This window comes from Hyperolius riggenbachi, chromosome 4, assembly GCF_040937935.1.
Source record: "Hyperolius riggenbachi isolate aHypRig1 chromosome 4, aHypRig1.pri, whole genome shotgun sequence".
Classification (NCBI taxonomy): domain Eukaryota; kingdom Metazoa; phylum Chordata; class Amphibia; order Anura; family Hyperoliidae; genus Hyperolius; species Hyperolius riggenbachi.
Genome location: NC_090649.1, coordinates 331,524,932 through 331,642,919, shown reverse-complemented (window position 1 = coordinate 331,642,919; position 117,988 = coordinate 331,524,932). Strand labels below are relative to the sequence as shown.

Sequence of the window (117,988 nt, the reverse complement as noted above, 5' to 3'; positions counted from 1 at the left end):
TACACACGTCGGATTTCCGCGAACGACGGGTCGTTTGAACGTCCCGTCGTTCCCCCGCTAAATCGGGCATGTGTACAGACTGTCGTTCACTTGAGAAGGGTGGGTTTGAGCGATCCGCCGGGCGGAACCCTCTAATTCACCCTTATCAAGTGAACGACAGTCTGTACACACGCCCGATTTAGCATACCTGGGGCTTCCTCCAGCCCCATCCGCTCGGATCGGTTCCCATGCCGCTGTCCTCCGCTGCCTGCAGCTTCGGAAACCGGGTCCCGTCACTGACGTCAGTCAGCTCCAGTCTAAGCAGGAGAAGTGCGCTGTTTGCATATCTCTCCAGCAGCTACAGGAGAGATAGGTAGAGGGCGCACTACTCCTACGTAGACTGGAGCCGACTGATGTCAGTGACGGGACCCGGTTTCCGAAGCTGCGGGCAGCGGAGGACGGCAGCGTAGGAGCAATCCGATGGGGCTGGAGGAAGCCCCAGGTATGTATAAATCTTTTTCCTTTTGTCAGCTCTGGTACACTTTAAGTCTTCAATGATTTTTATAACAACTTCTATGCCTCCATCTCTGTATACGCCCCACCAGTTATATATAATATCACTTTATCACAGGTTTGGAGCTTTTGACCTCAAATCCATTAGCAAAGGAGAAGCTATATTAAGCCCCATCTACACGATACGATTCTTTGTACGATTCGATTACGAATCTATTTACTATCCAATTAAATCCGACATGTCCGATCGGGATTCGATTCGATTCAATTCGATTTGTCATTGTTTTGCAATGGCAAATCAAATTGAATAGAATCGAATCAGGATCGGACATGTCGGATTTAATCGAATCATAAATAGAATCATAATTGAATCGTACAAAGAATCGTATCGTGTAGATTGGGCTTTAGTTCTGAAGAACACGAGATGGCACTAAACTCCATAAAGTTTGAGACCCTTGGATCTCTGGATCTGATGGCATACCTATAGAATATCCCTATCAGTAAATCTCATTACCTAGACTAGCGAACCTTTTCCAGCATGCATTTCATTGGGGCCAATTAACAAATATCATGCACGCAGTTCCTACAGTTTAAATCCTGAAACCAAACAAAAATGCAGAAATGGGTAGCTCATCACAGCATGTTAAACTTTTATGAATCAACCCCAATGTCTCAAAGTCAGTGAGAGGGGGAAAAGGTATAGACCCAAATAGATGGCAAACATAGGGCTTGATTCACAAAGCGGTGCTAACCTACTTAGCACGTCTAAAGTCTTTAGGCGCACTAACCAGGGTGCTAAGTAGGTTAGCACCGGTTTTCTCAATCAGATCGCGCACTAAGTACCTGCGCTCTGTGCAGTGCGCGCATAAAGTTTTGCTCACGTAAAGTTTTACGCGCGAAAAACACGTTTAGACGTGCTAAGGGGGTTTTCACAGGGGTGCTAACAGTTAGCACCGCTTTGTGACTCAAGCCCATAGGATTTAAGCTGCAGGTAGGATAAAAAGTCTCCACCCGAGTTGTAGTACCTCTGCTGGAAGGTTTGAAATTATATAATTTTCCTAGTGGTGGGGGAGCAAATCCTTATTTTTGATTTAAGAAAAATTAGACAGCATTACTGTATTACCTCGCAGAAGCAGCAACAGAGTAGCGTCCTCTAGAGGCAAGTACCCTCCAGGCAAACTTTTTTCCTTACAGATGTTCTTTAAAGAGAATCTGTACTGTCCGATTTGTACAATAAAAAACATACCAATCGAGTTACTGTGATCTCCTGGGTCACTCTGTGCCGTTTCCGCCACTCCCCGCTGCAATCCTGGCTTGTAATCACCAGTTTTAGGCAGTGTTTGCAAACCAAAAACATGGCCGCTAACCAGGAAGTGGTGTGTGTGTGTGCGCGCGTGTGGGTGTAAACAAACGCGAAAACGCCTTTACCGATTTGAACGAAAGTTGGTATACAAATCCCTTACTATCTGGGATGGTATGTTCTGGGGGTCTCGCGTCCCCACTGCACACCTGGGTGGAGCTACAAACAGCCAATCAGATTCCACCCATTCAAGTGAATGGAAAAAATGGAAAAGGCTGCCATTCTCACAGTAATTGAGCCAGAGTCCCTACACTTGGCACATTTGGTCACTTGGTGACAGAGGTTGCAAATCAAGGAAAAGTGGGCAGAGCATAAACCAGCCAATGAAATTTCAGACATTCATTTTAAATGGAAAAATGTAAACTGCAGCCATTATTACACTGTTAATCGCAGGGTTTTCAAACTTGCCAAACTTGGTCACTGGGTGAATGAGATTAATATTCAGGAAAGTGTGTGGAGCCTACAACAGCCAATCAAAAGTCACCTATTGATTTTCAAGGGGAATATTAAAACTGCTGCCATTCTTACACTGTTAATGGCAGAGGCTTCAAACTTGCTACAGTCGGTCATTGGGTGACTGGGGTCCAAATTCACTAAAGGGGCGGTGCCACAAACAGCCAATCAGATTTCTTTGCTGGATAAACTTCTTCCATTCACACATTTTTGATGCCCGGGAATCTGAAAGCTCACAAACTTGGTCATTGAGTGACTGTGGGTCAAGGTTACAAAAAGTGGGCGGAGCCAAAAACAAATTTTACTGGGAAAATATAAACTGCAGCCATTCTTACACTGTTAATGGCAGGGTTGTCAAACTTTGCACAGTTGGTCATTGGGTGAATGAGATTAAGATTTTGGAAAGTGGGTGGAGCCTACAACAGCCAATCAAAATTCAACTTTTGATTTTCAAAGGGAATATTTAAACTGCTACCATTCTTATACTGTTAATAGCAGATGCCTCAAACCTGGTACAGTTGGTCACTGGGTGACTGGGGTTCAAATTCAGAAAGGGGTAGAGCCACAAACAGCCAATCAGATATACAAAGTATTGATACCAAGGACCCCAAAGCTTATAAACTTGGTAATTGAGTGACTATTTGTCAAGGTTAGAAAAAGTGGGCGGTGCCAGAAACTAAATTTTTTACATGGCAGGGTTCCCAAACTTGACACAATTAGCCACTGGGTGCCTGGGATTATTCAGAAATGTGGGTGCAGCCTACAACAGCCAATCAAAATTCACCTATTGATTTTCATGGGGAATATTTACATTGCTACCATTCTTACACTGTTAATGGCAGAGGCCTCAAACTTGATACAGTCAGTAATTGGGTGACTGGGGACCAAATTCACTAAAGGGGGTGGAGCCACAAACAGCCACAAAATCAGATTCGTTACATTGATTTCAGTCATTCTGTTATTGGCAGGGTTCTCAAACTTGACACAGTTGGCCACTGGGTGACTAAGATTAATATTCAGAAAAGTGGGTGGAGCGTAAAGCAGCCAATCAAAATTCATCTTTTGATTTTCAAGGGAAATATTTACATTGCTGCCATTCTTGCACTGTTAATGGGCAAGCCTCAAACCTGATACAGTTGGTCATTGGGTCACTGGGGTTCAAATTCAGAAAAGGGGATAGAGCCACAAACAGCTAATCAGATGTGTTTCATTTCACTGGGAAAATACAAATGATTGATGCCAAGGACCCCAAAGCTCACAAACATGGTCATTGAGTGACTGTGTGTCCAGGTTACAAAAAATGGGCAGAGCCAAAAACAAATTTCACTGAGAAAATGTAAACTGCAGCCATTCTTCACTGTTAATGGCAGTGATCTCAAACTTTGCCCAGATGGTCACTGGGTGACTGAGATTAATATTCAGGGAAGTGGGTAGAGCCTATAATAGCCAATCAAAATTCACCTGTTGATTTTCAAGGGGAATATTTAAATTGCTGCCATTTTTACACTGGTAATAGCAGATGCCTCAAACCTGCTATAGTTGGTCATAGGGTGACTGGGGTTCAAATACTGAAGAAGGGGCGCAGCCACAAACAGCCAATCTGATTTGTTTAACTTCTATGGGAATATACAAATTATTGATGCCAAAGACCCCAAAGCTCAAAAACTTGGTCATTGAGTATTCATGCATTAAGGGTTAGAAAAAGCGGGCGGAGCCAGAACCAGTAAAATACATACGCGGGCAGTTCCGGGTCATTAGTGGGTGGCGACAAATACAAATTTCAGTGGGAAAATGTATACTGCAGCCATTCTTACACGGTTAATGGCAAGGTTCTCAAACTTTGCACAGTTGGTCACTGGGTGACTGGGTTTAATATTCCGAAAAGTGGGTGGAGCCTACAAAAGTGAACAAACTTCACCTATTGCTTCTCAAGGGGAATATTTAATTGCTGCCATTCTTGCACTATTAATGGCACAGGCCTCAAACCTGCTACAGTTGGTCATTGGGTGACTGGGGTTCAAATTAATTAAAGGGGGAGGAGCCACAAAAAGCCAATCAGATTTTTTTCATTTCAATGCAAATTACTGATGCCAAAGACCGCAAAGCTCACAAACTTGGTCATTGAGTAATTGTGTGTTAGGGTTAGAAAAAGTGGGCGGAGCCAACACTAGCCAAATACATTCCTGGGCAACGCCAGGCAATCAGCTAATATATAGATAGATAGATAGATAGATAGATAGATATACACAGTGGGTTGCAAAAGTATTCAGCCCCCTTGAAGTTTTCCACATTTTGTCATATTACTGCCACAAACATGAATCAATTTTATTGGAATTCCACATGAAAGACCAACACAAAGTGGTGTACACATGAGAAGTAGAACGAAAATCATACGATTCCAAACATTTTTTTACAAATAAATAACTGCAAAGTGGTGTGTGCATAATTATTCGGCCCCCTTTGATCTGAGTGCAGTCAGTTGCCCATAGACATTGCCTGATGAGTGCTAATGACTAAATAGAGTGCACCTGTGTGTAATCTAATGTGAGTACAAATACAGCTGCTCTATGAGGGCCTCAGAGGTTGTCTAAGAGAATATTGGGAGCAACAACACTGTGAAGTCCAAAGAACACACAAGACAGATCAGGGATAAAGTTATTGAGAAATTTAAAGCAGGCTTAGGCTACAAAGAGATTTTCAAAGCCTTGAACATCCCATGGAGCACTGTTCAAGCGATCATTCAGAAATGGAAGGAGTACGACACAACTGTAAACCTACCAAGACAAGGCCATGCACCTAAACTTACAGGCCGAACAAGGAGAGTGCTGATCAGAAATGCAGTCAATAGGCCCATGGTGACTCTGGACGGGCTGCAGAGATCTACAGCTCAGGTGGGAGACTCGGTCCATAGGACAACTATTAGTCATGCACTGTACAAGGTTGAAAAAAGTTGGGGGGAAAGGCTGTGCGTCCCTAAACACATGTTGCAATTGAATGGTTAATCGCACAGGCATACACCGCCTCTGTCAGACTGAAAAATGCATGCCCTGCATCCTAGACAAGTGCTAACATTTATTAAACTAGGAGGAACTTTAGCTTCCAATATGGTTTGCATGCAAAGTATATTATACTAGACACTTGCGCCACAATGAGGCAAACCTCCGGGCAAGTGACCTAACCTAAATTTAAAACCTTGGGAGCAGCTAAGCAAAAAAAAATGTGTAACTTACATTTTGTTAGGCACAGACTAACCAGCAAGCTCATGGTGACCCAGAACTCATTGGGGTTTGTAAGGGACTACAATGGTCCTAAAAGCCCCCTTACTAAGATGTTAAGAAAAACAAAAGTTTGCTTTCCTAAAACAGAAAGAATTTGCGATAATTCAGGTTGGAGTGAGCTCGAGATGTCTCCCAGGCACCACTGCTGAATATATGCAAATTAACCATTGTACCCTTAGAAGCTAAACACACCTCCAGAACCGCTGGAAAGCAATGATGTGTCAGCTTGTTAATATGTACAGAGCCCTAATAATCCAACATGCATACAGACTGTTTCGGATTGTTTGATCCTCATCAGTGCATGGCATGGATTAATTTGGTTCTGTGGAGTAGGGCTTGTAAATCCGAGAGGCACAGACCAACCAGCAAGCTCATGGTGACCCAGAACTCATTGGGGTGTGTAAGGGACTACAATGGTCCTAAAACCATGAGTTTGCTGGTTAGTCTGTGCCTCTCGGATTTACAAGCCCTACTCCATAGAGCCAAATTAATCCATGCCATGCACTGATGAGGATCAAACAATCCGAAACAGTCTGTATGCATGTTGGATTATTATGGCTCTGTACATATTAACAAGCTGACACATCATTGCTTTCCAGCGGTTCTGGAGGTGTGTTTAGCTTCTAAGGGTACAATGGTTAATTTGCATATATTCAGCAGTGGTGCCTAGGAGACATCTCGAGCTCACTCCAACCTGAATTATCGCAAATTCTTTCTGTTTTAGGAAAGCAAACTTTTGTTTTTCTTAACATCTTAGTAAGGGGGCTTTTAGGACCATTGTAGTCCCTTACACACCCCAATGAGTTCTGGGTCACCATGAGCTTGCTGGTTAGTGTGTGCCTCTCGGATTTACAAGCCCTACTCTATAGAGCCAAATTAATCCATGCCATGCACTGATGAGGATCAAACAATCCGAATCAGTCTGTGCATCGCTTCTCGGCCTTTTGGCTAGGACCAAGTGAGTTGGTACTTGCTTGTTTTTGGTCGGAGGGTTTAGGCTGGGGTCTCCTTTTGGGGGCCCCAGGAAAATCAGAGGAGCGAGGGCGGTCTGGTGTGCTGTGAACAATGGCAGACTTTAAGAAGCCGCTGAGGAATTCGATGAGGATTCAGGTCGGGAAGGAACATTTGAAGGTGATCGGAATGAGAGTCGTGGCTGTCGAAGTTTTGAAGGAGATCCTTGGTGTCCAGGTAATGGATATATATGCGATGCAGGATTTTGTGGATATGGGCCAATATGTTGTCTCCTTTTATTCGGAGGAACGCTGTCTGGCTGTCTTTGAAAATTGGAAAATGGTGAAAGCTGAGGGGAGGTATCCTGTTTTGGAGAAGATGGAGGTGGACTTGCTGTTTGATGCGACGGTTAAGTATCTGACAGTACATCTGTTTAACCCTTTCTTAGAGACTCATACTGTTAGATCTTACCTGAAGAGATACTGCTCTGAGATAGGAAACACTGTGAAATTGACTAATTTGTATGGGATGTATCGCAGCAAGTTAAAATTTGAGGTGAAGCTGAAACCAGATCCGGATGGCTATGGTGGCACTGTACACCCCCCGGCAATGTTTACTGTGGCGGGTGAAAAGTGCACCCTAAGCTACCAGGGGCAGCCGAAGTACTGCCGTTACTGTTATATGTATGGGCACATGAGGGAGCATTGTCCTAATAAATCTACTTGCAGGTTCTGCAGGCAGAAGGGTCATCAGGCTTACGAGTGTTCAGCCCCCCGTGTGTGTGACCTTTGCGGGTTGGCTGAACACTTAGCCAAGGACTGCCCGTTGAATAGGGGGAGGAGTCTCTTCTCCTATGCTGCTGTTGCGAAGGAGGGGAGGAGTTGGTTTGGGAAGTGGGGTGAGCATACTGTAACTGCTGCTGCTGCTACTGTAGTTACTGAGCAGAGGGTGGTGTCTGAACCGGTGGCTGATGAGAGTGTGGGTGTGGATGAGCTGGCTGCGGAGGCTCCTGTGTCGGGTGATAGTGCTGTGGAGAGTGGGGTGACTGCTGGTGCTGTGATTGATGTGATTGGGGAGGTGAGTGATGTGACTTGTGAAGGGGCGAGTGGCGTTGTGGAGGAAACTGAATTGTTTTCTGCAAGTGGCGAGGATAGGATGGCGCCGGAGGAGACTGGAGATGGCGGGGGGCGTGGCCAAGTGCCGAGTACCTTGCCGAGTGATTCTGTGGCGGTTGTGCGGGAGGAAAAACCTGTGACTGGGGAGGTGATTGGTGCGGATGGGGTGAAGGTTTCCGCTGTGAAGAAGTCTGTACAGGGGAATATGGAAATCCCTGCAAAGCCGAGCGGAGAAGGTGGGGGGCGTGGTCAAGTGCCAGTGAGTGTCCCGAGTGGAGTGACTGTTGAGAGAACGGAGGAAGTTGTGTCGGCTATGAAGGAGAAGGTGGAGTCTGGTAAGAAGGAGGCTGGGTCTGTGGCTGCAGGAAAGCAGAAGGAAGCGATCGGAGGTGCCGGAGGGCATGGTCAGGGGCCTGCTATGCAGAGCAGTGGGTGTGGCCATGCGCTGGTCCCAAAGATCGCTAAGGAAGGTTCTGCTGTGCGCAAAGAGCCTGTGAAGAGCGGGGTGACTGGTGGTTACAGTGGTGTGACTGTTGTGGAGAAAGGAGGTGCTGTTGCTGGAGGGAAAGCACTGGTGAAGGAATCGGAGGGTCGTGATGGGACCAGTAGTTCCTCCAGCAAGGTGGTGACTGGGGGGTTGCAGAGTTCTGGAGAGAAAGTGGCGGAGAGTGACAGCTCTGAGGAGGAGAGTGAGGAGGAAAGTATGGATGAGGTAGATTGGGGGTCGCAAGTGGAGAGATTGGAGGCGCTGCTGGAAAAAGAGAAGGAGGAGGAGATGGACACCAGTGATGCTGGAGGTGGATGGACGCAGGTGGGTAAGAGTCAGCTTACGCCTGCACAGAGGAAGCAGACAGTGGAGAGACAACACAGTGAGTCTGTAAGAGTGGCGAAAAAGTTAAAGCTGGAGGAGGGGAGTGCTCCAGAGGTGCTGCTGTCCCCGAGTCCCTATGAGGTTTTGAGAGGGTTGCCGGATTCAGGAGAAGTTGGGGGGGCCTCTAGTCAGGATGTTACACCACCTTTGAGTCCGTTGGGTCCTCTAAGGAAAGCTGTATCCAGAGAGTATGAGAGGAATGCTAAATGTGAAAACTGCAACAGTGTGGGGCATTTGATGTGTTACTGTCCAGCAGGGCTTAAAAAAGGGATGAAAGTGGAGGGGCGTCCAAATATGAATAGGTGGGGTTCAAACCCAACGGCAAGGGACTTGTATTTTTTTGTGAATCTTGTGGATAGGTGGTATGACTCACTATCAGCTGAGGAATATGCACAAAGGAAGGCTGATGTTTTGCAGATTGTGTTTAAGGTGGACTTCAAGGAAACTGTAAAGTTTAAAACTATGCCAGGTTGGTTATATCAGAGATTGAGAGAGTATTTCATGAAGGATTCTCAGTGGTATGCTAATGCTGAGACAATGCGTATGATCTGTTTTCATATGTTTAATTCATTTTGTTTCTAAAACTCTGTGTTTTTATTAAAAAGTAAAATACCTATGATGCTAACATTCTGGTAAAACATCAGGATTATTCATGATGTAAAATTACTGGTTAAAGTTCAGCTCGCCTTCCCTTTGGGGTTGGATGGGTTTAGGCTATGCTGAGGTAAAAAAAAAAAAAAAAAAAAAAAAATCCGAAACAGTCTGTATGCATCATGGATTATTATGGCTCTGTACATATTAACAAGCTGACACATCATTGCTTTCCAGCGGTTCTGGAGGTGTGTTTAGCTTCTAAAGGTACAATGGTTAATTTGCATATATTCAGCAGTGGTGCCTGGGAGACATCTCGAGCTCACTCCAACCTGAATTATCGCAAATTCTTTCTGTTTTAGGAAAGCAAACTTTTGTTTTTCTTTACATTTTGTTGAACAGCGAGAACGCTAGCGCATACCACTAAGGCTGCATCTGAAATGACACCCAGCTCAGTGTGAAGCACCTAAATAGATTTTCTGCACACTTTGCATTCAACTCAGATGCAAATCATATGAAAATATGCTACTACTTATTATGCAAACAGGAAACTCAGGAGGAGGGACTGGGAGCAGCTAACCTGACAGTTACATAGTTAAAAAAAAAGTTGGAGGGAAAGGCTGCACGTCCCTAAACACATGTTGCAATTGAAAGGTTAATCGCACAGGCATACACCGCCTCTGTCAGACTGAAAAATGCATGCCCTGCATCCTAGACAAGTGCTAACATTTACTGTACAAAGTTGGCCTTCATGGAAGAGTGGCAAGAAGAAAGGCATTGTTAACAGAAAGCATAAGAAGTCCCGTTTGCAGTTTGCCACAAGCCATGTGGGGGACACAGCAACCATGTGGAAGAAGGTGCTCTGGTCAGATGAGACCAAAATGAAACTTTTTGGCCAAAATGCAAAACGCTAGGTGTGGCGGAAAACTAACACTGCACATCACTCTGAACACACCATCCCCACTGTCAAATATGGTGGTGGCAGCATCATGCTCGGGGGGTGCATCTCTTCAGCAGGGACAGGGAAGCTGGTCAGAGTTGATGGGAAGATGGATAGAGCCAAATACAGGGCAAACTTGGAAGAAAACCTCTTGGAGACTGCAAAAGACTTGAGACTGGGGCGGATGTTCACCTTCTAGCAGGACACTGACCCTAAACATAAAGCCAGGGCAACAATGGAATGGTTTAAAACAAAACATATCTATGTGTTAGAATGGCCCAATCAAAGTCCTGATCTAATTCCAATCGAGAATCTGTGGCAAGATCTGAAAACTGCTGTTCACAAACGCTGTCCATTTAATCGGACTGTGCTGGAGCTGTTTTGCACAGAAGAATGGGCAAGGATTTCAGTCTCTAGATGTGCAAAGCTGGTAGAGACATACCCTAAAAGACAGGCAGCTGTAATTGCAGCAAAAGGTGGTTCTACAAAGTATTGATTCAGGGGGCTGAATAATTACACACACCCCACTTTGCAGTTATTTATTTGTAAAAAATGTTTGGAATGATGTAGGATTTTCGATCCACTTCTCACATGTACACCACTTTGTATTGGTCTGTCACGTGGAATTCCAATAAAATTGATGCATGTTTGTGGCAGTAATGTGACAAAATGTGGAAAACTTAAAGGGGGCCGAATCCTTTTGCAAAGCACACATTTATATATATATATATATATATATATATATATATATATATATATATATATATATATATATATATATATATATATTATGTTACAGTATAATACAAGTTTTTATTACATAGTGAACTCCAGTCAGGGATTCTCAGTTTTTCAGCATTGGAAGCTCCCTTCCCCCTCAGACAAGCTGAAATTGAGAGCAGAGAGCTGTCTGTGACTAATAAACAAAGCACACACACACAGAGCCTGCAGGGGGCGTGCATAACTTCTCCCTATCACAGCAAAGGCAGTGCATTCCTCCCTGGCTTGACAGAGCCTGACAAAGGAAATAAGATTCGATATGTTACAGAAGCTGTGCAACTAGAAAAGGCTGCAGTAAGCCAGACCACATTAGAACAGGTATAGGAACTTATAGGATAGAATAAATAAGGCTGAACATTTTGTTACATAGTCTGTTTAAGTCAGTCATATTCTTTCATAGGGGATTCTTTTCACTAGTCAATATATCCCTACTCACATCAGATGACTGTGGACGGATTTAGATATTTGGGGACATGGGTGTGCGCTCAGGTCAAAAGCTATACTGAGAAAAATATTGCCTTCCTCGAACAAAAGAATAAAAAAAAGTGAGGAAAGTCTTGTCTTTTGACTATATGGGGAGAACATGTTTTATTAAAATAGTCTTCACTCATAAGCTGCTATATTTATTACACATGACACTGTTTGGGGGCATTCTTGTAAAAAGGGTACTGAGTAAAATCTGGGCACCAGGTGAAGCCGATACTACCGATATTCTACCAATGTTCAGACCTCCTCCGAATAGTAATCTTCCCCTTGCTACAGTACTCCTAAAACTAGCCCTACTGTAAACCCTAACACTACTCAGCCCCTGTGTCACGGAATAGCCGTGAGAAACGCAGGTGAATCTAGAGAATTCACAGTCGCTTTCCTGATCGCTCCCTGTCAGATCTGAGCAGTCGTGCAAGGGATCCGAAAATGACATTTTTGTGTTGTTTTAAATCCAGAGATTTGTTCCCCTGTGAGCCAAAGCAGTCCCCTCACCCCTCATGAATGCTCATTCCCCCTACAGCAGATGTCCCCATGAAAAGGACCAGGAAGCTGGCTCCACAGGGGGGGCCATAGAAAGCCAGACGATCCGGCACCGAGCACGGGCCATAAGAAAAGCATGGGTGGTATGATTTCCTGTCAGCATATGAAAACCGTATGTCGCACAGCTATAAAAGTCATATCGTCTTGTTCGGTAAAATCTGGCCATCGTGCTGATATGAAATTCGTTGGGATAGACCGTCCGGTTATCGAGATATGAATCTTCTCAGGAGCCTGACCCGCTAGCTTAGCCGTGTCTGATGTCCTATTAATCTGTATTTTCCAACAAGTCTGAAGCTGCTACCCCCCTAAATATAACGTGTATGGTTCAGGAGTTACAGCATTTCATAAGTTTAGCCCTAAAATCTCACAGAGGGAATGAACTGTCATTGGTGGGTGACTCAAAGGGGCCGGCATTGCCACACCCTCAAACCAGCTTCATCAAAAGCACCTGGCCAGCAGGCGGGCTGAGAGTCCTCCCATTCCATCCATCTGAGAATATCCTGCGGCCAGCCAGAGGACATAGGGCTGGTAGCCATCTTGCTGACCCATCTGAAACAAAGGAACATGTGCTAGCGGCCAACTTGATTGGCATCTTCTGTAACCTGGAACAAAGAATTCTGCTGAACTTTGATTGAAACTGTTTTGCTTGAACTTTCTGATTTTCCCACAAAAGGACATCTTTCCAGGAACTAAGTATTTTTCTCCCTTCTTTTATTTTTTATACTGGCTATTAATGTCTTAATAATTGTGATTTTAATAATTGTCTGTATATATTAATTATTTATATTGTGTGAATAAACGACTTTCTCCAAGTCATTCACTGTCCGCTACCCTGCTTATCAGCACACACACAACTGATCCCGGGTCTCTGAAGATACGCTACTGTTTGTTTGTTGTTGGCTAGACAGAATATCGTGTGTTTAACCGTTTTATTCGCAGGACTAGTCAGTTAGTGGGCTGCACGGTCCCATGGTAACCGCGGTGGTGGCAGTTTACTCTGAACCAGTGGGTGAAGTTGTAATCACCCGTGTCTCACAGGCTCCCTTCTGAGTTGTCTGCGGCTAATTCTTAACGGTTCCTGCGCATTGACTGCGACCAGAGTTCGCACGATCTGTGCGCTGGCACCGTTTAGAAGGCTAAGTGCGGTCAGCCACTAGAGCTCCTGTGACACCCTGTAAATGTAAATCTGGGCTCTGACTATGTACAGCACCCAAATTATACCAGGCACCGCTGTAGTCACAATTCACATTCCAGTCTATGGCAGCACCTAAAATTATCTACCTTGCTTTTTGGACTGCATAAACCCTCTTTAAACAAATTGACGCCTTGATCACTGGTTTCCTTTGGGTTTATAGTTTCTCCAGGTTAGCATTGAGCCCCAAATTTACTGAACCACAGATGGTTTTGGTTCTTGCCCATTTCATTTTTTTTTTTTTTAAATTGCCTAGTTGCTCACATGACTAAAGCCTGGTACACACATTAAATTCTGATTGGCTAATTTAACTTCTACCATGAAGTATGAGAGATTACATATACAATTTGTACATAATATTTAAAATATTTTAGCTCTCATACTAAAGGGAAGTGGCAAAATTGGCCAGTCAAATTTAAATAGGTGTATTAGCCTTAACATGTAAGATGGGTGGGGGCCTACAGGGTGTCCACCTCACTAATACCAGAGGTTATCAAAGCCACTTATCAGGAATTGTGCAATGCATTCTACAGGTATCATGTTCTCTGTAAGGGAGTGCTTCTAGTCCTAGCTTGTTACTGGACCTGTATAAAAGACACCTATCCACAGAAGCAATCAGATTCCATCATGGCCAAGACTAAAGTGCTGTCCAGGGATGTCAAGGACAAGACTTTAGACCTGCACAAGGCTACAAGACCACAGGTAGTCCCCGATTTACGAACGCCTGACTTACCAACGACCCCGACGGCATGGATTCTGTGTTTCCATGGGAACAAGTCAAAACATTTTTTTCAAATTGGACTTGTAGTTTGAGAAAATCGATTTTAAAAAAATTCAAACAAAAAATGTTTTTTAAACTTGTATAAGCAGGTACAAAGGGTAGATGTGACACAGAGGGGGCCACTGGTGGCACAGAAGTACAGGGGATAGATACGGCAGTGTTCAGACTTAAGAACAGATTCAGATTAAGAATGAACTTACAGTCCCCATCTCGTCCGTTGACTGGGGACCTTCTGTATCTCCAAGCAAGTTGTTGAAAAGGTAACAACAGTTGCCACGATAATTTGCTAATGGAAGAAACACAAAATAATTGTCAATCTCCCTTGGTCTGGCGCTGCATTCAAGATCTCATCTCGTAGAGAACGGTGATGAAGCAACCCAGAATAATACGTGGGGAACTTGTCAAGGGTCTCAGGGCAGCTGGGGCCACAGTCACAAAAGTAAACAACTGGTAACAACTACACCGCAAAGGACTCAAATCTTGCAAAGCCAGCAAGGTCTCCCTGCTCAACCCAGCATATGTACAGGCCACTCTGCAGTTCGCCAATGCACATCAGAATGATCCAGAGAACTGAGTGAAAATGTTGTGATGAGACCAACATTGAACTCTTTGGCATCAACTCAAATCACTGTGTTTGATGGAGGAGGAGGAGGAGGAATGTTGCCTATGACCCCATGAACACCATTCCCTACTGTCGAGGTGGACACATTATGCTTTAGGAGTGTTTTTCAGCCAAAGAGACAGGACACCTCCATTGCATCGAGGGCCATATACTGTCAAATCTTGGGTGAGCCTCAGTCAGGGCATTGAAAATGGGTTGTGGATGACCATGACCCAAAACACACAGCCAATTTAACAAAAAAGTGGCTCAAGAAGTACATCAAGTTCCTGGAGTGGCCTAGCAAATCTAGACATGTTTCCTACAGAAAATCTGTGGACGGAGCTTAAGGATTGAGTTGTCAATCAGCTTTGAACCTTACTGACTTGATCTGCCAAGAGGAGTGGGCCAAAATCCCTCCTAGGATGTATACAAACCTGGTGGCCAACTACAAGAAATATCTGACCTCTGATTGCCAACAAGTGTTTTGCCCAGAGTACTAAATCTTCTTTTGATAGCGGATCAAGTACGTATTTCACTCATTACAGTACACTTCAAGCTCTGACTTTGGGACACTGGGTTTCTAAAGGGTTCTTTTGTGGTTATTGTCTCTCACAGCTACAATAAACCTACCATTACAATAAGACTGGTCATTTCTTGGTAAGAGGACAAACCGGCAAATCAGCAGGGGATCAAGTACTTCTTTCCCACACTGTATACTTGGAGTTGGGGGGCAAAAGACATGGTTGACTTTGAAACCTTGAGAAAGTCTTGAGTGTGCTCATAAAAGGGTGAAATGTTATTCAGCTACTCTTAGTCAATTTTATTTCAAGTATATGCAGATATGCATACATACATACAGTATATATTGCCCAAGTACTTCAGCATGGTTTTAATAAATAAATGTACCACTATATGTGAATGCACAAAAGATAAAAGAAACCACAAATAATTTAAATCAAAAAGTTATTTATTTTTTGCCTTTCCTTTTTAGTTTATTTGAATTGAATTTCCTTTTCTTCTTAATGATACTTCTAAAATCTTTGTTGTGAACCCAGTCGTCTCTTTCTGCTTCCCATCTGAGCTGTTTGACACCTACAAAAATAAATAAAAAAAATTATACAATATTTAATGACACTATATTCTTTCACAGATCATATATCAAGCAGCTATACAGTTGTACCTAAAAACGTCAGCACAAAAAATTAGAAAAGTTTTTTTTTTTTAATAAAAAAAAAAATGCCATTTTTGTTGTTGACGTCATCACAATGACATTGGGGATTCCCTGCCCTGTGCTCCCCAGACCCGTTCTTTTAAGGGCAAGCAGCAAGGGTGAGAGGAGATCGCTTATCATGGAGGTGCCCGGAGCAGGTGAGAGAACCGCTGCTGCTATTAAAAGAATGGCGCTGGGGAGCACAGGATAAGAGGGACAAAAGAGACACAAGGGGCGACACAGAGGGGGAAACAAAAGAGGCACGGGGGACAAGGGGTGACAGTGAAGGACAAAAGAGGCACAGGAGGAACAGAGGTGACACAGAGGGGCACACCTGCTAGAGGAGGCTGGTATCAGTACGAGCCACAAGAGTGCTGTGATCACCCTAGAAACTGTCAGAGGTGAGAGGATACTTACCAGCATCACTTCCTGCTGCTAATCTCTTCATGGAAGGTGGGGAGGGGATTACTTGACTACCAGGAAAGGCTATAATGGTGCCGGTGTGTGTGTTGGGGTTCTAGACAACTCGGGAATTAGAAGGAGGAACCAGTTGACTACCAGGTAAAACTTTATAGATGAGAGATGGACCACTAGGGGAAGCTATGAGGAACTACTAGACCACCAGGTGAAGCCAAGCTAAGAGAAGACAAGCACCAGAGCAAACTATAGGGGGTTTGCCATGAGTCCACCAGGGAAAACTATGAAGTTCAGGGGAACCACTAGACCACAAGGGAAACTAATCGGGCTCAGCGAAGGGCCATTGTGAGTACTAGATGGGGGATACCATCGATAAAAGGACACTTTAACGGGGACACAATACAGAAGCAGCAAAGTATAGGGAATGCCATTGGAACAAAACATTGGGTAAGTGCAATCAAATTACTATTTAGCCATCTCCTATAACCCCAGCCACTTTTGAGACCACATCCCTGTGTAATGAAGCAACTAAGCACTCTCTTTACAAACCTTTTATTCCCCATTTTTACCTTTAGAAATGCTTTTATTAGTGTGGACATGCTCAGGTTGTCTAAATTCTTCAGATCAGATCCTGAATCTTTTTAAACTTGCGCACCATGACAGGGGGCATTAGCTTACCCTTATCACCGCCTCTGCCTGCTGTACTCCATGTTGCATTTTAGCTCTCCAATAATTCCTCCTTCACAGCTGTGGATTGCAGCGGCCATGGACAGACTAGGGAGAGCTAATACCGCCTGCCGTGGTGTGCACGTGTAGAGTCTCAGAATAATTCAGAACAAGTTTTTAATGATCTTTCATAAACAGACTTCTGTCAACTCATTACTGCACTATAATAGTGTGCATAGTAGGTCCTCGAAAAGTAACATGCCCAAAAGTCAATTTCGACGTGGCTGTCATGTATGCACTAATCAATTTCATTTTCCCAAACAGGCTCGTGAACTCACACAAAGATTCAGAAACTGTGGTTACACTAGGGGTGTTAATTCAGAGGCCTATCAAAGAGCAAGGACTACATCACACACTGATCTACTGAAGCCTAGATAACGTGGTAAGACTGTACGCCTTAAAATAATCAGTGGAAAATATTATACATCCGGCATTTTGGAGGGTGACACAGAGGGAACCGAGCAGCCCAGGATGACGGCGAGGGACCAGGAAGACTTCAAGGGGCTGGACAAAGCCTCAGGTAAGCAACTGGCCAATTCTGTTGTCAAATAAAGTTTCCTTGAAGTGGTCTAATTACTATGTAAGCACATGTCTTGTGGGAAATGGACTTTACACTGAGCCAAATTAGACCTTTTTTGCCATTATGTGGCCTTTTTTTTTTTTACAAGTCAGGAGGACAGTTTTTGCTTGTTGCATTTGTTACTGGTCTGTGCAAAATGGACTATGTTGTATATGGACTGCCTACATACCATAACGTAGTGATGGACTTTTATGTGGACGCGTTTACGGCAGATAAACTTCCACTATGATGATTGTTTGGGTCAAGATATTTATACATTATTATGCATACATCGTTGCTTATACCAAGCTAATGTATATGTGTGTAATATGCATAGTTATGCATGCAGTGTTGGTAAACTGATGCCTGTTCTCTACTTTATGGCGAGTCTCCTTATCGGTCTCTCATTTGCACTCCACGACTGTTGGCCATTTCCTGTAGCTTTTAATGTGTAGTGTATGCATCGTAGTCTAGGGCCAATCTTAGAGGGAAGCCACTTAACTTATCTATATGTTTTTGGGATGTAGGAGGAAACTGGAGTGCCTGGAGAAAACCCACGCAGACATTGGGAGAACATACAAACTCCTTGCAGATGTTGACCTGGCTGGGATTCGAACCGGGAACCCAGCGCTGCAAGGTGAGCACGCTAACAATTACGACACCGTGCTGCCCATTAATATTCATAGATGTGCATGCAGCGATATTACTAAACCAATGACTGCTCTCAACTTCCTGGTGCGCCCCACTGTGGCTATATCTATTATTTTTGCATCATGGCTGTTGGCTATTCCTGCTTTTTTCTGCCACTTCTTGGTGTCTCATGCATTCCAGTGAGAGTTATTGAACAGAGATTCCTTTGTGAAATGGCACTTCCTGTCTGTGGCTCGGATAAGCACACACCCCCTCAACCTCAGCCAGCATAAATCCCGGCATTCTTCTCTGCCATGCAGTCGCTCCCTCCTCTTCAAAAAAAAAAAAAAAAAAGCAGATTCAACTCTGCCATACTAGAGCAGGTAATAGGTGTGTCTCTACCACGCTAACTCACCTCATCTTGGACTTGCTAGAAACCTTCCTGGGTGATGTAGAGCTTCCCATTTCCACTATGCACTAATAGGCTGCACCACTAGCACAGCATCTACCTCAGTGTGTACGTTTTGCACTGTTATTCATTGAATTGGTTTGCACAATATTGCAACTTAAATGTATGCATTTTTGCCTCAGTTGTTAAGCACTTAAGTACCAGCGGTCTCTGCCCCATTAAGGACCAGAAACGGCGGAATACCGATGGATAATGACGAATCGCCGCACATACCCTCCGCAAGCGCTGTCACCGCCGCACGTCGGGAACCTGGGCCACCCACTCTGCTGTCTCTGACGGCAGAATTCCTGTGAGTCGGTCAGGAGCAGATTTCATTGGCTCCTGACCCTGTCTTTCAATGTAAGTCAATGGTATTAGCTTACATTGAGGGCAGGGCCAGGAGCCAATGAAATCGGTTCCTGACCCACTCACAGGGCTCTGCCTTCAGAGACAGAGATCAGTGGGAACATTAGAGAAAACACCTACCTTGCTCTCTGTGTTTCATTTTTCACTGCTCAGTCTGCTTGTAATCAGCCCTGATAAAATCCCCGACTGAGCATTCAGTCTGGCTTTGACAGGAATCATTATAGCTGAGTCATTATAGCAGAGCCAGAAGGGGCAGGCTTGGACTTGAAGAGACATCAGAGAAGACAGACTCAGCTATAATGATTCTTGAGCAAAGCCAGACTGAATGCTTAGTCTGGGATTTTATCAGGGTAGGTGTTTTCGCTAATGTTCCCCGATATATATGGTAAAATACTTCGTCTCTGGTTAACTTTAAGCATTGGCACTTTATTACATGTGATTTATTGTTAGCACCTTCTATACTATACTGATCCCGGATTCAAATTATGAAGGGGTTCACATTCTGAACCCCAACTGATTCTATCCATGTATATGGATCTATCGGTTACTACTACCAGTTTTGGCTTTATTATTAATAAATCTTTTAATAACTCTTAACTGAAAAAAATCGCCCATTGAATGTTAGCGAAGCATGTAATAGTCCAAATACAGCTGTTTATAGCTGCAAAAGACAGAGGAAATCACTTAGAAGGATAGAAGGCATAGTAGGGCACATTGTTAACATTAAGTAAGGAGGGTCATCTTAAAGAGGTATTCGGGAAACAAAGCGAGAAAAAAAATATATACTTACTTGCATTCTCCTTATTTGACATGGTATTCAAGTCATAGCTGTCAAACTGTGAACCAGTGTTGTCATCAAGCATATCCCCAAACTGAAAAACACAAAAAGAAAGACACACCAGGTCATATTCTAATGCAATGACAACATAAATTCAGCAGAAGTTTGTAAAATAATTTTCATTCCGTATAACTGACTAAGTTGATCATCTTTGTATGTACTTAGTGCTTCACTGGCTTAAAAAAAAAAAAAAAAAAAGGCAAAGCATGTTCCTGCAATTATTCACAATTAATATCATAAACACACACATAAAGAAAAAAAAATGTGTGTGTGTGTGCGTGTCCGAGCATTTTATAAGTTGCATAGGCTCTTCTTGATTACATATTTGCAATGTGGGCCCTTCTTCAAGACCCTGCAACTCACCTTGACATGCTGCCAGTCAACTTCTGGGCCAAATCCTGGCTGATGGTAATTTATTCTTTCATAATCAATGCTTGGAGTTTGTCAGAATTTGTGGGTTCATGCTTGTCCACAAGTTCTCAATTGGATTAAGGTCTGGGGAGTGTCCTGGCCATGGACCTAAAATGTCAATGTTGTGTTCCCCAAGCCATGTAGTTACCACTCTGGCCTTATAGCACAGTGCTCCACCAAGCATACATATAAATAGGCTGTTCCTTTCTGACATCGTTAATCTTCCAGGGCTTGGAATGACAGTTTATCTCTAGTTAGACTTAATTTAGTCAATTACAGACTATAAATCTATTGCATAGCAGACTGACAATAGAGTGTGTGTGTGTGTGTGTGTGTGTGTGTTCGTGTGTGTTCGTGTGTGTGTGTGTTCGTGTGTGTGTGTGTTCGTGTGTGTGTGTGTTCGTGTGTGTGTGTGTTCGTGTGTGTGTGTGTTCGTGTGTGTGTGTGTTCGTGTGTGTGTGTGTTCGTGTGTGTGTGTGTTCGTGTGTGTGTGTGTTCGTGTGTGTGTGTGTTCGTGTGTGTGTGTGTTCGTGTGTGTGTGTGTGTGTGGTTTTTAGCAGCTATATCTCCCTCCAATTACTGGCAGAAGGAGGGTGTAATTGAGTGTGCACCATGTTTTCTCTCAGAGACTATTGCAGTACTTTTGTTCCAGTTTCTCTTGCTTCACTTGAATAAATGGCAAATTAAAACATATAAGGGCTTGATGGCGAGACACCTCCTCAACTCGGCTAAAATGGTTTTGGTACAGTGCTAGGGTATGCTTCGGTTTTCCACATCTCAGAGGATCTGATACAAGAGATAGATTCTGTACAAGAAATGGAAAATAATCTCTACTCCTTGCAAGGGAGATCTAAACATTTTTCTAAAAATTGTGTACAATTTGGATTTCATACAGAGAATCTGAGGACTTTAAAACTATATTGTCCCAGAGCTAGAATGTGAAGGATGCCCCTTACCATTGCATTGATATTTATCTTAAAGTGGATCTGAGATAAACGTTTAGGCTGCTTACACACAGGGACGTTACAGGCGCACGTTGCGTTACATGTAACGCTGCACGTTGTAGTGAAAGTGCAGCATGCTACGGCGTTAGAGCGGCTTAAGCCGCGTTAGACTGTTTGCACATGCTCAGTCGTGTTGGGGAGGTGCGGAGAGCGGCCAGGCACATGGCTAATTAATATTCACTGCACGTTGTTACATAGTTATTTTGGTTGAAAAAAGACATACGTCCATCGAGTTCAACCAGCATAAAGTACAACACCAGCCTGCTCCCTCACATATCCCTGTTGATCCAGAGGAAGGCGAAAAAACCCTTACAAGGCATGGTCCAATTAGCCCCTAAAGGGAAAAATTCCTTCCCGACTCCAGATGGCAATCAGATAAAATCCCTGGATCAACATCATTAGGCATTACCTAGTAATTGTAGCCATGGATGTCTTTCAACGCAAGGAAAGCATCTAAGCCCCCTTTAAATGCAGGTATAGAGTTTGCCATAACGACTTCCTGTGGCAATGCATTCCACATCTTAATCACTCTTACTGTAAAGAACCCTTCTCTAAATAAATGGTTAAAACGTTTTTCCTCCATGCGCAGATCATGTCCTCTAGTCCTTTGAGAAGGCCTAGGGACAAAAAGTTCATCCGCCAAGGTATTATATTGCCCTCTGATGTATTTATACATGTTAATTAGATCCCCTCTAAGGCGTCTTTTCTCTAGACTAAATAAACCCAGTTTATCTAACCTTTCTCGATAAGTGAGACCTTCCATCCCACGCATCAATTTTGTTGCTCGTCTCTGCACCTGCTCTAAAACTGCAATATCTTTTTTGTAATGTGGTGCCCAGAACTGAATTCCATATTCCAGATGTGGCCTTACTAGAGAGTTAAACAGGGGCAATATTATGCTAGCATCTTGAGTTTTTATTTCCCTTTTAATGCATCCCAAAATTTTGTTAGCTTTAGCTGCAGCTGCTTGGCATTGAGTACGATTACTCAATTGTGACAGTGTTTACTTCCTGGTGCGGCGATTGGCCGGCGGGACCACGTGATGCCGCATGCGTCCAAGAGTACGTATCACGGACGCCAGAGTGAGCTGCACAACGCGGCTCACTCTGACGTCCACATCGAAGAGCACCAGGCCTTACGTTAGGTGCACGTTATTCGACCTTAACGTAGCACCTAACGCAACGTCTTGGTGTGCAAGTAGCCTCACTCATTGCATAATTGTGTTCCTTTCATATAGTTTATAGGGCATTCCTCAAGCCAAATACTTTTGTTTTGTTTTAATATTCTAATTCCCTCTAAACTAAACAAGCCTCGCCCACAGCTCCTTTTGTGCCTTGGCACTGTAGAAAGGGCTTATGGGAGCTCAGTCTGGGCAGGAGGAGGAGGAGATTACTAGCCATTGATTTCAGAGGCAGAGGGGAGGAGGGGAGGGGACTGAATTTACACACAGGCAAGCTGATAGCATCTCCAGCCCTCAGGATGTGACAAACAGAACATGGCTGCCCTCATTGTATCACAGGAATAAATAATCAAACTTTTAAAGCGGTTTGCAGATAGATATGCTGTGTAAACTATCTGAACTTTAGATAAGATATATAGCCAAATTTACTTGTTATAGTTAGTTTTTCATCTCGGATCTGCTTTAAAGTGAACCTGAACTTAGAACTTCCTCTCTGCTCTAAACGATAAGCAACAGCATAATAACCTTTAAAGAAAATTAATTTGTTTCAGCTTATAGAACTACTGAGATTTGCAGAGTGGTTACTTCTGGGATCCTGGGAGCACAGAAAGAGTTATCCTCCTGTGTTTACATATTAGTTCAGAATTTGGCTGTCAGCTGACAGCTCAAATTCAAATAACTGATCTTAGTAACCAGTCTGATGTGTTTTTACGATAATTTCACCTAGTAGCTAGAGGCACAGCACAGGCACAACATGATAGTGTGGTAAGGGAGGATAAGGTAGGTTGCAAAGCATTTTAGATTGTAGCTCAGGAACTTATAATACAGATCTGCCTCTGTCAATAGTACAAGTGTGGTGTGCTTTGTCAGTGACACAGTGCTATAAAGAGTCTGGCTATATAACTTCAGACTGACAGAAAATAAATGGATATATTAACATTTAAGTCGCTTCTCTTTCATCCCAGCAAGAAAGTATTTAAATATAAATGTGCACAGGGTTTTCCATCCAGGATTAGGTGTATTTTTCCTATAAATTGTTCTTTTGTAGACATAAATCAGGTAATGATGCTGTGAGTTTTACCTCCTCTGCTGTAGCAAACACATCATCTTGTTTTAATGGTCTCTTCTTTCTCTTTTTTAGTTCTGTATAAAGATAAAAGCAGAAATTAAAGAATTCATCTTACATTCTTAAACCAAGCTAAGGAACTCACACTTTCTCAGAACAGCCAAAACGTTAATTTCAGTATTTGTATAGTGCTTTTCTCCTGTCGGACTCGAAGCGCTTGCAAAGGCAGCCAATAGAGCGCACTCAGCAGGCAGTAGCAGTTTTAGGGAGTCTTGCGCAAGAACTCCTGCTGAAAAGCTGCTGGCTTACTGAAATGAAAAGAGATTCCCATTTCGAGGTCTCCTATGTCCGAGGCAGAGCCCTTAACCATTACACTATCCACCCATAGTGTACACCCCAGACCGACAATAGATCATTTCCTGCTCTTGTCCTCACTCTTGGAGTTGCAACAACCCAGAGGGGATACCAATTTATATATTATAGCTTATTGGGATACAGTCTCTGACATACTAAAAAAAATTACAGATAGCTCCCTTTATAAACCTGCATTCCTCCACCTCCAACAAAATGAATGGGAAATCAGGACCTATAAGACAATTATTAGAGGCATGAAATGCAAGTAAAAGCTTGACAGCAATTTACTTAAAGAGAACCCGAGGTGTGTTTAAAGAATGTTATCTGCATACAGAGGCTGGATCTGCCTATACAGCCCAGCCTCTGTTGCTATCCCAAACCCCACTAAGGTCCCCCTGCAATCCCTCATAAATCACAGCCATGCCAGTTTACATCTGTAGTGTCAGTCTCAGCTGCTCCCCCGCCTCCTGCATAGCTCCGGTCCCTGCCCCCGTCCCTTCCCTCCAATCAGCAGGGAGGGAAGGGATGCAGGCGGGGACTGGAGTTCTGCAGGAGGCGGGGAGAGCAGCAGACTGACACTATAGAGATAAACACAGCCAGCTCTGACAAGCTGTTTGTCAGCAGCGTGGCTGTGATTTATGAGGGATTGCAGAGTGCAGGGGGACCTTAGGGGGGTTTGGGATAGCAACAGAGGCTGGGCTGTATAGGCAGATCCAGCCTCTGTATGCAGATAATATTCTTCAAACCCACCTCAGGTTCTCTTTAAAAAGCCCTCAAGCTCCCATGATAAGTGGAAAGTTAAAATGCATGACACATTCCATACAAAACAGACATGAGGAATTTGTAAAAATATGAATAAGACAAAGGAATACAAGAAATTAGTAACACAATAACCACTACTGCAGCTAGAGAGTCCTCAAAGGGCCCCTAATATTGTTTAGCATAATGCACTTATAAAATGTAAAAAGAGCCACAGGTGCAGCAGAGTGCAGAACATTCTCTCTCCTCTGTCATCCTCAGTTCTGTGGTCTGTTACCTAATACTTTAAAGGATACCCGAAGTGACATGTGACATGATGAGATAGACATGTGTATGTACAGTGCCTAGCACACAAATAACTATGCAGTGTTTCTTTTTTTCCTTTCTCTGCCTGAAAGAGTTAAATATCAGGTAAGTAAGTGGCTGACTCAGACAGAAAGGGACTACAGTGTGACTCTCACTGATAAGAAATTCCCCTTTTATCTATTTCTTGCTCTCAGAAGCCATTTTCTGCTAGGAAAGTGTTTTATAGTTGGAATTTCTTATCATCGAGGGTCACACTGTAGTCACTTCCTGTCTGTGTCAGGACTGAGTCAGCCACTTACATACCTGATATTTAACTCTTTCAGGCAGAGAAAGAAAAAAAAAGGAACACAGCCTAGTTGTTTGTTTGCTAGACACTGTACATACACAAGTCTATCTCATGTCACATATCCCTTCGTGTATCCTTGAGGGCCCATTTTCACGATAGCGAATTCGCATGCGTTTGCCGCATGCGAATTCGCATAGCCAATACAAGTGGATGGGACTGTTTCCACTTGTCAGGATTCCTTTGCGTTTTTCTGTGCAGAAAAAATCTGCACGGCAGAGCCATCAGAATTCGCATACCGCTATGCAAATCGCATACAATGTATTTAATAGGGAATTCGCATGTGGTATTGGTATGCGAATTTTCATGCGAATTCGCATACGATTTCGCTTGGAATCAATGGAAAAGCACACAGGCACTGCCATAGTTAAATTCGCATACATCGTCATCCATGCGAAATCGTATGCTAATTCGCATGAAAATTCGCATACAACCGCAAGCAAAATTCGCATCCGCATGTGAATTTTTACCGCGGCGATTCCCACCACACAAGTGGAAATGGGCCCTCAATGTGGGAGCCAATCCCTTTCCACAGAAAACAAACTGAAACCTAACCATTTCCTGTCTTTAAATAATTTATTTCCTTAGTTCCGTTGAAGGTTCTATTTCATGAAAAATTAAATTAAATTTTGCTGAAAAGAGCAGATATTCCCCAAGGATTCCTGCTACCACTAATATATGATCCAAGCTTAGAATTTAATAATGTGAAAATTATGTCATGCATTAATTTGTTATATATTTTTATGATTAATAGAATGTAACCAATAGAAGTAACGTTGATGTCAAGCAAATGGTCCTTTCTACTATAGTGTTGATACAATATTATGCAGTTTTAAATAATAATATTCAGATACTACTGCAGAGAAATAGACCAGCAGGGCTGCCAGGCAACTGGTATTGCTTAAAAAGAAATAAATATGGCAGCCTCCGTATACCTCTTACTTCAGTTCCTCTTTAATAAGAGGCAGCGGGCAGGGATGACTCAACCCTTCCGCGTTCCACTGCCATCACTTCCTGCAATGCCGTCCACTTACAATACAGTGGACGGCATTGCAGGAAGTGGCGACAGTGGAACGCACGCTAGAACGCGGAAGAGGTGAGTAATCCCAGCCCGCTGCCTCTCATCAATACGCTGCTGCTGAACTTTAAAAGCTGCAAGGGAACGCAGATCGGGGGACCCAGGTGAGGCGGGGGGGGGGGTCCGACCTGTGCCCAATACCCCCTTCCTGCCCGCTACCCCTTCCAGCTGGGGGGCCCCCACACCCACGCCCCCCAGATGGCCGCCTGAGAAAGTTGTTTCACCCCGCCTCATAGGTGAACCAGCCCTGCAAACAGTGCATATCAGTCACTACAGCTCACCGTGCACTACTATAGTTTTATTTATTTATTTTGATAGGTTACAGGATTGCCGATTCAATGGACATATCAACTTGTATCACTATTAGTATAGTTACTAGGAGGGTTACCTGGTTCCTCATCAACTGTTTCAGACGTATCCATAAAAACTCCTGCAGATTCATCATTTTCAAAGTCCTCTTCACACATACTTCCCAAAGAGACGTCGTCATCGTCCTCTGCTTCATCTTCCCAGTCAGACTCGGAATCCTCTTCCCCAGATTTTTTCTTCTTAGCAGATTTCTCAGCTGGGTTAAGGTTCCTGGGTGTTTGATGAAATTATAAAGCATAAAAAACGTGCAAGATCTATGTAGACAATTTGACTGAACAGCAAAAGGCTGTGTGATTAGGACTAGAACCAATGAGAACAGCATGTTACCAGCATGGAGAGCATATCGACAAGTGTGCAGTTTACATGGAAATCAAATTCTCTGGCAATGTGCATGCGATTTTTAAGTTGTACTTTCACTTCAAACCGGAATGCTCTTTTAAAATGCCTCAATAAATTTGAACTAGACTGACATACTTAACTCAAATGACCCCATGAAGTAGAATTTTACATTTCTTCTGCACACCAAAAGATGATTTGTCTATCTGTGCCATCACAGCAAATGCCGTACATGAAATTATACTTTGCCTGAAAACACTAACCCTGAAAACACAAACACTGCATTATTTTCTATTAATGCCAAGTCTGCCTTTCTCACTGCAAAGATGGTAATATATTGTGCACAGTAATCCTGTTTAAAATAATTTACCCATGGTTAAGTTATATGCAGCTCCACTGTGGCATAATGTAGCATAACCTATACCGTAATTACAGTTTTACCAGCAGCTCTTATTTTTCAAAGTAAGTAATTTTTGATGTCTTACCCAGCAAAATCAATGTCATCAGTCTTTCCACTATAAAAACTGTCTCCTTCAAAGGAGTCTGAAAAAAATAAAAATAAAATGATAATGTACATTCAAAGTTACAGGCACCACTTCTATAAAACAAAGCCATGCATAAAGTTGTATGAAGTCATTCTAGCATAAAAGTTCAGCATCATCTCTGTTATCAAAGACATTTTACCACCTCTATGTACAGTGAGCGTTTACCTACACAATCTGCTTATAGTATTCAAAATCTGTTGGCCCTCATAATACATGAATGTGGTAATATTAGCCAATCATAATTGAAGGTGTATACCAGGCTTTACTGCTGCTTCACAAATCTCATTATAGTTATCTTCACAATACGCTTCTCTGACTCATCAAGTCTGATAGGAAAAAGTGTTTTTTAAATTCAAAATTAGAGTGGAAAATATTCTCCCTTTCTGTGGAGAACAATACAGCAGATCAGCAATTCCCTCTAATTCCAATAAAATATTTTACTTGAAGAGCTTAGCCAACTTAAGGTAAAAGCTCTAATATAAAGAACCACAGGACACCTTCCGTAAGTCTTGTATTGACTGCACCTGATCAGTGGATATCCTGATAAATTTAACTGAAGTTTAACTGGTCTTATACACTATGATGGAATGGATTTTATCAAGGCTTGGATACTTTTGCTCACAGCATTGTGAAATTACCAATTTCCTAAAATTCAATTTCTTCAGAAAAAAATACCAAAAGATGAAGCAAATAAAAATTGATTAAGAAGTTTTTACCAATAATTTCTTCAAACTCATCATCATCTACATCTTCAATACTCTCCTGATCTTCACTCTGTTTAAACCTCTGTTTTGTTGTAGACAGCTTTTTGAAGTATCTATTATGAAGAAGCATATATAAAATCACTTTAAATAAGGTAAGCATTGACAAATTCCATGTGTAGCTAAAACATTCCCTGTCTAACATACAGAACAGTGACTGCAAACTGTCAGATCAAGTAAACACACAGAAAGCTAAAGTAGTACGGTAATTTTTTAACGGATCAAAGCAAAAAAAAAAGAAAAAACCCACAAGCTAGCAGATTGTTTGGTTTCCTCCAAAACTAGCCCAGAATTGTGATAGAAATATTTGTGCAAGTCCCTTTCACGGCTGTCAAGAATGTTACAGTGCTTCAAGGAGTTGTCAGCACCATATTAAAAACAAAACGTTTTCTGTTGATCCTAGCAGATATGCAGTACAGTGGCGTAGTGGTTAGCTCGCTCGCCTTACAGCACTGGATCCCGGTTTTCAATCCCAGCCTTCCTGTCCTCTTCACCCTCCGGTATCCAGCCCTGGCAGCCCCCAAACACTGGCAAGGTAAATATTATTGTACCAGGATTCTGCACAGGCAGAAATAGCTGAGCCCGATCGGGTTCGCTCTACTGCGGAGGCGACTCACACCTGCGCAGTAGAGCTGACGGCTGTATTTACAGGGGAGACAGCGATGGATCCCTTAGGCTTGGGAGCATGGGGGAGACTTCATAATGATCCAGAGGCTTCCCCCTCCCGAGTTAAAGCAGATCCGAGATGAAAAACTAACTATAACAAGTAACTTGTATATCTTACAAAAAGTTTAGACAGCAAATCTAGCCGCAAACAGCTTCAATAGAATATGATTTTTTCTTCCTGTGATACGACAGCAGCCATGTTTTTTGTAAACATTACACACAGGCAAGCTTATCTGCATCTTTTGTGAAAAAAACCTAATCCCACCTCCTCCTTCCTCTGAAATCTCTGGCTAGTAATACCTCCCCCTCCTCCTGCCCAGACTGAGCTCCCATGAGCCCTTGCTACTGCCAAGGCTCTCTGAAAAACTGTGGGCGAGGCTTGTTTAGTTTATAGGGAATTAGAGTATTAAAACAAAAAAGTATTTGGCTTGAGGAATACCCTATACACAATAGGAAAGGAACACAATTATGCAATGAGTAAAAGTTTATCTCGGATCCACTTTACGTATCCACCAGGAGGTGTTTTTTTCATTCCAGAGTCTCTTTAAGGACCAGATTGCTGGTACAAAAAACATGGGGCTCACTAACATCACGCCACTCGGACCCGTCGCTACCGCTCATTTGCTCTGCCATAAATATGATAGCAGAGCTCTGTGAGCCAGTCAGGAGCCTCCTTTTTTTATTTGCTCCTGACCCAGTGATCAATTTGAGCCAATGAAATTGGCTCAGTGGTCACTGGGTCAGTATTAGTTTTAGGCCCCAGTTGCTTAACTGCAAGAACAAATATCCAACATCAGGCAATCCCCACTTGTGCTGGATAAATGAAACTTGGAAATCCTGCCCTGATGCTGAATTAAAAAGACTATTCAGAAGAGTGGGCAAAAATGTCTTCACAGCAATGCCAAAAGTCTGATCTGCTGCTACAGGGAGCGTTTGACTACAGGTTGCACTACTAAAGGTGGAAAATAAATAATTTTTCATACCATTATACATGGCTAATATAAATAGTGTTTTTACCTGTGGAAGAAAACCTCATCAACTGGTACCTCATTTTCTTCTTTCCCAAGGAATGCTGCACTGTTAACTGAGAAAGAAAACAAAGTATCTGATATAGTCTGCTGTATGACTCACTTACCACACAATCAACATTAGGTTTTGCTTTATCTAGGGAAAATAGTCTTAACCCTGATTGTTGCAAACTACTATACAATCAAAAGAAAAAGTGACCCTTTTCCCAGTAGAAAGTCCTGAAATGGTCAGTAAGAAACATCACTGACAGCTCATTAGTTCAGCCTGAGGGCCATTTGACAAGCAATATGCTGCATCAACACATCAGTTGCCTTATGCTGGGAATACACGCTTAGATAGTCCTTATCAATCGAGCCGCTGATGGCTCGATTGATAAGATCCAACCTGTCCGATCACCGCGGCAGATAGATACCGCGATCGATCCCCACGGCCGGACAAGAGAAAAAAAACGAAGCGCTGCTAAGAAGCGCCCGCGGCGACGAGCGGGAATAGATCAGCGCGCACGAGCGGCGACGAGCCGGCATTGAGCCGCTGGCTCGATACCGGTGCATAAATGAACAGTGTATGCCCAGCATTAGAGACCAGATTCCATGCCTTTTTCAAGTAATGGCAATAGATCTGCTGTGCACTGAAAATGCATGCAGCAGTGCATTGTGCAGCTGCATTGCCATTACATAACGGTACCATATTTGGGCAGAAGTGGATGCTCTGACACACCAAATTCAATGTAAACCAGTACCTTAAAGGACAACTATCATTAACACTGTTCTGTTAATTGCTATGGCTTCTTCTTTAATAATGCCTACGACCACTGTAGCAGTAAACCTATAGGTCCTGGAGCAAATGTTGGGCCAAAGCATGGCAGGCTAGAAGGGGGGTCTGCTGGATACGAGTATCCTATTTACCCAGTTATCTCAAAGAGCAGATACAGAGAGGACAGCCCGCTGATCTTGCTTGCACCGCAGAGAGAAATCATGGCAATGGATTTACTAGGTAATGAAGGATACATTTGAAAAAGCTTAGCTCTTATTTATTTGGATGACCCCACATGATCTCCTATAGTGGATATAAACTGTATACATATATACATACATACATACTCCTGCATCCTGGCCATGCATTCTTTTTGCCATAAATGAAAAAGGTTATACCATTGGGCCCCGAGACCTGACTACATCTAGCGGCCAGTAATTGACAACACTTGTCTTTTTTATTTACTTTTGTCGTTATTTTTTTCCCTTTTCTTATAGCTCTTATATTTACTAGCTAAAATGTGTTTCTGTCTTGTTTGCTGTCCTATATTGCACATGAACCCCTGGAGTAGCTTTTGTTTTTTTCTTTAGGGTACTGATAGATATGAGATCACTACACGGGTCAGCAAAAAAAATTTGAGAGCTGTTTTGGCCATTCAATGTAATCTTTATGTTTTTTGGTGCACTGAATCCGAAAATGACCTCCATTTTGTCATAGTACATCACCATACCTGACAATTTATGTAACTATGTTAACTAAGGCAACACCTCAAAATAAATGGAAATACTTATAAAATGAAAGTTTTATTACATTTTTTTTCATGAAAATCCTTATTTGAACTGAAATGAGTTCACCTATACACAGTACACCAGTGTTCTCCCCAGGCCTAATTAAGTGGGCGGGCCGCCCAGCTGATTTGAATGCCCACCCACCTGCTTTCCTGCCCGTCTAAATAGAAAAAAGTGGTGCTGTAAAACTGCAGCCATAAGCACTTCATTGCCTGCTATCAGTGGCTATCTCAGACAATAGCGAAAGTCTCTGCTATACACTGCAGGAGACTTCTCTGCCTGTGTGACCTCCTCCTGGTACAGTGATTGGCTGGGTAGGTTGTAAGTAGTGGGACCATGCTCTGCATACGGGAGTGAGCTGAGATCCAAAACCTCATGGAGTGTGTCAGACTCGGCTTCTCCCTAGTGCTGTGTTTCTACAGTACTCTGCTAGTCCGCCCCACTTTGCTGGCTGCCTGTGTCTGCAATTACATTCACACGTGTTAACTCGCAGGCAGCTCAGCCAGTGGAGGCGGATGTCCGATACACATCTAGTGTGATAGAGTGTAGTGCAGGTAGGCCTACTGCTGTGTGGGGGGAGGCTGAAGCTGCTGGCAGATTGTCTCTCACACCCAGCAAATTCTGTGTTCCCTCTGTCCTGGGCTGGCTGCATGAATGTCAGCAGCCACGCAGCTCAGAGGCTGAGTCAGTGCACAGATAAGATAAGCATTGAGCTCCTCGCCCCGCCCCCTCTGTATCTCGGCTGCTTCTCTTCAACAGAAGCTGTTCTGATTTATGTAGCTCTGATACCGGGAGAACTGCACATGAACTCCTTCCACTGGTATGAGATCTTTATGTCCACTAATGAGCAGGAGCAGTTTTTATCTGATATATTTCAGTCTGAGGAGCTTTCAAGCTAGGGGACCTGGGAAAACAAACAATGATTGCAGTCAGCTGCAATTTAGATAAGCTGACTTGCTGGAGATGGAGGATGGTGCTGAATGCTGTCTGTGTCAGCCTGCCTGATTAGTGCTTATACTTTACTTGATTTACAATTGTAAAAAGTTGGCCTAGAGCAGTAAAAAGCACAAATCTGGATGTGGTAGTTGGGCAAAGTCTGTTAAAAGTTGCCCACTGATGCAAAAAAAGTAAATATGGAACATGGTTCCTGTGTTGAAGGTGTGTGCAGGTGGCTTAAAAGGGCAGTGTGTGGGTGGGGAGTGATTCTTGCAGAGTTCACATGCATGTAATTTCGTATGGATGTTATTTACTGCTGTGGTCCAGCGGTATTGCAGATAATTTAGTATAATACTGACCCCTGTACACTATCTGCAATACCCCTCGACACCAGCAGCAAATAACATCCATATGAAAAGCAAAAATCCCCCCCCCCCTCCTTTTGAAATGCAACAAACACCCTTGTATGATACGTGAAATTAACCGACATTGTAAATGCAATGATTACCCCTAGTATGAAATGCAACTATAACAGTGACCAATATTCCGTGTTCTCATCAGGCACTTTTAGAGGGGTGCTTCACCCAGCTAATTTTGGTAAGCACAGGCGGTCATTGTTTTTCCTCCTCATCCTTTGCGGTAAGCAGAGTTGCATCGGCCCTGAATTCCCCTGTCGCACCCCACCCGGCTACTTTTTCATGCCACCCGGCTGGAAAAAATTTCTGGGGAGAACACTGTACACCTGATTCTTGTTCCCGGTGAGGCTCCTCTTGGTGCATTCACGCTTGTGAGTATCATCTGGAATGTCTCTCTGAAGCATCCAGCAGTAGTCTGCCATCACTAAGGCTCCATTTTCCCTGGTATCTCCTTCCCATCTCTTTAATGTCTTGGTGGAATCGTTCACCTTGTTCCTCATCTACATCTCCCAAATTTACAAGTACATACCTCCCAACTTACTGAGATAAGAAAGAGGGACACTTCAGCAATGCCCCTGCCACACCCCTTATCACGCCCCTGGCACACCCTTAGTCATGCATACCATAAAGATTTCATTAGAAAAATATGTTGGATTGGGTTCCCAAAGAGGGACTGTCCTTCCAAAAGAGGGACAATTTGGGAGCTATGGAAATAGTCAAGGTGGGACTGTGGAGGCAATGCACTTTCAAACTTATCAGGCAACCTAAAGCTTGAAATGCTTTCTTTTTATTTCAAGTATCTTTGTTATTGCCGAAAAATTTCTGTATGACTTATTTAAATTGAATTCACCCTTCTTTTTGGAGATCCAAAAATGTTAAAAATTTGATTAGGTTTTTTTTTTCAGCACACCAAAATACATGGAAATTTGATGAAAATAACCAAACAGCTTTTTAGCCACAGACCTGTTTTATTAATGTAGTAGATTTGTAGGAAGTGCTTGCATATGACTATAGCTTCTTTTGGCATGTGTACATACAAATGTTTTCTAGATATAGTTGATCATTCCATGTGTCATACTGTATTTCTTTGTTACGATGTATGAAGGTTGATTTAAAGCCCATTTCTGTGACTGTGAAAGGTTTTCGCGATCTACATTTCTGTTCTTTTGGGGTTTTTTTACAAATAAAAAAACTCAGTGTTGAACATAAGAAGGCACCCTTTATGTGCAGAGCTGCTGAAGTGTATTAAACAGACACCACTACATTATTAACTCACTATATGGTTATGGGGACCCGAATACACAGAAACCAGAAATTATGTATAAAGTGAATTGAGTATGTAATGCTGGGAATACACGAGTCGACCTGGCGGCTCGATTAGCCGCCAGATCGACTCCCGCCACATCCCCGTGGCTGCCCGGATCGATTCCCGCTCGTCCCCGAGGGCACTTCCTCATCAGCGGTTCATTCTCTTCCATTGTCCACCCGCAGGGATCGAGCGCGGAATCTGCCGCGTGATCGGACATGTCGGAAATGATCAATCGAGCCATCAGCGGCTCGATTGATAAGGAAGAAACGCACCGTCTATTCCCAGCATTAGGTGCTAAAGCCACCTGTGAGCAACATTAAATCAAAGATATCATTCATTGAGACAGGCAATTTATAAGAGGAAGGACTCTTCTTGCTCACTTGATTAGTGAGGCACAACATACATTGTTGTGACAGATTACTAAACTAAATTTAACGCTCCATTTTTAAAGCTTTCGTTTCACTTTTTTTCCAACACATCTGATCAGACTTTTATTGAAAATCAATTGTTTCTTGACAGAAAAACAATATTTTTTGATTTCTTTTACAACATTTTTTTTTATAAAAAAATAAAAATTAAGTAGGAAAATCAATTGATTTGATTGTACTGTGTATAGCCACCTGAGCAATTATCTCAGAATGTCCACAAGAGATCAGAGGCCTCTGAATGCTTTAACCACCATAACAATGTAGCCAGCACACACAACTTAAAATTAAAGCCACAGTGGCAGTTTTTTAAAATACATTTAACAAAACTATGTACCCCCCCCCCAAAAAAAATTAACTGAAGAGGGAAATTGCCTGATACACCATTCCGTAGTTCTTCGGTGACTGAATACTGCCTGCTCCTATCAAGTCATACTGGCCACGCACCTTTAAGTTGTGGTAAACAGGCATCCCATCTAATATCTCTTTCTTCGTCACAACTGTTGTCCTACGCTTGCTGCACTGCAAAGCTATGGAGCTTCATTCTAGAGCTGCTCTTGCCTCTGAACCACTGCCCTCTGGCCCGTATGACCTCCACAGAATGGCCTCTCCCACTCAATGTTTATTTGTCATTTTATAATACAGTTTCATTACATTAAACACACACACATGCATACATACACACATACATATATATTAGTCTTGTATGTGTGCTCTCCTTTATTCACATGGGCATAAATGGGGGAGAGCGATACTGCTATCAGTTGAAGCCACGCCTTCTTTTGTGACTGAGCCTAGCATGGCTTCAAACTAACTGGAATGGAGCAAGTAGGCAGCTGAAGTACACCGTGGACAAAACATGTAGATATTACTTGGTGTGGTAAGTATGTTCCTTTTTACATATCCTGCATCAAGTTTACATGATACAAAATTGTATTGTTGGATTTTCTAATGTAAGGGATGCAAAAACTTTACTTTTGAACTATTCTTTAAAGCATTCTTTTAAGTCACAGAAAAACTACAGAGCTGCCACTGTGTCTCAGAATTCCAGTAATGCTGAGCTGCTGGCTTCAATATTTTAAAGGCCAGCACTAAAAGGTAGATGGTTCTTGACCCAGACAGCCAGTCAGGGCTATCTTATCGAGAATCTAGCATTAGTACAGGGGGGTCCCCTGAAGTCCTACATATACACACACACACACACACACACACACACACAATGCTATATATTATACACACATACATACTAACTAAATAACATCTATGCTGTAAGAATAAAGCCTGATGTGTAGCGGTCTCACTAATAGAGATGGTCAATGAGATGGAAATAATTCTGCGTTGATGCTGGTTTATGCAAATGTATGCACATTATTACACATGAAGAATGTGTAATAGAGGAAGAATAGTCTCATTCTCCTGCACAGTACCTGCACATTACTCTTACATGTACCCACAGTCACATTGCCTAGGGCCTGATAGATGTTCTTTGTTCCTGTCTTCTACAAGTACTCTTACCAAGGACTAGTTTTAGTCTATGACAAAGTATTAGAGGCAGAAGATCAGCCGGCTAGGTAACTGGTATTGTTTGAAAGGGAATAAATATGGCAGCCTCCATATCCCTCTCACTTCAGTTGTATTTTAAAATTCCTAAGCTTTGGCAGTTAGAGATGCATTTCATGTTACATACCTTCAATCAACAAAATTGTAATATGCAAATTAGAGGAGTCAGAGAAATCCTAACCTGAGGAGTCGAGGATTTTTGTACTGACTCAACAGCCCTGGTGGCCATCAACTCACTGAGTCGCCGGAACAAAAAAGTGGGTCGTTGTGGAGGAACAGAGGATCTGTTTTGGTGCGGGCACAGGGTGGCTGCAGGGGGCCGGTAGAAGTTCCAGATAAGTTAAACTGGCTTTTTTTTTTTTTTTTTTTTTTACAATGACTTTAGGTTCCCTTTAAGTCACTCGCTTGGAACAAAGCTTGTAAGATCAAGAGGTTACAGATTCTAATTTGCTTCCTTGTTCCAACGTACAGAATTCAAAACTCAACATGACTGTCAGCCAAGATGAACATGACAAAAACACTTCACATATGCTTTACAGCAGTGGTCCTCAAACTAAGGCCCACGGGCCAAATGCGGCCCCCCGAGGCTTTATCACTGGCCCCCCAAACCAAAATGTATAACTTATAGATGTGGCCCACTGCACCTTTAAATATCAGCGAACCGCATATAGAATAGCATTGCTGGCACCACCCATCCACATACTGTAGAAGTCAGCAAGCAGTCATTCCCTGGCTTCCAATCCAATTCTGCATCAGGTGACACTGCTGTCCAAATGGAAGGCAGGTTGTCACCTGGGTATGCTTCACTTGTGCACAAACACGTTCTTTGGGACACCTCATGACTGAATGGCTGCTGCTGGGAGTTCTCCTCCAGGCACGACTGGGGGGAAATCAAAACCTAGATTTAATGTAATGTTTTTCAACATATTTTTATGTATGTTCCGGGCCCCCAGCAGTCTGAGGTATGTTGACCTGGCCTTTGACCGAAAAAGTTTGGGGACCTCTGCTTTACAGGATCAGAGATGAAATCTGAAATAAAATTAAAACGTATATTGCTGTTGCATGGAAAACCAAATGTTCTCACCTGGTTCTCTATCTCCATTCATATAAACCTTCTTCTTCTTCTGATGCATTAAATAGCCCCTGTTGCCTTCTGTGTACAGATAAAAGAATGATTACTTCTCTGAATGTATTATTTATATAATAAGTTACACAATGAGATTGCAGAATGAGTTTACCATTTAGGTAAACGCTCTTAAGCACACTGCCAAACTTGCAAAAAAAGGGAACCTACACCAAGAGGTATATGAAGGCTGCCATATTTATGTCCTTTAAAACAATACCAGTTGCCTGGCATCCTGCTGATCTTTCTGGCTTCAGTAATGTCTGACTCCCACACCTGAAACAAGCATGTACCTAATCTTGTCAGATTTATGTCAGAAGCATCTGATCTGCATGCTTCTTCAGAGTCCTTGGCTAAAAGTATTAGAGGAAGATAATCAGCAGGACTGCCAGGCAACTGGTTTTGTATAAAACTAAAAAAATATGTGCGCCTCCATATTCCTCTTACTTCATGTTCCATTTCAATCCCTACCACAAGTACTATATAGGCAAAGCACAGGAATGAACTTCAACAACATGCTTATCAAGTTTTACTAAAAGCATATTATCATAAGTTCCACTCACCCTTTGTCCCACATGAATATTTACATGCATGATTTCCCTCCTAGAGGTCCAGGAATTACATCGTGCTGGGGCTTCATCAGGTGCTGGAGGATGATTATCATTACAGTGGCTCTGCTTACCTGTCATTTCTGAAACTGGTTTATGGCACATGGTACAACTCACCCTCCTTTACCACTGATTTGGGGAGGGAAGGTAGAAATAGCTGTTACATCCAATCAGGGGGTCTCCAACTTACAAACACGTAAGTGAATGCCGTCATGCCAGCGTGCACTCCCTGTACTGTACTCCCTCAGGCCAGTTTATACTGTAGTCAAGAGTATGCGCAGCAGAAGCAGCATTTCTCTCACCAGCTCCAGCGATGAGATACCACCTCTCACACTTACTCTAATGCCGGACCAGCATTCCCTTGTGTATGTCATGGGTAATTACAGGAGAAGCCGGCAATAAGGTGAGAATTCATGGGAAAAGCAGGTGGCTCATCCCTGGAGGCATCCAGAGCAGGTGAGAGACGTGCTGATTTTGCTGCGCATACTCTGCATCACTACAGTATCAACTGGCCTGGGGGAATCGAATGAGGGGGAGGGGCAGAATGAGGCACAGGTGTACAGAGGTTACAGAGAGGTGCAATGGAGGCACAGAGGAAATATAGGGACAGGGACTACCTGTATATCTGCCCTATTTTGCTAGGCAGCAGTGCCATAGCAGCTGTGGAATAACATGAAGGCACGCTACAGCATTGTTTTATTGAGCGAGGGTCTTTGGAGTATTTTAGGAAGGGTTGTGGTGTCAAAACAATGTGACCTGTACCAGTGACAAGAATGATCCAGACATGGCAGAGTCATATTACCCTTGATGTTGAGGACAACCCTCGCAAAGATTAAGAAAGGAAATGAGTTTGGGAGGGAAGAAAAATGTAAAAAAATAATAAATTCCTGGACCAGAGCCCTAATTCACCCTCTGCACAATAACTGAAGAAACCATATACTGGTAACATTTTAACCACATTGCTCTAAATACTTTCAAGCTACAATGTAAAGGGTTAAATCAAAGCTCCTGCACAGAGGCCATGGTATACATGTACAGGTTTGTTATTCAGCATGTTCATCTAATCCATAAAAATAAATCTTACAATTCAAAGGGGGCTGGCTATCTGTCGGAACTGCACATTTTCTTGTTCAATGAAAATCCCACAAGATATAACAGTATTTACTTACAGCAGCACTTCTTTCTATGAAAGAGCTTGAAAAGGAAAACCCAAAACATACCTTGAAGCTTTTGTTTAGGATTGCGATACACAAAGCGGTCCAGGAATCTCATTAATGTAAAATCTTGCAGAGGGTCTCCTGTATACTGAACAGAGTCACCCTGAAGGAAAAAAAAAAAAAAAAAAAAAAAAAAAAAAGAATCGTTGTTGAGCCTGACATATAAACTGCATCCTTTTCAGCAAGGCAGTATACTCCATCATCTGAGACTTCCACAGAGCTTCAAGGGTATAGATAAAAGTCCTCTGCCATTTCTGAGCAAAACAATAAGGGTGTATAAAACAGGGGCCATAGCATGGGGCAGGGGCCATAGCATAGAGATCATTATAATGGATATACAGCAAAGGGAGCACAACATGGGGCTCTGTAAGGGGCGCTACATATGAAGGTAGGACACTATAGGGGATAATATAAATTGGAGGCTACTGACTATGGAAGCACTAAATATATATATATATATATATATATATATATATATATATATATATATATATATATATATATATATATATATATATATATATATATATATAGAATAAAGATATTTAGCAGAGAACACACACAGAGCAGAATAATATAAATTTACCTCAAGGATTGTTTTGGCAAAGAGGGCGACTGTTGGATGAAAGTGTTCTGACAACTGCAGTAGAAAAAAAAAAAATTAATGACTAAAGGAAGTTTTCAGCAATCAACAGTTCACTTACGTTAGGCATTGACAGCTAAAATAAAAAATAAAAACAAACAAAAACACATTTACATTTTAGTTGATCAGTTGTTCTGTGCTCTTTCAGTTGCTAAGCGTTTTCATGTGCTTTTATGCGTACTGAGTCCATAATGCAAACACACACACAAAAAAAAATAAAAAAAATTTATGCAGGATGCATTATGAAAAAAAAAAAAAAAAAACTTAATTAAAAATGCATAGATACTGTATAAACTAACCTATAGGAAAACAGAGCATTTCTTAATCTTGTTACTCATAGTGTGTGTGTTGCGTTACAACTTACGGCAACTGATTCAGTGTAAGCCAGCCCTTATGAAATTACAAAAAAGATTAATGAGCAGTAAAAAGAAAAACCCAGTAAAATCTTCTCAAAAGTCGGGGGTGATCTTATATGCCGGGTTTCATCTTATAGGACGGGTGCTGAAACTTCAGAGTCAGACTGGGGAATCTGCGGCCGCATACGGTGGGGGCAGGTCAAAAACTCGCTCAGCAGCATCCCCAGTAGAAGATCCACTCACCAGGATTCCTGGAAAAAAAAGTGTCTTAGCGTGGTCCCAATGATGAGGTGAGCGGGCACCTCACAGGGAAGGTGTAAGTGAAGGGTGGAGCAAACTGCAGGCGTCCTAGACGCCCGGGGTATGGGGGAAGAAAAAAAAAAAAAAAAAAAAAAAGAGAAAAGAGACAGAAAAACACGCCTCTTTCACCCGTCTGACCTGCCCTTGTATCCTATTACCATACCTCATTCTCTGCCTCTCAGATCCTGCTCCTGAGGATTGCAGTGAAGTGGCGCAGGCGCGCATGTGCAAGATCTGAGAAGCAGAGAAGGAGGTAATAGTATACAAGGGCGGGCCAGACGGGTGAAAGAGGCATGTTTGCGCTACTGCTCTGATGGTCTTTGAGACAGGGATAGCTGACCTATCCAAGCAGGACTTGTATACAACAACCAGCTATTTACCGGTAAAGTACATTGCTTGCCGTGATTGGTTGGTTGTTGTATACTGGGTACTAGATACAGTACAGCACCAGTATCTGTACCTGTTTATACAGTGTAGCACCAATACATACAGTACAATATACAAAAGTCCAATAGTCAAGAGGGGTAGTCTTATAGGGCGAGCATATCCAAAAATGTAAATTTGACTAGAAAAGTTGGGGGTCGTCTTATACTCCGGAATATACAGGCTGATGAACAGGAAATTGCGATTCCAGCATCTATTATATTTAGGAAAATAAATACTGTATGGTAGCACACTGACCTACAGCAAAACTGAATTAATCTATGTACAGGTCATTAACAGGAGCATAACAAAAAAAAAGGTTCTACAACACACACAATAGCAGAACTACATACCTTTTTGATCTCCCAGAGGCTTGTGTTATCAGCTCCACAGAACTGAGGATTTCTACTCAGAGGGTCATAACTGTTTGGATTAGTCATACCTTTAATAAAAAAAAAAAAAAAAAAAAAAAAAAAAAGGATTTGATCATGACACAAATCTGCATAAAATGTATTGACCACTTAGCCATCACAAAAAAACACAAACAGATATTAGGCATCATTCATGCATAGGCACAAAATTATCAAGCAAATATATTTGGGTACCTGCAGAACCAAGTTCTGACAACTTTCCATTTTCCACTTTATTCTGCACATCACCATCATCATCACTTAAGTCATGGAAGTGTTCCTCCTCATCAATTTCCTAAAAACAAAAATACAGAATTCTCATACTTTTGGTATACTGCATCTCCCTTGTCAATGTAAAGCAAAAGCATAAGTATAAATAATTACAGACAACAGTCACAGATCAAAGTCCAAACGTTTGAGCTCAAAATACATATACGGTATATATTGTAGCTCAAAATATAACAATCCATATAACATATGAAGGTGTATAATGCCATATAACAAATAAGTTGATTACACAGAAATAAAGCATTTAACCAATCAAAACCGTCAGGAAATGCATTTGATTGGCTCAAAGCCCTGTTGCCTAAAATGTGTATTACTGTGGTAGCTAGAAATGTATTATTTAAAAGGCTGCGTGTGCTGATGGTTAGTTTCTTCAGGCAACAAAACACATTTGATATTTTGCCTGGAACTATGGGCTGATAGTCACATTTTCTGGTCCATACATTTTCTGGTCCATACAACTCCAGAGGAGGTTGGTACCTACCATGAAACTTGCTATTACTGTCCAGGATATGCTTGGTTTAGATGATACCTACATTACGATCTTTGTTTTTATTCTAACACTTATCTTGTGCAACAGGATGCTACATTAGCTAAATCACTACAACTGTTATACATACTTTGTCTGACCCCGAAACAGAGCCTTCAAAAAGAAGCAAGCACATTAACAGTCCTTCAAGAGAACCCGAGGTGGTTTTGAAGAATATTATCTGCATACAGAGGCTGGATCTGCCTATACAGCCCAGCCTCTGTTGCTATCCCAACCCCCCCTAAGGTCCCCCTGCACTCTGCAATCCCTCATAAATCACAGCCGTGCTGCTGACAAACAGCTTGTCAGAGCTGGCTTTGTTTATCTCTATAGTGTCAGTCTGCTGCTCTCCCCACCTCCTGCAGAACTCTAGTCCCCGCCTGCATCCCTTCCCTCCCTGCTGATTGGAGGGAAGGGACGGGGGCAGGGACCGGAGCTATGCAGGAGGTGGGGGAGCAGCTGAGACTGACACTACAGATGTAAACACAGCCTCACAGCATGGCTGTGATTTATGAGGGATTGCAGAGTGCAGGGGGACCTTAGTGGGGTTTGGGATAGCAACAGAGGCTGGGCTGTAAAGGGAAATCCAACCTCTGTATGCAGATAACATTCTTTAAACACACCTCGGGTTCTCTTTCAGTCCTTCTAATAGTTCTTCTACCATATGGCAACCATATCCATACAACGGACTACAGCATGACAGAGAGCTGTGCAGTATAAAATCAACCTTGAAGCTGCATTCCTATAGGCAACATTCTGAATCAGGATGCAGTGGGTTTTAAATGACACTAAGTCCTCCCCATGTTCACATGAATTTTGACTGAACCCCCGTCCCCCCCAACGTAATTTAGTTGCTCCATAAAATTAGGCTAGGACTATAGGACAAATAAATGGTATGACCACTTTACAAAAAAAAAAAAAAAAAACTTGGTTGATATATCTGATAATAGAAATGTTTTTTATATTGCAGGTCATTATCAAGAGACGTGGGTATCAAAAACATGCAGGTCAATGAACTGTCACAGTCAGTTACACACCTCTTGACTTTATGCTGCATATCGGGGATCGGGACCCGATCCCTAAGGCGACATCGCTGACCGGCCTTGTACAGACGCGTGTCAGCTATGTAGGGGAAGAAACAAAAGGAGCAGCGTGGGCGTGACATCATGTGGGGGTGCGGCTCATACATTGCAATTGGCTGTCGCAGGGGTGAGCCTTCAGGTGGATCACTGGCGGGTTAAGGTCAGCGGACGTTGTAGACATGCCTGACTAATGACCCAGGCAGTCGTTACCTGCTTTAGTCAGGCATGTGTAGGGGCCTTTACAGTCCAGGCTAGGTTTGTTTACAGTTAAAACAGTCAACCCCAGAGGGATATATTTTATAAAAACCTAAAGGAAACAAAAAAGGTCAAAGGTGTAGATGGGCCATTTTAAAAGGTGGCATGACAAAATAAAATGGAAGTGGTAAATTATGATAGAAAGATAACCCCAGTCCCAGGCTAGAGAAGATATTACATTGAACTCTTCACTAGTGACTAGCTCACAGTTCCCTTGAGACTTGGAGCTAGCATGTCTTAATCCAAGTTTATAGCTAAAGTCTACTGTCCAATAAAATCTTGCACAGATTACAGCTGCAGTCTATTTCTGGACACCATGAAATCCACGTATTCTAGTCTCTTCATCCCATATGAGGAGCATAACTGTCTCCAGGTTTCAAGGAAATCCTAACCTGTTTGACTATCAGAAAAGAGGCAGTACAACTTATTCTCACAACTAAACGAACAGTTAACACAACTTCTACTTGCACATGATCTTATTTCTGTGACAAATATAGTGCTACAGATATTTTCAGAAAGAAATAAATAGGCAAGTATAAAGAGAAGAAATAAGCTTATACATAAACTGTGTATTAATGTATTTTTACTTTCATCACATACCCCATTCTCTTGCAACAGTGTTTTAAGTCCTGGTTTGACTTTTATTATCTCTGAGATTAGGTACAAGGCTCCACAAATGAAAGGTGGCTTCTGGCAGCAGGTGACTTGCATCAATCTCTTCACAAATGCTTTTATTCTTTTTAATGAAACATCAGCTTTTAAAGATTTAAAGAGGAGATTCAGAAACATTGTTTGCTTGGTGCCCTGTGACAGTCCAGGATCTAGAAGTCTCCTGTTTACAGAGAAATCATTCATATTGTTACACATGTTTGTAAACACAAACATACATACATACATACATACATAGGAATGTATTTACTATTTACTGTACTGCAGTAAAATGACAGAGTAAAATGTTAATTAGAAAACAAGTTTTCCACCTAATGTTTTCATCAATACTGTACATGTACATATTTGTGAGGCACCGGGCAATCTTCCACAGCAGTATGCCTGTATGTTGTGCAACCAATGTTTTTTCATTTTCTGTGTTTTATAGAAAAAGAGAAAGGATCAGGTGTTTCATTGCTGTCCACTTTCATTTACAACTGGGCTAATGGTGTGATTTCCCACAAACTGACACTCCAATCTGGTAGCCAGTTGGTAGCATTTATGCACAAAATAAAAACAAGACCCAAGGTGAACCTTGGGTCAAACATTAAATACCTAAGGAGATGGAAGCCCCTGGATCACCCACAGGCTTCCCAGGCTGTCCCTCTGGTCCACTTCAGCTGCTCAGGACTTGATCAAGCACAAGCGCGGTGATGCTGTACCCGCACTCCTTTTCATGCACAAGCGCAGCCAGGCGGCACCATGCAAAAGCATCATTTTTGAGCGCTTTTTTCAAATCACTCATTCACTTTTATTAAAATTGCTGTAAAAATCGTGGCAATCACTTCCGCGAATAATAGCGGCGATTTTAATGAAAGTGAATGGGAGTGATTTTTAAAAAGCACTCAGAACGCACTAATTAATCACAAGCGCTCAGAAAAGTGCGTATAGTGTGGCTGAACCCTTAAAGTTTCACTTCAGTAAAAATGGTTTCCCTGGATCTGTGTAGGCACTCTGCTACTGAGACTGTTGTCTGTGCATGGGTTTCCTGACCAGCTGATATCAAATACATCACTTTTAAAAGTCCACAAAGTGGAAAATGAGTGCATCACAGACTGTCATTGCTATTGGTTGCAATGCCATCAAACAGATTCATGGTGTGCCTGCCCCCTTCAAGTCTCAGTAGCACAATGATGCAAGCCAAACAGCAGCAGCCACATAGCCTAAACTGACTCTCAAACCAGAAGTTTTAATCATGCAATCAAAATTTAAAAAAAAACAGATGCAGAACACTTATTTCAGCCAAAAATGTCAAATCTGTAGACTAGCTAACCGATGGTATCATTATATATAAGCCTTGAGATGGGCTTTTAAATATCTAAAATGCATTTTAGCGTACAAATGAGTAGGGTCTGTTAGCAATTTTTTTTAAAGTACATTTATAGTGTATCTGGCCTACAAATTTCTAAATATTTATATCATAGAGCATCATCACATGAACCTACTTCTAATCAATATCACCAGTAACGACCATGTGAGCATCTATGAGCTTTAAATATAAAACATCTAAATACCAGTATTTGCAGAGGCATATGCCATTGCTTGGGCCTGACAACAGGCTGCACAGGCATTAAACATTGCCTTGTAGGACACTGACTGCTGTATACAACAAAGAAGCAGTGTGGGTTAAGGGTATTCAGAGACTGTTAGTGCTGCTTGACACCAGGTACTATAGACTACAAGCCAAACACCATTAAAAAAAAAATGGACATTTGGCTCTACTATATGACACTCATTTCTACAGAACAAAAGGGAGAGTGAGATGAGGCACCTCAGCTGTAGGAGACAATACCAATTGACAAAAAACATTCCAACATGCCTTCATCCCAGAAGCCAAGTTCAGTTTGAATTAAAGAGACATTGAAGCGAAAAAATAAATAAATGATATAATGAATTGGTTGTGTACTATGAATGATTACTAGAAGTTTAGCAGCAAAGAAAATATTCTCATATTTTTATTTTCAGGTATATAGTGTTTTTTCTAACATTGAACAATTCTATAATATGTGCAGATTACACAACACTTAAGGTGGCCATACACTGGCCCGATTCGCGGCCGTTTCGACAGCAGATTCGATCCTGGGATCGAATCTGCTGCCAATCGTTCGCGCTAAACGCACCAGCCGATCTGATTTCCTCCCGAAATCGGATCGGTCCGTCGATCGCGCCGTGCGGGAAATTACCCTCGATCTCCTGCGGGTAGGGTGCGCGTCGCTAGCGGCGGCCGATCCGGTATACATTACCTGACGCTGGCTCCCGGGCGTCTTCTCAGCGCTGCACCGCTCTGTTCCGGCTCCATCCCGGCGCTTCCTGTGTCACTGCAGTGACCAGGAAGTTCAAATAGAGGGCGCTCTATTTGAACTTCCTGGTCACTGCAGTGACACAGGAAGCGCCGGGATGGAGCAAGAACAGAGCGGTGCGGTGCAGCGCGGAGAAGACGCCCGGGAGCCAGCGTCAGGTAATGTATAGGGGAGGGGGCACAGGCGGCAGGAGCAGCTCAACAGATTGTGATCGGTTTCAGGCTGAAACCGATCACAATCTGTTTGCAGTAAAGGCAGCCATACGATCCCTCTCTGATCAGATTCGATCAGATAGGGATCTGTCAGCTGGTCGATCTAATGGCAAATCGACCAGTGTAGGGCTACCTTTAGCATTCGAAATGATTCTTTCAGAGCAGTCTGTGAACTAATGACCTCTCCTTTGGCAGAAGAAAAGTAATTAGTTCAATAACACTTGAGATAATAAAAGTCAGATAACAGCCCTCTCCAGAACTTAATTGCTTTTTTGCATAGAGATAACAACTGGAGTTTAACTCTTCCTGTACTGGAAACAATTAGACTGATGTATCTGATCTTAATGTTTTATTTCTTAGCTGTACTACACATACAAATCATAATATCATAATTTTTTTTTCCGCTTCAGTGTCTCTTTAAAGCGAACCTGAACCCAGAAGTTCTTTCTGCTCTAAAAGATACGCAAAAGCATAATAACCTTTAAACAAACAACATTTTTTTGTTACAGCTGATACAAATTCTAAAATAAATCTGTACTTTTTTTACTTCCCGATTCATGGACACAGACATATTGTTAAAGAGAATCTGTATTGTTAAAATCGCACAAAAGTAAACATACCAGTGCGTTAGGGGACATCTCCTATTACCCTCTGTCACAATTTTGCCGCTCCCCGCCGCATTAAAAGTGGTTAAAAACTGTTTTAAAAAGTTTGTTTATAAACAAACAAAATGGCCACCAAAACAGGAAGTAGGTTGATGTACAGTATGTCCACACATAGAAAATACATCCATACACAAGCAGGCTGTATACAGCTTTCCTTTTGAATCTCGAGATCATTTGTGTGTTTCTTTCCCCATGCATCTCTCATGCACTGAAGTTTCAGGCTGCTCTTTTCTTCTTGCAAACAGCTCTGCCTGTATGTAATTCCTCAGTATGTGAAAGCCCAGCCAGCTCAGAGGAGGATTTATCCAGCTTGTAAAAGATAAGAGAGAAGAGAGAAGCTGCCCTAATCTAAATAATACACAGGCAGTGTGCATAGAGGGGCCTGGAAGGGGGAGTTCATAGCAGAACCACAACACTGAAGAACTTGGCAGCCTTCCAGACACAGGCCGACAAGTCTGACAGGGGAAAGATACATTGATTTATTACAGAGACTGTGATAGCAGAAAGTGCTGCAGTAAGCCAGAACACATTAGAATAGCTTTTGGAACTTGTAGGATGATAAAAAAACAGGATGCAATTTTTGTTACGGAGTCTCTTTAACACCCTGTGCTCTCAAATGAGCTTATCTGCCGTGGCAGTCATGTGACACGGGGGAGATACTAAATTACAGCTTGTGATTAAACATTAATGGAGGGGGGAATCAAACAGTCTAAACTCTCTAAATATGTACAGGGTGCATTTCTCTCTGTTTTCCTTCTGTCCTTTGCAAGAGTTCAGGTCCACTTTAAAACAAACTTGAACTTAGAACTTCCTCTCTGCTCTGTAAGATACGCAACAGCATAGTAACCCTTTCTTTGGGTCCTACAGGAGAAAAGCACTAATGTTTCGTTGTTTAAAAATAAACATTTCTTTGTTATAGCTGATACAAATCCTGCAATAAATCTGCAGTGTGTCTACTTCCTGCCTTCATGGAAGCAGCCATATTAACATCTTATGTTTATCAATTAACTCTCTGCCTTGGCAGGCAGCTGACACAGCTGAGGGATCAAATTACAATTTGTGATTAGGCACAGATGAGGAGGAAGTAGACCGGCTAAACTCTGTAAATACATACATTTAGAGTGAATTTCTAAAAGATTTTCCTTCTGTCCTGTACAAGTGTTCAGGTCCACTTTAAGACTGATGTCAGAGCAGACAACAAATGGTTGAATTGGGTACCAATCACCTACTACCTACATTTGAAATCTGAAGTGATTGCTTGGGCTAGTTCCTTATAGTGCTAGCTTTGAGGTATATGCATTACTTATAAATGTTTTATGTATCTTGAAACTATAAATATATGAAGGTATTTGATTATGTCAATTACTGCAGCACTACAGTCAGGAAAATAATGGTCAGAGGGGGAAAAAAAAAAAAAAAAAAAAAAAAAAAAAAAAAAAGATAACCTGTAAGCTTGTTAATGTCTTACCTGTACAGAGCCGAGTAGTATCTGTGTGACACGGTTTGTTGGGAATCTGTGACTTGAAACAGTAGCATTAGAATCTGCACACCTGTATTAAAGCTCACCGAATGAAGTATTTTAAACAGGGTGTCAAGCTGCTCTTTTACTTTCTCATTACCAATCTGAGCATAGGGATATGCCCTATTGACTCCAGTCAACAAAGCCCTCAGAAATTTGGAATCCATCTCCTTGTTTTTTATGCAAGCCCGGAAAAAACAAAAATACACTGTAATGAGTTGGTTTGCCAAGTCCGACTCTTCATGGGAGAATAGAATTTGATTCAAGAAGCAAATGCCATAATACTGGGCTTTCTTACTAACATTGGGACGATACAGCAGCCTCTCTACCTCTAGACACACAACCCCTTTCATGTTTGGATGCTTACTTAGCAGCACCTCAAGTAAATAGGAAGCCTTAGTGGCTATCCTGTACTGAGGGTCTCCCAGTTTATTAACCAACAGTGTCAGCAGTGTCTTCTCTTCTTCAGGTTTGCTGCAAAGCAACTCATGAACAACATTGAGGGCTTTTGCCTTAGTTGCCATTAAATTGTCATGGGTCAGAGTTTCCAGCACTCTGACAAATTCTGCCACCTGTTGCTTCAGCTGCTCCTCAAAATACCACAGTATCAGCCGCCGATCCCTTGCATCTCTGTTGCCACTGGAAAGTGCTTCAAGTCTGTCAAATGGATGCTGAACAAATGTATGAAGCTTGTAATTGTCGGGCAGAAGATCAGACAGAAGAAGTTCCTTAAAAGTGTCCAGCGCCATAATGTTCTGACGCTTACTGCCTTTTTTCCTGATTAAATTTATTAAATTTTCAACAAAATGCAATGTGTGTACTGGAGTATCCTGTATCAGGACAGTCATGGCAGCCATCCTGTCTGCTAAAGTGCCAGTTGACACTACAGTTTTCATCCATGTGGTATTTGCACCTTTCTGGAGTTCCTTCTTGCTTTTATACAGATTTGCCTCATGCTCATAAAGCTTCTTCGCCAAACTTTTATATTTATTAACATCCTCGTCATTCTGAGAGTCTGTGGTAAATTCTTTAGTGTATTCATGATCATACCACTTACCACCGGGTTTCAGGAGCAGCGTGGAACGTTCAGAAAATTCAAATGTATCTTTATTTTTTGATGAAGAAGAACAGTCTTTTTTCTCTCCTTTGGCTTTAACTTTTACTACATCCTTAAAATTTTGAGTCTCGTCTTTTTTCTTGGTCTTCTTCACTTTTTTCTGTTCTAAAGGCTGTTTTGTTTCCTCCTCCTCCTCCTGCTGCTCTTCATCCACCTCATCCTGCTCAATGTCTTTGAAAATCTTTTGAATTCCCAGTTTCTCGATAAATGACTTTAATTCACCTTCTTCAAGATCATCAATACCACCTTTCTTCCCTCCATCTACCAAGTCATCTGCATCTTCCAAGCCAGCAAGCATTATAAAATCTTGCTAAAAAGAATAAAAGAAAAAAAAAATAGGTGTAAATGCACTAAAATGACAACATCTCAAATGATATGAAACTGCAAATTGAGAACTCTTGATTTATAGGGCACTTCTCTGAAAGGGACCCAAATGACACGGCTATCCACTGGCCTAATCTCTGTCAGTCAGGAATCAGGCCAGTGGAAAGCCATGTAGTTCAGGTTCATTTCCAAATTACGCATCACCTGTTATCATGGCAACAGGACTCTTCAAGGAGGGGGCAGAAAGGCGTGAGCTTAAAGCAGAAGAGAGTTTACTTTTGCAGTCACCTTTCAGTATACTTGTACTAGGTACTGCATAGGTAATGTATAATTATTATTTTTTTAATGTTTACGAAGAACTATGTTTCACTAGTACTCTTTGTACCTAACAATATTTATCCCACTTTAACATACAGCTCAACAACACCATTACAGTACTCTAAAAGCAGGAACACACAACAACATGTGGTATACTAGTAAGAAGGCCTCATTCCAGACAAACACACCCTTGGAAAAACAGAGGGAAATAAAGACTTATAAGATATTAATGGCAACTAAGCAACTTTTTGACAAAATAAACAAGACAAACCTCCTCCTCCTATGGGAGGTTTGTAAATAAGTGGGCCCTAGTATTGGGGGGGGGGGGGGGGGGGGCATGACTTACCTTTGGATTTGTTATCCCAATAGCTACCAAGCTGCAACTTAGTAAAATGCTGATGGTGTAGGAGTCTACTCTATTCACCTACCATTTATTTGCTCTATTGTGCAACCTAATGGTCAGACTTGTGTCAAGTATTAACTGCATTTGTGTGGCAACATTTAAAACATGATGAAATCCAGGGCTGTGGAGTTGAAGCAATTTTTGGGTACCTGGAGTGGGAGTCAATGGTGTCATATACTGAGCAGTCGGAGTCTGATGATTTTTGTACTCACTCCATAGCCATGCAAGGGTCAGAGACGAGGAGTCGGAGTAATTTTGGGTACTTGGAGTCGGAGATTACATAAACTGAGGAGTCAGAGTTGGATGATTTATGTACCGACTCCACAGACTTGATGAAATTAGGCAGTGGCCAACGGACAATGCATGTAGCTTCTGACAGATGTAAAATGTATGCATTGTCATTTTCGACATTTTGTCATGTATGCATCCCATGGTCATGGTTCAATATATCACTTGGCGGAGCAGTGACCTAACTGTTCCCCTGTGGGGGTGGCATTCACTACAGCATGGGTTAGCCAGTTGTAAACTTTCATCCCATAATGCCCAGCATAACCTCTGAGCTGAATTCCGCTGGCCATTGGTACTTGTGAGCCAGCATGCTCCAATGGGAATCTGTGTTTGCGGACATGGCCACCATGGAGAACTCTATCCATATTCACCAGCTGACTTCAGGTGAGAGATCATGCTTGGCATTATGGGGTGAACGTTTACCACTAGCACACCCATGCTGTGTTGAACACCATCCCTACTCGCAACCATCCACGTTATCCAGCATACAACACAAGAAATGAGAGATAGATTGAGGATTTTAACTCTTCCACACCATGCAAAAAAGTATGCTTCACTGTAACTGTTAACATACGCATTATGCGGTAATGCACTGCATGTGGTGCACATCATTATACTGCAGTGCACCCACCGCACTGTGAATGTCGCACAGTTGGTGCATTGCGGCAAGTCACGTTACAAAGCGGTCATTATGCAGCAACGCACCACTGTCCGCAACTGTAACCTTACTTGTTTTCATAATTTTGCCACTGGCTGTGTGTACCAGAATCAATTAAATGTTTCACAGACAGTGGCACTGGACAGCAGTAAAATCCTTAAAAGAACCTCTGTTGCGAAAATCTTAAAATTTTAAATACATGTAAACATATACAAATAAGAAGTGTGTTTCTTCCAGAGTAAAATGAGCCATAAAATTACTTTTCTCCTTTCTTGCTGTCACTTACAGAAAAAGGTGCGTACACGCACTTAGGCCGCCAACGGCGGGTCCCTCAGACGCTCCTGAAGGCGGACTTTCAGGCAACAGTAGCGCGTGAGTATGCGCTGTCGGCAGACTGATAAGGCTGTTTATGAACGGTCAGAAAACGCCTTATCAGTCCGCTGACAGCGCGTACACACACACACACTACGGGCGCCTGAAAGTCCGCCCAGCGGGAGGGTCTGACGGACCCGTCGTTGGCGGTCATAGTGCGTGTACGCACCTTAAAGAGAACCCGAGGTGGGATTTAATGATGTTAGTGGGGCACAGTGGCTGATTGTGCACACTATCACCAGCCTCTGATGCCCTATGGTGTGCCCCCAGGACCCCCCTGCACTCTGCTATCCCCAGCGCCGTGCTAGCGACACACAGCATGTCGCCAGCAGGCTGTTTACATGTGACTGTCTGTCAGCGCCGCTCCCCCGCCTCCTCTGTATCGGCGCTACCCGCCCGCGTCCCTTCCGCTGATTGGAGGAAAGGGTCGCGGGCGGGTAGCGCCAATACAGAGGAGGCGGGGGAGCGGCGCTGACAGACAGTCACATGTAAACAGCCTTGCTAGCACGGCGCAGGGGATAGCAGAGCTCAGGGGGGTCCTGGGGACACACCATAGGGCAACAGAGGCTGGTGATAGTGTGCACAACCAGCCTCTGTGCCCCACTAACACCATTAAATCCCACCTCGGGTTCCCTTTTTATGGGAGGTTCTCAGGGTTTTCTTTATTTTTAAAAGCACTTAGTGAAAGGCAGTTGCTCCGTTCAACTGCCAAAAAAGTGTACTGTGAGGAGCTGGCCAGCATCTTTGTATAAATCTTTTTCAGGGAGTATCTTTATTAATAATAAAGGTCATGCTGAGAATCCCCCATGAAGAGATGGACTAGCCCAAAACCTGTGGGTAATGTCAGATTTCTACTACCTACTGTAAGTGCCAGCAACATAGGAGACAAGTAATCTATGGCTCATTTTACTCAGGAAGAAACATTCTTGTTATTTGTATGCGGTTTAAATGTTAAGATTTTCGCTACAGTTGCTCTTTAAGAGGTTTAATCTAACCCCTCACTACACTACTCCAAACAACTGAAGAAGTTTTGGAATTTAGTTTCACACTCATCTATGATCACTATAACCAAAGAAAGGTGAGTTTGTGCTGCCACCATCCATGGCACTGTGGGAAGCCATGCACTGCTCCTTATGCTTACCTTAGTGCCGCCTAGTCGCAGCACTTCCTCCAGCGAGAAGCCATCCTGTGTACTTTCCACCGTCTCCGAATCCTCCATAGCGTCCTCCGAAGCCTTACGCGGCTTCATCTTTCGCAGTACTCTGAGCACTGAGCTCTGGAATATTGCAGCGCAGAGCACAACGTGGGGAGAGAAGCACCGGAAGTTACCCGGGTCCTGTGCCTGCCCTGCACTGTCACACCACCTCTAACATAAAAGGAGAGAGCGCGTTTCTCCGAACACCGCCGAGATTTCAGAGTTTATTTTATTATCACTTTATTACAAAAACCGCAAAGGGACGAAATCAATCCCTAGCAAAGCTCCGATGTGTTCACTTGATCTGGCAGGACCTGTGAGCAGAGGCTGATGGGAAGTAAACACGTGCTACACACATACAGTGCATGTTACACACAGCCACTTCCGGCTCGGGGAATTTGGAAGGTTGTGTGCAGAGTAGATTGGAGTGCATCATGAACACAATCATGAGATGCAAGCACTGTAGCAGAACTCTAAAAAAATTAAAGTGTTCAGGTATGCTTCCTTATATTAATAATAATAGCTATTAGAGGTTATATCATCATACCAAAATACTAGTCACCGATGTAGTCTGTGAAATAGGACTATCCTAATTGAACTAGAGAAATGCCTGTTGGCGAAGCAGTGCTTTTCAGCAATGCTAGATTTGGGCGCAGCCATAGACTATAATGGGAATCAGTCTACAGCGGCGCTCAGTGAGTAACGTCGGCGACGGAGCCGAAGTTGCTTAAAAAACACAATAATTCGGCCTCCAGCAATCGCTGGAAGCCGAATTACATCATCCCCCCACTATCCATGGCGGCCTGGAGGGGGAATAGTAATTAACACGGTCCGGACTTGTGCAGAAGCAGCATATAATCCTGCGCCCAAGTCTACCGGCGCCGTTTTCATATGTATGCCCTGTTGGACCTCTTTCTATTTGAGAAACTCTGCTCTTCACTATCTCTAAAGGACAACTGTAGCAAGAGGGATATGGGGGCTGCCATATTTATTTATTTTTAAACAGACTTAAAACCAGAACTTCTTCTTTGCTCTAAAAGATACGCAAAAGCATAATAACCTTTAAAGAAAAACATTTCTGTTACAGCCGATACAAATCCTGTAATAAATCTGCAGTATATCTGCTTGGAAGCAGACATATTGTTAACATCCTGTGGTTTCAAATTAGCCTCTCTGCTGTGGCAGTCAGCTGAAACAGCGGAGGGATCAAATTACAACTTGTGATTAGACACAGATGAGGGGTAATTAGACAGGCTAAACTCTCTAAATACATGCAGGGTGCATTTCTTGGTTTTGTTTTTTTGTCCTGTGCAATAGTTCTTGTCCACATTAAAGGGGCACTACAGCGAAAAAATAAATAAGAAGTACATTTTTCCAGAGTAAAATGAGCCACAAATTACTTTTCTCCTATGTTGCTGTCACTTACAGTAGGTAGTAGAAATCTGACAGAAGTGACAAGTTTTGGACTAGTCCATCTCTTTATAGGGGATTCCCAGGGATATATTTATTTTTAAAAGCACTTAGTAAATGCTCTGTCCAACTGCCAAAAACTGTGTAGCGAGCAGGGAAGTTGGCCAGTATCATTGTTTAAATCCTTTTTAGGAAATATCTTTCTAAAGAATAAAAGCCTTGCTGAGAAACCCCTATGAAGAGATGGACTAGTCCAAAACCTGTCACTTCTGTCAGATTTCTACTATATACTGTAAGTGACAGCATTATAGGAGAAAAGTAATTTATGGCTCATTTCACTCTGGAAAAAAATGTACTTTTTATTTGTATATGTTTGCACATATTTTAAATTTTACAGTTTTTCGCTGTAGTGCCCCTTTAACTAATACCAGTTGCCTGGCTATCCTGCTGAGCATCTGCCTCTAATACATAGGTTCTGAACAAGTAGGTGATTCTGAAATTATTCGAAGACATACCAACAAAAGTTGTTTAGGTGATACCTTTAATGACTAACAGTACAAGATTTCTTTGCAAGCTTTCGAAACTTTAAGCTTCTTCTTCAGGCATGTTTCAGAACTGGATCAGAACCAGTTCTGAAACATGCCTGATGAATGGATGATTCTGATCCAGCTCTGAAACATGCCTGAAGAAGAAACTTAAAGAGAACCCGAGGTGCGTTTCTGCAATAAATATTAGGACACAGAGGCACATTCTGCATACAATCACCAACCTCTGTGTCCTTATAGTGTGCCCCCAGGCTCCCCCCATGCTCTGCTGTCCACCATTATAAAAACCACCAGGCTAGCGACACACAGATTGTCGCTAGTCTGCTGTTTACCTTCAGGCTGCCACTCACCGCAGCTCCCCCGCCTCCTGTATAGTGCGGCTCCCTGCCTATGTAAGCTTCCTCCAATCGGCTTACAGAGGCGGGGAGCCGCGCTATACAGGAGGCGGGGGAGCTGCGGTGAGTGGCAGCCTGAAGGTAAACCGCAGACTAGTGACAATCTGTGTGTCACTAGCCTAGCGGTTTTTATAATGGGGGACAGCAGAGCACGGGGGGGGGGGCAGCTGGAGGCAGAATAAAAGGACACAGAGGCTGGTGATTGTATGCAGAATGTGCCTCTGTGTCCTAATATTGATTGCAGAAACCCACACGGGTTCTCTTTAAAGTTTCAAAAGCTTGCTAACAAATATTGTACAGTTAGTCATTAAAGGTATCACCTAAACAACTTTTGTTGTTATGTCTTCAGATTCTCTCCATTACTAATACCTGACCACACGCATCTGAAATTATTGTCAGATCTGAAAAGATTAGCTGCATGCTTGATTCTGGTGTTGTTCAGACAATACTGCAGTCAAATAGATCGGATGGGCTGATGGGCAACTAGCATTGTTTAATAAAATAAGTATGGCAGCCTCCATATCTTTCTCATTTCATTTGTCCTTTAAAGGGAACCTAAACTAAGAAGGATATGGATTTTTCCTTTTAAAATAATACCAGTTGCCTGTCTCTTCTGCTGATCCTGTGTTTCTAATACTTTTCGCCACAGCCCCTCAACAAGCATGCAGATTAGGTGCTCTGACTGAAGTCAGACTGGATTAGCTGCATGCTTGTTTCAGATGTGTGATTCAGCCACTACTGCAGCCAAAGAGTTCAGCAGGACTGCCAGGCAACTGGTATTGTTTAAAAGGAAACATCCATATCCCTCTCAGTTAAGGTTCCCTTTAAACACAATAAATATAATACAGTGTCTCTTAAAATGTCATGTATACTTTCCAGCTTTCTGAGGTGCAAAAGAGGAACATTTTATAGCACAATTACATGGGGGCAAAAGCTGTCCCCACAACACAGAAAGAAGGTCAATAGAAGGGGACATAACAGGGATGTGCTTTAAAAACAGGGACTGTCCCTCCCCGAAAAAAGAACAGTCATGAGGTGTGCGCACTAATTGCCAACGCCTTTCTTATGGCCACCAACCTAAAGACACCTATTAATTTTGAGGTTGTAGTTACATGGTGAGTGAGCAGTTGTCAACTAGAGAAGGTAGTCCAGAAATGGCAATGAAACAGCATTTTTGTACTGCTGATATCTGGCATGTTCAAATAGTTCACATGGCAAACCATATGGGTCACCAATCAGGCAGGCTAGCCACCTACCCATGAGTACCCAGCCTTGAAGAACAGCGGCAGGCAGCAACATATGGATGGCGGGGCCCACTAAAACCACCAGGCAAGCATTCCACTTACACCACCAGAGAAACTTTTTTGGGGAAGGAGGGGGAAAATACTAGGCACCAGGGAAGTTATAATTGGGGAGGGAGGTGGCTGCTTACACCACCAAGGAAGCTATACTTGGGGAGGGAGGGGTGCCGCAAACACCACCAGGGAAGCTATATTGCAGAGGGAGGGTGAAACTACTACTACTTCTTCCACCCCGCATACCTCTCACCCACCCACCACTCACTGCCTTCACTCCTTTCATAGAGGATGAAGTCAGCTGCCTCCTAGCTACTTCTCCTGTCACCTCCAGCCCCCTAGACCCAGTTCCGTCCAACTTCCTCCTACCACACTTCCCCACCCTGGCCCCAGTCCTCACCTTTCTGTTCTCTCTGTGCCCATTACTTCGATCACAATGTACCAGTAGATCGCAAATAATTACTGTGTAGATCGTAAAGGACTTTTTGAAATAGTGTGCCCGGACGCTTACTGTGCAGCGTTGGCATACCATCTAATTGTGCTGCTCTGCTGCCCTATGCAGAGCAGCACGCAGACAGTCAGAGGAGGCTTAGGAAGAGGTGCGGCAAGAGAGCCAGGGCGGACTTTCCGCCTCTTCCTTCCCGGCCTGCCCATCTTCCTCCCCGGCTACCTCTCGGCCGCCCACCTCCACCACATTGGATCCCTCTCTCTGGTGCTGCATGCCGGGCTCGGAGACCTCATATCAGCGGTGACCCGCAGTGGAGAGGAGAGCGGTGGCCTAGCAACGGTGCATATATGCGCCATTATTAGGCCACCTCTCTCCTTTCTACATGCAGCGCCAGCGAGGGGGATCCCAGTGTGGTGGAGTAGGGCTGGTCAGGTTAACAGTGGCGGCCAGTGGAGGGGGTGGGGGGCATACCTGGCTACCTATACTGGAGCACCTATTCCTGGCTACCTATACTGGTGCACATATGCCTGACTACCTATACAGGGGGTGGGAAGGTCTGCTTGATAATGTGGTGGTAGGGGGAAGGAATCTGTATCTGCCTTTGCACAATCATAATGGGGGGGGGGGGGGGGGCATATGTAAAGTTTAGTATTTTAAATGTTGGTAGATCATTGGGGCTCGGTAATTTTTAAAGTAGCTCGCGAGTTGAAAAAGTGCGGGCGCCCCTGGTTTAACTTCTTAACCTCTCCATTGGGACCTTCCCGTCTGACTTCAAACAGGCCACAGTACTTCCCCTGCTTAAAAAACCCTCACTCGACCCCACACTTCCATCCAGCTACTGCCCTATCTCCCTCCTCCCTTTTGCATCTTAACTCCTGGAGAGTCTAGTCCACCAACACATGACCCTTTGCTTTAGCTCCAACTTCGTTTGACCCCCTACAAACGGGATTTCAGTTAGTCCACTCCAACAAGACTGCCCTCACCAAAGTCGTCAATGACCTCACATTTGCCAAGTCCGGAGGAAAATACACCATCCTCCTTCTCCTTGATCTCTTATCAGCATTTGGCACAGTTGATCATTCCCTGCTCCTCCCTGCAATCTGCATCCAAGGCCTCACCCTAGCTTGGTTCTCCTCCTACCTCTCAAATAATTCCTTAAAGAGTTCAATGGTTCCTTCTCTACCTCCACCCCCCTCTCAGCTGGGGTTCCCCAAGGCTCTGTTCTTGGCCTCCTGCTGTTCTCATTTTATACTGCCCTTATTAGTAAACTTATCTCCCCTCTTGGCTTCAACTATATGCAGACAACACCCCAATCTACCTCCACACCATGGATCTCTCCACCACCACCATGGAGAAAGTATCCTCAGCCATCTCATCCTGGATATTAGCCAGGTTCCTAAACGTAAACCTGGATAAAACACAACTCCTAATTTTCCCACTCTGTGCTCCCCCCCCCCAGACATCTAAACCGCCGCTATCCCGTGGTAAAACGAGGGGCTTATACCCCCCAAATCCCTCTCCTGTGTCCGGGGAGCGCTTCCTCATAGAGGCAGAGGCTATGGCTGTAGCTCTGCCTCTTGGCACGTCAATCCCCGCTGATCGCCGCCTCTTCCCGCCCCTCTCAATCTTCCTTTACAGAGAGGGGCAGGGGAAAGGCGGAGAGCCGCACGGCGATTGAAGCACTTGGAGGCAGAGCTGCAGCTTAAAGCTCTGCCTCCATGAGCAGCAAAATCCACGACCAAGAAAGTCGTGGATTTTGCAGGGGGGATCTGGGGGGTATAAACCCCACATTTTGCCGCGGGATGGCGGCGGTTTAGCAGGGCTTATAATGATTAAAATTGCTACAAGTTAAAAAAGTGAATTTAGACTCGCTTCAGAGTCTCTTTAAGGAGGCCTACCCTACCTCAACGCTGCCCTAACTCTCTCTGCCGAGAACCGCTTATTGCAGCTCCCTTCCTTTCGTGTCACCACCCCTCCCTCTAAGTCTTAAAGGGGAACTTCAGCCTAAACAAACATACCGTCATTAAGTTACTATAGTTATGTTAATTAGAATAGATGGGTAATATAATCTCTTACCCACCCTGTTTTAAAAGAACAGGCAAATGTTTGTGATTCATGGGGGCTGCCATCTTTGTCATGGGGGCAGCCATCTTTTTGGTTGAAAGGAGGTGACAGGGAGCAGGAGACACAGTTCCAACTGTCCTGTGTCCTGATTACCCCTCCCAGCTGCACACGCTAGGCTTCAAATGTCAAATTCAAAATGTAAACAAAAAAAAATTGCACCAAAACAGCAGAACAAGAACAACAAAATCAGAAATCCCATCATGCTTTGCACAGCATCAGGGGAAAAAAGCCCGGGCAGTTTTCTTCTGTGCAGCTAAAAATGAGGCTTAAATAAGAGAAACAAAGTTCTGATGCTGTGAAACTGTTAAAGAAACACCAAGCCTCTTCAGTGCTGCTGAGTAGATTTTTAATCCGGAGGTTCACTTTAAGATTGTAAGCAGTTGGCAGGGCCCTCTCTCCTTGTGTATCACACTTGATTATGCACTCTACCCAAAATAATGTACTTGTATTATCGGGACAATGACTCCACTGTATGATCTGGCATTGTATTATTACATGTATTGTGTTCTGTATCTTATTGCTTATTACCTGTCTTGCGTTGTATCCTATTGCTTATTACAACCCCTGTTGTTATTGTCTGTAATCTTATGTATTGTATAGCGCTGAGTAATATGTTGGCGCTATATAAATCTAATAAATAATAATAGGTAAACTATATTTTGGGAAGGGGGTCACTAACACCACCTGGAAAGCTGTATTGTGGATGGAGGGGAAAACTACTAGGCACCAGGGAAGCTATATTTTGGGAAGCGGGAGGTAGGGGGTAAGCACTAGGCACCAGGAAAACTATTTGGAGAGGTAGGGGGGAAACCAGGCACCAATAAATCTATATTTGGGGGAGGTAGGGGTTAAGTACTAGGCAGGACCACTGGGGATTACCTAGTAATTATATTCGTGGATGTCTTTCAATGCAAGGAAAGCATCTAAGCCCCCTTTAGATGCAGATATAGAATTTGCCATAACTACTTCCTGTGTCAGTGCATTCCACATTTTGATCACTCTTACTGTAAGGAACCCTTTCCTAAATAAATGTCTAAAACGGTTTTCCTCCATGCGTAGATCATGTCCTCTAGTCCTTTGAGAAAGCATAGGGACAAAAAGCTCATCCGCCAAGCTTTTATATTGCCCTCTGATGTATTTATACATGTTAATTAGATCCCCTCTAAGGCGTTTTTTTTCCAGATTAAATAAACCCAGTTTATCTAACCTTTCTTAGTAAGTGAGTCCTTCCATCCCTCGTATCAATTTTGTTGCTTGTCTCTGCACCTGCTCTAAAACTGCAATATCTTTCCTGTAATGTGGTGCCCAGAACTGAATTCCATATTCCAGATGTGGCCTTACTAGAGAGTTAAACAGGGGCAATATTATGCTAGCATCTCAAGTTTTTATTTCCCTTTTAATGCATCCCAAAATTTTATTAGCTGCAGCTGCTTGGCATTGAGTACGATTATTTAACTTGTTGTCGATGAGTACTCCTAAGTCTTCCTCCAAGTTTGATGTCCTCATCTGTATCTTGTTTATTTTGTATGGTACTGGACCATTGGTACGACCAAAATGCATGAGTACATTTTTCAACATTGAATTTTGTCTGCTATTTATGTGCCCATATAGCCATCCTATCCAGATCCTGTTGCAGTATGTCACTATTGTGATTCTGCACAATTTTGTATAATCTGCACACATAGCAACACTGCTTTCTACTGCATCTACTACATCATTAATAAATACATTGAAGAGTACTGGACCCAGTACTGACCACAGTGGGACCCCACTGCTAACAGTCACCCATTTTGAATAAGATCCATTGACCACAACTCTTTGTTTTCTGTCCATTAGCCAGTTCCCTATCCATGCAAACAGACTCTTCCACAGTCCTTGCATCCTCAACTTTTGCACCAGACTTTTGTGGGGAATAGTGTCGAAGGCCTTTGCAAAGTCCAAGTAGATCACATCTACAGCATTCCCAATATCCACATTAGCATTCACTGCCTCAGAAAAGCTGAGCATGTTAGTCAAACAGGACCTGTCTTTAGTAAACCCATGCTGATGCTGACAAATAAGATTATTTTCTACCATGAAGTCTTGTATAGTATCTCTTAGTAGCCCCTCAAATAGTTTGCACACAACTGACGTTAAGCATACAGGTCTATAATTTCCTGGATCTGATTTTTTGCCCTTCTTAAATAATGGGAAAACGTGGGCTGCACGCCAATCTACTGGAACTCTGCCAGCTGAAAGAGAGTCACAAAAGATAAGATAAAGGGGTTTATCGATAACTAAACTTAATTCCCTTAGGACCCGAGGATGCATGCCATCCAGGCCAGGTGCCTTGTCTATTTTTAATTTATTTAGTCTTGCCTTCACTACTTCATGCGGGCCTTCTGTTTATAGCCCTGTTTATAGCCTTTCTAGCAGTTGGAACGGTTTTAGATATGGTTGTTTTCACCCTGTACAACCTATGCTGAATCAAGCAACTATAAAATGTTGTTTTATGTCAGGAAGTTCAGTACAAGTCAATTACAAAAATAAGTCATGTATAACTGTATAGTCACAGGTTAGAGCTCCTTTTAAAGAACAATTGTAGTATATTTTAAGTACTTATTATATCTCTTGTAGGAGTTAAAGTGTATGTGCAGTGACATGTAGCATGATAAGTATAACAAGTATGTTTAATGCCAGTAGTGTTATGAACTTCACTGTGTTCTCTTCTTTTTCCATTGTGGGGTAACCTCTTTCAGACAGGAATTTATATTTATTTTATATTCCCTTTACTGCTGTTTTTATATGCATTATTTATATTTTTGTTTGTAATATTTATCTTAGCTTATGCAGTAGATACGGCTGGCAGACATCTAAGTAGCAAAACTGAAGACTTTCAAGAGGGAAACCCATTACTAAAATACCTCACTATGAAAATAAAGGCTACAGGTCCTATTACAGTTGCAGAATACATGAGGGAAGTTTTGACAAATCCTCTGAAGGTATATGCCTGACTTATATTAAAGATTAAACATTGTTTGCTATTATTCCCTACGTGGTACAACTTTTTCAGGAAAAATCCAGGATGTGTCTTCTTTAATATATTAATTGTTTTACAGCAAACCTGTTATTTTGAAAAACAAAAATGTAGACACCTCAGTAGAGAGATCCTTCTTGAGCCCACTGCTGGTTGTCTGGACCCTCTTCTTCAGCTTCATTGAAAGTGGTGCATAGGAGAAGAAGAAAAAAAAGTGTGTGCTCTGACCTAGTTCACCTAAATATATACTGGCAGCCTAATTGTCTACTGACTAATTTCAAATGGCATAGCATTTGCTAATAGCATCTGCTTGCCAGAATATGCAGGGTCTAAACCGACTCCCTACATCCCTGCAGGAGTTGGCCCACGCAAAATACATTGCATCTCAACAGGGGTGCTATGTGTAGGCCTCCTTGTACCCCCAAGAAATGGGGGGGCAGCGATGACACTCATCAAGCATGCGCATTGCTCAGGTGTGCCATAGCCACCCCCGGGGGGGGGGGGGGAGGGGGAAGAGCAAAGAGCCGCAGAGAGCCCTCCCCCAGGCTTGTCCAGGGCCTGGGGGGGACCATCTACATTGCACCCCAAAGGATAGACTGCTTTCACTGGATATATACTGGCTGCCTAATTGTCTACTAATTTAAAATGGCATAGCATTTGCTAATAGCATCTTTTTGCCTGAATATGCAGGGTCTAAATCTACTCCCTACATCCCTGCAGGAGTTGGCCCACGCAAAATACATTGCATGTTGCCACCTGTGATAAATTTAACAATGTAAATCAGGGAGAGGAAAGATTAAATCATTTATAAGTAATATTGTTAAAGGGAGTCGGAAGCGAAAATAATCAAAAACAAAAAACAGATACCTAAGGAGAGGGAAGGCTCCGGGTCTTATAGAACATGGGTCCCCAACCACCGGTCCACGGCCCAATACCAGGCCGCAGGACATGTTGTGCCGGAGTGCAGTCCCCTGCCTCACTGCAGTGCAGCTATGGCTGTAACTCACTTCACTCGCAGCTGTGGCTGTAACTCATATCAACTCCCCTCTTTTGGCGAACTATGAGGAGGATGGTTGGAGTAGTGAGAATAAGTGTACATACCCTAACCCTAATTCGATCCCCACTTGCCTCTGAAAGAAATCTATTAAAATGCCACCCCTGTCTAAAAATAAATATGTATCAGTTTTTTTAGAAACTGTAAATCAGGACTTATGGGCCAAAAATTGGTCCATAAAAAGTAAAAAATCTAATCTCACTATAAGTGAAAAACAGACATTAAAAGAACTACAAGAAGCAAAGGGCCTTATAATAAAACCAGGAGACAAGGGGGGCAACGTAGTCCTTCTTGATGAGGATGACTATGTTGCGGTAATTAAAAGACAACTAAGCGATGGGAATACCTATCAAAAATTGCAGAATAATTATTTCCCACTGATAGCCCGTAAAGTTAATGACCTGATTGATGAAGCCTTGTCTAAACAGGTCATCACTGATAATGAGAGGGATTATGTTAAGGTTGAGACATATAATGTCCCCACTTTTTATACAATCCCTAAAATTCACAAAAATCCAAAATAGCCTCCCGGTCGCCCCATAGTGTCCGGTATAGGAAGCCCCACTGAAAGACTAGGTAAGTATATCGATGAGCGTTTGAAACCTATTGTTAGTCAGCTCCCTTCATATGTTCTGGATACTAAAAGCCTATTGGGCATCCTGGCAGATGTCACTGTCCCCCTGGGGTCCCTCCTAGTTGGGATCCATGAGGAACATGTGGAATCACTGTACACGTCGATCCCTCAGGGGGAGGGACTCCGGGCTATAGAATTCGTTTTGAGAGGGCTATATCCGGAGGCAGAGGTACTTAATCAGTTCATCTATGACTCGGTGGATTTGATTTTGAATTTTAATTGCTTCTCCTTTGATGAAGTGTTCTACAGGCAGATCAGGGGCACGTCGATGGCGGCGGCGTGTGCACCAGCTTATGCCTGTGTCCACTTGGGACTCTGGGAGCACCAGGTGGTGTATGGAGATATTGGCTACCCGGTACACGCGGCCCTCTGGCTTCGTTACATAGACGACGTGGTCCTGGTCTAGACTGGAACAGAAGAGGAGCTCACCGAGTTTATGGAAAGACTCAATATGAATAAAAGATAAGGCGGACTTACACAGTAAGCCAATATTTCCTGAACCTTCTGGACCTAAAATTAGAGGTTAGAGAGGAGAGACTTGTTACCTCTACTTATCGAAAGCCCACTGCTAGCAATAGCCTATTACACGCATCCAGCCATCATCCTCCATCGCTCATAAAGGGGATACCCTACGGGCAATTTATAAGCTTACGCTGTAACTGCTCCACAGATGACACCTTTCGTCAAGAAGCTAGAGAAATGTACTGTAGGTTTCGAAAAAGAGGTTACTCCCATCGAACTCTACGAAAAGCCTTAAAAAAGGCCTGGAATGTAAATAGACAGAGCTTACTGCAGGAGAATAAAATTGAGAAACAAGAAAAAGGTGACAATTACCTAAGATTAATTAGCAAATATGTAGCCCATTGGGAATACTTCCGAGAAATCTTAGAAAAAAATTGGGGAATATTGACAGCGTCACCAGAAATACTAAACATTGTAGGTCCACGACCATTAATGACCGCCAAAAGAGCACAAAATCTGTGAGATAAATTGGTTCACAGTGAATATATAAGGGACAGTTCCACATGGCTAGATAGACATGTCCCTAATGGCACCTATTGGTGTGCGAAATGTAAATTATGCCCATACATAGATCGAGCAGATAACAAGCACTTAAGCAATAGCACAGGAACTAAACAATATGATATTAGGTCATGTATAAACTGTCAGACCACAAGGGTAGTGTACATGATTGAAAGCCCTTGTGGCCTGAAATATATCGTTAAGACAAAAAGGATGATGAAAGATAGAGTTTTTGAGCATTTTAGGTTGATTGAAGAAGTTGATGAGGAGAAAAGTTTCCTTGTAGTGCATTATGCTGAGTTCCATGGGAGCGACCTCACGGGTACAAAAGTGAAAGGGATCTATAGGCTAAATATATCGAGCAGAAGAGGCAACTATGATGACCTGCTGTATTGCAGGGAGGCCATGTGGATATATAAACTTAATACACTGTATCCACATGGCCTTAACAGAGAACTGGACTTGCGTGCATACCTGCGGATGAGTGCATATAGTTAGGTGTCTTGTGTGCCATCTACGTGTGGGGAATGTGTTAACGGCCAAAATATCGGGTCACTGATCCTCGAGTTCATTTGGAACTCTATCGATAGAGCAGATTAAATCATGGGACCCCCTTGGAAGTATGTTAAACCTGGGGGGGGAGGCCACTTGTATTACCTCCTCCTTTATTTGAATAAAGTGACATCTAATTGGACATGGTAAAAGCACTGACGTACCTATGGAGGAGGTGCCTGACCTCTGTATAAGTGAGCCAGACAAGGGGGAGTGTTTTACACTCTGAGGAAACGCCCACGGCGTGAAACATGTAGGTGGGCGGGGCTTAAACGCGTCTGGACGAGAACGCTGATCCAACCGCTCGCACGCAATTCCAGACTGCTGCCCAAAAAAACTGCTGGTATGAGAGCCGCTAAGGGAGGCTAAGACGGGGAGATCCTGTGAGAAGCGGGCTGGGACGCCAGCTGGTGAGAGGACCACGCAACACAACTAAAGCGTACAGCTACTTAACTGCGCAGCAACGTATATGAACTAAAAGTCACTATGTGTGACGTAAGCAAAACCGGAGCAGCCGCTACATAGACTGACCAAGGATGGTGGTGAGATCTACCCTTTACCTTATTACTTATGCTATCGCTTGCATTTCTTAATCCATTACTAACATCAAGACACTAACAGCAAAGATTAACGCTTAGGTGCATATCATATGCGTGTTTAAAATTTGCAAGATATATGGGAAGAAACGAACTAAATGCTAAGGACAAAGTGGCCAATAATACATAGAAATAAGGAGGACAGTATTAAATTTGATTCCATAATTAAGGTGGTACCACCCAATCCAGTGACTCTATTGCCTAGGCTGTGTGTATGGAGTGTATGTGAAAAGCGTGAATGATAATTTGGGTCATCCAGTTATGCGGTGTAACTAAGCCCTGCAAACTTTCCCTTGTTTTTAAATGTATTTTTTACTATGAATTTTTTGCAATCAATAAAAATTATCTTCTATTAAGAAAGAAATGCACGTTATACCAATTATCTATAATTAATTTATGCTGTAACTCATATCACTCGGCGAGCACAGCGATTGCACAAACTGGATGCCTCCAGTCCTGCCCCCTCCCATCAGCTGCAGAGCTTCTCGTTTGTGTGCGTGGAGGGCGGGCCCCCTCCATTGGCCCCTCCATTGGCTGCGACTATGGGTGCATTTTCAGAGCCTCCAGTGCTGTCCCCTCTACAAAATGCCCAGTCAGAGGCAGTGTTGGGAACCGTGGGAGGATTAATTTGTGCCTTCCCAATGAAGAGCATCTGGCCACTATTTGTGACTGAGCCTACTCGGGAGCACTGGGGAGAGCCTGGAAAACGGTTTTTATTACATCAAGCTGGGTACGTATGCAATTACCTTGTGCAATATTTTCTTTGTTTTTTTAATGCTGATTGTATTTGCTGAGGGAGATTATTGACTACCTTGGGTACAAAAGGCGGTAGGGGGGTTCCTGTTTATTGTTTTCTGCAGTGGAATTTTTTTTTTATATAATTTTTTTTTATTTCTTCTTTATCTTTTTTCCTCCTGCCTATTGTACTTTTGTTACCTTTCTGTTTGCAAACTAGCAACTGATGTAGCCCATCGGGGATCAGAAACTGATCCCCTAGGGCGACATTGCAGGGCCGGTTTGCACAGACTCATGTCAGCAGTGTAGCTGACGACGCGCTGTGTTGCTATGTGCATGCATGACATCACGTGGCAGTCTAGGGAGCAACACGAACAATGGAATCGGTGTCGCTGGGGGTGAGTAGATTCACCAGGCTGATCGCTTGTGGGTTGCCATACACATGCCTGTACACAGGCCTAGTGTAGTCATGCATGTGTACGGCGCTTAGGGCCAGTTAACGGGCTTCTTGCGATGTCTTGGCAGCTTTTTTCAAGCGTGCTTCTTGCGATATCTTGCCGGCTTTTTGCTGCATTTCTCATTTTTTATTCCCCATAGGACACAGACGCAGCACTTTATCGTGTTTTATACGTTTTATGCGCTTGATTTCTCCCCATCCCAGTCTGCCAGGCCTTCGAAAAAATGTTTTGCATCAAAGCAGTACTCTGGTCCAAAAGGGTTGGGGACCCCTGCGTAAAGAGCCTTCCCTGTTCCTCCTCCCATTCAAAACTCCTGCCACATGAGCCTTCGGAAGTCAGGCCACTTTGTACTGGGCATTCGCTAGCACGCTTTTTTGCACGCTCGCAGTACGGAAGCGCCCGTTTTCGGGGGCACTCAGGCTCCCGAAGACCTCTGAAGTTTCCTGCAGCTGCAGAGAGTAGACTTCTACCCATAAGTCGAAGACTGCTAACCGTAGCCAGCGCTGGAGCGAGGGAACCAGGAGAGGAACGAGAAGACTCCATAGGACCCAGAGCCTTCCCTTTCCTTAGGTATATATATTTTTTTCACTTCAGACTTTATTCATTAAAGAGACTCTGTAACAACAAAAACCTCCCCTGGGGGGTACTCACCTCGGGTGGGGGAAGCCTCCGGATCCTAATGAGGCTTCCCACGCCGTCCTCTGTCCCACGGGGGTCTCGCCGCAGCCCTCCGAACAGCCGGCGACTGTGCCGACTGTCAGTTCAATATTTACCTTTGCTGGCTCCAGCGGGGGCGCTGTGGCGACTTTCGGCACGGAAATAGACGGAAATACCCGATCTCCGTCGAGTCCGCTCTACTGCGCAGGCGCCGGAAACTTGCGCCTGCGCAGTAGAGCAGACCCGACGGCGATCGGGTATTTTCGCCTACTTCGGCGCCGAGAGGCATCAGAGCGCCTGCGCACGAGCCAGGAAGGTAAATATTGCGTCACGGCTGTACGTAGGGCTACAGCGAGACCTCCGAGGGACGCAGGACGGCGTGGGAAGCCTCATTAGGATCCGGAGGCTTCCCCCACCCGAGGTGAGTACCCCCCAGGGGCCGTTTTGTCGTTACAGTTCCTCTTTAAGCTTTATTCAGTAAAGTTCCTTTTTCAGTAAATTTGCATTTAACTTTATACTTGGAGCATTTATGTTACCTAATTTCATATCTGTTTTTTCTATTATGTTTTGAAACTAGGGTTATTATATGCATCAGGATATGCTGGGAGAACATGGAGATTTTGTTACATCCCCTGAAATAAGCCAGATATTTGGAGAGGTATTTGTATTCCTACACTTTTAATGCAATACAATTTATATGAAATCCATAAAATCCAGCCTTATTGCAGTCTTTCTCTTGTATGTTACCAGACTTTATAATACACTGGGGAACTGTAACAAAAAAAAATCGATGATTAGGAGTTAGTGTTACAAGTATGTTATTTTAAGGGTTGAGTGGTACAAAACATTTTTTTGTAAAATAAGACAACAGAGTAAATACAGTAAATTCCTAGTTATCCGGCATTCAGACAACCGGCACGTTTAAGCAACCAGATTACCTGTGTACCATTGGGGCGTGTGCCTCTCTGTCTTCTCCCCAGCTATGTAGAGCAGAGAGCAGTGGAGTGACTTACCAGAGAATTGGCTACCATCCTCTTCTCTGCTTCTTACAGTCGCCAACTGTTCTGCTGCATCCTAGTCTATAGGCTCCCGTTGTGTGCCATGAGACCCGATGCTTGACAGGTGACATGCATCAGGAACCTACAGAGCATGCAACAGCACAGCTGGCGGCTATAAGAAGCAGAGAAGAGTATGTCACCCGGATCTCTGATAAGTCGTTCCGCTGCTCCCTGCTCTGCATAGCTGGGAAGGGGGCCGGGATAATGGGAGGTTTTACTGTACACAGATGTCCAGCTATCCATTGCTGAAAATTGTATCAAAAACAACAATTTGATTAGGAAATACTGAAACTTTCTGTTTACAGTAATGTTGCTATTTTTGCAGATAATACAAAGTCATGCAGAATTCTCAACATGCAGGAAGGTAGTGTCATACTGTAGAAGGATGTGGATTGGATGACTATATGGGCATGAAAATGGCAGATTAAATTCAATGTCGAAAAATTATGAATTTTAATGTTTATATAGCGCTGTCATCTTACGCAGCGCTGTACAGAGTATAGGCTTGTCACTTAACTGTCCCTCAGAGGGGCTCGCAATCTATTCCCTACCATAGCCATATGCCTATATATGTTTAGTGTAGTGTAGGACCAATTTGGGGGGGCGCATGTGTGACGTCTGACATCATACGCGCACCCTTACTAGGTAACCACGTGGGGTGCGCGTGTATGGGAAGTGGAGTGCGCACAGACAAGGGGAGGCCACGGACAGGTAATGTATAACTTGCACTTGGCACCTGGGGGACATTTAACATTAACGGGGGACAGTGCCGGAGGTTTCGTTGCGTTTGTCGATCGTCCTGAAATTGTACACCATTACCGCCGAGTACCCAATCGAGCAAGTCGGCCCGCATCTTGCAACATGTGCAATTGCCTTATGCAACCAAATTCGTTCCGAAATTGGTTGCATCGTCAGTTGGGCATACACTTGGCGGCACCGATTTTCACCGGATTAAATTATAATAATCAAATCGGATGGTCGATCAGCAACAAAAAGTCGCCTGATTTATGGCTGCCTTAAAGACCAGGAGACATTGCTCTCTCGATTGTTGTTGGGGGTTGATATGAGTATTAACAGTAGAGGATACATAAATGTGCTAAACTGCTTGTGGGGCAATTATCTGACAATTTGATTTTTGGAACACTACAGACTTATCATTAGATGTTATTACCTGCCAGTATCTTATAGCTTTATTGGTTTCTTTAGTTCATGATTTTAGTGCTGTTTTAATTTTTGCTATTCTAATGATAATATTTTTTTTTTTTGATATAGCTAATTGGCATATGGTGCATTAGTGAATGGATATCTGGAGGAAAGCCAAAATCTCTTAACTTGGTGGAACTTGGTCCTGGAAGAGGATCACTAATGTCCGACATTTTAAGAGTAAGTAATAAGAGGGACGATAAGAAAACACTACTTTTTTTGTTTTGTGTATCCCAGTAGTCTCAAATTGACCAAGAACTACTTAACCTCTTGAGGACTGCAGGGCTAAACCCCCCTAGTGAACAGGACATTTTTTAGTAAAAAAGGCCACTGCAGCTTTAAGGCCAAACTGCAGGGCCGCACAACATAGCACACAAGTGATTCCCCCCCCCCTTCTCTCCCCACCAACAGAGCTCTCTGTTGGTGGGGTCTGATCGCTCCCCCATGTTTATTTTTTTTAAAATAAATATTGTTGTTCGTGTGTTTAAAGGATACTCCAACTGAAATGTGACATAATGAGATAGACATGTGTATGTACAGTGCCTAGCACACAAATAACTATGCTGTGTTCCTTTTTTTCTTTCTCTGCCTGAAAGAGTTAAATATCAGGTATGTAAGTGGCTGACTCAGTCCTGACTCAGACAGGAAGTGACTACAGTGTGACCCTCACTGATAAGAAATTCCAACTATAACACACTTTCCTAGCAGAAAATGGCTTCCGAGAGCAAGTGAGGGTCACACTGTAGTCACTTCCTGTCTTCCTGTCCTGTCTCTTTCAGGCAGAAAAATAAAAAAAGGAACACAGCATAGTTATCTGTGTGCTAGGCACTGTACATACACATGTCTATCTCATTATGTCACATTTCAGTTGGGGTATCCTTTAAATAAAAAAAAAAAATGTTCCTTTAAATCCCTTCGCTACCTCCCTCCCTCCTTCCCCCCCCCCCCCTCCTTCCCTCCTTCCCCCCAGCCAGCCAATCATGGCGATCAGCTCTCAAAGGCTTCACCCTATGAGAGCTGATCGCTCTCTTGTCCCCCAGGGGGACAGCTGTGTCACACGGCTGTCCCCAGTGCAGCGTTGCTGCTGATCGCAGCGCTGCACCATATAAATAGACGACGATCACGCCGCTATTGCCGCTCGGGAGACTGAAGGCGGGGTGGAGCTCCGCCCCCCCAAGCAGGAGATGCGCGCGATCACCTGAAAAACAGAGCCCCAGGACTTTACGCCAATCAGCGTTAGGCGGTCCTGGGGCTGCCGCCGCGGCCACGCCCGTCGGCGTGACGCGGTCAGCAAGAGGTTAAAGGACAACTGAGGTGACATGTGACATGATGAGATAGACATGTGCATGTATAGTGCCAAGCACACAAATAACTAGGCTGTGTTCCTTTTTTTCTTTCTCTGCCTGAAAGAGTTAAACCTCGGGCATGCAAGTGACAGATTCTATCTGGGTCGGACCTGGATGAACTATAGTGTAACCCTCACTGATAAGTAATTACAGCCATAAAATTATTTCTTGTCAGTAAATGGCTTCCTGGAGCAAGGGTGAGATAAAAGGGTCAATAATTCATAGATTTGAGCTCTAGCATACCTCAATGAAGGTGTTTTTGAGCAGAGACAATGAAACAGTAAAAACTTACAAACTAAAATGTTATATAAAATAAAACTGTGGTATATCTGTGGTATAACTGTGGTATATCATTTTTAGGAGGAGGAGGATTGATACAGCTGTTTTTCTCATCAGTTTATTTACCTTGGATGTCCTCTAAAGAGTACCCGAGGCGGATGTATTAAAATTAATAGGACCCAGAGGCATGTGATGTGCACAATGACATGCCTCTGTGTCTCTCTATTGCCGCTGCTAGTCCCTCCTTCACTCTGGTGTCCCCTCCTGAAAATATCGCCAGGCCGATCTTCGCCTCCCTAGCTTCCTCCAGGCGGAAACTAAGCTGCAACCCAGGACGTACTCCTGGGTCGCAGCTTAGCTTCTGATACCCTTCCCCAGCAAATCCACCCCCAGGGCCCCAAAGCTGGCTGCCAAGCCCCATCCTATCCCACCCGTCACACAATATCATCAAGTGTCCATTTTCTGTCCCCTCAAAAGCATTGTTGGGATTGTTTATTATTTTCTTCCTTCTTTCGCCCACAAATGCAGAGTGTACATATGGCGGAGTCTTACCTAATCCAGGCAGAACACAGGAGGCAGCACCACACTCTATGCCTCGGATTTTGGCTGTGTATTAACCCTGGCAGCAGGTAGTGCAAATTAGCCTCGTACCCATGGGTCGCCATAACTTGAGGGGGCTTGGGAAGAGACACCTTGGGGGCCCCTAGAAGCTCTGGGGACCTGGGGCAATTGCCCCCTATACCTCTATGGAAGCACCGGCCCTGCTGATGACAAAGTTCCTTTGGTTGTATTGTATAGGGGAGGGGCAACATAAAAATAAAAGTTTCCAAGTTTTCTAACTAAACACCATTGCTTGAGGCAACACAGCAAGGGTTCCATATGCCGTACTACATCCTCTTCGTCTAAGAAGATCTCAATGTGTATTATTTAACAAAAGCAACTCTGGGTCAGGAAAGAAGTTTCCTATGTTGGTGACATCCTCCTCTAAAACTGGATTCAGTTTTTACCATTGAAAAAGCTTCAGTTTTTAAAGAGACACTGAAGCGAAAAAAAAATATGATATTATGATTTGTATGTGTAGCACTGCTAAGAAATAAAACATTAAGATCAGATACATCAGTGTAATTGTTTCCAGTACAGGAAGAGTTAAGAAACTCCAGTTGTTATCTCTATGCAAAAAAGCCATTAATCTCTACGACTTTCAAAGTCGTGGAGAGGTACTGTCTTCTGACTTTTATTATCTCAACTGTAAGTGAACAGTTTTCTTTTTATCTGCCAGAGGAGAGGTCATTAGTTCACAGACTGCTCTGAAAGAATCATTTTGATTGCAGAGTGTTGTGTAATTATATTAGATAATGATGCAATGTTAGAAAACACACTATATACCTGAAAATAAAAATTTGAGAATATTTTCTTTGCTGCTAATCTTCTAGTAATTATTCATAGTACACAACCAATTCATTATATCATATTTTTTTTTTTTCGCTTCAGTGTCTCTTTAATGGTATTGTGATTTATTGTTGTTACTCCAACACATCTGTATATCAATACTGATCTGGAGACTTGTGGTACCCATACACGGTATAATAAAAATGTTCGATTTTCCCGTTTGTTTTTTTTACCAAAACGATCGAATCGAATGAAAGTTGAAAGGAACCCTTTTTTATTTCGAAAAATCAGATCAGACATGTTGGAAAAATCTTTATATTCGATCTAATGGAGTAATCGAACTAAATGATCTAATCGAAAAAAAATGAAAAATTGTGCCATGTATGGGCACCTTTAGGAAACATACGTGTCTAATTTAGTGTCTAATGCATGCTGCTGTTCAGGTGAAGTAAATCCTAGAAAGGTAATAGTGGCTGGATAGTGTACTGGCTAAGGTCTTTACCTCTGACATAGGAGACCAGGATTCAAATCTTGTTTCTTCCTATTCAGTAAGCCAGTACCTAACCAGTAAGGAGTCCTTGGGCAAGACTCCATAACACTGCTACTGCCTACTTAGCACATCCTTAGTGGCTGCCTCACAAGCACTTGAGACCAACAACAGAAAAGTACTATGCAAATGTTGGAATTGTTATTATTAGTTATTCAATGCATTATTCTCTTTGTTTCCAGAGTCTCATTTGGGAACACAATCTTAAGCTGGCCACTAACTGTCCAATTTCTAGCGAAAAATCGTTCGAGCGATCAGAAATTCTGATCGGAAGTGAAATATTGTAATACATCGTTAACTACACCATCAACAAACCAATCTTTGCTTCCTATCTATCACAACCAACAAGAAAATCTAAATCTTGGTTCGACGAAAATTCATTCGGACGACATTTTTTTCACTCATTCATAATCGATTGTGTCCACCAATGGAGATTATTTACAACCAATCCGATCAGAATTTCTGATCGCTCGAACAATTTTTTGCTAGAAATTGGACCGTTAGTGCCCACCTTTAAAGACACAAGTATTCTGAGAAAGTAGGATTATATCTTGTGTCTTACAGGTTGAACAACACTAAATATATGTATTGAGCTTTGTAGCAAGCTACTTACCTTGAACCCTTAATAAAGTTCCCACTTCTGTTGTTATGGGAGGCACAAGGACTGGAAATAGATGTAATGTTATGCAGGAGAATAGAGTCGCCAAGAGGATAATAGGAAGCTAAATGAGCTTAAAAACCAAATTCTTGGTAAATAGAGGAGTTAGTGGTGAACTTACCTCCTCCAAGTAGACACACAACGACTGTAGTAAAGACAGTCAATATATTTTATTTATGAACTCCAAATATGCAACGCGTTTCGCAGGTTTGATCCCGCCCCATCGGGCAATAACAACGGAGCAATAGCATATGTGGTCAGTAGAAGAGCTAGGCACCTCTGTCAAAGCACACTTATGTTTTTATCTATTTGCTACACACTTAAATATTAGACACTCTAGATATTATATATTATATCATCATTATATGGACTGTACATTTTTGGTGAAAGTGATCCATGACAATGAAATTAAATTTACAGTTACCTTTGCAGAGGTAGATTTTGACAAAGCTACATTATCTCATAGGAGAACACTTGGAATTGAATACCGAATGTCTATACCTCATGTAAACTGCTCATCCAAAGGACTGACCATTCAAAGCTGGAAGTACTCTATTCCAGGGCTTTTCAACCTTTTCACTAATTGTACCACTTTTATCGCCTGAAAATTTTTAAGTACCACCAGTGTGCTTGCACTTTTTTCTTACAGGTACACTTTAAGAAAAAAGGGCATATGGGATAATAGTAGGAGGCATTGGTGGGGGAAAAGACTACAATTAGATTGCTAGCCTACAGATTGTCAGTATTGGCAAAATGGAGGTAGATTGCCAATATAGGTAGCCTTACAAGTTCTCTCCCCCCCCCCCCCCCCACTTAATTATAGGTAGCCTGGCCCCACCACCAGAGAGCTGAGAGCTAGGCAGTGAGTCACACCTCAGATCATCGGTAAGCTAGCCGCAGTGAAGAGACAGCCAGGCAAACGGTGCACGGTGACGGCGTGTATACTTCAAATACAGGAAGTGAGCAGTGATGTCACTTTCTGTATCTGCGCCATCACTGTGCATCGGTCGTCTAGCTGTCTCTTCCCCACTGATTTGAGGTCTGAAGTATGCCGCAGAGACAGGACAGGACCAGGACAAGTGGCATGCGGGCAATAAAGTGGCATGCAAGTCTGGTGTGTACCACCTGGCCAACAGCAAAGTACACCCGTACCACAGGTGCAAAGCCCAGGTCTAGAGAGATTAGCCTGTCTAATTAGGCCTTATAAGCAAGTAAACAGCAAGTGTGAATTAGGGCTGTCAGGTGTGCCACTCTGTGCCATAGTTTGGGCTAATGTATGTGAGTTGGCTTTTGAAATACTACAAATCCCTAAGCAAGCTAATTTTTCTCTTGGATATATCATAATGGTACATGCTAGGCTGGCTTCAGCATGTAGCATTGTAGTGTGTTGTGTTGGTGGTATAATGGTTAGGATAGCAGCCTACCACACGGTAGGCCTGGGTTCAATTCCTGGCCAATGCATGTGAGTTGGCTTTTGAAATCCTACAAATCCCTAAGCAAGCTCATTTTTCTCTTGGATATATCATAATGGTACATGCTAGGCTGGCTTCAGCATGTAGTGTTGGTGGTTGTATAGTGGTGAAGAGAGCTGCCTACCAAGCACTAAGACCTGGGTTCAATTCCCGGCCAAGGTATGTGAGCTGGCTTTTGAAATCCTACAATTCCCTGGAAGACAAGACCCTCCTCCTCCGGGGGAGAAGGGAGCTGTGGTGGTGGGCAATATAAGGAATAACAATCAGCCAGGAGCAAGCTAACAAGCTTACAAGAGCCTAACTAAGCTTTTCCTAGCAGAGTCTGTCAGCAGCTGTCCCTTAACTAATTACTGTAGGCAGACGAGTGAGTAAAACGGCAGGAGAATCTTGCCTTTTATAAGGGGGGTGGGGCTTTAGGAGTGAGTGCAGTTTGATTGTGCCTGCTGACTGTGATGTAGAGGGTCAAAGTTGTTCTTAATGGAGCATTATGGGAGCGAATCGAACTTCCGCAAAAGTTCGCCGGCGAACGCAAACCACCTAAAGTTCGCCTGGAACCGTTCGCGGGCGAACCGTTCAGGCCATCTCTAGTTGGCACTCCAAAAGTAAGTGGTTGGCACTCCAAAAAATTGGTACAGAAAGATCTGTAAATTCATGCTGCAATTAATATAATCCAGCGTTTCAAAGCAACAAACTACCTCTTTATCGAGAAAAAACAGTGCATGTTCATCTGAAAAACAACTCCGCAACAATAAATCACCACGATGAATCACCATCGTGGAGGAACATGAGTTCCTGTAGAGAATGTGTGGACAAGTTTCAAAGGTGGCTAAAAGTGCTGCTAGCCTGGAAAGAGAACCACTATGAAAGTTGAAGCCAATAAATGGGTCATTAGACTTGGGAGCAAGATAGGAAGATAAAATGCCAACATAGGCTTTTTCTTCCACTCCCTCTTCACAGTTATGCCTCTGACACCTGTGACTGTTACATCTGGTTATGGACTTTTTAGCGATTGCCAGTTTTAAATTGTGCAAATCATGATGCAAATCTAGCCCCAAAACATAAAATGTGGTAGCAAATCAACATTCAACAGTCAGGACATCAAGGCTTGTGTTTGCAAAATAAATAAAATAGAAAAGGAAGAAGGAAACAGTTGGAAAAGGATAGCTGAAAAATGGAAGTTGAAAAATGACAGTTGGAAAATGACAGTTGAAAACAACAGTTGAAATTTGGCAGTTGAAAAATTACAGTTTTAAAATGCCAGTTGAAAAATGACGGTTGAAAAATGGCAGTTGGAAAATGACAGTTAAAAACAGCAGTTTGAAATTGGCAGTTGAAAAATGGCAGTTGAAATTTGACAGTTGGAAAATGGCGGTTGGATAATGGCAGTTGAAAAATGGCAGTTGGAAAATGACAGTTGAAAAATGGCAGTTGGAAAATGGCAGTTGAAAATTGACAGTTAACATTTGGCAGTTGGAGAATGACAGTTAAAAACAACAGTTGAAATTTGGCAGTTGGCAAATGACAGTTGGAAAATGGCAGTTGGAAGTTGGAAAATGGCAGTTGGAAAATTACAGTTGGAAAATGGCAGTTGACAGGCCATTTTCCAACTGCCATTTTCCAACTGTCATTTTCCAACTGCCATTTTCCAACTGCCATTTTCCAACTGTCATTTTCCAACTGCCATTTTTCAACTATAATTTTTGAATTGTCAGATTTCAACTGTCATTTTTTAACTGCCAAATTTCAACTGTTTTTCAACTGCCATTTTCTAACTGTCTTTTTTAAACTTTCATTTTCCAACTGTCAACTGTTTAAAGGACCACTACTGTGAAAAAAGTGAGCTATTAAAGGAGAATTGAAGTAAGAGGGATATGGAGGCTGCCATATTTATTTCCTTTTAAGCAATGCCTGGCTATCATGCTGATCCTCTGCCTCTAATTCTTTTAACCACAGCCCCTGAACAAGCACATGCAGATCAGGTGTTTCTGACATTATTGTTATAGTTTAAAAGGAAACAAATATGGCAGCCACCGTATTCTTCTCACATCAGTTGCCCTTTAAAGAAGACCTAAACCAAAGCACTGCAGTCAAGGAAAACAAATATAGTTTCTCAGAACGTGTGTGGTGTGTGTGACAAGAGCAGGGCTTTTCAACCTGTTCACTAATTCTACCACTTTTATCAACTAAAAAGCACAACCAGTGTGCCTGCACAGTTGATTGGACTGATTGGGCTTGGCTGCTGGAGCCTGAATGGAGAGCAGCCACTGCGCATGCACACACACTAACAAGGAGAGCTTTGGGGCTCCCAGCAGTGGATCCCATCTACTGAGGAGGAAGGGGGAAACATCTTTAGGATACAAAAGCCCCCTCCCTGAGGTAATTACCCCCCCCCCGGGGCACTTTTTTCTTACAGGTACACTTTAAGAAAAGAGGGCATATGGGAGGGGAAAAGTAGGAGGCATTGGTGGGGAAAAAAGACTACAATTAGATTGCTAGCCTACAGATTGTCAGTATTGTCAATCTGCAGGTGGATTGCCAATATAGGTAGCCTTGCAAGTTCCTTCCTCCCACCCCTGCTCAATTATAGGTAGCCTAGTCCAACCACCAGAGAGCTGAGAGCTAGGCAGTGACTCACCACAAAGCTCGGCTCCCCGCTTGCTCACTCCTTGCTGTGCTGCCCTGCGAGATATATATATATATATATATATATATATATATATATATATATATATATATATATATATATATATATATAGTTTACGCCTCAGATCATCGTAAAGCCAGCCGCAGTGAAGAGACAGCCAGGCAAGCGGTGTACGGTGATGTGTATACTTCAAATACAGGAATGAGCACTGATGTCACTTTCTGTATCTGCTCCATCACTGTGCACTGGTCGCCTGGCTGTCTCTTCCCCACTGATCTGAGGTGTGAAGTATGCCGCAGAGTAGCACAGTGAGGAGCGAGGGACGGGGAGCCAAACTTTGTGGAGGCAGGACAGGACCAGGACAAGTGGCATGAGGGCAAAACAGTGGCAGGCAAACCTGGTGTGTACTCCTGGCCAACAGCAAAGTACCACCAGTGGTACTCGTACCACAGGTTGAAAAGCCTTGCTCTTTTCTACATTGTGGGCCATTTATATGGATACACCTTAATAAAATGGGAATGGTTGGTGATATTAACTTCCTGTTTGTGGCACATTAGTATATGTGAGGGGGGGAACTTTTCAAAATGGGTGGTGATCATGGCGGCCATTTTGAAGTTGGCCATTTTGAATCCAACTTTTGTTTTTTCAATAGGAAGAGGGTCATGTGACACATCAAACTTATTGGGAATTTTACAAGAAAAACAATGGTGTGCTTGGTTTTAACGTAACTTTATTATTTCATGAATTATTTACAAGTTTCTGACCACTTGCAATTTCGCATATCCAGTGGCCTTGTTCAATGTGCTGTCCATTGTGTTGGATTGTCAATGCCACCCTCTTCTCCCACTCTTAACACACTGATGGCAACACCGCAGGAGAAATGCTAGCACAGGCTTCCAGTATCCGTAGTTTCAGGTGCTGCACATCTCGTACCCTCTTCCTATTGAAAAAAACAATGGTGTGGTATATGGGGTACAAAGATAGTGGGGCCATTCTTCATCAATGGAACGCTCAAGGCCACTGGATATGCGAAATTGCAAGTGGTCAGAAACTTGTAAATAACTCATGAAAGAATAAAGTTACGTTAAAACCAAGCACTCTATTGTTTTTCTTGTGATATTCCCAATAAGTTTGATGTGTCACATGACCCTCTTCCTATTGAAAAAAAAAAAGTTGGATTCAAAATGGCCGACTTTAAAATGGCCACCATGGTCATCACCCATCTTGAAAAGTTTCCCCCCCTCACATATACTAATGTGCCACAAACAGGAAGTTAATATCACTAACCATTCCCATTTTATTAAGGTGTATCCATATAAATGGCCCACCCTGTACTATGGGTTGCCACTAGTGATGGTCAATGAGATGCACATAATTTAGAGTTAATGCAGGATTATGCAAATATTTATGCAAATGTATGCAGCGTGAAAATGGACCAATCACAGTTTACCTCAGCAGGATTTGATTGGTTCATGTTCAAGCTACATAAATTTGCATCCAAAATTTGCATAATGCTGCATCAACTCAAAATTATTTGCATCTCACTGACCATCCCTAGTCCCCACATCACTGTAAGAGTGTGATCCTATGTCAGTGTCATGGTACATCCAAAGGAAAATGAGGCAGTTTCACTTGTTTTACTTTAGGGTAGGAACACACTAGGCAGAATCTCATATGCTTTTTCCATTGCACATAATGGAAAACACAGATGCGATTCTGCCTAGTGTGTTCCTACTCTCATGAATCGATGTACAGAGGCGCCAGTAGGATAAAAGATACTAAAAGGCTTAAAACATCTAGGTGGCGGTGGTGGACCAACCAACCCAAAACAGACACGATGCTGACATCTTAATCCTGAGTGGGGACAGGTTTATACTCCCCACCTGCCTATACAGTGGTTGCCTCAGCGGTAACCCGTGTTTGTAAGTATAATACTTACCTATCATTTCAATCCATCTGGGCTAATACCTACTACACTATATTGGGCTCTCGGTTTGTCTTTTTATATGTTCCTACTCTGTGTCGTGAGAAACATTTCATTGCTAGGTAATCAAAATTTGTAGTCGACACCATGGAGGATGCTGCTATTATTTAAATCCAAAATAATAATATCAATACTTAGAGTAGTATTAAATCTTGTCTTCTAAGACATACAAAGAAAATATCCAGTTGAAACAGGCTTCTTTTCAGTTGGATACTTGCTGACTTGAACCTGTAGCAGTGCAGATACAATCAATGTGACATGTCCAAGACTCAGGTGTATTCATAGGGACATCTCATTTGTTTTGTGGGATTTTTACAGTTACTGTATGGCACATACCTTTATCAAGCACTCATTTGGTGAGCAAGTGGTAAAGTGTGGAAGCAGATGGAAATGTTGTGCCCTTCTAAAACTCTAATATGTAGACAATTGAACTCATTTTGTGAATATAGTCAAACCGTGGTTAGTTCTGCACTAAATTCTAGATGTTTTAGTGCACTCTTCTTAGAAATGTTTTATTTTATTTATTTATTTTAATGTTGCTCATTCTTTTAGGTTTTTAGTCAGTTTCAGCATTTACTTGATAAATGTGACACCTCAATACATCTTGTGGAAGTGAGTCCTAAGCTAAGTGAGGTCCAAGCACTGAATCTAACAGGAAAGAATATTGATACAAAGCCAGAAGATTCCTCATTGGTTTATAAAAAAGGCACAACTAAATCAGGACTTCCTATTAACTGGTACTATGGAATACAAGATGTGCCTCCAGGTATGTGATGATATTGCAAAATGTTGCCACCAAATAGCAGGAGAAAAAAGCAGTCCAGGTTTATGAGATTATTTACATTCTTCACTGTGGCCATGATATCTTATTTGCATATGACAGAAGTTAAACACCCAGTAATTATTTATTTTCCCTTTGATGAGCATCCATTAGCACGTCAGATGCAAAATACAGAAAAGATTATTTTAATGGTGCTCACAGACATGGGCTGAAGGTAGCCTTATTTGCCCAAGACATCTTGGCTCTGGGAGTTGTTCAGAGTCTGCCAGCTACTGCTATCAGAGAAATAGTTATTTCACAGGATGGGAAACCTTGTCCAATCATTTTTTCCTGTTGATAAAAAGGACAAAGTCATGCCTTCCTACAGCTTCTTGTCCCACCCTCAGCTGCAGCTGTTTGGTTTGGGCTGTTATTGTCACCGCTACTATGCCTGGACCTTTGGTTCCCCGTACATAGTTACATAGTTATTTGGGTTGAAAAAAAGACATACTGTACGTCCATCGAGTTCAACCAGTTCAATACGTCCATCGAGTACATGACCATAAGAATGCACAGATAGCATTTACCTACCAAGCTGGTGAGGTAATACTCTGCCCATTATACAGTGTCTGTAGATCCAATACTTAGAACCTTTTATGTGCATTATATTACAAGCCTTTCACTTTGTTTAATTGACCTTTTTTTATGGTTTGCATTAACATCTTATCAGAACCCATCTACTAATGAGTTACATGGTTGTTTTATGTGATTCATTTTAGTAACAAGCTCAGTGTAGAGGTATTGGACAATTTCAGCATCACAGGTCATCTGTACATAGTATGCTAGTTATGGCAATATACTAGGCACATATTTAACTAATTTAATCCATTTTGTATGGTGCTTAATTGGTTTGTGTTAGTTACTGATGGCACTATTCAATTCTCTGTATGTTGGCTGAGTGGTATCTTTGTGTGCATAAATTAAAATTGCATACCCATCATCCTCTGTGTCCTTAACCTTCATTACTATGTGACCGCAGCCCCATGTCCCCTACCTGTCCCATATTCCCTTTCTTATAATATAAGCTCAGAAGGTTACTCCTCATTCTGTGAGATAGTTTGTATTTGTGAATAACACAAGCTATTGGCTAGTTTGCATAACTTAATGTACAGTATTTTGGTGCTTTATCAATAAAAGATAGCAATACTAATACAGTAAAATAAAATAGTAACAGCTAGATTAGTTAAAACAGCTAGATTAGTTACTTACCTCATTAGTGGGAAGCTTCAAAAGTACTTTGATTCTAAAAGACAGAGCCTGCCATGTCAGGCTCTGTCTTATTGCTGCCAGGATTGTGGGGTCTAGGGGTCAACACAATTAGGAATTACAGGGGGATTGCCTATAATTCATTAGACAAGTGATGCTCTGCCTCCTCTTCCCCCGTAAAAGCCGCACATGTCGCTTTTTTTTTTTTCAAAGTCTTCCAAAGCCCCGATCAGCTCCACCTGCATTGCTGCGACTTGCCCCCAGCTTGGCAGTTGAAGCATTGCAGCAAACGGAATGCAGAATCCCCGACCTGCTCCGTGCAAAGATTTCTTTAAGCATTTCAGTATATTAATTACCTTTTACTTTCTTTTATCTGTGTTAGACCAAGCTGAAACTGAATCAGGTGTTTATTAATTGAAAAAAAGAAATGTTAACAATGCATAACCCTGGTTGTCAACAGTTAGGGCCAGATCTACCATAAGGCACTGTAGGCACAGGCGCATGATGATGGAAAGGAGGCTCACTCCCCTCCCTTACTGCCTCCCTCCCTCCTTCTCTATGCAGAGTCCTGATAAGAGTGTATAAGAGGTTACTCACCCAGCTCTTAGCATTCCACTGACAAGCTCTCCCTTCAGTCAAGGGTACCTCTAGTTACTTAATACTGATGGTACCTCTGGCTACCTAATGCTAATGGACACCGGTAGCTACCTCTGACAGGCAAGGGAACTAAGGGAGAAGTGACAGCTGAGCAAGCCAGCACACTTGCCGTCGACTTTGGTGGGGGTTTGTTGGTTCTTGGAGGGCGAAGTCTAGGGTGCCAGAACATCTGTGCCTATAGTCTCCTGTGATGTAAATCCGGGTCTGTAAACATTATATTGCTGGTGTAGAATTTCATGGTCCTTATTCAATTCACATTTTCACCTTGAATTTTTCATCTTCTGTTTAAAATAACTTTTCAGCACTCAGCAACTGAAAAAGTGCCATAAAAGTAGGTGAAAAAGTATTGTCAAAATTATTCTGAGTCATTTTTTTGTTTTGCTTGATTGTGGCCTAAAAGACAGTTATTGATTAGATGTGAAAATAGCACTAAAGAGAAAAAGTTAACTAAATAGGGTCCAGTATTGCTTAATTAAATTTGTAAATTAACCACTTTATCCACCACTGCAGTATATCTACGTCCTCTATGACTTCATCTAAGCCACGAGGACATAGATTGGGCTTGCTCCTGTGCACAACTCCTGCACTATCTGCTGCAGCACTAATTGGTGAAAGGGAATATATGTTCCCTGCACCAATAAAATTGATTTTCACCTTGAGGCCTCTTGCACACTATATGCAATTCTGATTTTTTTATACGATCCGATTTTTTATTCCGATTAAAAACAGTAACACCATGCAGTACTTTTTTTAATCGGAATCAAAAATTGGATCATATAAAAAATCGGAATCACATTCAGTGTGCAAAAGGCCTTAACACTGCTGCATACCAACAAATTGCCGCACATACCCACCAGTCCCGCCACTCTCCCACTGCTGCAGGCTCCTCTCTCTGCCGTCACTATGATGGCAGAGCTCTGTGTGCTGGTCAGGAGCCGCTTTCATTGGCCCCTGATCTTGTCCGTCAAAGTAAGCCAAAGGGATTAGCTTACAGTGGTCACACAGTCAGGAGCCAATGAAATTGGCTCCTGACCTGCTCACACAGCTCTGCCGTCATATAGATGGCAGAGCGAGTGAACTGCAGTGGGAGAAAACGACGTGATCGTCATATCGCCGGGTATGTGCGGTTTCAAAACCAGTAAAATCGACATCCTGTCAAAGCCACAGCACTACCTGCAGGACGTACATTTGTACTGCTTCGGTCCGGAAGCAGTTAACCTCCCTGGTGGTATGATTTTTTCCGGATTTTAGGGTCTTTTTAAAACGTTTCAGACCCTAAAATCAGGAAAAAAATCATGCTGCCAGAGTCTCTGCAGCAGCCCCTGCTCTCACTCACCTTCCTGGGCTCCAGCGCTGCAATTTTACCCTCGTCCTCCGCGTGGCGTTGTAACTCTGTAGTGAGATCGATGATGGCCATCTCACCAGAGTGATTCAGAGCCTCGGAGTACAGGAAGGAGAATAGCAACCGACGCCTAGATCCCTCGGGAGGTGAGTAAAACACCTGCTGTGGGCTATACTCTGAATTGAGCTCCCGGTGGCTAGCCTGAGCTACACTCGGGATTACCACTAGGGAGGTTAAGGAGGATGTATATACTGTAAGCAGTGTTTTTGTCTCTGCCAGTAGCATACTGCATGGGTGGTGGCATCACTGGTCTCTTATAAACAGGCCACATTTGGGTATTGTCTCTTTTTGTCGCTTTTTATTGATAGGGTAGTTAGTAGCAGTGGAGTATTGCACCGTGTTAGCCATCAGTAAAAGGACGTTTTGAATCAGGATAATACCATTTATTGGTTAACTTAGAAGAAAAGTAGTATTAGTGTTCATAATAATGTATGCTTTGGACAGGACTTGTAAGAGGTGTTGTGGATGACTCTGTGGAGCATCTAAACATGACTTCTGAACATTGAATATACCTGAATTTTAGCACCACTCTGCAGCATGTCCAGACCTTAATCAGTCATTCCTTGCATATGCTGACAAAACCTAAAGTCTTCCATATTCATTAGGACCCTTTTACACATAATCAGTTGCTCAGTTTTATTAATAGATTGCATAGTTATTTGGGTTGAAAAAAGACATATGTCCATCGAGTTCAACCAGAAAACAAAGTACAACACCAGCCTGCCCCCTCACATATCCCTGTTGATCCAGAGGAAGGCGAAAAACCCTTACAAGGCATGGTCCAATTAGCCCCAAAAGGGAAAAAATTCCTTCCCGACTCCAGATGGCAATTAGATAAAACTGAAAGACAACTAATTCAAATTAATGTCCATGTTTCCCTATGGCTCTGTTCCCACTATACATTTTAACTGAAAGCTTTTTCACAGTGCACTGCAATAGAGAAACATGTACTAATGCACGTGTAAAAGGACCTTTAGCATGCTGCTACTCTAAACTTTTTTTTGTAAATCATAGCAACAGGGGTCTGTTGCCCCACCCACAGGGGTCTGTTCTGGGTCCAGTGCTCTTCAATTTATTTATTAATGACCTAGTGGATGCAGTAGTGAGCAATGTTGCTATTTTTGCAGATGATACAAAATTGTGCAGAATCATCAACTCTCAGGAAGATAGTGTCATATTGCAACAGGATCTGGATAGGATGGCTATATGGGCACATACATGGCAGATGAAATTCAACGTTGACAAATGTAAAGTCATGCATTTTGGACGTACTAATGGACTAGCACCATACAAAATAAATGGGATACAGTTGGGGACATCAAACTTGGAGAAGGACTTAGGAGTACTCATTGACAACAAGTTAAATAATCGTACTCAATGCCAAGCAGCTGCAGCTAAAGCTAACAAAAATTTGGGATGCATTAAACGGGAAATAAAAACTCGAGATGCGAGCATAATATTGCCCCTGTTTAACTCTCTAGTAAGGCCACATCTGGAATATGGAATTCAGTTCTGGGCACCACATTACAAAAAAGATATTGCAGTTTTAGAGCAGGTGCAGAGACGACCAACAAAATTGATACGTGGGATGGAAGGTCTCACTTATCAAGAAAGGTTAGATAAACTGGGTTTATTTAGTCTAGAGAAAAGACGCCTTAGAGGGGATTAATTAACATGTATAAATACATCAGAGGGCAATATAATAGCTTGGCGGATGAGCTTTTTGTCCCTAGGCCTTCTCAAAGGACTAGAGGACATGATCTGCGCATGGAGGAAAAACGTTTTAGCCATTTATTTAGGAAAGGGTTTTTTACAGTAAGAGTGATTAAGATGTGGAATGCATTGCCACAGGAAGTAGTTATGGCAAACTCTATACCTGCATTTAAAGGGGGCTTAGATGCTTTCCTTGCGTTGAAAGACATCCATGGCTACAATTACTAGGTAATGCCTAATGATGTTAATCCAGGGATTTTATCTGATTGCCATCTGGAGTCGGGAAGGAATTTTTCCCTTTAGGGGCTAATTGGACCATGCCTTGTAAGGGTTTTTTCACCTTCCTCTGGATCAACAGGGATATGTGAGGGAGCAGGCTGGTGTTGTACTTTATACTGGTTGAACTCGATGGACGTATGTCTTTTTTCAACCAAAATAACTATGTAACTATGTAACTATAACCAACATCACCACAGGAGTAATTAACTTCCAATTAAAATTAGTAAAAAAAAGAAAAACTTGGATATTTAGGAAAACCTTTAGTTTCTCTCTAAACCAGAATAATTTATAAATATCTTAGTTCGACTATACACTACACTTCATTTGAAAGATTGCATGTGTTGTGTGCATTGTAATCACGTGTAGTGTAGATAGATCTTCTGAATGTATTGTAAATCTGTTTTTTCCTTTTTAGGTTATGCATTTTACATAGCACATGAATTTTTTGATGCATTACCAATACATAAATTACAGGTATGGATTATCACATAAAATAAAAATTGTTGTTGTGCATGTATGTAACTGTGTGCCCAGATTTTTACATATGCAGATTGAATTGGGTTGCAGTAGACCTGTAAAGCCTAGTACACACAATTCCGACTATGAACAGATTGTGTGGATAAGCTCTCATACTACATAGAAGTGGTAAAATTGGCCAATTAAAATTGTATGTGTGTATGTACACTAAGTGGGTCTAATTACATAACAAACAGGGCAATGTGTTTGTTTGTTTTTTAACTTTGAGGATATGTCCTTTGAATAAACATAATGCAGTATTACCGTATTTTTCGGACTATAAGACGCTCCGGACTATAAGACGCACCTAAGTTTAGAGGACAAAATCCAGGAAAAAAAATAATATACTAAACCTGGTGCATCTATAGTGCAGGGGTGTCTTGTAGACCTTTTTCCCCTAAGCTGTCCCTGTCTAAGCTTCCATTCCCAGCTACACTATCCCCTGCTGCCCCCACCAGCCAGACTAAGTACACTAAACTAACCCCTGATGCCCCATGAGTAACATTGCGCTATACTACATAACACTTATCCCTGATGACCCCACCAGTTACTACACTACTCTAACCTACTCCTGTTGCCCCACCAGTAACCTTGCACTACACTACATTACACTAGTCCTTGAAGTCGCCAGCAGTTACTACACTACACTACACTACACCACCCCTGCTGCCTTACTAGTAACACTACACTTCACTACATCAAACTACCCCTGCCTCCCCCACCAGCTACACTAACTAAACATAACAGCTGCAAAGTGGATTATCTCACCTATCCAGGTGTCCATCCAGGCACTCTCTGTCCTTTTCAAGCAGCACGATCCAGGCATCTCAGCACACCAGGGAGCTTCTAAACTCCCTGTGCTGGTGGTGGTTGGAGCAGAAGATCAGTGATCCACCTGGCTGCAGAGGCTGTCATTAATGTCCCCATGCTGGCAGCGGTGAGGCAGAAGAGCGGCGATCCACATGGCTGGATTAATTGAGTCAACCGCTGTCATTAGTGTCCCCATGCTGGCGGTGGTGGTGAGGCAGAAGAGCGGCGAACCGCGTGGCTGCAGCCGCTGTCATTAGTGTCCCCATGCTGGCGGTGGTGGTGAGGCAGAAGAGCGGCGACCCGCGTGGCTGCAGCCGCTGTCATTAGTGTCCCCATGCTGGCGGTGGTGAGGCAGAAGAAGGACGATCCTCGCGGCTGCAGCGGCTGAAATGAGTACCGATGCCTTTGTACTACCTTGTTTACCGGCGCCCCCTCATGACGTGTGACGCACATGGTCATGAGGGGGCGCGTGGCTGCAGCGGCTGTAATGAGTACCGATGTCTTTGTACTTCCTGTACAAAGACATCGGTACTCATTACAGCCGCTGCAGCCACGTGGATCGTCGCTCTTCTTCTGCCTCACCACCGCCAGCATGGGGACACTACTGACAGCGGCTGCAGCCACGCGGGTCGCCGCTCTGCTGCCTCACCACCACCGCCAGCATGGGGACACTAATGACAGCGGCTGCAGCCACGCGGATCGCCGCTCTTCTGCCTCACCACCACCGCCAGCATGGGGACACTAATGACAGCGGCTGCAGCCACGCGGATCCCGGATCTTTTGCTCCAACCGCCGCCAACACAAGGAGTTCCGAGCCGCCATGCTGAGATGCCTGGATCGTCCTGCCATGGAGTGGCCTGCTCTAAGGAGCCCCATGGAGCACGCTGATAGGTAATTCCTTCAGCTGTGCTTTCTGCATCTGGCGTTAGGGGACACATTTGGACTATAAGACGCAGGGACTTTTTCTCCCCAATTTTGGGGGAGAAAAAGTGCGTCTTATAGTCCGAAAAATACGGTATATATATACATTTATATTGTGGCACCTATGTTTTGTTTGATAGCTACCTGGTCTAGTCTCCCAAGAGATAGGTTTTTCTTTTGTATCTTAAGTCGACCTTGTCTACTACAACAGAAAATCTAGAGCTGAGCCCTGTGATATCACCCCATGTTTGTATCCCTTCATGCACATAAAATGTTTCACATACCATTAACATCTTCAAATACTGTACATGATACTGATACTTGTTAATTTACCTCTACTGGTTTACAGTCTAATAGGAAAATGTCCAAAGGAATCCATGTTTTTGTTCTGTCCCGCCTGGATATGGATAAATGCCCCAATTGTTCAGGTCAGTTTTGGGTTCATCTTTTGAACTGAACAACAGCTGCATTAATTCTTACACACAGACAGGACACTGCAGAAACACAGGATTGCTGCATTGTTGTTTTTTTCTTTTCCTTTCATTTCACAGTTGTGCGAGCACTCTATATGAATAATCTGTTCCCCAAGCTTGAAGCTAAATTGAACTGCAGAAAGTGAGCATATTATGAAAAAAAAATTCTGATCAGGGGGTACTTTTAGCAAAAAATACATATTAAAATGATCAATAGTACTACAAAGTCAGATGTAAAAAATCAATTTAAAAGAGTGACAGTAGACTGTGTTGAGCTTCCCAGTTTCGTTAATGAAACGATCCATCATGTTAAAGAACCAATGAAGTGGCAGGATTAACATTCTTACAGGAAATGGTGCTCAATCAACTGCCAGTATCTCAGTCCTCTTCACTGAAGGGAATAGATTCACTGAAGCTAATAAATATCAAACAAACTTTACTGGTAAAATTTTGTAACATTTATCTCAAGAGATAAAAACACTGAGAATCATACCTGATCTACCCTCTAAATAAATTCCACATTATCAGTGCATATCAATAAGTAGGTACTTAATGGTTAAAGGTACTTATAGACATACACGTTTCTGGCACTGGAAGGTAAGGGAGAACTTGCTTTGCTTCTTTAGTTGATCTTATTCTGCATTTATGTTTGTAACTAAGCAATTCTTTAAAACTGTTTCGGTTAAGACAAATTAGAAATAAAGATGCACATTCTGCCTTACAAATAGATGGTTGTATTAAGCTGGCCATACACTGGCTCGATTTGCCGCCGTTTCGACAGCAGATTCGATCACTGGGATCGAATCTGCTGCCAATCGTTCGCGCTAAACGCACCCGCCGATCCGATTTCCTCCTGAAATCGGATCGGTCCGTCGATCGCGCCGTGCAGGAAATTATCGTCGATTGCCCACGGGTAGGGAGCGCGTCGCTAGCGGCGGCCGATCCGATACAGGTATACATTATCTGATGCTGGCTCCCGGGCATCTTCTCCGCGCTGCACCGCTCTGTTCCAGCTTCCATCCCAGCGTACATTAACTTCCTGTGTCACTCCAGTGACCAGGAAGTTCAAATAGAGGGCACTCTATTTGAACTTCCTGGTCACGTAGTGACACAGTGTACGCTGGGATGCGGGGCAGCGCGGAGAAGAGGACCCGGAGCCAGCTTCAGGTAATGTATACGGGGAGGGGGGGGGGGACAGGCGGCAGGAGCAGCTCAACAGATTGTGATCGGTTTCAGGCTGAAATCGATTCACAATCTGTTTGCAGTAAAGGCAGCCATACGATCCCTCTCTGATCAGATTCGATCAGATAGGGATCTGTCAGTTGGTCGATCTAATGGCAAATCGACCAGTGTATGGCTACCTTAACTGGTTTATAGAGTGAAACACGGGCCAAGGTTGCAAATTGTGCTGTCATCCATTGCTTAAAGTACGTTGCCCCCTTTAACGCCACCCTTACCCAAAACAAATAAGGTGGCCATACACTTATAAATTTGCATTAGATTCGACCATCAGATAGATTCCTGTCAGATGCCTGTCAAGTCGAATCTGCCGGGAATCTATTTGATGTGTGCCACACACTAGGAACAGATTTCCAATAGATTTCAGAATGACATCTATTGGAAATCTACTGAAAATCGATCTAAATGCATTATTGCCCATTAGATCCAATGCAACTCTATGGGCTATCAATCTGCTGCCAGCAGCAGATCGACCTAGATTTTACATCCTGTCAGATAGATCAAATCGATCGAAATTGATCAAAATCGATCGATTTGCTGATTTGAAAGAATCAATTTCTGATCGATCAATGGCTGAAATCGACCAGTGTATGGGCCCCTTTAGAGATTGAACCAATTTTTAACATAAATTGATGAACATGCCCATCTTCAGGCACACATAAAATCTGTCCGTGGACATATTATCCAGCTCCAAACCCAGCTTCGTCTCATCCTCGTCTACTACTCTACTCATTTTTACTTTATACACAGTGTCACGGACGGTTGCGGGGCCGCAGGCGCGTCCTGGAACCGCCCGTGAAGAAAAGAACGATCGCACTCGATTCCCTGCATCGATTGCGCTTTAGATCAATAGAACCAAGATTTGATGTGTAGTATCCCTCTGCCTAGGAACAGCTGGGGGATCTGTCTTAGCTGAAGTGAAAGCCTGGGGGGGAGGTGTTAATTAGCTTGGACATATTCCTGTGGAAGGCACAATTCCCCTTTCTGTTCTGGGAACCAGGTGACACCTAGCTGATCTCATGTAGATGTTAATTAACCAAAGGGTGATCAGGATGCCTAGGTGCAGCCAGGCAGGCTACGAATCCTCGGGAGGTCTTGACACCTTGCTCTCTGGTAAAGATCAAAGGGAAGTCAGCTGTTAGCAGCTAGAACACATCCTGAATAACCTGAGTCTCATAGCATAATCCATAACTTCCCAGATCTGTCATATTTCTGGGGTTCCTGAGATGGCAGCTTTGCCAAACGTGGGGGAAGTGTAGCATGAGTCCCGATGCTGGTTCTGAGGAAGTTTCAGAACATTCTGCGGTAAGGACTGCCAGTTAGGCAGTTTGAAAGTGCCCTGATGATACCACAGGGGTCCCACCCCTCATGTCTGGTATCAGGGCGCTGGGTAAATCGAGACAGACCTGAAAATGTTAATAAATCTGCCCTGACCTGTACGGTTCTGTGAGATAGAGCCCATATATGGGTAGATATGATTTCTGGTCCCCAGGACAAGGGGAGGGCTCATCTCATCTTCTAAGGGGGTGTGTGGCTCCCCGCCCTCACTCCCTCCTACTGAATCAGGGGCATAAGAATGGCAGAGGACCCAAACTTAGTGTCCTCCACCCTGAAAACATCTTGAACTCATCGGTGCCAGCTTGAGAATATGCTGGCATCCACCTGGTCTGAACTCTGAACATTGATTGAAACCCAGAACTCTGATTTTTCCCACAAAAAAAGGACATCTTTCCAGGAACTAAGTATTTTTCTCCCTTCTTTTATTTTTTATACTGGCTATTACTGTTTTAATAATTGTTGATTTTAATAATTGTCTGTATATATTAATTATTTATATTGCTGTGAATAAAAGACTTCCTCCAAGTCATTCACTGTTCCGCTACCCTGCTTATCAGCACACACAGAACTGATCCCGGGTCTCTGAAGATACGCTACTGTTTGTTTGTTGTTGGCTAGACAGAATACCGTGTGTTTAACCGTTTTATTCGCAGGACTAGTCAGTCAGTAAATCGGGTCCACTGGCCCATACCAGTGGTGGTGGCAGATACCGTGGAATCGTGTGTACGTTGTAATTACCGTGTCTCACAGGCTCCCTTCTGAGTTGTCTGCGGCTAATTCTTAACGGTTCCTGCGCATTGACTGCGACCAGAGTTCGCACGATCCGTGCGCTGGCACCGTTTAGAAGGCTAAGTGCGGTCAGCCACTAGGGCTCCTGTGACAGTGTTAGGCAGCGGTTGGGACCTGTGTTGTGCTGAAAGTATCTAAGATAGCGCTAGCGCTATCAAGAAACAAACTAATTCGTTGGTGTAGCTGGAAGGCAATATATTTTTTATATATACAGAGAGACTGTGTAGCCAGTACCCCTCCCCAAAAGTTTTATTTTATTTGGCGTGGAAATGTCCGGGAACTACAAGAAAATGTGCCTGGCGGACCTGCAAAATCTTTGCCAAGAGAGAGGCATTGATGTCGGCCGCAAGAAACAAGGGGACCTGGTAACGAAATTGTTTCAATGGGATACCCAGCAACTGCGGGAGCCGGGAGTGTCCGCTGAAGTGGATACCAGCCCATCTGACAATCGAGGGGAACCAGAGACTGAGACTCCTGACCGTACAGAGGTTGTGCATCCTGAGGGCCCTGCATCAACAGTTACGCAGGAGAATGTCAGTGTGGACCCCAATCCCAGAGTTTCTGAAGGTACTCGCCTGGAACCGGCCAGTAGTGGACTGTCCGTTTGTACTGACCCGGTAATGGAGCAGGCATTACGAAAGCTGATGGAGACTGACCTGGACAAGTACCTGCAGTACATGCAAGCGCAGTTGGATCGCCAATCTGCAGAGGCGCGGGAGAGACGACAGCATGAGCTCAACATGGCAAAGGTTCAACAGGCCAGCCGGAGTTCACCGCCCAACCTCCCTGCTGAAGGAGCTGCAACACCCGTAAGTGCAAAATTTAAATTTGCTAATATTGAGAAAGACACAGACATTGACTTGTTTTTGCGGTCTTTTGAAAAAGCATGCCGTCAGTATCGTCTGTCCCAAGACCAGTGGGCCAGACATCTGACACCTTTGCTGCGCTACAAAGCGCTTGATGCCTTCGCAGAATTGCCTGCGGAGAAGGATAATGAATATGCTGCTATAAAAGACGCTATCATTACTAAGTACCAGCTGACGCCAGAAGCCTATCGGAAAAAGTTCAGGGCCTGGCAGAAAAAGTCTTCTGATTCGTACCGAGATGTGGTCAGCAGCTTGCTCACCACACTCCGCCAGTGGACTCTAGGCCTCACCAAAGGGTCTTATGGCGTCCTGGAGGACTTGATAGTCCTCGAACAATTTCTGAACATTTGCCCTGCTGATGTACGACAGTTTGTGCTAGAACGCAGGCCGGCTTCAGCCACTGTCGCTGCAGACCTTGCTGAGACTTTTGCAACTACCCGGGTGGCTGATACCCGCAGAACTGTCCCATCCAGCTGGAGAGGAGGTCAGCCCAATACCTCGGCAGACTCTCCTGCCCCTGTGAGCCGTCAGCCACAGAGGCCACCCAGGCCTGCAGCCCCTGGAGAGGTCACCTGTCACTACTGCCGCCAGCCCGGACACATGAAATTCGACTGTCCGGAGCGGAGACAGACACCACCAGCACCTGGATCATCTGCATCACCTGTACCTCACCCACAGCAGAGGCAACCCGCCAGCGAACCACAGCCTGGATCATCAGATTTTGTCCTGTTTGCCCGCGGAAAGGAAATCCGCGACCGATCCGACCAGCAGCAACTTGTTAGAGTGAACGGCAAAGTTGTCACCGGATTTCGAGACACCGGAGCTGACATCACGTTAGTTCACTCACACCTTGTGCCGAAGGAGAGCATCAGCTCCAGCCGATCCCTTGCCCTTACTGGAGTAGAGGGCACCCTTTTTCACATAGCCCACGCAAGAGTGAAGCTGGATTGGGGAGTAGGAGGAATCCAAGAAAGGGTTGTTGGGGTTATGAAGGATCTCCCAGTCCCTGTGTTGCTGGGGACTGATTTGGGCAAGCTTGTGTCCTACTATGAACCTGCCACGACCGCCTTGTCGCTCACGGAAGGAGACGGACTCTCCACCCACCACCAGGTACTTTATACACTTGGGGGAGCACCAGGGGGAGGTGGGTTGAATGTGCCCAGTTCAAGGGTACCAGGTTCAATAGTGCCTGCTTCAAAGGCACCTGAGTTTGATGTACAGACTGTCTGTTGTGATGATGCTGTAACTGTACCTGAGTTTACTGTACAACCTGTCTGTAATGAAAAAATGTCTATACCTGTCAATGTCATTACTGCATGCAATGATGATTTGAGTAATGTCCGTCTGTGCCATTCTGACAGTGTACCTGTGCTAGCAGTACCGCGCAGCTGCACTGCTCAGAACCCGAGCTCAGAACAGGTGGAGGGGGTTCCGGCCTCCTCCCCCTCCTCTGACCGCAGGGATGAGACCTTTCAGCCGCTGGCCTCGTGTGACATGAGCCAGGTGGCTGAAACTGACAGCGCCGTATTCTCAGCCGCACTACAAAGTGACCCAAGCCTGGAGGTGCTCAGGCAGCAAGCCGCTGAGCCCCTCGCAGACGGGGCCGCTTTCAAGGTGTACTGGGAAGGTGGGAGACTGTACAGTGAGTCTGTACAGCCCCCTACAGGTAGATCCCACGCGAATACCAAATGGCTTGTGGTCCCGAGTGCGTTCAGGGGACATGTGCTGAAATCCGCACATGGTAATCCTCTGACAGGGCACTCGGGTGTCCGCAAGACACTTGCCGGTATTCGGAACCAGTTTTATTGGCCCCGGATGAACAGGGATGTAGCAAACTACTGCAGGGCATGTGCCGTCTGTCAGGAGCTGGGAAGGTCCAGGGATTCCCGCGGGGTTCCCTTAGGTCCACAGCCACTTAGCAGGGGAACCCTGCGTGGGCTGGCTGTTGACCTAACCAACCCACTGCCCGTTGTCAGCAGTCCCGGCAGACACCACGTCCGACTGCAGTGGCGCAAACGCCCTGTCCAGAACGGTCCATGTCGGGTCAACCCTGAGGGTAGCAGACCGCGACCGGTCCTGGGGAACCGAGCCACAGGCTCCAATAGGTTTTCCCGCCGTACCGGCAACTCGAGGCCCGTCAGCCAGATTAGCGGCGCCGCCACACATCTTGCGGATGTGTGGCTAAGCCGCAGACAAGGGGGAGGGCTGTCACGGACGGTTGCGGGGCCGCAGGCGCGTCCTGGAACCGCCCGTGAAGAAAAGAACGATCGCACTCGATTCCCTGCATCGATTGCGCTTTAGATCAATAGAACCAAGATTTGATGTGTAGTATCCCTCTGCCTAGGAACAGCTGGGGGATCTGTTTTAGCTGAAGTGAAAGCCTGGGGGGGAGGTGTTAATTAGCTTGGACATATTCCTGTGGAATGCACAATTCCCCTTTCTGTTCTGGGAACCAGGTGACACCTAGCTGATCTCATGTAGATGTTAATTAACCAAAGGGTGATCAGGATGCCTAGGTGCAGCCAGGCAGGCTACGAATCCTCGGGAGGTCTTGACACCTTGCTCTCTGGTAAAGATCAAAGGGAAGTCAGCTGTTAGCAGCTAGAACACATCCTGAATAACCTGAGTCTCATAGCATAATCCATAACTTCCCAGATCTGTCATATTTCTGGGGTTCCTGAGATGGCAGCTTCGCCAAACGTGGGGGAAGTGTAGCATGAGTCCCGATGCTGGTTCTGAGGAAGTTTCAGAACATTCTGCGGTAAGGACTGCCAGTTAGGCAGTTTGAAAGTGCCCTGATGATACCACAGGGATCCCACCCCTCATGTCTGGTATCAGGGCGCTGGGTAAATCGAGACAGACCTGAAAATGTTAATAAATCTGCCCTGACCTGTACGGTTCTGTGAGATAGAGCCCATATATGGGTAGATATGATTTCTGGTCCCCAGGACAAGGGGAGGGCTCATCTTCTAAGGGGGTGTGTGGCTCCCCGCCCTCACTCCCTCCTACTGAATCAGGGGCATAAGAATGGCAGAGGACCCAAACTCAGTGTCCTCCACCCTGAAAACATCTTGAACTCATCGGTGCCAGCTTGAGGATATGCTGGCATCCACCTGGTCTGAACTCTGAACATTGATTGAAACCCAGAACTCTGATTTTTCCCACAAAAAAGGACATCTTTCCAGGAACTAAGTATTTTTCTCCCTTCTTTTATTTTTTATACTGGCTATTACTGTTTTAATAATTGTTGATTTTAATAATTGTCTGTATATAGTAATTATTTATATTGCTGTGAATAAAAGACTTCCTCCAAGTCACTCACTGTTCCGCTACCCTGCTTATCAGCACACACAGAACTGATCCCGGGTCTCTGAAGATACGCTACTGTTTGTTTGTTGTTGGCTAGACAGAATACCGTGTGTTTAACCGTTTTATTCGCAGGACTAGTCAGTCAGTAAATCGGGTCCACTGGCCCATACCAGTGGTGGTGGCAGATACCGTGGAATCGTGTGTACGTTGTAATTACCCGTGTCTCACAGGCTCCCTTCTGAGTTGTCTGCGGCTAATTCTTAACGGTTCCTGCGCATTGACTGCGACCAGAGTTCGCACGATCCGTGCGCTGGCACCATTTAGAAGGCTAAGTGCGGTCAGCCACTAGGGCTCCTGTGACACACAGCTTATTGAATACCTTGACCTTTTATCTTAACCCTTTATTTCTATAGACTTTAATGTTGCATTGATGTTGTATATTGCCTTTCTACTATGCAGTGCCTACAAAGTGTGCTTTATGACTATTATCTCTATTTCCCCTATTAGTACTGTCATTTCATGTATTCATAGTTTGTGTCACTGTAGTCGTACAGATCACACTTGGTGTTGTTATATAAATCCATAATCATAACAATAATTTTCTTTATTTACGCTTCACATTTAGATGTTTCCTTAGGGCCCTAAGCACTGACAATCTAAAAATAAAAATAAAAGCAAGGCTGCCCTAGTTTCCATCTAACATTGTCAGTAAACCTTTTTTTTGTCCTTCATTCTGCCTTACTGGTTCCCTGTTTCTGACACATTTCCAGCCAGCCTTTGGACCACTGCAAAGCCTGAAACATTGTCACATGAGGGATGGAGGGTAATCAGTCCTGGCTTTCCAGAACCATCACCACTGTGCATTCTTGCAACTTACCTTACTTATTTTTAGCATTGTCAGCTCGGGTCCACTTTAATGCCAGCTTTGACAATCCTTCCTGTATTTACAGACATTTTACTGGGAATACACCTGAATAGGGAGACGGATGTCCTTTGAAGACACACTTGTGCATATTCTAAGAATTTACCAAAAATATACAATGCATCAGATTTCATATTATGCAAAGAATGTGAAAACATTCTTATACTTCATTGTAAGATTGCAGATCTCCAATTCTCAAGAAGTATTATGAAGTATTGTTACTGTAATTATTTGTAGCCCTGTATGTGTTCCTCAAGAGAATCTGTTAATGTTTAATGGGTGCTGCAGTGACTTGTGGATCAGCTTTTGATTTTAATAATATTTTGGTCTGTTTAGAAAACTAAGGATGGATGGAGAGAAATACTGATTGATGTTGATCCTGAGATTTCACACAAACTACGATTTGTTCTTGGTTCCAGCAACTCTCTTGTTGCAAAAACATTTCTTCAGGTATGAGCATGAATTCATTGAAGTAAACTGTATAGTGAGAAAAAACTTTCTAAAACTAGATTGTCACATGAAATAATCACAGACGGTCATTTTGGACAATGGAAGTCTACTGTGTTTATGTAGCATATTAATTGATAATTTGTAAACTGGTAAGGTAGACCATATAAAATAAACTAGCAATCCTGTTTCATAATCTGTAGCCAAATGTGTTAACTTAAACAACATCTGCATAATGAGTTTCACCTGGCTAGTATTTTTCATCCAGACAAAATCCAGGGTAAAAAAAAGATACTAAACCTGGTGCGTCCATGGTGTAGGGGTGTCTTGTGGATCTTCTACCCCCAAGCTGTCTCTTTATAAACTACACTGCCCAGCTATGCTAACTCCTGCTGCCCTGTCAGCTACACTAACTGCACTACACTAACCCCGGCTGCCTCACCAACTACACTACATTAACTTGAAAATATAGACTATAACAGTGCTGAAGTAGTGCATCCAACTGCACTCACACTATAGTTCACAAGTCGGCAGAGGGAGGGTGCAGATAACTGCAGGACCTGAAATCAGTGACAGTCTCTTGTCACAGGGCAAACCTTGGGTGACTAGTACCATTAAATCCTCCTTAGGAGAGTCTTACCACGCTCTTGTAATACATAGCCTCCAGCATGCAGTCTTTAGGTGCCAACGTGAGTCAACAGCAATTTCAGCTGAAACCTCTGCAGCATCCCGAGGTTCAAACAGCTGTGAGGAAGTCCCAGCTCTCTACCCCCGCCTTTCACCATGTGTGCTGGGAGTCTTCGCCGCCGTTTCATGAGCAGGGTGGCCGAAGTGAAAAGATATTTGAAGCAGGTCAGCGGCATCAAGCAGATACAGTGGGGGTAGCCGGTGTCAGCTGCTAACAGCGCGATGAAGCACACCAACCCAGGAAGCAGACCTGTCACATCCTCCTCCTTCGTGCACACATCCCGGTATGCAAGATAGCAGCGGCCGCAAGCAGATACAGTGGGGGTAGCCGGCAGCAGCTGCTAATAGCGCAATCGAGCATGCCAACCCAGGAAGCAGACCTGTCACATCCTCCTCCTTTGTGCATACATCCCGGTATGCTAGATAGCAGCAGCAGCGGCAAGAAGATACAGCAGGGGTAGCCGGCGGTAGCTGCTAAGAGCGGCGATCAAGCAAGCCAACCCAGGAAGCAGACCTGTCATGTCCTCCTCCATCCTGGTAATCAAGATAACGGAAGAGGGGCAGCAGCAGCAAGTTGATACAGCGGGGGTAGCCGTCAGAAGCTGCTAATAGCATGATCAAACACGGCGAATGTAGAATGTACTCTAGCTTATGTTAACTTATTTCTATGTTAATGACCAGACACTTGAGGTCGTTTCAAAGAGGTTAAATAAAAGGGGTTTATTTACAAATATACATATGTACAAGTTAGATCATACAAACTGTGACTCACATAATGGCTCTATATACCCTATGCACAGTCACACACTTTCATTAGCTGAGCCCCTATTCGGTTCCACAGTCCATGGCAGCAGCATTCCAAGAGAGATAGAGCTTCCCAAGCATTGTCTTATATCTGGATACCACAGGTATAGAGACTCCTCCTCTGTGTTATACATCATCAATAGTTCCTGCCCTTAGCAGCTGGGGGGAAGGAACTTGTTGTAGCTAGTCCCATGGACCATTGTTGACAAACCAGATAACTCAGTTTCCTCTCACCTTGGGTAGCCAGTTCCTCAATGGCCATTTGCGGGGGCTGGGGTCAGTGTCAGAGGCCATTGTCTTTGCTGTGTTATTTACTCATATGCAGATGTGTGTGGTTGTAAAAAGTCATTTATGAAACACAGGCTTTGCGCAAGGCCCCAGCTGATCAACTAGATTCACTGTAAATCTCTCATAGCAACATAAATGTCCAGACATACTTTTCCATTAAGGCACACATGAAAATACACAGTTTATACCGATAAAATACAACATTCCCTCCTGTTGTGCCTAATGGACACACCCTCATGGCTGGGATCCGGAACATGTGCCCTTCAGCGGATAGCTTCTGTATGCTCAGCACAGCTACATTGAGTCGCAAAACAGTTCTTGCTGGACGCAAGCCACCGCTGGGCTGTATCAAATAACAGTTACCCCCGGCAGTGTGACACAGTCCAAGGTTATTGGGAATCATTTCTCCTGTGGACAGACCATCCTCGCTATTCAGGGGCCAATGACCAGGAACCCAACATTCATTCCCACTCACACCTAATCGGTACTTTGACATGACATTAATTGTAAGTGTAAATATACAACATCATGCCATATATGCATCACCTGGATTTACCAGATCGCAATATCTTATCATGTGAATTACCCTTAGTTGGTTCTGCAGATTTATTGGCATCAATTTATACCTTTATGACAAAGACACATCATACCCATGGATTATCCACTGCAACCTAATATATCTCTCAATGTGTTTGTTTGTGTATGTAGATTGCGCACATGAAAATATAATAAAAGAAAACTATTGTACCATTGTAGGTCATGTGGTCTGCAAAACACATTTACATTTCAGTACCTACATTGTCTTGTTCTCAGTGGATTGGACACCAAATATATATAGATGAAACAAAAAAGCTTAACTTCTAATCAATTATCAGTACCTCGATTCTATATCATTGGTGTCCAGACATTAAATTACCAGAGGTTACCCACCCCCACTGTATACTGAAAGGGTGGGCCTGATTATTAAATTACCTGGATAAAGGTTTTACACCCAAAGAATACGCCTGCTGTTCAGGCTTTATCCACCTTCAAAGCTTAATTTATCTTCTAACAAACTAAAAATGGATGGTGATGCCCAGCTATTTAATAATAAACCCTTGTTGGTGGTCATTTCCACTGGCTTCTTTGAAGCTCTGGCTACTCTTGTTAACCATTCAATTGTGTGAATTTACATACATTCTTTTTGGTTGTAGACTTCACCTCATCCCTGTGGGCTAAATACCCATTAACTTCCTTTGATGAGTCCTTCTACAATTTATCTGTGTCAATGAAACTATCCCACACCCTACATAACAATGAGAATACTCTCTGTAGCCTTCCAACCTGGGAGGGGACTATTTGGGAAGGCATTTTAGTGTAGAAACCATCCCCCTTTCCTTATAAATCCCAATAAAAGAAAATAAATATCTCCACTACTGCTGCGTGTTAATATCTCTGCGGCCCCCTGCACACTGCCAATCTGATTTGCAATTCCAATTTTCACTGGGCGCTGTCGACCTACGCAGAAAAACACATAAGAAAAAAACTCAGCATGCAGTACCTACTCACAATCGCACGTAAAATCGCGTCCAAATTGCCAATCGGAATTGCATGTAGTGTGCAAGAGCTCTCAGGAAGTATAACATACCTGACCCTACGTCCTACAAGAGAACAAAATCTTTCATCTTAAATAATGTTGTCAGTTGACCATACACCTACAGATTTCCATCCAATGCTCCAAACGGTCAATTCCTTTCGACAACTTCTCAATTCAGAATAACTCGATTCCTACCATCCACTGCACATCAATTCCTAATAGATTCCAGCCGGGATTCTATTATCAATCGATCGTATTGCAGAGTTGCGGTGCCCAATGCAGTGCAAGGTTATTGGCCCTTAATTTGCCAAAGTTGTTGCTCCTGATTGTTTTTAACTTTCCAACTTGTCTGATCGATTTATCCAATCGCCAAAATTGATCTGACATTTGGGGAATCGATTCCTAGCAACTGAATCTGCAAGGAAATAACTGAGAAAATCGATGAGTGTATTGGCAACCCTTACCATTAATTTCCTTGCTTGTAGATCAAATTATAAACTTAAGAGGTTTATTCGTAACCGTAAAATTGCATTTGAGTACTCTTTATGAACATATAAATAGGCAAAATTCACAGCCGTGTTTACTCTTGCCTTCAATATCTTGTATATCTCCCCCTTTGGTACCTCAAAGCATAGGTACCACTTTATCAATACTTCTATGTAAAAAAAAACTACAAAGGCGAAAAAAAATTAAAACAAAAATAAAAAATGGTGTTTGGGGAAGCAACAACAAAACAATAAAAAAATCCCCACAACCGAAAAACAAAGCTGTATTGCAAAAAAAATTATAAAATTATTCAAAAACTGAACAGGGAGAGAGAACAAAAAATTACAACCCTTTGGTTGTTGCTAATCAAACCAACAAACAAACACACAGAAACGTACAGGCCTACTTCAGGAGTCAGGACACACACATAAGTTAGTTACACGCAGGTCTGTACAATTAGTACATTGACACACAGATGCTGATATCCTTTGGAGTTCATTGTCTTCAGTACTGGGCCATCTGTGTCAATAGAAACAAGAAAGAAAAGAAACAACAACAATACAGTACAAGTTAATTGTTAACCACATTTACTTCAGTTTCACTCCTTAAACCTTCTATTGTTTAATTGTTTGCAAACAATTCGGATTTAACTCATGAGCTCATGGTATTTTCTGCAGACTAATTATTAACCTCTATAATTTAGAATGGGTGCACCCTGATCCTAACCAAATTCCCTGTAGATGCCCTTGGCTGAAGAGGAGAGAAACAAAAACACAATACATGAATACATCATAATCAAATGTTAGATAGCTTGACTTTTTTTAACCATATACATTTTCCTTTCAGAGATATTTGAAAAACAAAGCAAAATTATGTTAATATCCTCACATTAGGACTCCATTGTTACTTCACAATTTGTTAGTCTACCCCTATAATGCAAACCTGTTGAGACAACCGATTGTATTCCATTTACCACACATTATTATACATTAATTTTTGAACACTCTGCCATATATCCCAAGAAAAAAGGAATTGCAATGTTTGACAAACTACAGATTAGCCAATATGGCATACTGGCTAGCGGGGCATAAATTGGAATGTTTGGCCAATGTCCTTGCTGTGCACTGGCACCGTATGCAAAACTAGAATATTGTTTAGGTTTCGCTTGCTGGCCATGATTTCCGATTCCGTTTTCCAGCTTATCTGGGCCCTGAAATGCACCAAAGTTCTCATGTTTTTCATGATCGTGAGGGGAGACGGTGCTTACACAATTGGAGATATTGCTGGTGTGTCTATTCTTAACTTTGTGGTTTCTGCAATATCGTTTTATGTGGCCAGATCTATGACATCGGTAACATCGGAAAATTTTTCTCTGTGTACCTTTATATGCCACAGATACATTGGATGTCTCTCCCTCATTTCCCTCCTCACAACAATCCCTCAATATATTAATGAATTGTTGACACGTGATGGCATTTTTAAGAGCAAGTTTAACTGGGTGGCTCACCATACATTTATTCGCCATGGAATATAACAACTCCCCATCATCAGATGATATATCTTGGCAATTATGTACCACTCTATACATTGAAATGTACTCATGACAGAATATTACAGGATCCATTCCTTTCATGAACCTCATGCTTGCCAACGCTTGCACGCCTCTTTCATCACGGCTTCCCAATACACGCTGTACTTCCTGTCTCCTACCTCCTGCATCTGCTACACAACCACCATTTTCCAGAACTATGCGAGTGGCTAAGGGCCCCGGCAACCAGGCCCGTAAAAGTGCACATGCATCTTCATCATTTAGACTGTACTGACATACCACTGCCTCAAATTGACTAGACAACCTCACAGGCGATTCTAGGGAATCAAAATCGCCCAGAATCTGACATAAGCGCAGTTTGTCCTGGACCGTTAGCACAGTAGGGCTGGACACATCTGCTAGTTGTACCCCCCTGCAGGTACTGTCATCAGTAATAGTGCAGACATTTGCAGAATCACAAGTTTTTGCTTTTTGTTCACATAATGATAATATGTAATTCTCCTTCTGTATCAACACTGAGTTGGTATGTAACAGTTCTCTTTTTAAAGAGGCAACCAGCTCTTGCATCTGGGTTAATTTATCATTGGGTGAGTGAATTAAGGTTTCATTTAAGGCGCATTTGACCTTGTGCTGTTCTATTTGTTTCTCCAATTCACTATTCCTTTCCTTCCAATCATCTGCCTCTAATTTTAACTCCTGCAAATCGGCTCTCGATGAATCTGCCATAACCACCAAATTATCCTTAAAATTATCCAGGTCCTTTCTGATTTGCTGTCTGTCTGCAGCCCAATCTCTCGCTCTCTGCTCTGATATGACCCTCATCCTAAGTAAAATTGAAATTTCATTTGCAAGCTTTATCTTCTGTACTTTGTTTCCAAAATATGTCTGCTGCAATCCCTTATTATATTTCTCACATTTTCCAACCAATGACGCAAACTGCTGCTCAAGGGATTCATTCGCACATGTATTCACATCAACCGTGGCGTATTTACTGACAAAATTTTGTGCAATCTCCATTTTCACCAAACTGCACTAAACATACGATTCAATGACCAACACAAAAGCTATTGTCCTTGTAATACACTCACATTCACTTCCAACTGCTTTCAGATTATGAGATGTACACTCACAATGGCTGACCAAACTATATACACAAATGCAGCAACAACAGGAGATGAAGCTTTTGCTGCCTCTCACAGACCATTCATATTCAATCCACACAATTCCTGAAACCTATTGTTTCCTATAGCATACCTATGTACCCTTTCAACAACATATCTTCCTAGCAGTTAACTCATCATACATACAGCCAAACCTCACAAACTGCAAGCAAAATACATATATGCATTGATATATATATAAAGACAAAACAACTCACCGCATTTCATATGCTTCCTTGGTGTCCAGGGTCCACGCTCAAGTGATCCGTTAGGTCCTTTACCCTCGTCTTCCACGTTCTCTGGAACTATTAGCTAGAGTAACTCTCTGTTATAGGGTTCTATGTGGATTTACTAATTATCCACACGCTATCTTGGGGTGCCAAATGTAGAATGTACTCTAGCTTATGTTAACTTATTTCTATGTTAATGACCAGACACTTGAGGTCGTTTCAAAGAGGTTAAATAAAAGGGGTTTATTTACAAATATACATATGTACAAGTTAGATCATACAAACTGTGACTCACATAATGGCTCTATATACCCTATGCACAGTCACACACTTTCATTAGCTGAGCCCCTATTCGGTTCCACAGTCCATGGCAGCAGCATTCCAAGAGAGATAGAGCTTCCCAAGCATTGTCTTATATCTGGATACCACAGGTATAGAGACTCCTCCTCTGTGTTATACATCATCAATAGTTCCTGCCCTTAGCAGCTGGGGGGAAGGAACTTGTTGTAGCTAGTCCCATGGACCATTGTTGACAAACCAGATAACTCAGTTTCCTCTCACCTTGGGTAGCCAGTTCCTCAATGGCCATTTGCGGGGGCTGGGGTCAGTGTCAGAGGCCATTGTCTTTGCTGTGTTATTTACTGATATGCAGATGTGTGTGGTTGTAAAAAGTCATTTATGAAACACAGGCTTTGCGCAAGGCCCCAGCTGATCAACTAGATTCACTGTAAATCTCTCATAGCAACATAAATGTCCAGACATACTTTTCCATTAAGGCACACATGGAAATACACAGTTTATACCGATAAAATACAACAGCGAAGCAGACCTCTCATGCCCTCTTCCTTCCTGTACACATCCCTTCTCCTCCTCACCCTCACATCTCTTCTCCTCCTTATCTCCCAGAGACAGTGGTGCCAGGCCGAAAATGTACTATTCGCACCATAAGACGCACTGACTTTTCTCGCCCACTTTTGGGGAAGAAAAAGTGTGTCTTATAGTCTGAAAAATACAGTAGTTGCCTTGGAGTAAGTGCATTATGTGTACATATGAGCATCTGGGTATGTCCTTGATCTCTTCTGAACTTAACAATTTGCTTGTAATAGTAACATTTCATGTTCTATCTAGAGCCTAAGGGTGTGTTATTTGTGCCCAGGCAGTACTTGAACTTGTCATAGTAAATCTATTATAGTACATTTTGAGAGTAATAAAATAAAAAATCAAATAAATCTAATTTGCACTTATAGTTAATTAAAGGCATCAGGGGGTGTTTTAGAAGCATTTATATACAATTAAGGGGTATTCATTAGATGTACAGGGGGTTGGACAAAATAATGGAAACACCTTGAAAATCAACAAAATATATTTTAATATGGTGTAGGTCCACCATTTGCGGCAATTACAGCCTCAATTCTCTGAGGTATTGATTCATACAAATTGTGAATTTTACCAAAGGAATTTTAGCCCATTCTTCAGTTAAAACACCCTCCAGTTCTTTTAGAGACAATGGCGGCGGAAATCGATTTCTTACTTCAATCTCTAACAACAACTATAAATGCTCAATAATGTTGAAGTCTGGGGATTGTGGTGGCCAGATGAGATCCATTAGAATGCCCCTCGTGCCATTATTTAACAATTATAGCTGTATGGATTGGGGAATTATCATCTTGAAAGATGGCATTCTCCTCCGGAAACAGTTCTTGAATCATAGGATGAATTTGGTCGCCCAAAATTCCTAAATAGTCTCGGCTGTTAATTCTTCCATGAAGGGAAATCATTGACCCGGCGAATTTCCAAGAAATAGCACCCCAGATCATCACAGAACCCCCGCCATGTTTTACTTTTGGGAGAAGGCAGTCTGGATGAAATGCTTCTTTCGGCTGTCTCCAAACGTACACTCGGCCGAAGGTCGGAAATAAGGTAAACGATTATTCGTCAGAGAAAAATCAAATTTTTCCACTGCTCGAGGGACCAATTCTGGTGGTTTCTACACCACTCTAAACGCTTTGAAACATTTGTCTTTGAGAGCAGAGGTTTTCTAATTGCAGTTCTTCCATGGAATCCAGATTTGTGTAGCTCCCAATGAACAGTTTTTGTGGAAACTGGGTTCTGTAGGTGTTCATTGATCTCTGCAGGGATTTTAGGAGCCGTGGTCTTGCATGCTTTTCTAACAATTCGATTTAGAGTCTTACGGTCTCTTTCAGACAACTTCAACTTTCGTCCACAACTGTGCTTTGCTGGGGACGTTTTCCCTTCTCTTTCAAAGGCAGTCATTATTTTGAGACAGTAACTCTTGAAATGCCAAGCATTTGGGCAGTTTCTGTTACAGTAGCGCCTGCCATAGAAGCACGAACAATTTGGCCTCTTTGAAAGCCTGAGAGATCTGCCATTTTTATAAATTATAACCAACTTTTGTTCAAATATCTGTAAAAAACAATTATTTTAATTAAACATATCAAATAACAAAAAAATATTAACATATGTCAAGTTTTGATTGCTTAAGACATGTTCAAAGATTATGATGCCAAAATCTTAGGTGTTTCCATTATTTTGTCCAACCTCTGCATATATGCTTGAAGGGTCAACTTGTGTGATGTTACTCACAGTTTGCAGTACTTGGCCAAAGCAGTCATTAATAAAATAGTACATGCCACATGTTATCATAATGGCGAGAAACAATGTTCTAGAATCTAGAACATAAAAACATGTACAGCTAAAACAGTGTTTTGGGTTTTTTGCTATATCATGACCTGGTTTCATCAGAGCCTTAAAGCTAATGGGAACCCATATGTAAATAAAAAAACATCAGATACTCACCTAAGGAGAGTGCCTGATGAAAGGAGGACTTGGTCTCTTGAAACGCATTGCAATATATTTTAATAAACCTTAATCAACACTATACGGCAGCTGCTGTTTCTTCTTTCCTACACGCATTGCTGCATTACAATTAGACCACCACTCCAACTGCCCGTGAACTGCCTGTGCAAGACTCATGGAGCAGCGTGGAGCTTTGCTTTTAGATCCCTCACTCCTGGAGCTTATGCTTTGAAATCCACCACAATCTGTTTGTGCAACCGCATATAGCGGACTCGCACACAGACAGGGTGTACAACCTCAGAGCCGCTCGCTGCCTGCCAACAACCATCCGAGTGAAGGAGGAATCCAGCTGCCTTTGTGCCTGATCCCTGGCTAGAGGGATAAAAGCCTACACGCTGGCTACTCCTGTACAGGTTTGCCAGCAACTTCTAGAGGTGAGATTAGTGCGCTCTGTCTCTTCTTGTCTCAAACACAGATACTTTTGCCATCGAGGTGGATACCAAGAGCAGCACCTTTATCCTTCCCCTCTTCCACCCTGCCACACTGATCGCTCCTTCTGTTTGCCGGAAGTAAACCGCCTGCTTCTTTTCCTAAGGAGAGGGAAGGCTCGGTCCTAATGAGCCTTCCCTCTCCTCTACCGGTGTCCTCCGTGCTGCGCTGGCTCCCCCGTTCACATCCCCCGCTGAGGGGACTTCGGAAGTCTTTGGGAGCCGAGTCCTCCCGAAGACAGGCGGCTCCACACTGCGTATCTTCGGGAGCACTCAGGCTCCCGAAGCATTTCCAAAGCCTCCCTTCGGCCGGGAAACAGCGGTATTTGACCGAAACGGTCAAATACCACTACGGGGCAGCCAGGACAACAGCGGGGACCGGGAGAGGAGAGGGGTCGCTCTATGGGACCCAGAGCCTCCCTCTCCTTAGGTGAGTATCTGACTTTTTTATTTAAAAACGGGTTCCCATTCACTTTAAGGGGTAATGCTGAGAGATTTATGGCCTGAGCAAGGTGTCACCAATAACAGTGCAGTGTTCTCCCCAGAATTTTTTTCCAGCCGGGTGGCATGAAAAAGTAGCCGGGTGGCATGAAAAAGTAGCCGGGTGGGTTGAGATGAAAATGCAGGGCAACTCTGCTTATAGCATAGGAGGAGGTGAGGAGGTGAGCCGATGACAGCCGGGTGGTCACCAAATCTAGCCGGGTGGAGCACCCGGCTAAAAGAGCCTGGGGAGAACACTGCAGTGGCTCGTAGGAAATAGTCTAATTCTCAACTGGCCTTAACCTTTACTTCTTGCACAAATATATGTAGTAGTCTAGGAGTTTTACAAGTCATAGATAAACCTAAAATTTACCTCAATGGTGACTGATGAAAAGCTCGAAAAAAAAACAGTTTTATTTATTATTATTATTATTATCATTATTATTATTTTTTAGTATTTATATAGCGCCGACATCTTCTGCAACGCTGTACAGAGTATATATAATCGTGTCACTAACTGTCCCTCTGGGCTCACAATCTAGTCCCTACCATAGTCCTATGTCTATATTGTGCAGTGTATATATTGTAATCTAGGGACAATTTAGGGTGAAGCCAATGACCTTATCTGTATGTTTTTGGGATGTGGGAGGAAACTGGCGTGCCTGGAGGAAACCCGCACAGACACAGGGAGAACATACAAACTCCTTGCAGATGTTGACCTGGCTGGGACACGCCAAGACATTATCATAATATTCAGTGGCTCTTTACCATGTGTTTATGGTATTATGTTTTTCTTTCCTAGGATAGTGAAAAAAGGACTCATGTGGAGGTTTGTCCTGATGCTGCAGTGATTGTTCAGAAACTTGCAAGCCGTATAAAGAGTTATGGGGGAGCTGCTCTTATTGCTGACTATGGACATACAGGAAGCAAGGAAGATACATTCAGGGTATGTAAACTGTATTTCCATGAACAAGTAAAGTATTTTCCCCATGGCAAAGGGACTAGATTGTGAGTCCCTCTGAGGGACAGTTAGTGACAAGACAATATACTCTGTACAACGCTGCGTAATTTGTTGGCGCTATATAAAAACTAAAAATAAATAATAAATAATGAAAACATATCTTACACACCTATCTTGGTCTTCACCCATGGTGCAGAGGCACCAGGATAAAACAGTTCATGAGGGAACATCAGTGCCTACAGATTCCACATATTCCAGGACCACTAAAGTGAGAGTGATATGGAGGCTCTCATATTTATTTCCTTTTAACCAATACCAGTTGCCTGGCAGCCCTGCTGATCCTGTCTCTGATACTTTTAGCCATAGACCCTGAACAAGCATGCAGCAGATCAGGGGTTTCTGACATTTTTGTCAAATCTGACAAGATTAGCTGTATGCTTGTTTCAGGTGTGTGATTCAGACACTACTGCAGCAAAATAGATCCGCAGGGCTGTCAGGCAACTGGTATTGCTTAAAAAGGAAATACATATGGCAGCCTCCATATACAGTGGTGTGAAAAAATATTTGCCCCCTTCCTGATTTCTTATTCTTTTGCATGTTTGTCACACTTAAATGTTTCTGCTCATCAAAAACCATTAACTATTAGTCAAAGATAACCTAATTGAACACAAAATGCAGTTTTAAATGATGGTTTTTATTATTTAGTGAAAAAAAAAAACCTCTAAATCTACATGGCCCTGTGTGAAAAAGTGATTGCCCCCCCTTGTTAAAAAATAACTTAAAGGTGGTTTATTATACCTGAGTTCAATTTCTGTAGTCACCCCCAGGCCTGATTACTGCCACACCTGTTTCAATCAAGAAATCACTTACATAGGAGCTATCTGACACAGAGAAGTAGACCAAAATCACCTCAAAAGCTAGACTTAATGCCAAGATCCAAAGAAATTCAGGAACAAATGAGAACAAAAGTACTGTAATTGAGATCTATCAGTCTGGTAAAGGTTATAAAGCCATTTCTAAAGCTTTGGGACTCCAGCGAACCACAGTGAGAGCCATTATCCACAAATGGCAAAAACATGGAACAGTGATGAACCTTCCCAGGAGTGGCCGGCCGACCAAAATTACCCCAAGAGCGCAGAGAAAACTCATCCGAGAGGCCACAAAAGACCCCAGGACAACATCTAAAGAACTGCAGGCCTCATTTGCCTCAATTAAGGTCAGTGTTCACGACTCCACCATAAGAAAGAGACTGGCCAAAAACGGCCTGCATGAAAGATATCCAAGGCACAAACCACTTTTAAGCAAAAAGAACAGTAAGGCTCGTCTCAATTTTGCTAAAAAAAACCCATCTCAATGATTGCCAAGACTTTTGGGAAAATACCTTGTGGACCGACGAGACAAAAGTTGAACTTTTTGGAAGGTGCGTGTCCCGTTACATCTGGCATAGAAGTAACACAGCATTTCAGCAGAAGAACATCATACTAACAGTAAAATATGGTGGTGGTAGTGTGATGGCCTTGGGTTGTTTTGTTGCTTCAGGAGCTGGAAGGCATGCTGTGATAGATGGAACCATGAATTCTACTGTCTGCCAAAAAATCCTGAAGGAGAATGTCCGGCCATCTGTTCGTCAACTCAAGCTGAAGCGATCTTGGGTGCTGCAGCAGGACAATTACCCAAAACACACCAGCAAATTCACCTCTGAATGGCTGAAGAAAAACAAAATGAAGACTTTGTGTTCAATTATGTTATCTTTGACTAATAGTTAACGTTTTTGATGAGCAGAAACATTTAAGTGTGACAAACATGCAAAAGAATAAGAAATCAGGAAGGGGGCAAATAGTTTTTCACACCACTGTACCTCTTACTACAGTTGCGCTTTAAGCAGAGAAATAAAGTGCTTGGGAGTAGCAGCATGCACTAGCATTAGTCATGTTAGCATCACCTATGATTATTTAAATACTGGAAGTAAAGTTTATTACATTTGCTGTTTTAAGTAGACTTCATTTGATTCACTTTGTTTTCAGGGATTTAGGACTCACCAGTTGCATGAAGTGCTGGTAGATCCTGGATCAGCAGATCTTACAGCGGATGTCGATTTTAACTTCTTGAAAAGGATGATCGGTAATGAAGTAATCTCTCTTGGTCCTATTACACAGCATGACTTTTTGAGGAATATGGGAATTGATTTGCGTTTGAAGGTAAGGTTGATTCTAAATTTGATTTATTAATAGGGAATCAGATTTTATGTTCGTTGGTGGTGGCTAAAAGTTAGTGCTTTGCATTAATGTTAAAATAAACTTGCTACTTGCAACCATTTTCAACAGTCCAACCACCTCCTCCATCTTCCTCCTCTCTGCCTATTTGTTCATCTACTGGAAACTACCCCTCCCCCCTCTATATGTCCAGTCAGTCACGCTAACCTCCTCCACTCCAACAGCTTTTTTCTCAACAGCACACCTCACTACCTGCACTCTGGACCCTATCCCCTCAAACCTCATCCCCACCTCTTCTCCTCTTTCATTCCTGCTTTACCAACTCTTTTTAACCTCTAGGTCTCCACTGACATTTTCCTTTCCTCGTTTAACCTCTTAAGGACCGTAGGCTTAAAGAGAACCAGAGAAGAAGCACCCTCATGTATTTTACCATATATATCAGTGGGAACATTAGAGAAAACACCTACCCTGCTTTCTGTTTCATTCTTCACTGCTCAGCCTGCTTCTAATCAGCCCTGATAAAATCACAGACTGAGCATTCAGTCTGGCTTTGCTCAGGAATCATTATAGCTGAGACTGTCTTTTCTGATGTCTTTTTAAGCCCAAGCCTGCCCCCTTGTGGCTCTCCTATAATGATTCAGCTATAATGATTCCTCAACAAAGCCAGATTGAATGCTCGATCGGGCATTTTATCAGGGTTGATTAGAAGCAGGCTGAGAGTGAAGAATGAAACAGAAAGCAGGGTAGTTGTTTTCTCTAATGTTACCACTGATATATATGGTAAAATACATGAGGGTGCTTCAACTCTGGTTCACTTTAAAGTGAACCTTAAGCCAGAAAACAAAAATGAGTTTTACTCACCTGGGGCTTCTACCAGCCCCCTGCAGCAGTCCTGTGCCCTCGCAGCCACTCACTAATCCTCTGGTTCCTTTCTGCCAGCTAGTTTCGTTTTTTTCGACAGTCTTGTCAGGACTGGGCAAGCGTAGCTTTTCCGCATTCCCCACTGTTATTAGCGCTATTGCGGGCCGCAACGCGTACAAAAATACGCGTTACCGCATATCTATGCATTCGTAATGCGGCAACGCGTATTTTTGGACGCGTTGCGGCCCGCAATAACGCTAATTACAGTCGGAAATGCGGAGAAAGCTACGCATGGCCAGTCCTGACGGGCCTGTCGGCAAAAACGAAACTAGCTGGCAGCAGGGGACCAGAGGATTAGTGAGTGGCTGCGAGGGCACAGGACTGCTGCAGGGGGCTGGTAGAAGCCCCAGGTGAGTAAAACTCATTTTTGTTTTCTGGCTTAACCCATTCGCGTTCCGTCGTTTTCACTTGAGAAATGTTCACCTCCCATTCATTAGCCTATAACTTTATCACTACTTATCACAATGAACTGATCTATATCTTGTTTTTTCCGCCACCAATTAGGCTTTCTTTGGGGGGTACATTTTGCTAAGAGCCACTTTACTGTAAATGTATTTTAACAGGAAGAATAAGAAAAAAACTGAAAAAATTCATTATTTCTCAGATTTCAGCCATTATAGTTTTAAAATAATACATGCCTCCATAATTAAAACTCACGTATTGTATTTGCCCATGTGTCCCGGTTATTACACCGTTAAAATTATGTCCCTATCACAATGTATGGCGACAATATTTTATTTGGAAATAAAGGTGCATTTTTTCCGTTTTGCATCTATCACTATTTACAAGTTTAAAATAAAAAAAATATAGAAGTATTTCATCTTTACATTGATATTTAAAAAGTTTAGACCCTTATGTAAATATTTACATGTTTTTTTTTTATTGTAATGTTTTTGTTTTTTTTATATTAAACATTTTATTTGGGTAGTTTTGGGAGGGTGGGATGTAAACATGTGATTTATAATGTAAATGTGTGTTTGAATTTTATTTTTTTTACTTTTAGTTGCAGTTTTACTTTTTGGCCACAAGATGGCGGCCATGAGTTTGTTTACATGACGTCCCTCTAAGCGTAACACACGCTTAGATCGACGTATGGGGTACGTTACAGCCAGAAAAAGCTTTTTCAGCAGGGTAGAGGAATCAGTGATCGGGCACCATAGCCCGATACACTGATTGCCTGGCTAACAAACCGCGGGCCGGGAGCGCGCGGTAGCGCGCATGGTTCCTGGACGTAGTTTCTACGTCCAGGAACCAAAATAGGTTAAGTGTCCCTTTAAACCCCCCTAGTGACCAGGCTATTTCTTACAAATTGGTGCTCTGCAGTTTTAATGGCTTGCTGCAGAGCACTACATTTTAGCAGATGAATGATTTCCCTTTACAGCCCACCAACAGAGATTTCTGTTGGTGGGCTCTGATCACTGCTGCAGGCTGTCTATTTTTAATATAAATTTATTTGTTTTTGTTTTGTTTTTTATGAAATGTACTATTTTTTTCAGCCTATGAAAGCCGATCGCTCTCTGAGCCTCTTAGGGGGACAGCCGAGCGACACGGCTGTCCCCATTACATTGCTGCTGTAGGTCGCAGCGCTGTACAATGTAAATGTTTCGCCGTCTAATAGTCTGTTAGGGGCTGAGGGAAGCCCCAGGTAATTGAAACTTTTTTTTTAATCTCCAGTGAAGGTTCCCTTTAACCTCCTGAGCAGTATGCCCGACACTGTGTCAGGCAAGAACATTTTGCTGAAAGCGGTATGCCCAACACAGTGTTGGGCATGCTGCTCAGGATGTTTCCTAGTGCACATTGGGCTTTATTCACCAAGACAAATAGCATGCCTTATCAGAGTTAACATGCCTTATCATAGCTAACATGCCTTATCAGAGTTACGTCTTATAGAGTTGATGCACCTTATCAGAGTTAACATGCCTTATCAGAGTAGCATAGCAAGCGCTACAAACTTCTGTCTGCTAATTGGCAATGACGAGAGCTCCCCTCGTCCTGCCCTGAGCCCCTGCGGGCCTAATCACTTAAGAGGCCATTATCCCTGCAGTTTGTCTTAGTGAATCAAGCCCTGTGTTCTAGGAGAATTCTTAGGAGAAAAAGTGAATTGAATAAGGGCCAAAGCTCCTGTTCTCATAAGCAAGATATCTTCTGAACTTGCAGTTCTGCCCCATGAAATAAATTCTTCATTTATTTATTTGGAGACACTACAGTTTGGCACAAGCAATTTATCTCACAGCAATGCCACTCAAAGTATCTCATAGCAATGTCACTTAAGGTGTCCATATGCACATAGATTGCTCCCAGTATGGCGAAACGAATGATACCTTTCTGATCTGAATCTGATCAGAGAGGGACCAATTCCTACCTTTGGCTATGTAACATGAAGTGTGGGCAGATTCAGTAAAACATCCTTATAGAGATTATAACCCTTTCCTGCACTGTCCAAAATGAAACACAAGTTATATTTGGACTGGAGTTCCAATTTAACAATCTGTTATTTGTTTCTATAATTTCCATAGATTCTAATCCATCAAGAGTGGTGATATTATTTTTTATTTATTTTGTTGTGCTTTCAGATTCTTCTGGAACATGCAAGAGATGCAGCCACGCAACAACATTTGATAAAGAGCTATGATGTACTCATGAATCCAAATAAAATGGGAGAACGGTTCAAATTTTTTTCTCTGTTTCCTCACGATAGACTGGAGAGCCCAAAAGATAAACAATACCCTATAGCTGGGTTTACTGAATTACAAATGAGGTGATATCAGAAATTATGATCTTGTGCATTTCTAGTTATTTTACCTCAAAATAAAATTCACTTTTCTAAATATTTAAGAGCTGCTGTAACCACATTTTCTCATACAAATTAAGAACCTTATTTAATAAATAAATATTTGTACAGTGCATGTCTTTGAAGTCTTTGTGTGTGTGACTGTCCCATCCGCTGTTTTTCAAGAAATCATTATTGCATGGTGGATTTATGTCTGTGCTGAACCCCCAGCCAGGTGTCAAGTGAAATCGTGCTTGTTTGATTCAGGTGCAAGTAGAGTGCTTCCTTATGAAATCTACAAACTATCAAATGATCCACTGAAGTCTACAAAATAGCAATCACTTTATTAAATTACTGCATACAAATTCCCAAAACCCCCCACTAAAAAGGGCAGCCTGTGATATCACAAAAGCCAATTACACAGCCGGCATGTGTCACACAACAGCGCAGACATACCACACACCCATGCAAAACGTCCATTTAACTCCCGGTAGTAATGAAAAATTTCATCATATTCCGAAGGACAAAAAATGGGTATGCTAGGCAGTGTGGTCCAGTAAATTGCTCTTCAGTAAACTTTGCTGGGATCAAACTATAACAGGACAGTGTCCTGCATCCAATATGCTCTTGAACATGCACATAGCTGCAAAATAAAATTTACCACTGTGAGGCTCTCCTTTTTTAGGGTATATGCAATCCTTAATATATAACTGCCTAGCGCTTGGTATCATTTGCTTTGGCCTTATGAAATCTAGGGATGGTGAATGAGATGCAAATAATTCCAAGTTGGTGCTGCTGTGGCATTTGGTCTGTTTTCAGGCGGCATAAATACAATTAGCATAACATTTAGCTTCATCTGCTGAGTTATTCGTATCTCATTGACCATCTCTAGCAAAAACTTTGAATAGGGAGATAAGAGAGCAGGCAGACAGTTCAAAGGGAGTGGGCCTGACCATATTTTGCCACCTCTAAGCATATGCTTACAGTGCTTATTGGTAAATACAGCCCTGATGGTAATGGACACTTTTGTTATTACAGTAACTGGAGAGGTAAATATAATCAATTATTTTATTCTATGTATGGCCCCAAAAAAAGAGTGAATGTAAACACTCAGATGTAGTCCATGCACTCAGTAAAGTAAATGTACCCATACACTGGTCGATTTCTGCCATCGAAATACGGCCAATTCGACCTCTCTGATCGAATTGGCTAGAAATTGATGCAGCAAGCAGCATGATCTATAGATTTCTGAACATTTTTAATCAATTTAGTCGATCATTCCGGATGGAAAATCTTGGTCGATTAGCTGCTGGTGGCAGATCCATGGCCATGGCGTTGCATTGGATTGAATAGTGCAGCAATGCATTTCAATTGGTTTTTAATAGATTTCATAATGAAATCTATTGGAAATCTGTTCCTAGTGTGTGGCAGTCATCAGATAGATTCCTGTCAGATTCAACATGACAGGCATCTGACAGAAATCTTTCTGATGGTTGAATCTGCTGCAAATCTATAAGTTTGTATAACCTTTAAATGCTGGTATATGGTAGTGTAGAAAACAGACTCACACTTTACTGGCACATCCATCTTGCTCCTCATGCTTTGCAAATTCGCCCTCAACATTGTTTGCTCCCCTCCAGCATTTTGGCATCCCTTCAATCATTGTGCCCTCCCTTTATGCAAATGTGCCTGTGAAATCCCATCTAACCTCTGGCATCAATCACAGTAAATAGTTATGTCTCGTATCGAAAACGATTCCACCCACAGTCACGTCGTCCACAAGTCCTCTTTAGATGAGGTTCTTCAATGATGACCCAGGAGTGTACAGCATGATCTTGCGGTATTTGGCAGCGGCCGCAGATCTGTGGGCCGGGCTCTATACTGGGCATGGAGTGGTGACGTCAGCAATCTCCCAGCATCCTTGCACCTTCAGCAAGGTATTGGAAAAATAGGCATTGGTGGTTTAAAAGACGGGGCGGGGATTCAACTACCAAATA

The 117,988-nt window shown here is 43.0% G+C and overlaps 2 protein-coding genes across 2 annotated transcripts; one reads left to right on the top strand and one right to left on the bottom strand.

Annotated features, from left to right (window-relative positions):
• Positions 1-15,383: 15,383 nt before the first annotated feature.
• CEBPZ (CCAAT enhancer binding protein zeta) lies at positions 15,384-53,580 on the bottom strand. Its single transcript, XM_068231818.1, has 15 exons — positions 53,279-53,580; positions 48,607-50,084; positions 43,854-44,085; positions 41,298-41,397; positions 41,046-41,134; positions 39,557-39,610; positions 38,974-39,073; positions 37,107-37,175; positions 29,824-29,890; positions 28,096-28,196; positions 27,320-27,377; positions 26,518-26,708; positions 23,305-23,366; positions 19,581-19,662; positions 15,384-15,526 (listed from the first exon to the last, which is right to left on the bottom strand). Exons 1-15 carry the CDS (start codon positions 53,384-53,386, stop codon positions 15,402-15,404), a joined length of 2,916 nt encoding a protein of 971 aa, XP_068087919.1. The 5' UTR covers positions 53,387-53,580; the 3' UTR covers positions 15,384-15,401.
• Positions 53,581-53,654: 74 nt separating this feature from the next.
• NDUFAF7 (NADH:ubiquinone oxidoreductase complex assembly factor 7) lies at positions 53,655-116,125 on the top strand. Its single transcript, XM_068231819.1, has 10 exons — positions 53,655-53,827; positions 62,373-62,530; positions 68,852-68,932; positions 70,605-70,715; positions 81,407-81,620; positions 87,347-87,405; positions 98,451-98,564; positions 109,929-110,072; positions 112,112-112,285; positions 115,795-116,125. The coding sequence occupies exons 1-10, from the start codon at positions 53,698-53,700 to the stop codon at positions 115,981-115,983; spliced, it is 1,374 nt and encodes a 457-aa protein (XP_068087920.1). The 5' UTR covers positions 53,655-53,697; the 3' UTR covers positions 115,984-116,125.
• Positions 116,126-117,988: the final 1,863 nt, after the last annotated feature.

Coding starts and splice junctions, on each gene's coding strand:
- CEBPZ (XM_068231818.1), bottom strand. CDS start 53,386: ATGAAGCCGCGTAAGGCTTCGGAGGACGCTATGGAGGATTCGGAGACG. Junction 23,367..26,517: donor AACAGTTGATGAGGAACCAG/GTAACCCTCCTA, acceptor ATCTTTATACAG/AACTAAAAAAGAGAAAGAAG. Junction 19,663..23,304: donor TGTTTGCTACAGCAGAGGAG/GTAAAACTCACA, acceptor TGTGTTTTTCAG/TTTGGGGATATGCTTGATGA.
- NDUFAF7 (XM_068231819.1), top strand. CDS start 53,698: ATGTTACACACAGCCACTTCCGGCTCGGGGAATTTGGAAGGTTGTGTG. Junction 98,565..109,928: donor TTGCAAAAACATTTCTTCAG/GTATGAGCATGA, acceptor TTTCTTTCCTAG/GATAGTGAAAAAAGGACTCA. Junction 110,073..112,111: donor GCAAGGAAGATACATTCAGG/GTATGTAAACTG, acceptor CTTTGTTTTCAG/GGATTTAGGACTCACCAGTT.